The sequence below is a fragment of the Erinaceus europaeus genome, chromosome 8 (assembly GCF_950295315.1).
Source record: "Erinaceus europaeus chromosome 8, mEriEur2.1, whole genome shotgun sequence".
NCBI classification, from domain to species: domain Eukaryota; kingdom Metazoa; phylum Chordata; class Mammalia; order Eulipotyphla; family Erinaceidae; genus Erinaceus; species Erinaceus europaeus.
The window spans coordinates 67,295,559-67,439,737 of NC_080169.1; the positions used below are offsets into that span (position 1 = coordinate 67,295,559).

A 144,179-nucleotide genomic window follows, 5' to 3' on the forward strand; every position below is an offset into this window, starting at 1 on the left:
AATCTGTCTCTCTCTTTCCCTAGTAGGGTGGGGCTCTGAGGAAGTGGCGCTCCAGTACACACTGATGGGGTCGTCTGTCCAGGGAAGTCTGGTCAGCATCTGGAACCTGGTGGCTGAAAAGAGAATTAACATACAAAGCCAAACAAATTGTTGAGCAATCATGGACCTAAAAACTGTAATAGTGCAGATGAAGTGTTGGGGGTACTCCCTACATGCTCTTGTGTACTTCTGCTTTCAGGTATATATTTTTCCCCTAGTTTATGGGCACGGGTGATGTATCTCAGGGGACCTGGACTATATCTAGGTTTGGGGACTTTACTGGGGATTGGAAAAAAGAAATGATTGATATACTATGAGAGAAGAGAAAATAGTCATAAAAACTGTTCAGTTAAAAACACAAGAAGTATGCAGAAAAATTTTAATTTGATATAGCCCTAATGGTTTATTTTTGTTTTAGTCTTCCTTGCAATTGGATTTGTATCATTGAAGATGCCTATAAAATTTAGATGGAAAAGAGTTCTGCCAATATTTTTCTCTAAGTATTTGATAATTTCTGGTCTAACAACCAAGTCCTTGATCCATTTGGACTTTATTTTTGTATCTGGTGAAATGTAGTGGTTCAGTTTCATTCTTCTGCATGCTTCAACCCAATCTTTCCAACACCATTTGTCGAAGAGACACTCCTTTCTTTATCTAATAGTCAAATTTGTCAAAGATTATATGTCCATGTGTAGGTGTGGGGGCTTATTTCTGAGTTCTCAATTCTATTCCACTGGTCACTGTGTCTATTTTTGTTCTAGTACCAGGCAGTTTTGATTACAGTGGCCTTATAATACAATTTGAGATCTGGTAGTGTGAGGTCTTCTCCAGTTCTACTATTTCTTTTCAGGATTACTTTGGCAATTCTAGGTATTCTTTTTTTTTCCACATTAAAATTTGTAGCTTTTGTTCTATTCTTATTTAAAAAAAAATGATAGGATCTTGATGGGGATTGAATTAAATTTATATATGTTTCTGGGTAGAATATTCATTTTGATGATGTCAATTTTTCCAACCCATGAACACAGTTGTGTGTATCTTATCACTTGTTTATGTCTTTTTTATTTCCATGAATAATGACTCATAATTTTCGATATATAAGTCAATCCATACTCCCTACCTGTCTCTCTCTTTCCCTAGTGGGGCGGGGCTCTGGGGAAGTGGGCCTCCAAGACACATTGGTGGGGTCACCTGCCCAGAGGAGGCTGGTTAGCAGTGTGGTAGCATCTGGAACTTGGTGGCTGAAAAAAGAGTTAATATATTTTGGGGCTACTCTCTTCCCTGATCCAGCTTCCTAGCCATTTTTCCAGCCATGATATGATCTCCCCAGACAATAACTTGGGTCCATCTGCATATGTCAGGCTCAGAAAAAACAAGCAAACTAGTATAGTCATGGCTCTTTATAACTAAACTAGGCACACTAGCTATCTACAAAATGGAGACCCCCAAATCTTCATTTGCAATATTACAACCTTTAGGTTCATGATTAGTCAGCAAATTTTTTGGTTTTATATGTTAATTCTTTTTTTTCAGTAGATTTAAAAAAAAATATTTACTTATTAATGAGAGATAGGAAGAAAGAACCAGAAATTACTCTGATACAATGTGCTGCTTGGGATTGAACTCAGGACCTCATGGCTGAGAGTCCAGTGTTTTATCCACTGCTCCACTTTCTGGCAATAAAATATATGCAATGTATTTTCAAGTCTGAGGCTTCAAGATCTTAACTTCAATTTCCAACACTATCCTAGCAGTGTTTCTATTAAAATAAAATTAAAAAAAAAGAAAAATATTTAAGATATGTCAATAAGCCTCTAGATGGGCTTAGAAAAAAAGAAAGCAGACACTAATTAGTAATATTTAATTATTACATATTTCATAGGCATTAGAAAGAATGGCTTTAAACACAAATTTCATAAATTTAATGGATTTATTAGATTAATTTTTAGATGACTAAAAAGTTCTAAAGATGGCAAGTAAGCATAGGGGAAGTTTCTCTGTCTCATGTCTTATCTAGGATATGTGAATTTTACTAAGGAGATAACACATGGGGAAAAAAGATAACCAAACTGTTTCTTGAATTTTGTGCGAACTCTAATGGTTATTGGGGTAGTGGAGTTTACAGAAATTTGGTGGAGAATGTGGTGACTTGTACTATGTATGGGTGTGAAATATGCTCCCAAAATATTAGAATTCTGTAAAAAAAATTACTGATAAAAAGTAATTTACCGTGCACTAGGATCCAGGTTCAAGCGTGCAGTCCCCTCCTGAATGGGGGGCAGCTTCACAAATTGTAGAGCACTGCTGCAGTGTCTCTTTGTCTCTCTCTCTCTCCCTCTCCCTTCTCTCTCCCCCTCTACTTGTCTGCTTCACTATCAAAAATTTTGAAAAAGAAAAATGAATGGATGTCAGAATAGGTAAAGTCATACAGACACCAATTTCCAGTAATTACCCTCATCTTCTTCTTCTAGCGTTTGCCATTACCCTCATGAAAAAAATAAATAAATAAAACAAGTAAAATGATTACACATATAGTATGTATATGCATCTATGTACATACATTTCCACCAGGGTTATTGCTTAGCCTCATTAACTACACTGGTGACCATTCTTTTCTTTTGTTTGGTTTGGTTTTATTTGATAGGATAGGGAGAAACTGAGAGGAGAGGGCAAGAAGAGAGGGAGATGTAAAAGGGACACCTCTAGCCTGCGTCAATGGTCCTCAGGCTTTCCTCCTGCTTCTTAGGAGCAGATACTTTAACCTGGACCCTTGGGCAGAGTATCCTGATCTCAGCCAGGTATGCCACCACCCAGATCACCTGTTTTATTTATTTATATTCTTTTTTTAAAAAAAATATTTATTTATTTATTCCCTTTTGTTGCCCTTGTTGTTTTATTGTTGTAGTTATTATTGTTGTTGTTGTTGGATAGGACAGAGAGAAATGGAGAGAGGAGGGGAAGACAGAGAGGGGAGAGAAAGATAAACACCTGCAGACCTGCTTCACCGCTTGTGAAGTGACTCCCCTGCAGGTGGGGAGTGAGGGGCTCGAACTGGTATCCTTACTCTATCCTGTCTTTGCGCTTTGCACCACCTGTGCTTAACCCGCTGTGCTACCGCCCGACTCCCTATTTATTTATATTCTTAAAGGTGATACTGTACACTTTGGGACAGAATGGTTGGGACTGCAGGTACGTACACTTAGGTAAATATAGATGTAAAATACAACTGCCAAATGTGAAATATAAATAATTGAAACATAAGAACTTGCATAAAGGAGAGAAATAAAAAAGAAAGAAAGAAAGAAAGAAAGAAAGAAAGAAAGAAAGAAAGAAAGGTAGAGAGAGAAAAGTAGAAAGAAAGAAAAAGAGCCTAAACTGTCTCCAAAATTTTGTGAGAACTATGGTAGGTGTGGGAGGTGGGAAGATATCTTTGAGTCATGGCAGTAGGTACAGTATGGAAGTACACTCCTATAATTTAAAACAATATATTTTTAATGAATAAAGTCTGTTTTCTTGGTTATGAGAATGAAGTGAGGGAAAGTAACTAGGATGCTTTAGCAAATTAAGTTCAAATGCTATTTGGCCCTCAAAATGCAGTATGCTTAATAGATTTGTTAGAGGCAATAAAGGTCTGTTTTACACATAACTTGGCTTGTGGTTCCAAGTGAAGCCAGTTCTCAAAGGAAACATGAGGATGTGCTCCCAGAATCAACAGCTATGGGGGAAGTGAAAATAGCAGAATCCCATAGAGGAGAAGTTGACCTACCCTGCAGTAATATCAAAATCACCATAGACCCCATTGTGAACTTTAAAGCTGAATGATGTCTCATAGTGTTGATTAAGGTTCTGACTAATGGATGAAGGCTTTTCTCTTTTGAGGTGTGTGACAAAGATATTTTCTTTTCTTTTTGTAATAGGTTTATTTATTTACCTTTCTTGGATAGAACAGAGAAAAAATGATAAGGAAAAAGAAAGATAGAGAGGGAGTAAGAGAGACACTTGCAGCCGACTTCTCCCTGAAGGTAGGGACTGGAGTCCTTGAGCATTCAATCAGGTGTGCCATTGTCCACTCCAAGACATTTTCTTTTCTTTCTTTTTCTCTCTCCTCTCTCCCTTCCTTTTTTTGTCTGTCTTTTTTAAAAAATCAAATCTGAGGAAAAGGAAGAGATCAAAGCACTGCCAAAAATGAACCAGGGTCTTCAAGCATGTGAATCTCATGCTCCACAAGTTGAGTCACTTCCACAGAGGCAAAACTATAGGGTAAGGACAATTTCTGGATAGAATGATAGGTCATGTTGGCGAGTACACCCTTCAGTTCTGAAGGCGACTCTGCTTGATTCAAAACAGTACTCATATATAGATATAGATGGGAGACCCTAGAAAATGTGTCCATTAGATCACCTGTAAAATAAAAATTGTATAAATATGTTAAAAACATAATATTTACCTGTTACCTAGGTAAGTGCCATCAGAATGTTTCTTTGGGCCACAGAACCAAGAAGAATGTCCCTTGTTTTAGTATATAACATATCCAAGGTACTTTTATAATGTTAGGAAGCAGACACATTTGTTTAGTCACATATGGTCAATGAATTCAATAGTTTCTATCTTAAGTAAGAAGATATAAGTACAGTGAGATCCGTTTATCTTTCCATTCCTATATATTGTTTACCAAGATAGTTATGACGAATTGATTCTTAGGGTGAGAAGAATTATGATGTTCTTTTGTTGTTTGTTTATTGGTTTTAGATAGAGATACAGAGACGGGGGGACAAGTGGTGACACACCTGGTTAAGCGCACATATTACAGTGTGCAAGGAACCAGGTTCAAGCCCCTGGTCCCCACCTGCAGAGGAAAAGCTTCATAAGTAGTAAAGCAGGGCTACAGGTGTTTCTCTACCTCCCCCTCTCTCCTCCTCCCAATTTATCTCTGATTCTACCCAATAATAATTTTTTAAAAAGAGAGCTAAAGAGACAGAGACAGACAGAACACAACACTGAAGTCTCCTTCAATGTAGTGGGAACAGGCTCCAACTTGGTCACAAGCCTGGCAAAGCAGCATACTATACAAGTGAGCTTCTTCATTGACCCACAATGTTTTGTGTTGGCCATTATGCCAGCCCCCCTGCTCCATCGCTGATACTATGGTCTATTTACATAATAATTGTTTGCTTGAGACCTCCCCTGCCTGCAGGGTATTGGTTAATCTCACTGGTTAGAAACTTCGCAACCACTGCTATTGAAGCTTTCTACCTTCATGCTCTTTTCTCCACCCCCTCTCCTAGCCATTTCCTTTTCCCACTTGCCACTTCCAGTTAAAGATATATATAAAGGCGTTGTCTCTGATCAATAAAGGCATAGCATTGCATTGAGTTACCTCTCCTCCACAAGTTCCTGGTCTCTCTCCCATGTTGTGAGTAAGCAGCAGCCCAGGTTGGCTCCAGTCTAGTTCTCTCCAACCCAGAGAACATGTGCCCGGGAAGAAACACCCTCACGCTAGCCCACCAGTTTTATTTTTGTTTTGTAGGAAGTTTAGAGGAAGTGTGTTATTTGGAAAATAGAAAGCTCTGTCACGTCTCTGAGCTTTTAAGGAAAAAAAAAAGACCAGAATATAAGAAGAGGGACAAGCTCTTAAAAGGGGTTATAAAGTTGAGTCAATAAATGAAGCAAGCAAATAGACCTAAAAAGACACTTTAAAGTACCTAATGAAACAGTTTCTACTTAGACCTAGATACCCCCCTCACCTACTTCCTATTACTTGGGGCCCTAGTCAGGGAGTCCTGGGATTCCTACAAAGACATGATGGGTCTAGACTTCTAATAGATCCCTCTCTCCACTGTCACTGGTCATCTCCATCAGGAATGACATAATAGACCCCTCTGTGTGCCCCTATAGGATCTTGCCCTCAATGTAGATCAATAATGGTAAGGAATGTCCATCCTCCGAAAGTAGGTTGGACAACATACTCTATCTACTACCAGAGGAAGATGGGTCCTGAAATTAGTGCAGCCTAGAATGTTCTTACCCGTAACCACAGAATGCGAGCTCAGACCTACAGGGTTGCAGAGGCTACTGTGCAGAATGTGGGGCCCAGATCAAATCAACAGGGTTTGCAGTTAACAGTATTTAGAAACTTTCCCCATATTTGGGAGCTACTCTCTTCCCTAATCCAGCTTTCTAGTCTAACTATGACACCATCTCCCCAGACAATAACCTGGGTCCACCTGCATATTAGATGTCAGGTTCATGCAAAAACTAGTAAAGTCATGGGCCCCTTGGAATATACCTAAAAAAGACCTACTAGCTATTTCCAAAACAGATACCCCAAATCTTTATCTGCAATATTCCAGCCTTTAGGTTCATGATTAGTCAACAATTTGTTAGGCTTTGTATGTTAACTCCTTTTTTCAGCCACTAGGTTCCAGATGCTACCACGAGGCCATTGGACTTCTTTGGCCAGATCACACCACCATGTGTCTTGGAGCCCTGCCTCCCCAGACCCCTGCTGGACTAGGGAAAGAGAGAGATAGGCTGAGAGTTTGGATGGGCCTACCAATGACCATGTTCAGTGGAGAAGCAATTACAGAAGCTAGACCTTCTGCCTTCTGCACCCCACAATGATCCTAGGTCCATACTCCCAGAGGTATCAAGAATAGGGAAGCTAAACTGAGAAATGTTATGCATGTACAAACTATTGTATTTACCGTTGAATGTAAAACATTAATTCCCCAATAAATAAATAAAAACAAAGAATAGGGAAGCTATCAAGGGAGGGGATTGGATATGGAGATCTGAGGTTGGGCATTGTGAGGAATTGTACCTCTCTTATCTTATAGTCTTATCAATATTTCCATTTTATAAATAAATTTTTATAAAGGGGGTTATAAGATGGTGTAATATTTTCACTCATTTCATATAAGTGTATGAAAGTAATTGATCTCAAATCAAACAAATTTAGGTCAATTATTATTCAGTTCTGTCAGCTACCCATTCTATGTAAATAAAGTTTTCCTAGTGTTTCTAATAGCAAATGTTTGGGTCAGCATTATCTGTTAACATCAAAAAAAGAAGAAGGACAACCTAATTCTTACTTATTTTGCATCTGGATTAAACAATTTAAGTCAACATATAATTTAAATAAAATACCCAGGCTACCAGAACTGTATTTACCTAAAATAAATGTTATGATTTATGTAACACATACCTTTAATGCTAAAATGAACACAACCCTGGCATATTGAACATATATGGAATTCATAATGACATTTCATATAGAAACAACTTCAGAATACAGAGAAATAAAACAGTTTGTTTAGAGGACACTTAAGTATCTGGTCTATTTTAAGATAAAAACAGATGAGTCTTGATTAAGAAAGTGGCGATATGCATGAACAATGGAATATGTCTTGGCTATAAGAGATAATGAAATATTCTCTTTTGCTATAGGTGTCTTATAGATCATAAAAAAGAGGGTGGGTGAAGATAGCATAATGCTTATAGTGCTATTTCCTCAGCCATTCAGTTTTCTTTTCATGTCACCTTATATTACTGCCCTAACTATATTTTATATTCATCAAGAAAATCATTCTCTACCATGATTATAGTTTAAAACTTTAATAGACATGTGAGTAAAATCAAGTAGGTAGAGAAATCATTTGAAGATTTTCTGTGGAAAATTATTCATTGTAGACAGAATTACTATAAGGAAAGGAATACTCTGGTTTCTCTTCAGATCGCATAAATCTTTCGCCTTTCACTATAGTGAAAGGAGACAAAACACAGTGACTGGAATTGATAAATTTCTCCCATTACTACCATCAAACAACAACTAGTATTTATCCATAGATGCTTGGAACATAGAAGCCAAAACAAAGAATGAAAATTCTGGAAGATAGGTTTGCATAGAGATAATAGTGACTCTGACGGCTTTCAGACTTTCACATTTTGGGTAGTAGGAGGAAAATAGGTTAGGATTTATATGATATATATCATAGAAATGGGTTCAAAGCTGCTGTATCTATAGAAGTTCTACAGTGGCTAAATTGAAGTATGAATTTTATTGTAATATTCAAAATTTGGGGGTCCATTTCCCCAGAAATATAAAAAAAATCTTTTCTCAAAAATGTATCCACTGTACACCTCTTCCACTTGGCATCATCTTGGTATGGGGGAGCTAAGAATAAAAGGAGTCCCTAGAAACTTAGGAAAACCTTCTACCATTATATAGGTAGATTAGTCTAAGTCAGGAACTGTGAAGATGATAGAGGCTGAGAAGCTGTTATTCACATCTCAGTCCTTTGCCCTTTCTAATTAAAGAAAACAATCACTGATCCTTATTTTTATGACCTATATATATGAAAGTGTTAGCTGTAGGCCAAAGTGGGTCACATGGATCCCCCTAGGCCTAAAGCTAACACTTTGTGAAACAAAAAATTCCTTCAGAGCATATGCTCTACACATCTAAATGTGTATCTTTTGTTTGCTTGTTTTTAACTTTACCACTTGGTTATATTTGACAAGAGAACCAGAAATAAAATACTGACCCTCATATTAGAGATATTTGGAATTGGGTAATAAACAGAATTCTGGATCACATCAAGGTTGCAATGGATCCAGTGGGTCCAAAGACCAAACTGAAAAGGATTTCTTAGTCACCAAGTGTATCATTGGAATGAATATAGATGGCAGTTGGCTGTCGTTAAAGTTCGGGGCTCTAGTAGGCCGGGTTAGCTTTGTGGCAGTAGACAGAGACTCAAGGACACAAGGCTGGGCAGAGAAGCTGTATTTCTTTATTCACGAACAATGATTCAAAAACTAACCCAAACCAATCACCACAGAGATCTGTCCTGCATCCTTCTCCTCCAACGGCAGCGGCAAGAACTCTGGAAGTCCATTGGGGGCAGGGGGCGGGGAGAAGGGGGCACACAATACTAGCAGGGGCCAAACCACAATCTCCCAGAGGCGGGGCGGGGGGGGGGGGGTCGAGACCAAACCAATGTGAAGCATAGCAACAGTTGGCAGAATCTATACATTCATCTATCTATCTATCTATCTATCTATCTATCTATCTATCTATCTATCTAATTTGGCTTATGCTACAGAAGTTAATACACTAATGGATAACATATGAAAGTCTGATACCACCTATCCACCTCCACTGCCAGTTGCTATTGGCCTTAAAGGGGTAAAACTGGTCTAGATTCTGTGCTTCATTTCAATATTAATCTGAAGACCAATGTCAATGTTAGAGCTCCCCCTATATAGGGTTCTTCCAACAGCATTGGAATCCAATTTCTCCTTCCACCAATATTGCTCTATTTACTCTCTTTCCTGAACATTTCCCAATGAATTTCCTGCATATGTTTTTAATATCAAATACATTTTTTAGGGAACTTTACTTAACACAATTACTTCTTCATAGAGATCCTTCTTGAATGCAATGTGTAAAAGTTTAATCTCCCTCTACCCTCTCATACACCTATGTCCATTCTTATTTTATTAGCATTTCTAGTTTTACATTTTAAATATTTAGCACATTTAGTGTTTGTATGAGCCCCCAACTCCTTCTCACACACTAAAGTCTAACTTCCATGAAAAGATGTATCTGACTAATTTGCTTACAGTTAAATCTCCATGCCTGGCACAATTATTATTGTGAATATCCAGTTGTTAGAAAAAAAAAAATCTCTTCTGCATGTTTCAACCCAGTTTTCCCAGCAACATTTATTGAAGAATGAAACTGAACCACCTTATCTCACCAGAAACAAAAATCAACTCCAAATGGATTAAAGACCTGGATGTTAGACCGGAAACAATCAAATACTTAGAGGAAAACATCGTGGAACACTTTCCCACCTAAACCTCAAGACATCTTTGATGAAAAAACCCAACTGCAAGGAAGACTAAAGCAGAAACAAACCAGTGGGACTACATCAAATTGAAAAGCTTCTGCACAGCCAAAGAAACTAGCACACAAACAAAGAGACCCCTCATAGAATGGGTGATCTTCACATGCCATACATCAGACAAGAGACTAGTAACCAAAATATACAAAGAGCTCAGCAAACTTAGCAACAAAAAAGCAAATGACCCCATCCAAAAATGGGCAATGATATGAACAAATCATTCACTACAGAGGAGATCCAAAAGGCCAACAAACATATGAAAAATTGCTCCAACTTGCTGACTGTCAAAGAAATGCAATTTAAGACACATTGAGATATTACCTCACTCCTAGGAGAATGGCATACATCAAAAAGGACAGTAGCAACAAATGCTGGAGAGGCTGTGGGGACAGGCGAACCCTTCTGTACTGTTGGTGGGAATGTAAATTGGTACAGCCTCTGTGGAGAGCAGTCTGGAGAACTCTCACAAAGCTAGACGTGGACCTTCCATATGACCCAGTAATTCCTCTCCTGGGGACATAACCTAAGGACTCCATAACACCCAGCCAAAAAGATATGTGTACACCTATGTTCATAGCAGCACAATTCATAATAGCTAAAACCTGGAAGCAACCCAACAACAGATGAGTGGCTGAGAAAGCTGTGGTATATATACACAATGGAATACTATGCAGATATTAAAAACAACGAACCCACCTTCTCTGACCTATCTTGGATAAGAGCTAGAAGAAATTATATTAAGTGAGCTAAGTCAGAAAGATAAATACGAGTATGGGATGATCCCACTCATAAGCATAAGTTGACAAAGAATAACAGAAAGGGAAACTCAAAACAGAATCTGACTAAATTTGTAGTAGGGCACCAAAGTAAAAACCCTGGGTGGAGGGTGAGGGTGGATGTTCAGCTTCATGGGAGGTGGGGGGAAGGGGATGGGACACAGTCTTTTCATGGTGGGAATGGTGTTTAAAATTAATTAATTAATTAATTAAAAAATAAAAGTCTCTTGTAATTCTAGAGGTAATATTTTACACTTATAATTTCTGAATAATAAACATGTATTTCCAAAAAGAGACTAAAAGTTCTCAAACCACATATCTGTCTTTAATAATTACTCACTAATCATCCATCTTCTCGGGAATCAGATGTTCTATCTACTGTCATTTAATACCTGCAAAGTGAAAAAATAGTCATAGGGCATAATTATTGGAAGAAATCCTGCACTGTCAAAACTAATTTGACTTCAGAATTTGGAAGATAATAATTTATACCATGAATGGTGGTAAATATGAAACATAGAGAATATGCATATTGGGTTCTTTATGAAAGAATGAATACTATGGCTGGAAAAAAACTTAACTAGCAGAGCTTCGAATTTGCATACCTCAAGTTGCCAAATCAGTTGTCAGTATATAGAGTGATACTCCGTCTTCTGTCCCTCCTCATGCTTCTACCACCTTGCTACCATCCAAGAAACTCTCTTTGATATGAAATAAAACCCTAACAATCAATAAAATAAAAATTGGGACCTATTGAGAAGTCATCTGTGGGAGAGCAAGAGATCCCTAGTGAAAATCTCATGTTTTACAGCTAAGTTAAAACCAAGTTGGCTTACCTAATATCCAGTAAAGAGATATATGCCCTTATGTAGCAAAGTCTGTGTCAGATGGAAAAGTAATGTGAATTACATTTGGATAGTTAGGTAATTCTAACTAGATTGAGTATTTAGTGGTAGAAGACAGAAAACATTAATTAAGGATTTCCTTACCTTTTCAGTGTCAACACAAAAATGCTATAATGCAACCTTTTTTTTTTTGCAAGAATTTAACCCTGGGTGATAAGACGGATTAGCACAGACACTGTAGTCAGAAAGCCTAAGTAGAAATAATTTCCATAATCAGAACTAGATTCAGTAACAGAAATATTTTGAAGGGAAATATGCAATTTTAGAAGACAATTTGGGACAGAAAGAGATCCTTTAAAATATAATTATGGGGAGTCAGGTGGTAGCACAGTTTAAGTGCACGTGGAGCAAAGCAAGGACTGGCTTAAGGTTCCCAGTTTGAGCCCCTGGCTCCCCACCAGCAGAGGAGTTGCTTCACAGGTTGTGAAGCAGGTCTGCAGGTGTCTATCTTTCTCTCCCCCTCTCTGTCTTCCCCGCCTCTCTCTATTTCTCTCTGTCCTATCCAATAACAATGACATCAATAATAACTACAACAATAAAACAACAAGGGCAAAAAAGGGAATAAATAAATATTAAAAATAATTTAAAAATTTTTTAAAATATATAATTATTACTCTCATCTGCTGAGTTATAGTAATTTTTCTTTCCAGCTATCATTGCATGTATATTTATATCCTAATCCATAAAAAACTAAGTAAAGGTAGAAATTAACTACAAAAGAAAGAAAAATATTTATTAGTACTAGTACTTAAGGCAAACTGTGCTTAATTCTGACATTGTAAACTTATTGCACCATCTGAATGTAATAGCTTGAAACAGCAAGTTTTGCCCTATTCCCTCAAGATCAAAAGATTGCACTCAGGAATTCTCCAGAGACGTGAATCTCGAGAAAATACCATGCTCACAATTCCCAGAGGTACACATTTGAGTACCATTAGTAAAGGAAGGATGATTTGCCTCAAATTTCATGGGACTATACAAGGATAAAGGTCATTACTATGGCAGCCAGTACTCAAACCACCCAGGGGCATAAAGCCTGAAGTCAACACCTTTTTTAAGACATGGAAGCAAAGTAAAGAATAGTACTGTCTTGAAAATTTCTAGGAGAGGAAGGGAGGGGCTAGAGTATGTTCAGGTCCCAGTATATTATGATGGATAAGGACATAAGTTAGGTGTGAAAATGTTTGCAGACACCTCTCACAGGGAGACAAGAAATTGTACCCATTGTACCCATGTATAAACTATACCTCCTATAATAAAATTATTTTTTTAAAAAAATAATTTTAAATGGTAAGAAATAGCTGAATCTTCAACGCCACTTTAACATACTTGATGTGGCCTTGAGACACATGTCACATTCTCATAGGAAATTCAGACTGATGACTATAGACACTGATAGGAGTGGTGAGGGTCGGGGGAATCTAAAATAATAATTTGTGATCTCTATATGAAAAGCTGATAGGAAATAAATATACTCTCCCTAGGTAAATATTGCATTATAAATATACACATTATTATCCAAACTTATTAAAGTCTAGCATCCTCTTCTAAAGATCCCACAGATACAATGGCCAGAATTAGCAAGAGAAAAATTATTCACCCAATCCAAGCTTGTTGTATTTTAATGACCTTTGGTCATTAAACAATCCAGTGATCATTTTTAGAAACCATACTGTTGCAATATAGTGTCTTTTGCTTTGTTTGTGTATTGTGTGCACAGGTGTGTATATGTGTGTATGTGTGTGTGTGTGTAGCAATCTTCTCTGACCAATGTATAGAATTCTAATAAAATATTAGTGTCTTATATAGGTTATACTTCTTATTTTAAAGTACAAGCAAAATTGCTGAATATATTTTAACCTGAACAAGGGGCATCTAGAAATGGTATAGGTTGGTGTTATTTTATGGTGACTAGACAATCACCATAAAAGAACCCAAGGGAGAAAAAAATAAGACACCAGATAGGGGGCCTGATGATGGCGCACCTGGTTGAGCGCACATGTTACAATACACAAGGACACCAGATCTTTATCAATTTTTTAGCAAAAAATAATGCTGAACATTGTTTGTGACTAGCACTGTGTCAAATACCTTGGAGGAAATCCAAGCTATTAAGATTATATCCCTATTCTAGTGGCATTTGCTATTATATTTCCATCATTTTCATAGTTCCAGAAAGCTATAATTCACAGTGAAGCAACATGAAGCTAATGACTGCATTAACAATCCCTGCTCATTAGTGAACTTATGTCCCAGGCACCCAAGAGAAATAACTGGAGTTTTCTCTTTCTCTCCAGCTTCCCCCACACCTCTAAAGATAAGACTCATTTCAAATTTTATTTTAATCACTAGTGAAAAAAATCACACAATAGTCTATTAGAGTTGAAGGCTTTACTTTCTGAGTTGCACAAAGAATGTGAGAACATAGTTAATTCTATGTAGTGTCGAAAATGTACACTTCTTCCCCTGAAAGAATTGACCAAGGTAAGTCAGTAATTCATGCAGAAAGTCATGGTAAAACACCTGACCGTTGAAAGCCAAAATATGTCCCTTGAAAAAAAAAGTCACAGCATATATTTACTTAGATGCAAAATATAATGAGAATCTCACCAGGGTATAGCTACTAAGGAATATTGAACAATCTAGTATGTTATTGCATAATGAAGAATCTTTTCATGTGTATATATGCATTTAATGTTGAACATAGTGAATTTGATATGGACACAATAGGTAGAATTGTTTATTTGTTTGTTTCTTTTCTATTTTTGTCAGAGTTTGTTCATGGATGCATATATATAAAGTAGGCAGAGTAAATCTTCTTCCATTCAGGGAAAATTCTTTGCATTGTAAAAGCAATACCAAACTATTTGCATGAAACCTTACATACCTACCTTTCCACATTTTTATACTATCATAACATGCCTTTAGAGGGACAGATCCAGAAAGTTTTGACTATGCTAATGTATCTTCAACCTAATATTTTATGTGAAAAAGTAAACAAAATAAGAATATGTATTTAATTTGGCAGCCTATTTCCTTGTATGAATATGCAAAATCCCACCTGTTCAAATTTTCCAAGTAATCCTAAACAAACAGTACTGACAGGTTGATGAACTGACTATATTCTAACATTTTCAGGTTAGGTTTATTCACACATCACAAAATATACATTTAAAGGCTTGTCTGCTATCTCAGTTGCCAATAATGTGTGTAAGAAAAATATTAATTGAATAATAACTGCTTTATACTTTATATTATGGAGAAGTTGATAGCATTCACCGTGGTAACTGAAAAGAATAAGACATATTTAGGTATATGCACTGTTCTGAGAGAGTCAAAAATTACCTACTATTTCAAAGAACATTGCCTTTTATTCCCTTGGTACCAAATCAATAAAAGTTCTTCTAGCACAGCAGCTGCTGTGCACAGTTCAAAGAGTTAATGAACTGTCTCAATTGAGCACGATTTAGTGTTTATACCAAGTGAGTCCTTAATTAATGTTGATGGACTGAATTTTTCACAGGCATTTCATGATCCATTTATAGAGATGGATTTTATGAAACTAAAATCAGTAATTTTAGAGGTCTGGGCACTGCATTCTATGTTTGTGTCAATACATTATGTATAGTTATATAAACTATATTTATTTGCATTTATATATTTTATAATTAACTGTTAGAAGTTATCAGCATAGATAATAAAGTCATACAATTCAATATGCATATTCTGACAGTAATACTGGTGTGTTTATACAAATTTGAAAATTAAATGTTCAAATATATGCTTCAAGATTTTTGATGACTAGTAAGTTTAAATTATAGTAAGAAAGTTTTTCCGTTAGTAAGAAACTATAGTTCAATTAAGTTGAGCTTTGCAAATTGTTATTTCTATATAATTTTATTGGTATTTTAATATTGGTTTACAGAATTATAATATTACAAAGATGTATTTTTACATCTCTATGTGTGTCCCACTCCTCCCCCACATCCCTTCTGTGAATCACCATAGTTTCACAAAATCTAATAATTTGGCTACTTTTTTAAAAAGTTTATTAGCTTTGGTTATGTAATTTTTCTTGTGTATATAGATTCTGACAACATTCTACATTACTGAATGCTACTTCTTAGGGAAAACTGAATGTCACAGCTTTTACAAGGTGTGACAAAAGCAGCCATATGATTTGAAAGTATAATGAATTCCCTCTTTAGCTTCCATCATTTGTGTGGTTTGATCCCTTGATCAGGTGGCAGATCAGAAAGCATATGTTTAGTCAAAGCACTTTCAGAGCCTGTAGGGATGAATTATTGGCTACTTTAACAGAACATTGCTCTTGCTCCCGATGTCCAAGCCAGAACTGCATTCTATATTTGAAAAATTTGAGAAGTTGTATTGATAAATATCTAATACTCGAAGATGGGAAGTGGGATTAGTTCAGAGAGTAAGGAGTCAGCCAAAAGATCAAAAGAACTTGAGAAAAAACTGCAGGAAGATGCTGAGCGAGATGCAAGAACAGTGAAGTTGTTGTTACTCGGTAATACTTTTTCCTTTGGTTTTGAATTCTGATATTGTCTTTAACTGTGATGCACTTACATTTCTCAAACTTTAGCTTTTTAAAACCATATTAAGTGTTGATTATAAAAATTTATTTAGGGATGTGAACTAACTTTATGTGTACACAATAAATATTAATATTTTCTTAATATCATATTATGATTTTGCTATGTAGAGAGACAAATACTTATTAGATGACTCAATTCACTATATCAAAAGTACAACTTGTTATATTATAGTTAAAAAATCTCATATACATTTTTGTTTACTCACATAGTAATCATTTCCTGAATGTCAGTAGTTTACTACTGAAATCAATCCTCTAATTATAAGTTAAAATAATAGGTCATTTTGTTTGAGTAGCAATATCTTCAGTAGTTTGATATAAAAGTTAATATCCAATTTAATATCTTGTAGTAGTAAAATAAATTAACCTCAATTTATTAATAATAAATATGAAATGTACTTTAAATTAAACTAATAATGTAATTTGAATTGCTTATTAGTACCTCAGCCCTTCTAACACTGTTTTGCTTAACTTTTGATGCATATCTGCAAATTTCTTTTGTCTCCATATGACTTAATGTACTATGTTAGGTATAAAAATTGTTTCAAAATCTACATTGCATTAGCAATCTCATTTGCCATTTATTCCCAAACTTTGGAGGTTTGTTGTTTGCTTTTTTTTATGAACTCCTGTGTTAAGTTATTTTGCATTTTATCAACTGATAATTCAATCTTTATTTTCTTTTTTTATTCATCACTCCAGACTTACTGCTGAGAAGTCAACCTTCTTTAGTTTTAGCATTATCTCTGGTGGAACTAAAACAGTGTACAAAACATGCTGAAAAATAGATGCTGTTTTTATTATATATGTAAGAAAAAATCTAAATATGAGAAGTTAATTTATTTTCTAAGATTGTAAATCAGTTTAATAGACATAAAACTTTTTTAGACTTTCTATTTCTTTTTTTATATATTTATTTATTTTCCCTTTTGTTGCCCTTGTTGTTTTATTGTCGTAGTTATTATTGTTGTTGTTATTGATGTCATCGTTGTTGGATAGGACAGAGAGAAATGGAGAGAGGAGGGGAAGACAGAGAGGAGGAGAGAAAGATAGACACCTGCAGACCTGCTTCACCGTCTGTGAAGCGACTCCCCTGCAGGTGGGGAGCCAGGGGTTCGAACAGGGATCCTTAAGCCAGTCCTTGTGCTTTGCACCAGGTGCGCTTAACCCGCTGTGCTACCGCCAGACTCCCAAAACTTTTATTTTTATATGTATAGTATTAAAATAATATCTACATTCTACATACTAAGTTCTGTGAAAAAAATGATGTCTGTCTGCTTTTTCTCTCACTGGATTCCCATGTATTGGAGAAAAATAATGTATACACAATTATAGAAGAGTGACAGATGAAATTAAAAAGTTTCATAGATGTTCGCTGTAGTGAAAGTATAGTCATAGAACCTCACCAATATGTCCTAGAACCTCCCCTCTACTCCCCAGAACCCTACCTTTCCAGAGAGAGGTAGAAACAGGCTAAAGGTATGGATCAACCTATCAATGCACATGTTCAGCAGAGAAGCAATTACAAATATCAGGTCTTCTACCTTCTGCTCTCCATAAAGATCTTTGGTCCATACTCCCAGAGGGATAAAGAATAGGGAAGTTTCCAAGGGAGGGGATGGGATATGAAACTCTGGTGGTGGTAATTGTATGGAATTGTACCACTCTTATCCCACAATTTTGTCAATCATTATTAAATCACTAATACAAAACAAACAAAAAAGGAAGTGTAGTCATACATTTTCTGTGAAAGGAAATAGAAATAGCTAAAGGCCATATATGTCATCCTGAAATATTTTTGCCTCATATAAGTTAATAAGAGGGCTGACAAGATGGCTAACCCAGGATGGTTTCTGCCTTGTCATACACTGCAATCCAGATTTGAACCCCTAGAACACCACACAATGATGAAGCTTTGGTGCTATGGTCTCCCTCCCTTTTCTTCTCCTCCTTCTCCTCCTCCTCCTCCTCCTCCTCCTCCTCCTCCTCCTCCTCCTCCTCCTCCTCCTCCTCCTCCTCCTCCTCCTTCTTCTCCTTTCCCTTCCCCTCCATCCCCTTCCCCTCTTTCTCCTTCCCCTTCCCCTTCCCCTCCTTCTCCTTCCCCTTCCCCTTCTTCTTTCCTCTTCTTTTTCTTCTTCTTCTCCTTCTCCTTCCCCTTCCCCTTCCCCTTCCCCTTCCCCTTCCCCTTCCCCTTCCCCTTTCCCTTCCTCCTCCTCCCCTTCTTCTTGTCCTTCTTCTTCTTCTCCTTCTTCTTCTTCTTCTTCTTCTTCTTCTTCTTCTTCTTCTTCTTCTTCTTCTTCTTCTTCTTCTTCTTCTTCATCTTCTTCTTCTTCTTCTTCTTTTCTCTCTCTCTCCCTGTATGTATGTATGTATGTATGTATGTATGTCTTTGTCTATCTGAAAAAAGTTGGTCTGAAGTGGTGAAAACCCAGATGGCAATAAATAAATAAATAAATAAATAAATAAATACATGTAAAGGCTGGAAAATAACTTACATGGATAATACACTTGCTGTTATGTGCATGACTGAAACACAAATCTGGCTGCCACTGTACTGGAGAAAGTTTCAGTGTTGTCATATCTCTCTACCCACCTTCCTCTTTCTATCTGAAAAAATCAGTTTGGAATGATGAGATCCCAAGCCCTAACAGTGATATATATATATATATATAGGTTAAACTTATATATATATAACAGTGAGATATATATATATATAACAGTGATATATATATATAACAGTGATATATCTATATCTATATCTATATCTATATCTATGTTAAACTTAAGAAAGTTAGTTAAAGGAGCCAGTGGAATACACCCATTACCATGCCTGAAGACCCAGGTTCAAGACTCCAGTTTCCACCTGCAAAGGAAAATTTTCCTGAATAGTAGAATAGTACTACAAGTCTCTCCTCTTCTTCCTCTCTCTCTCTGTATAGCTCAGTCTCCCAATCTCTATAAAAAAGAACATAAGTGAAAATTATACTATTTGATTTTTTTAAAAATAAATGACTATCATCACTGACGACACAAACACATAAATATTTTATGAGGTTGATCAAATAGCTAGGTATATCAGCTAGTAAATTGTCACTACTATAAAAATACTTGATGATACTGTAAATCAACAAAGAAATTACAGTTTTATAATTAAGATTTGAGATACATTAGGATATAAAAATAAACAGAAACTGGTGTTTGCATTTAAGTGAAAAATGTTAATGGTAAAATTGGTATAGTGTTTATTTTATTGATCGGTAAGTAAAAATAGTAGCAAATATAGATTAGGGAAGAAATTAAAAAGTAACAATTTGGGACACTAAAGTTTGTGACACGTATATTAGTTACATATGGGACTGGGAATGATGGATTAAAGGAGAACTATGAATTTCATACATTCAATCCTCTATTATCCTGTTTTCAACACTCGAAGTACATAGGTTAACTATGTAATTAATTTTTGTAGCATCAGTTTATCTGTAAAGGTATATGCACGTATTCCAACATTTAATTAACATTTAAGCCAATTTACATCTACTTATTTACCACCTATACATCATTTGTTTCCCATGCGGGAAAATAAAATGTATAATGTTTATCTTAGTTTTTCCCTTTTTAGTCTAAAAGTTATGGTAAGGGAAGCAAAATTAAAGTAGTTCAGAACAAACTATCCTAAATATCTTATATTTCAATACTCTAGCAGTAGTGGCAAACAGATATTTCATAGAAATATGCTTATGAAAGGGAGCTGGGAGAGGGGCCAGATGATGATGGTGCACCTGGTTGAGTGCACGTTACAATGTGCTCTTGCAGTTCAAGCCACCTGTCCCCACCTACGAAGGGAAAGCTTTTTAAGTGGTGAAGCAGTGCTGCAGGTGTCTATCTTTCTCTCCTATCTGTCTCACCCCATACCCCTTTGATTTCTTACTGTCTAACTGATAAATAAAGATTAAAATATACTTTTTAAAAAAATAGCAACATGGCCAAAGAAAATCAGCAAGCCTTTGTTAGATCTTGGATTCAACAAATACAACAGACTTGTGGACATATTTTGTCACAGTCAGATAAACATGAATATTAATGATATACTATATGAAATTTAAAATAATGTAAATTTCTTAAGTATGGAAAAAATACTATTTTTTTATAGTTCACCCAATAGTACATGACTTACCATGAATGAAGCCATGAGATCTAGCCTTGGTATGAATAAGAAATGGTTGCCAGGGAGCAGTGGATTTATTAAGAAGCACTGAGGATCAGAGATACCCTAGTGGGAAAAAAAATAGAAGAAAACACAAGGAAACTGAAAAGAGAGGAGAGGAGAGGAGAGGAGAGGAGAGGAGAGGAGGAGAAAAAAAATTGAGAAAATGAAGCCACTCAGAGGTGGTATCACAAATGAGTGAAGCCCTGGGTTCATTCTTTGATTCCACATTAAAAATATTTATCTAATTGTATACTGTTTTTATATTAAGTAAGTAAATCTTTGATAATTTACAAATCATTGAAATCAATCAAATATTGACATTATCAGTGTATACTTAAAAAGAAAGCAGTGATAGCCATACAATGGCAATCAGAAACTATAGTTTGTCTTCAGGTAGCCTGCTGTTTAAAATGAGACTTGTAATATCTATTGGATTCATTTCTCTCATGTCTACAATGAAGAGGCGTGCACAGCTGACTGATTGTTAAGTCTTAGGAGTTCTGTACAGCTTTAATTTGTAAAAAAAAATATTTTTTAGCTTTGTATAATATATCCTTTAAATTTACTGTTTTTATCAATTACATCTTTATGTATTTTCATTGGGAGGTTAATGGTTTATAATATAGTCCTTAACACATAGGCATAATCTCTCATCTCCCCTTGATTGGTGACACAATAGGATCTCAATGACTCTTCATCCTGCCTTCCCCCTCCCTCCCCAGAGTCGTTTTCTTTGGTGCAATGCACCACACCCAGTTCACGTTTGTTTTCCCTTATTGTTGTTTATTTTTAATTTCTACTTATAAGGAGATACTTTGGCATTGATCTTTCTCTTTCTGGCTTGTCTCACTCAACATAATGCCTCTAAGTTCCAACTTCGATATTGCAAAAGGGATCACCTCAACATATTTAGTAATGCATATTATTCCATTGTGTATATGTACCACAATCTCCTTAGTCATGCATCTGTTGTTGAACATCTGGGTTGCTTCCAAGTTTGGGTTATTTCAAGCTGTGCTTCTATGAATATTGGTGTGCATAGGTCTTTTCAGATAGTTGTTTTGATTTTCCCTGGGTAAATTCCTAGGAGTGGGGTTGCTGGGTCATAAGGTAGGTCCATTTATAAAGTTCTGGTGAATTTCAAAATAGTTTTGCACAGGCATTGGACCAAATTACATCCCCACCAGCAATGTTTGGTAGTCACTTTCCTCCTAGAGTCTCTGCAATAGTTAGTGTTTCTTTTTTCTTTTTTTTCTAGTTCCTTACAATGCTCAGTTAGATTATTTATTTGAGCTTTTTCTAGTTTCCTCGTTTGTGCCTGTATAGCTATGTTCCCCTCTTAGTACTGCTTTAGCAATGTTACAAATGTCCTGGTAGCTCGTGTCTTCATTTTCATTTATTTCCAGGAGCATTTCAATTTCCTCTTTGACCCAGTAGTTGTTAAGCAGACTGTTGTTAAGTTCCCATGTTTTGGAAATGTCTCTAGTATTCTGTTTATTGTTTAATGTTAGTTTAACTCTGCAGTGGTCAGGGAGAATGCTTGGAATGATTTAACAAAAAATATTTATCTTTATGTGGCAGAGAGAGTGAGACCACAGTCAAAGCACAGAGCACCTCTCAAGTTTAGCAGATGCAGTAGCAAGGATCAGACCTACTATTTCAGGCCTGTAAACCCATGCTCTATCATTGAGCTATCCCTACATCTGTACAACTATGATTTTAAGGTCATGCACAAGATATTTTATGCATTACTAAAAGACAAAGTTCTTTATCCTTGTTTTGCATAATATATATATTATATATATGACATATATATATATATATGACATCAAAGCATAGGTTCAGCATGTGGAGTATCAGAGGCAGAAGCTGGGATCTTAAGCAGATAAATATTGTGCCCTCTCCCCACTAAGGCACATCTATGGCCATTCATTTTGTCCATTTTAACAAGCTGTACCAAAACTGCCACCTCTCCAGATTAAAAGGAGGTCTAGAAACTTTACATCAGGCTCAACCTGACGCTGTTGACTGGCTATGGAAGAAGGGCAAACGCTAGAAGAAGAAGAAGCAATTAAGACTTGAAATCAGGTTGAAGTTCAGTAGTTATAAAGTTGTTTTGGCTAGGGCTGGGCGATAACGCAGTGGGTTAAACACACATGGAGAAGAGCAAGGACTGGCTCAAGGATCCCAGTTTGAGCCCCTGTCTCCCCACCTGAAAGGGGGTCACTTCACAAGTGGTAAAACAGGTCTGCAAGTGTCTATCTTTCTCTCACCCTCTCTGTCTTCCCCTCTTCTCTCGACTTCTCTCTGTCCTATCCAACAATAATAACGGCGACAAAATGAAAAAAATGGCCTCCAGGAGCAATGGATTTGTAGTGCAAGCACTGAGCACCAACAATAACCCTGGAAGCAAAAAAAAAAATGTTTTGGCTATTTACAAATTAAAATTTGGAGTAAAATTTCAAAGTCTTTCTTTTTTAAAAACAAAACCTAGTTCTAACACTGGTGATGGCAGAGACTGAACATAGCATCTATCTCATACAAATTTTTGAGCTACTATTGCTATGTTATTTCCCTGACTGCTAACTCTCACTAAGAATACAATAAACTATGAGTACTAAAGCATTGGATAAGGATAAATTTTTATTTGAAATATCATTTAAAGAAGCAAGTGTGGGGGCTGGGTAGTGGCACACCTGGTTAAGCACACATGTTAGTTCATGTTAGTTCAAGCCCCTGGTCCCCATCTGCAGTGAGAAAGCTTTGCACATGGTGAAGCAGTGTTGCAGGTGTCTCCCTGTCCCTGTCTCTGTTCCCCCCTTCCCTCTCGATTTCTGGCTGTCTCTACGCAGTAAATAAAAATTAAAAAAAAAAAAAAAGAAAAAGAAGTGAGTGTGTATCTTGTTAAAATTCCCTTATTATGCTGACTCAATTAATTTTATTGATGACCATGATTTGGAATTAAGTGACTATTTCAGGGTGGCCTTGGCCTATGTGAGCATATTTTGATACCTATATTTGGTCCTATAACATGACCTAATCTTACAAGAATGGAGTGGTTGTTATGAACTAAATCCTAGAAACATTGTAAGAATTGCTCTCAATAGTTTATTTCTAAAATAGCTGTGAAACAAAGTTTCAAAAAGAAAATGAGAATTTGAAGACATATATTTTTCTTTTTGAATTTTCCTGTTAGTCTTATGGTTAATTACATTGGACCCGGCATCTGTAGAACAAGAAAGTATTCAAATACTTTTTCTTGTAACCTTTAAAGGGATAATAGTAATGTTTGTAAAAACAACTACATGTTTGGTGTTTTTTTTTTTAAGTGAGTCATTATTCTACCTGTCTGATGCACACAATAAATGATTAGGTAAGTTAAACAAGATTTTTTTATTAAAGTTTCTAACTTATCCATTAGTATCCTCAATAAGAAAAGAGTCTAAGGTAGGATCAGGAAAAACATCTTGAAAATTTGCTATTTCTCAGTGCCATAAGTATGGTTATTAGTTGGGCATATTTATAAGATGTAAAAGCTCATTTGAATGAGCTATAACTCTCTGACATTGTCTAACAATCACTTCCCCCCACCAAATCATAGTCAATAATATGAATAACATTTAATTGAGATTATGCAAATTTGTGTGTATCCAATAATTTTTCTTTGCTATTGTATTTATTTATTTTGGATAGAGATAGAAAGGAAGGAGGGCAAAACAGCGAGAGAGACCAGTAGCTCTGCTTCATCCTCATGAAAATTCCCTGTTACAGGTAGGGACCAGGAGCTTAGACCCGGTTCTTAAGCATAGTAAGGTGTCTGCTCAACTGGATATACCACCACCTGACCCCCCAATCATGTTTATTAATTAATACTGTATTTGTCCATACAATATGTGCTGGTACTGTTCTGGAAAATTCATTACACTTTTTTTTTTTTACTATTCTTAAAATAGATAATTTATTTTAAAATGAATGATCTAAATTACATTCAGTTTGTTGTAGAAACTATAAATGAACAGTGTTAAAGAAATTAAGTGTTAGAAGGGAGGCTGGGCAGTGGTACACAGAGTTAAGTACACATAGTACTACACACAAAGACCCACTCAAGGATCCGGGTTTGAGCAGCCAGATCCCACCACCGGGGTTGGGGGTGGGCGAGGGATTCTTCACAAGCAACAGAATAGGTCTGCGGGTGTCTCTCTCTCTCTCTTCCTCTTTAACTCCCTCTGTCCTCTCAGTTTCTCTGTTCTATCCAATAATAAAACAATAAATTTTTTAAAAATGAAAATAATGGCCACCAGGAGACATGGATTCTCTGTGCTGGCACAGAGCTCCAGCAATAACCCTGGAGGCAAAACTAAAAGAAAACTTAATTGTTAGAAATGAAATATCCTTTTCATCAGTTTCATATTTCCTAGATGTATATAAGTCTCTGTGTGTGTGTGTGTGTGTGTGTGTGTTCTTAAGAGAAAAAAACAGAGCACTGCTTGCCTCACCACTTGTGTTGTTGTACTTGTTTTTTCCTTGTTTTCATGGAAGGTAGATCAGAAAAGATAAATCTTGAAAATTTGCTAAGTCTCAGTGTATGCTAAGTCTCAGTGTATGCTAAGTCTCAGCCAATTTGTATGTATCCAATATCTCTATCCAAAATAAATAAATACAATAGCAAAGAAAAATTATTGGATACATACAAATTTATATAATCTCAACTAAATGTTATTTGTATTATTGACTAGTAAAAATGCATAATTTGGGGGAGAAAGTGATTGTTAGACAATGTCAGTGAGTTAAAGATCATTCAAACGAGCTTTTACATTTTATAAATATGTCCAGCTAATAACCATACTTATGGCACTGAGGAATAGCAAATATTCAAATTATGGTCATCAATAAAATTAACTGAGTCAGTATAATAAAGGAATTTTAACAAGATACACACTTACGTCTTTGTTTTATCTTTTTTTACTTATTGGATAGAGACAGCCAGAAATCGAGAGAGAAGGGAGAAAGAGAGAGTCAGAGACAGAGTATATACAGAGACAGAATCTTTCCCGCAATATTTCCATTATAATTGAACAAATTATAACATTAAACACATCTGCACAACAAATTAGCTCTAGTTAGGTCCATTAGCTTTCTTCTCATATTCCTACAACTCTAATTTTCCATCTAGAAAAAAACTGAAAAAAATTTTCAAAAAAAGCAATGTCTCCAAACCTGTCATCTGTGTAAGATAATACTGCAATTCTAATGTATATTTATGCCATTGTATATTTTACAACAAACTTCCAAAATAATTTCATAATCTTATTGAATAATGTTTTCTTCCATGTAAGTAATGAATAACCTTGAACCAAATAAAATGATTACCTAAACCAGCAAAGCAAGATATTAAGTAAAGCTGATTGATTTGCTCTTGCTATTTTTCACAAGCAAGTGATGATTGGTTTTGCAAAATGTTCAAGTGTTCTCTGAAAACAGGTGAGTTGATATTTTAATGTGATATTATACTTTATTTTCCAATGTTCTTGCATAGAAGTCTCAAGTAAATAATATCATTATATCCAACTTGTCAACTTGTTTTCGAATATATGTAACAGAAATCTATAGAGATTACCAAGTAGCTATGGCTCATTTTGTATTCATCAAGTTCTTTGTCAAATTGTACACAGTAATGTAGAATATACTAGCATAAAACCATAAAAAGAAGTTTCCTAGAGATTTACTCAAGAAGTATAATCTACATATCATCAGAAAGCAGCTCTGTATTATTCATTATAGATTGGTGCCAGCACTATGAATCCACTGCTTCTAGCAGTCATATTTTCTATTTTACTCAACAGAATAGAGAGAAATTGAGAGAAGAGGGAAAGATAGGAAGAGACAAAGATAGACACCTGCAAACCTGCTTCACCTCTTAGGTAGACCGCTCCAGGTGGGGAGTAGGGGCTTAAATAGGATCCTTGCTGAAGGTCCTTCTGCTTTGTACTAAGTGCACCATTGCCCAGCTCCCTCTTCCTTCTTAGTTGTTTCTAATAACTGCAGAAATTAGATAGATATCTATATGTGAAAAAAAGTATGAGATTAAAGGATTCATTCTTCTCTTTGATGTTCTAGTATAACTTAGACACTATTCTGGGTGCTTCAGTACATCAGTGAACACAATTCCTCCTCAAGTGGGATTTAATTTACCTTACCATGATGTATAAGATATGGATTTATGGGGCTAGGCGGTGGCGCACCTGGCTAAATGCACGTTACAATGGCATAGGATCCAGGTTTAACCCCCCAGTCCCCACCTGCAGAGGGAAAGCTTGACAACTGGTAAAGCAGAGCTGCAGGTGTCTCGCTTTTCCTCTGCACTTCCCCTTTCCTCTGGATTTCTCTCTGTTTCTATCAAATAAATAAAATAATAAAAATTTAAAGATGGATTTATAACAATTAAAAATGCCGTTTTCCTTAATTCTTTAGAGGTTCTCAGTGATTTTTGTTAAAAATATTATGAACAAATTTATATCATTAGACATTATCAATTATTGCTAACTCCCTTCCTATTTTTCTTCTGTCTGTAAAGCCAGAACATCAAACCTCAAATTCCATACATTAAGGTCACATTATATTGTAATAATCTAGTAAGATTAGTAACTCATAAAACATACATTTTCAAAATTATGTTGAAATGCATTCACAATTTTTCTGTATCAGTATGCACTTTTTATGAAAGATATACTCTACTTTGTAATCAGTCCTATATACAGATAGGTATATATATATAACACAACTATAGAGGTGAATGTTTTTCTGTTTTATTGAAAAGTAAATGAACTACTACTTCTCAAGAGTTTGCTGAGAGATTATTCTCCTTATTTATATAGGAGAGGAACGTGTTAATAATTTAATTAAGAAAATGATAATCACAGATTTTAATATCTGCATTGGTGTATTAATTAATAATATTCCATATTTTTATTGCAGGAGCAGGGGAGTCTGGAAAAAGTACTATTGTTAAGCAAATGAAGTACGTGCACATTGTCTCAAATGTTTAATATTTGATGTGGTGGTAATTGTTAAATGAGTACTTTTGTAAAATCTAATTGAGTGTTAAAACCACAGATGTGGCAGATTGTCACAATTCCTGTGCAAATATTCCTCCTATTCCATAGAACAAGCATGAAAGATGAATAATATCAAACATTTGTTTAAAAAAATATCTCTCATAACTGGGAAAACAGCTCAGCAGAACACACAAGCCCAGACATCACATAAGAGGTGTGATGCTCTGGTTCTTTCATCTGATAAATAAGTTAGTATATTTCTAAATAATAAAATAAGGGGGGGTGGGCAGTGGGACACCATAGTACTTAGAACATAGTACTAAGCACAAGGACCTGCACAAGGATCCTGATTGGAGCCCTGGCTCCCTACCTGCAGGAGAGGAAGCTTCACAAGTGGTGAAGCAGGTCTGCAGGTGTCTTTCTCTTTCCTTCTCTATCTTCCCCACATCTCTCAATTTCTCTCTGTCCTAACAAAAATAATAATAATAGTAAATTAAATAAAATTTACTGATAAAAAGATGAGTACCAAGAAAAATTATGCTTTAAATATGCTTATCTGGTAACAACATGGAACTTTAAAGTTTTGTGCATAAACCACAACATTTTACATGGTCAGGAATGATCAACACTTGTCATGAGAGAATATTTGAAACCTAATTTGTATTTTGCCTACCTAGAAATGAAATACATACTTAAGATTATATATTTATCATGGATTGCTTAATCTATTACTATCATAGAATTTGGTTTTATTTTCTCTACTTGTTTTTATTTTTATACTTTATTGAGTAGATGTGTATTTCCTAATTGAAAAAAAAATGAACAAAAAAGACAATAATTCAATAATGCAATATTCTAACTGAATAAAATAGTGAATGCTAAGTGGAAATGAATAGGATAGTTTTCAAATGAGGGGGGGCCACCAACCTGAAATCTCAGGCATTTCCTGTCCATTACCACTAAGGTATCTGTCTGGTCTAAAGTAATAGATAGATCTAGATATAGCGATGACAACTTCACACCCTCTCACCAAATTACATTACATTTACACATTATTTCTCCAAATACCATTTATCCTGTGTCACTTCCTTAGTTCAAAACCTCAGCATTGCTCTGTGGATTAACACAGTGTCTTGCCAAATATTTGATATCTTTTCTCCACTTCCTTCCACTGCATTATTCATATGGCTACTAACTTATATCGCTTAAAAAGCAACTGTTTCCTGAATTTGTAACTTTCAACTAACTAAAGCAATGAAACTCCTCACTTCAATACATATGACACTTTAGAATTCTGCTACTGTATTTATCTTTATCTTCATATCTCAGAAGTTTTAATTTGGTACTTTCCTCCAGAAAAACTGAAATTACATAGTATACTAGTTCTAAAATTAGATTGGGCTCTAAAATTAGATTGTGCTCGTAACCCAACTGTCCTAGACACTAACAGAATAAGGAGGGGTAACTTATTTACCTGTACCTGCGTTTTCACTTGTAAAGTGTACATACAATAACATATATATAATACATACATACAATACAATAACATACATATAATACAATACATACAATAACTTGTAAATGTACATACAATAACAACCTATGGTAATAAATGATAAGACATAATTATTAAAGCACTGCTTGCTACATAAAATAATATTGATAATTGGAAACATCAATCTGGCCATAGTGATTCCTTATCCACTAAGCCACCTCCCAGATCAGACCACAGACAGAGTGACTCCTAGGCCTAGAATATTCTTTCTTTTGACTGTCTAAAACAGATATCTTGAAAAGTCATCTGATCATCCTTGCTCTCAGTCCATTCTCATTGACTCCTTATACTTACTTTTAGTAGAACTAGCAACATTTTTCTTTTGTAATTCATCATACTACCCGCAGTTGGACATTATTACAGTGTACAAAAAAAAAAAAAAGAGAGAGATTACATACTATACCCTCCTACAATTCAATACAGCCTAACAAAACTTTCTTGATAAGAACAAAGAAGCTGGTGAAGCAAAGTGGATAGTGTGCTGCTTTGCCATGTGAACAGCCCGGGTTTGAACCCAGCCCCACTGCACTGAAGGAAGCTTCAGTTCTGCTGTGCTGTGGTCTCTCTCTCTCTCTCTCTCTATCTCTATCTCTCTCAATCTCTTTCTCTCTCTCTCTCCTCCCTCCTTCTCTCCTTCCTTCCTTCCCTCCTTTCTTCCCTCTACCTCCCTTTTTCTACCTGAAAACAAATAAACAAACACAAAATTAAAGAAGGTGTTTTTTTTTTTTTTTTTTTTAGTTTTACTAATACTTGGCTTCTAGCCACACATGATTACTGAGAATTTGAAATGGACATGTATGGTACAGAAACTGAATATTCTTTTTTATCTTAAAGCACCTTTCAATTACTTTATTGTATAGTGAATCTTTAGCCTGGGTTTTTAGAGAAAACTTGTATAATTATTTTTCTTTAGAATATAATGAAGTTTATTACAGAAACTGCCTAGTTTAAATTTATTAATTTTAATATGTTGCATCCTTAAGAAATTTATTTGGGGGCAGCAAGATTATTCGTGTAGGAAGTGCCTGCTTTGCCATGCACTGGACCCAAGTTCAAGACCTGACTCCTATTATAATTAGGAAAACCAGTGCTGTGGTATCTTTCCCTTCTCTTTCTAGCTTTCTTTCCATCTGAAAGAGCTTTTCCAGAGCTGTGAAGCCCTGGTGATTAAAAGAAATAAATAAATATGCTGCTCCTAAATGAAAACATATATTGCCTAAATTTCCACTACAAGTGAACTTTTAAAGCAATCTTCAACATTTTATTTTGTGATAAGACTTTCTTTATCCTATGATGAAAAATAGGGATCAAGACTTGTTCCAGGATGTAGGTGTAAAAAAAATCAGCACATATGGATTGTAGTTGCCATTTTGATTTGACAGATAATTTTCTAAATTTAATTTCTGACAGAATAGTGGGATTTCTTTAGTGAATGTATTCTTAATCGATTTTAAAAGATATTTTCCTTTTTTAATGTTTTGCCAGAGAAAGAGAGATAAGTCTGCTTCTACAACACTTATGCTGTTTTACTTGCTTATGTTTTTCTTATTTGTATGTGGTACTGGTACTGGGAATTGTATGGGTTATGTATGTTCAGCCAGTTACTTTCCTAAGGTTTTCACTGGATTTTTCTACACTTTTTGCTATTTTATTACTAATGTAAGCATATTTATCTAAAATGACAAGACAACTATAACCTCATTAAAGTGGAAATACAGTGATCATTGTTAATAATTATTAAAAGCAATAGATACAGACGCTTCTTTTATTCCTTTCAAATTCCTTGCAGAATTTTTATACGAGGAGCTTTTAATGTTTTGGGGTACATTTATGATCTTTTTAAACACAATGCCAATGCATCTATGTATCTAGAACAATAAAAACTCTTAGTATTTTTACATTAAAATGATACTTAATGAACAAAAACAATGAAAAAAACACGATGGTAAGAAACAAAAAGTATATTATTCAGTAAGAATGTAATAAAGTAATTAGCATGCACAAATAATTTAGCTTTTACCAGGTAAATCTATTTTAGGATACTAATCAAAAAACTATTAGTAAGTGTTGGCTTGAATTCAGATTAAATACATGGGAAAAAGTTCAGCCAAATAAAATGTCTGCACATTTCAGCTTTGAGAACTCAATAGCACGTACACAGATGGAAAAGTCATAAGGGATTTAACTTTGGGCAATTATCTACATTTTAAAAAAGAGATATCTTTGTTAGTGCTATAAATAGAGAGGAGGCACTCCTATTTTCCACTGTGTCTTAAGTGATAGGAAAAGGCAAGAATGTTCTATTAAATTACTTCACTTCCTCTAGATATCACCTTGTAAACACTACACAAAATTTGAGAACTCTATGTATGTCTTTGCCCTAGGAATCTAGAGAATTTCCTCTTTTAAAAAAATGAGACTTCTATGTAAAGTGTTCAAAACTTGCCCACTTTACCATTTTACATTGTAGCTGGAGCAACATGAAGTCTTTTCCATACTAAATACGAGAGCTAGAAAAAGATAATGTTTCAAATGACAAGAGTGACAAGAATATACAGTTATAAAATTACTCACATTTAATGTATCAACACACTTTTTTTTTACTTTTGAAGCTAGTATATACTGTAATTACATAGAAACAAATTATTATCAATATATTTTGATGTTACAGTCAATTGTTCAACTAAATTTTTTTAATGTTTATTTTACAGAATCATCCACAAGAACGGTTACAGTGAACAAGAGTGCATGGAGTTCAAAGCAGTAATTTACAGTAATACATTGCAATCTATCCTAGCTATTGTGAAAGCAATGGCTACCCTTGGGATCGATTATGTAAATCCCAGGAGTTCAGTAAGTATACAGTAATGACAAGAGCAAATCCTATAATGGGGTTTAGGCCATACAGCAATAGAACTAAATCAAGCCTCTAATATCAATGTATGCCAAATTTTAAGCATTTAAAATATGAAATTGAGAAACATTAATTCTGTATAGTTTAATATTTCTATTTCCTTCAAATAAAATATTTTGCTATGTGCTATGATATTAATTAGTTAAACTGCTTTTTTAGAAGTCCAACTTGATTATCCAATAATATGCTATAGTTAAAAATTAAAAGCAAGTAGCATGAAAAGTGGCTTATCATGTGATGTTAATGTTAAAGAAAATGCTAAATCCTATTGATACCTCTTTCTAGCAAAGAATATGGGGATGGTAAATCTATAGAATAGACAGCTTTTAATTTGTAACATGGTAAAGCTCTTCTTCCATTTTTAGCTTTGCCAGTACCTTAGTTCCAATAAGTCTTTTGCTTCTCTGAACTATAATTTCCTTCTATGTGTAAAAGTAAAAAAAAAAACTGAGTCCCAATATTTTTTATCTAATAACTTAGCTATCTATCATTTTTTTTTTAATTTAAGAGTAGGTCAAAGAATTTCAAGTTGTTCCTAAGAGAAATCTTGATAGATCTTTCTTATTTAAAAATATGAAAAATAAGAAGCAAAGATTAGCAATTTCACCTACATGAAATAACTAGACTTCAGACAAAATTTGTTTCTCTTAACTTCTTTTATAGTGCATTTATTTATGCACACTTTAAAAAAATAATTTTAGTAATTCAAAATAATTCTCCTATGTTTTAAACAGTACTAATTCTTGAAATAGGTGGCCCTTCTGCATTTTTCTGAAAATGATTGAATGCCTGAGAAGATAGAATCAGTATATCATTTTGGCACATGAATTCTAGAGATTGAATTTGGGGCCTCATGATTGCAAGTCCAACAACTCATATTTTGATTTTTTAAAATATTTTATTTTAATGAAAGAGAGATACAGAGAGACACCCCAGCAGCACTCATGTCTGGTTTTATAGTGGTATATGTAATTGAGCTTGGACCTTGGGCATATGTCTATTACACGAATCACTTGGCATTCTCTGCAGATAAGTATTTGAATTTAAATTATGTAAACTATAGTGCTTTCAATCTAAATAATCTAGTATCTAAAATTAATTCATAATCTATGTGTGTCCTAAGATGTTGACTCAACAAATTTGCTACTAAATACTTGACAGGAAGTGTGAATTTCAGAGTTCTGGTGTCCTATGATTTTATATTTAACTGTTATTTATACAAAGATGTGTTTATTTTACATATAACTGATTGTACATTATCAAACAGAGTTTCATTCAAGAAGGTGTCATGATTTAAATGTCATAATTACATGAGACATATTGGTGATTGCTTCCGTAGGTTTAAACAAGTTACTTAACTTGTCCAAGTTTCAGGTTCTTCAAAAACACAATATTAAAACTTTCATCATAAAATATAACTAAATTTGCAGAAACATAAAGAATTGACTTAAATGCACAGCATTGCAGAATGTAAGCTCCCAGTAAACATTTGACTCTTTTTCCCTTTTCAATAATCATTTTGAACAAAAACTCATGAAACTTTATGCATAAAAATGAACAGATCCATCATTATTTGAAAGAAAAATAAATTACTTCTATTTATTTGGCTAGATACTGGCAACATACTGAGGAATCAGCAAATAAGAACTCAGTAAATAAAATGGAAATAAATTTTCCCTTAAGATAGTAAAGAATGAAATTAAATAAGAATTCACAAAGCATTAGCCACCCGAAAAGAACAGCAGAGCTGGATCTAGAGCTAATGTTCCTCATTTTTTAAAAAGAATTATTATGAAAGCGGGTACTATATCAATATTTAGCATAAGGAAGAACTAATTATTTTTTGGAAATTTTGAGCTGTTGAGGTCTGTGACCTATTAGATGTGTTATAAATTAAAAATACCTATTTGAATTTCAAAAGACATATTTTGGCTAGGGATCTAACCCTAAGTGCCACTGCATACCTATAAACCATAACATAAAATTTATACTGATGAAATAAATGGATTGAGTGGAATAGTTTGAGTGCTTAATTTGAGAAGAGCATTAAGGAGAACAGAGCTTTAGGTAATAGTATTGGAGAAAAATACTATTTCTTGTAATTTTAGAGGAATAGGAAACCATAGTGTGGGAATAATAAGAAGAAATAATAAGAATAATAAGAAGAAAGCCTATAATATGTGGAATCATAGAAGTTAACAAAAGTGCTTCAGAAGCAAATTATTCAAACTGAGAGACTTTGGGAGCTTAAAAAGGAAGAAAAATTTTAAAAAACTATTAAAATTCATAATATAAAGGTCACTAGGGATATACTGAGATTAAAAAAACCAGGATGTGGAAGCCAATGAATTATACTGAGAAATGAGAAGAAACATGGGAACATCTTTGTTTAAGTATTTAAAAAAATTAATTAGGGAAACTAATGGCTTATAGTCAATAGTAAATAGTTGTTGGTACATTTGTATGATTTCTCAGTTTTCTATAAAACACTGTAACTTTCAACCTATGTAATCTTCTGACATCATGAACCAGGTCAGACCTCCCCCCATCACCCCCCACCCCCACACAAGTCCTTTACTTTGGTCCAATACACCAAACCCAGTCTATATTCTACTTTGTGTTTCCCCTTCTGTTCTTATTTCTCAGCTTCTGTCTGTGAGTGAAATCATCCCATATTTGTCTTTTTCTGGCTTATTGCACTTAACAAGATTCCTTCAAATGCCATCCAAGATGGGGTACAGAATGTAATTTCATCATTTTTCATAGATGAGTAGTATTTCATTATGTATATCAACCACAACTTTCTCAGCCATTCATCTGTTGTTAGACACCTGGGTTATTTCCAGGTTTTGGCTGTTACAAATTGTGCTTCTATGAACATAGGTATACACAGAGCTTTTTGGATAGGTGTGTTTGGTTCCTTAGGATATAGCCCCAGGAAAGGCATTGAACACTACTTTCAGGAACATTAGTTGATGAGGAAAAGAGTGGTTGGATCTATTGTTGAAAGTGTATATAGTTTAAAAGGGCCTTTTCTTACTAGTTTAGTCTTATTGATAAGTCTTATTTGATAAGGCTAATTTTATGAAAACAGAATTTGTAAAGAGAGTATAGCTGAAGAAACTATCAGAAGTTACAATAAATTTAATTTAATACACATTTATTTATTTCCTCTCAATAGGATATTCTATTTGTTTGTTTTGCCTCCAGGGTTATCGCTGGGGCTAGGTGCTGACACTATGCATCCATTGCTCCTGGTGGTCATTTTTTCCCATGTTATTGGATAGGACAGAAAGATATTGAGAGAGGAGAGGGAGAGATATATAGAGACATCTGTAGATCAGCTTCATCGCTTGTGAAGCAATCTCTGTGCAGGTGACATAAAATATTCTATTTAAGAGCATCTTAAGCATCTATTTGAGTAAGATAAGAGTGATGAAGTGATGAAAGGACATATTTAATATGGAATTCATGTATTATGAATATCTTTGGCATAACTTTCTACAAATTGAAACCTAAAACTGGCAAAAAGTGAATTTGGGGGCTGGGCTGTGGTTCACCTGGTTGTACACACACATTATAGTGTGCAAGGGACCCAGGTTCAAGTTCCTAATCCCCACTTGAAGGGGGGAAGCTTCACAAGTGGTGAAGCACTGCTGCAGGTTTCTATCTATCTGACTCTCTCCCTTATCCTTTCCTCTAGATTTCTCTCTGTCTCTATCTGATAAATAAAAACTACTTTTTATAAAGTGAATTCTAAAATGTAAACCAAACAATACTGATTCTCAATATATTTTATAAGTTCCATGATAAAGTTCAGGATAGAAACATAGTATAAGAATCTCTTAGAAATTTTCAAGTATTACCAATATTCAAAGGCTTTGGAAATTCTCTATCTATAAAATCTTATAATACCATAATATAGAACCCGGTGTCTTGGCAGAGCACACACCAAGGTAAAATTTTCTAGACCAAAAGTTAGAAATAGTTAAAAATTTTCTAGACCAAAAGTTAAAAATAAAGCGCTCATACTCTTGGATAGAGTAATAAGCATGTATATGTATGTGTATGTGTATGTGTATGTATAGTAATTAGTGCTAAAAAAGGAAAAAATAAAAGGAAGAAAGATGGGAAATTGGGAAGTGAAATTGAGGTGGTAGGATTTGGGAAGAGACCTAGTGAAGTAGGAGGTGAGCTGCAAGAAATGAATGGAAAGGAAAGAATATCCACTCAAGTGCTCAACTAGTAATAGTGAAGGAGAATTTGTTAGGTTTTGAGGAAAAAGAAATGGAAGGCAGAAATAGGTACAGGTGAGAAGATTGATGAAAAGGAAATAAGTTTGGAAAGAGGACATGAGTCAAAACATATAGAACATTCTTAGCCACACTAGAAATTTGGGCTTTGAGTATAGTAAGACGTTTCTGGGACTTTTAAAAAATAAAAAAATAAAAAAACATTTTGGGAGTCGGGCTGTAGCACAGCGGGTTAAGCGCAGGTGGCGCTAAGCTCAAGGACTGGCGTCAGGATCCCGGTTCAAGCCTTTCACAGGCGGTGAAGCAGGTCTGCAGGTGTCTGTCTTTCTCTCCCCCTCTCTGTCTTCCCCTCCTCTCTCCATTTCTCTCTGTCCTATCCAACAACAACGACATCAGTAATAACTACAACAATAAAACAAGGGCAACAAAAGGGAATAAATAAATAAAATTAAATTAAAAAAAAAGAAGTGTTTAAAAAAATTTCAAAAAAAAACATTTTGAAATTAAAAACTTAAAATATCTGTGTTCAATCTTCAGTCAATTTGACTAGTACGTAAAAGAGAATTTTCATAATATTTGTTAGGTTTACTTTTGTTGTCACATGCTTTTAAAGTTCAAGTTTGACTGCTAGTACTTTTCCATAAGAAAATTAATTATGGCAGCCGGGGAGGCAGCTAAGCAGTAGAACAAAAAAGTTGCACGCATAAGAATCCATATTAATATCCTAGAATACATATGTCACAGTGTCTCTTTGGTCTCTCTAAATTTCTCATATATAAAATAGAAAAATCTAAGTAAAAACACAAATTATGATTCTATACGTTGTTATGTTAGTCCTTTAATAACTACATGGGATCTTTAAGAATTGAAATGTAATTATATCCCACAGAATATCATTTATGATTTTGAAAGTTCTATAGATTGTCAGAGATTCTCAACTTGAGACTGACAATTGAGTAGCCTGAAATATTATTTAAAAATATCTTTGCTGGGAGTCAGGTGGTAGTGCAGCCGATTAAGTGCACCTGGTGCAAAGCGCAAGGACTGGCATAAGGAAACCAGTTGGAGGCCCAGGCTCCCCACCTGCAGGGGAGTCGCTCCACAGGCGGTAAAGCAAGTCTGTAGGTGTCTTTCTCTCACCTTCTCTGTTTTCCCCTCCTCTCTCCATTTTTCTCTGTCCTATCTAACAACAACATCAATAACAACAATAATAACTACAAAAACAATAAAAAGACAAGGGCAACAAAAGGGAAACTAACTAAATAAAATTAAATATATATATATATATCTTTGCTGAACCTGACACCCAGAGACTCTAACGTATTTTGTTTGAGTTAGGTTCCTGATACCAGTATGTATATATGTGTGTATATATATATAATATATATATTCAAATGCCTACATATTTGTATTATACAGTCTGATTTGAAAGTCACCATTATTGAGTAGACTTATACAGTTAATAAGCTAAAAAAGCAAAATTTCTAGAAAAACAAAGCCAAACTGGCAGGAAGAGTTATCCTTGGCAATAATACTAGGATCAAAGAGTTTCAAAAAGGATTATATGACATTTAAATATGCAAAATGAGACTATAATATTTATGCAAATAAAGAATAGTTAAATTCAGAATGGAACATTTTAAGTAGAAATATAACAATATGTGAGTTTAGTTTTCAAAAGTATATGGATGGGCATGTAGTTGTTTCCCTTTAGAGGGACAAAACTGTGTGAAAAGCTGTTTCATTGCATCATTTGTCTTAAATTAAACCTTAATAGTGAAGAAAGCACAGGGTGATGCCAGCAAAGCTGAATAGAAAATATTTTTCTAGCTTTGCAATTCTCTCTCACATCTAACTGATCAGAAGAAGGATTTCAAAATTTAACCTGCACTGAAACAAGAAAATTAGGTTAGAACTTTGCTTTATTTTTTTAACCTTTGATTTTGACCACTTAAAATTTTTGACCTATGGGGACAGTGGCACAGCTGCTAGGATGCACATGTTGTAATTCACAAAGAATTGGGTTCATATTCCTGGCTCCAATCTATGGGAGAGACTTTACAAGTTCTAAAATAGTACTGCAGATGTCTCTATCCTTAACTTTCAATTTCTTTCTGTTTATCCAATAAGTAAATAAATGATAAAAATGTTAGCCTAATGATCACCTAGTCATTTTTTGTTGTTGTTGTTGTTAAAAATCTACTTATAAAGAAAACTGAAGTAAAATTTTAGTTTTAACAACATTTCTTTTAAACAATGAAATATCCTTAGTTTTTTTTTACACAAAAAGTAAAGTGTTTTCAGGCTATCCGACGACCTAGTGTGGGCTATATTGTTATGTGGGAAAACTGGGAAATGTTAGGCATGTACAAACTATTGTATTTACTTTCGAAAGCAAAACATTAATCCTCCAATAAAAAATAAATTAAAAAAAAGCAAAGTTCTGGGAGTCCGTCACAGCGGGTTAGGCGCAAAGCTTAAGGACCTGAGAAAGGACCCTGGTTGGAGCCGCGGCTCCCCACCTGCAGGGAAGTTGCTTCACAGGTGGTGAAGCAGGCCTGCAGGTGTCTTTCTCTCCCCCTCTGTTTTCCTTCTTCTCTCCATTTCTCTCTGTCCTATCTAACAACGATGACATCAATAACAACAACTATAATCATTACAACAATAAAACAACAAGGGCAACAAAAGGGAATAAACATTTTTAAAAAGCAGTGTTAATGAAATTGTAAAAATAAAACTTGTCTATCATTTAAAATAATAAATTTAATTGCATAGAAACAAAGGTTATTTTTCCCTTCCTCCTCCTTCTGTTCCTCCTTTCTCTATTCCTCCTCCTATTCTTTCTCCTCTTCCTACTTTTCTCTTCTCCTCCTTCTCCTCTTTGTAGGGGAATGAAGCCACTGCCTTATGTATGGAGTACAAGACTGAGTGGCCTCTGAGGTCAATTTCTCTCTCTCTCTCTCTTTTTTTTTTAACTTAGAGCAGCGGTAGGGAACATTTCACTGCCAAGGAACATTTAGATATTTGGATATTTATTTATTTGCCTCCAGAGTTATCACTGGGACATGAACCCTGCACTATGAATCCCCTGCTCCTGGAGGCCATATCCCACACCTTTTTAAAAATAGAATAGGACCTAGAGAAATCAAGAGAGGGGGGGATGATGGAGTGGGGCAGAGAAAGACACCTGCAGATCTGCTTCACTGCTTGTGAAGAGATTCCCCAGCAGGTGGGGAGCCAGGGGCTGGAACGGAGATCTTTGGGCAGGTCGTTGTGTTTAGTACTATGTGCCACCACCTGGCCCAATATTTGAATATTTATAACCATCATTTTCAGGCCATACCAAAATTATCAACTTAAAAATTAATACTATTGCTGTGAAAAAAGTTCTAGTTGCCTTGGAAAGGTCAGACCAAAACTAGTTTGTGGACCATACACAACTCATACTCTGGACACACCCCAATTCTCACTTAGAGACAAGAAAGACACATCAGCATCACTCCTCTAACTATAGAGTTCCATTCATGGTATTCTCAAGGAGGGCTGGGTCTCAAGCTCAAGACTCCATGTGTTCTGGGGGGTGGGGGTGCGTGTGTGTTATGTATTCTGGCTCCAAAGGAAGAGGTTCTTAGTAGGTGTACTTGATAATGTTTGGAACTTGTCCAAAATGCTTCCCAAAGTGTTCTATTAAAAATATAATTCTAAATGATTACAAATTTTTATCTTTTTCACTAAAACATCTTTATAGGAAGATCAACGACAACTTTTCACACTAGCAAATAGCCTAGATGATGGTAGCATGACACCAGAACTGGCTGAGGTAATAAAACGACTATGGGGTGATCCAGGAATTCAGGCCTGCTTTGAACGGGCATCAGAATATCAACTGAATGACTCGGCTGCTTAGTAAGTGAATGCATTTGGACAGGAATGATTTGAAATGAAGAATATGAATCTGGGGATGCATCATATTTATAATCATAAATGAGAAAATTAAATGGCTATATATATATTTATTTATTTATTTAAGGATTTGTTTGTTTATTGTCATCTTTGGGACTTTATTGCACCAAGCCAACTTTTTCAGGTACAGAGACAGAGAGAGAGGAAAAGATACTATAGCACACATATTTTACATTGGAACTGTCATGTTAATATTCACAATAAGACATTTTTTATGTTCTTCAGGTTAAATACACCTATATAATGTATTATATTGAGCATTGATCACTTTGTTCATTCTATTTTCTTGCTTATCAGCCTGTTAGTCTTCCCTTCCTGTTTCCTGTTTCCTCCTTTCTTTTTTTTTTAAGTGGAAATGATATATTTGTCACTTTCTCCAACTTGATTTCCTTCTAGTAAATGACAAGCTATATCCTGATTGAGTAATTGAAATGAATTGTTAGCAACATGACACTCCTAACACCCAGCCTTCCAGCAAACAGGAAGAAAATGAGCACAACATTGCTAGAGTAAACATATTAATTAATCATGATTTAATAACTGAGATTATCAGTGCACTATTTAAATTTTGTGACCTTGAAGATTTACCACAGGGCCAGGGAAAGAGTTCACTTGGGAATGTAGCTGCTCTGAATCAGATTAGAGAATCTGGTCCCTTTGGCACTGTGGGAAGCTTTGGAGCTCTTATCTCTGCCTCTCTTTGTCCCTATTTTTTCTGTCTGAAAACTTTGGTCCAGAGCAGTGAAGCCCTAGCAACAACAAAATAATTAACTAATTAAACAAATAATTTAAGGAAAAATAAAGCATGGTAAGAAAAAGAATTGGAATTTTTTAAAGTGATTTAGAATGTGTGTATTTAGGTTCATTGGTTTGGCTGGAGAACTCAAATCCTATATTTGCTTATTAAATTCCACTAAACATTGAAATGCAAATTTTTAAGCCTGTTAATACTTCTTTACATGAAAACATTTACACATGCAAATAATTGTATATTAAAATGTGTCTTCACCAAAACATTCATTTAGCTACCATTCAGATAAGCTTAATCTTCACATTAGCAGATACATATATTTTCATTACTGTGTGAATCAGCTAAGAGTGATTAGTAATTATTTTTTCCAAGAAAAGTTAAAACACAACAGTCAGTGGCACACCCAGTAGCGTACACACTTTACATGTTTGAGGATCTGGGTTCAAGTCCTGGTTCTCACCTGCAGGTCATGGGAGAACTTTACAATAGTGGAGCAATGTTATAGATCTCCCTTTCTTTTTGTCCTTTCCACCCTCCCCCTCTCTCTCTTTGTATCTATGATAAAAAAAGAAAAGAAAAGAAAGGAAAGGAAATTAAAAGAAAAAAGTAATAATGGCTGCTGCGAAAGGTGGAGTTGTCATGACGGCACTAACACTGAGAAATACCCCCGATGGCATTAATAAGTTTAATGGAGCATAAACTAAAGGTTTATTTGTACTTTCTTCTGGTAATTTCAGAAGCTTAACTGAAAATACATGATATATATGTTGTTTTTATTAGCTATCTGAATGATTTAGAGAGACTAACAACCTCTGGATATGTACCAAATGAACAAGATGTTCTACATTCTCGAGTGAAAACAACTGGAATCATTGAAACTCAATTCTCCTTTAAAGATTTGCACTTCAGGTAAGGTCAGATGTCATTTATATCAACAGAAATATGCATGGGGTTCAACATATCTTTGTGGAAAAAGAAAAAGCTCGAATCCATGTTCAGGTGCTAGGAATCCATGGACATGCTCAGTAAGGCTATATTATACACTTGGCACAAACCTCCTTTATCTTTCCCATGTATCTCTGTACTCCAACTTTCATTCTGAGTCTCAGCTCTCCCTCCAAGAAAAAAGCCTCTGTCTTTAGCATATGGAAGCCATATCTTATTTTCCTCAGACTTGAAGTGATATCCTAGACTTTTTTTTAAAAAAAATACTATATTTAAATAAGTTACGCAACAGGTGCTATAGGTCCTATTTCATTTGCCTTCCAGTTCTCAGATTTGCTTGAAATATTTTTATCAACTTGTTTCCTTAGTTTAAACCATGCAAATCACTGAGAAGAGTTATTTGAATGAGATAGTATTTACTAGAGAAACAAGATCTATTTTATAAGCATGGTTTGTTTACTAAAATGAGTTTATTACTTCCATTATTGTAGTATTTTCAACACCTCCTTAGAAATTCTATTGCAAAAGCATTTCTTTACTATCTCAAGAAATGGAATCCCATGAAAAGTATTAGAAAATTGTCCTTTATGCTTAAGTGCTTTTCCTCATAAATTGATGAGACAAAGTGTTAGCATTAAGGTAAGATTCTAGATACACCATTTAGTATTAAAAAAAATCAATAAACTATTATTTTATGTATGCAACAATGTAAATATTTTATAGTATAAAAATGGAATTAAAAGGACATTAATCATTTTATCCACATGTTAAAAATTATTTTGGTAAGATAAAAGCTTTAGAATAAGTTAAATATTAAAATTGGTGACAAAAAACATCTTACTAGAATCACAATTACATAGTCAAGATATTTTCAAGTTAATATGGAAGAAAGTTCTTCAAAATTTATAGCTGATTTTTTTGTACACAAATAGCTAACTAAAGAAACTGCATATATTAGGATCAACATCTCATCTTAACAAGTTTAAGCCAAGTTTATCTTCAGTTCTATCATCACTGCTGTACAGTTTCTCTGTGAAAATGACTTTCTCAAGAAGCGCGAACTTTGATCTAGTTTTTGGTCTTTTCCTTTGGGAGACCAAGTTCAGCTTGTTTTTCCCCCATATCTTTCTAACTGAAGATCTCATGCCTTACATTGCATACAGCCAGTGAGCTATAGGGTAATTGTGGGAAAACAACCAACTAGATCAAAAACATTTTTTCTGCACTGTTACTCAATTATAATTCCCTTCAGAGAGAAGAAGGAAGGGAAACAAAATGATAGAACACTGGGGAGATATCACTGAGTTGGCAACCTGTTTTGTACTTCACAAGTTTATGATTCTGAAAACAGGAAAGATGATTATTTCCAAGGATAATAATCTAAGGAAATCATGTTCATTTCCTGAAACACCTATTTCACTCATAATATAATATAAATACTCACAATAATATAAATAAGTAATATAAATACTCAAAGTTTTAAACTTTAATCTGATAGAATATGGCATTTGCACTATTGTTTTAATTTTACTGATGGGGTTAATGATTTGTAGTTTAGTCTTTTATTTTTATTTATATTATTATCTCTATTCATTTATTGGACAGAGACAGCCAGAAATTGAGAGGAAGGTGTAGATAGAGAGGGAGAAAGACAGACACCTCAGCCCTGCTTCACCATTCATGAAGGTTTCTCCCTGCAGGAAATTATTATTATTATCTGTAATGTATGTAATTTATAATATATAATGTATATAACTTATACATGTGTTGGTTTGGTTCTGGGTTCTCTATCCTGTTCCATTGGTCCATATATAAACTTTTGTTCTAATACCACACTGTTTTAACTATTATCGCTTTATAATATAAACTGAAGTCATGATTTGGTATGTCCCCATTTTTCTTTTTCCTCTGGAAGGTTTTTGCTACTTGTGATTTCTTATAGTTCCATACAAAGTTTTAGTTAAGTTCCATACGCATTTTTAGATAAATTGTTCAATTTCCTTGAAATATGTCATCGGAATTTAAATAGGGACTATATGGAATCTATGTCAAGGTTGGCAGTTGGTATGACTCTAAGAATGTGTTTATTTCTTCTAACATACTGATTTTTTTTCCATATAGATGTTCATAATAGTCTTGCATGATCCTTTGTTACTCTGCCTCATCTGTTGTAATATTTCTTCTTTCATTTCTGAAAGTGTTCTCTCTTTTTTGTTAATGAGTGTAGCTAGTGATTTATCTATTTTATTTATCCTCTTAAAGAATCAGATCTAGATTTCATTAATTCCCTCCCCTTTACTGTTTTGTTGTTCTTTCTTATTCCTGTCGTGTTTTTATTCTACTGCTGTTCACCTACTTTCAATGTGTAATTCTTTGGTACTTCTTTTCCCGTGGGACTCCTTTCAGTATTTTTTGGAATATGGGGTTGATAGTGGAAAATTCCTTTAGTTTCTGAATATTTTAAAAAGCCAAAACTTTCAGAGTTTATCCATGATATTCTTTAAGTTTTTTATTCTCTTTATTTATTATTGGATATAAAAAGCCAGAAATTGTGAAGGGAAAGGGATGAAAGAGAGATAAATTCAATGACAGGAATGAAGAAATATTATCAATAAATTCCAATAGTTAAGTAATAATTTTTTAAGCATTGAATAGGATTATGCAAAACTACACAAGCTAATGTAGCATAAAATTTTGTAGTATTTCAAACTAAAAAGTATAAAGATAATTCACCTCCAAACTTCATTTCACTAAGTGCCTAGGTACTGAAATATTTTGCAATAGCATTGATTAGTATTCACAAAGCATAAATCTTCCTATGGCTATTTAAAGTTAAGACTTAATTTACATATTCAAATCAGAGAACTCTAGAATTTTAAATGGCAACATCAAAATGAAAAATCCTCTCTGCCAATGTACTGTATCATCTTCATGTATCACTTAATTTAATGGAAATTACCTCAGAGTTGTTATCAGACCAGAACTTTAACTGTCAAGCTCATAAAATATCTTTACAGATGTTAAAGTACTATCTAAATAGAAAATTCAATGCAAATGTAATCCCTTTTATTGTAATAAGACTTTCTCTGGAACACAGATCATAGAACTTGAAATAGATTCACTAGGATTTCTCAAACAGTTAGAAAGAAGTCACAGTCTGCCAAATTGGTCCATAACTAAACAAATAGTAAAACAGAATTGAAAAGTTTAACTACATAGGAGTCATGGGAAGATATATATATATATATATATATATATATATATATATATATATATATATGGCTATTAAAAGATAGAATTATACATTTTCTGATACTGGAATGTTTTGAAACATGTTTAAGGAGATCTGACATATGAAATGAGTCATGCTTTTTATCTCCATTTTTTGAGTCATGCATGGTGTTTATTTCAATGTGTGCATCATCTTAGCTAGAGAGTATGTCTCATTGTTCAGGCTATATCTCAACTTATCTTTACAGTTCTCTATATCAGATTTCATTTAGCAATAATCCAGATAAAGTATATATTTGTTTCAGGTTTATATTATCAAAATAGTAAGTCATGTAACATAATGTCTGGGTTGTTCCAGTGATAGGATTTATTTCAATGACTTCATGATTTGCATTATTTAATAGTCAGACAGTTATTTAATGAACATTTTAAGTTCCAAATACATAAATTTAGCAAAAAATATAGAATATTAAAAGTTATTTTTCATATGGCTATAAGATTTTGAGTCTGTTTGAATTCATCACTCAGGACTCTTATATGCACAATTTTACTGTTCTAAGTTAACATTTTCAGATAGAGACATAGAAAGAAAAAGAGAGCAAAAGATGACATAGCATTGAAGATTCTCCAAGTGCTATTATATCCCTATGCAGTATTCCAGGAGCTTAAACTAGGGTTGCATGTAAGGCAAGAAAGGCACCCTGCCAAGTGAGCTATTTAAGACTTTTAATCAAAGACAAAGGATTTACTGACATAATAACTTCCATGTATGTCCTTTATGTCTGCAGATATATACCTTAATCTTTTTCAGATCTGGGCTTAAAGTAATGACTTGGTAGGTCATTTCTCTATAGCTATGTAGAGATGATATAGGTCTAAATTAATCGTTTTATAGTAGCCATATTAAGAAGACATTACAATTCTGGTTGCAGTATAAGACTAGGAAGTGTGAAGTCTTGAGTCTGATTCCCAGCATGTCTCAAAGTGATGCTCGGGTACTCTTTCTAGTAAATAAACCTTTAAAATGAACAGACATACAAGACAATGTAAACCAAATAAAAATAAGACAGTATACTAATTGCAATATAGATGAATATATAAGGTAAATTCAATTAAATAAGATAATTCAAAATGAATTTCTCCTCATCTTAAATCTTATATGTCTATGGCAAAACATATAAGAGGGACTAAGATATATTTCAATATAGTGCATGCTTGACTAATACACATGCAATAACATTATTGATTTTTCAGCTATTCTAAATTATGTAATGATTTGGCAAACATAATAAAGAACAGATTATTACATAATAATATACCCTGATATGAAGTATGAATAAACTTGCACAGTCAAAAAAGCATAGAACTCAACAGCCCTCCCAACTATTTGAACTATAAAATTAGATTGCTTAGTTAACTATTTAAACCATAAAACTGTAGTGACTTTCCCTCTATTAATGCCATGAACAATTTAACAAGTAATTGTAGAGCTGTTACTTGAAAACTTACCTTGTCTGTTTTCAACTATATTATACATTTCAGCATTTACAATAATTTATAATATAAAAATACCAATGTATATAGTGTAATTAATTAACAAGCATGTACTACTAAATAAATAAAGAGTTTATCCAAGATGAGGACTGTAAATTCTATTCAATATCATGAACTAAATGGCTAGGTTAATACCTGGGTAAATGCATTCACATTGAGACACATTAACTGTCCATGTAGATTTGACCAATCCACATTTTTAGTTAGTAAATTTTTCTCTGACTACTAATAATGATGGAATATATATATGTAGTAAGTAAATGTTCCACATTCTGATTCATTAAATTATTTCTAAAGGTTGCAAAATTATATACTCTTTTAAAATAAGAAACAAATTGGAAGTCAGGAGGTAGCGCAGTGGGTCAAGCACAGGTGGGTCAAAGTGCAAAGACTGGAATAAGAAGCCCAGTTTGAGCCCCAGGCTCCCCATTTGCAGGGGAGTCACTTCACAAGTAGTGAAGCAAGTCTGCAGATGTCTATCATTCTCTCCCCCTCTCTGTCTTCCCCTCCTCTCTCCATTTCTCTCTTTCCTATCCAACAACAACAATGACATCAATAACTACAACAATAAAACAACAAGGGCAACAAAAGGGAATAAATAAATAAATATTTTTTAAAATAAGACCCAGATTAAAATTTGAAAAACTAAAACTGAAAATATATTTATGAAAAATAAATTACTACATAAAGAAAAAAATTGAACTTTTCTTAAAGCTAACATAGTATCTAGGAGAATCAATAAAAGAATAAAAGTCCAGCCATTGCTCTAACATGCTAATAAACATTTCAGTCCAATAATAGCAGATGGCATTAGAAAAATGTTCCCCTGGACCTGTTTCTAACATCAATATGCTCAGAGAAAAATATTGTTTATCAAGTGAGTCATAAAATGAGACTATTAGTATGCAATCTAAGATAGACTTTCAGAAGCCTTTTTATCAATATGTGTAAAAACGTAAGACTGAATAATCTTTGCACTCCCTAGACAGAAAACTGATCTTATCAAAGTCTGTTTATTGAAGGCTACATGACATGATATAAGGACACTGGACTAAAGGCCATGATACATAGACTATACTTTTGCTAACAGTATATATTTATCTGTAAAGGTAAACAGCTAGCTCTTATACACAAGCATTGATAATAATAGTCATTTAAGGGTGTAAAGGGTTGCACGCATAATAAAAATGTATAAGCAGATTGATAAAACAAAACCAGAAAATTTTATTAATATTACATATATATATATATATATATATATATATATATATATATATACTCCCTGAATACATGGGACAAACTCAGAAATTGTGAGCAATTTACAATATGGTCTTAGAGAAGACTGTTAAATAATTTAACTAATTACAGAAGTCAACTAAGAAGGTAACCAAAATAGGCACAGTATTGCTAGGGAAGTAGTTCTTTGAAATGATCACAAGACTTGCATGCATCAGGACCTGGGTTCCATCTCCAGTATTGCACATATCAAAGCAGAACAATAGTCTCACTCTCTCTCTATTTTTATCTCTCTCATATGACATAAATATTTGTTTACTTATTTATCTATTTTTTTCTGGCATAAACCTCATTTAAAGTTAGAGTTACTTTACTTCTTTTCCTGTAGGACTCTTTTCAGTAATTCCTGCAAGGCAAGGTTGTTGGTGGTGAATTTGTTCAGTTTCTGTTTTGGCAAGCTTTTAAATTTTTCCTTCATTTGAGGAATAGATTGGCAGGATAGAGTACTTTGGGCAACTAATTCTTATCTCTTAATATCATAAAAATATCATTCTATCCCCTTCTTACTTTTCAAATTTGTATTGAGAAATCTGGTTTAAGTCTAATGGTTATGGCTTTGAATATCAAGTTATTTCTTCCCCTTGCAGCCTGCAATATTTCTTCCATGTACTTACGATTGGAAAGTACTACTATTATGTGTCCTAATACAGGATGCTTGTGGTTCATGATTGTTGAGCTTTGTTCAGCTTCCTTAACCTATAGTTTGAACATTGTCCAAGTGTGTGAAAACTTCTGCAATAATTTTTTGGAATATGCTTTCTGGTATTTTTTCCTCTTTGTTCTCAGAGGACAAAGGAGTTACCGCAGTAACTTCCACATACTTTTCTCCTGATGGAGTCCTCTGTTTCACGGAGAACTGCTTCATTTTTCGTAAACCTTTCCTTGTTAGCAGCTTTACACTCAGTGTGGTGGTTTTAGTCTTCTAGTCCTGCTAGTCTCTCTTCAAGCTAATTTACTCTATCTATATACTAGGCCTTGTACATAATCTCTAATATCTATTTATTTTTATTGTCATCAGGATTATCTCTGAAGTTCAGTGTCTGCAGGAAGAGTCCACTGCTCCTGATGTCCATGTTTCATTGGACAGGATAGAGAAAAATTGAGAGGTTTTGGGGGGTGGGTAGGGAGAGAGAGAGTAATAAAACACCTACAGCACTACTTTACCATTCATGAAACTTCTGCCCTGTATGTGGGAAGCTGGGGCTTGAACATGGGTTATGTGTTCAACTAAGTGCACCATCGCCCATTCTCCCCCTTCATATATAATTTTTTATAAGGAAAAAGACATCATAAATTAAAAGCTTCCATATTTAAGTTTTGTCTTCTCTGTATATTAAACCTTCACTTTAGGAAGATGTAATGTATAAATATCTTTCAAAAGTAACCTCCATTCTATCTTCAATTCTCTTCCCACAGAATTAGTTTTATTATAATGTCATTATATGGCATTGGCAAAATTTTCCTCTGGACTAGCCTGTAAAGATGCTGAATCATAGGAGACAACCAGGATATAGCGAGAAAGTTATTTGGATTTGCTTTCACTTTGATTTTAACCTCATGGATTGTTTTAGATCTCCTATTTTTTTTTTGGAAAGTCCTTTGAAATCATTATTGTAGAAAGGAAATATTTAGGAAATACATGAAGTCTCCCCTTATTCCTTTTATTGAGAAGTTAATCCCCACAGATTCCATAAATTGATAATATTCATTTCTTTCTTTTTTATTTAAAACTTTATTTATTTATTTTCCCTTTTGTTGCCCTTTTTATTGTTGTTGTAGTCATTATTGTTGTTGCTATTGATGCCATCCCTGTTGGATAGGACAGAGAGAAATGGAAAGAGGAAGGGAAGACGGGGGGGGGGGAGAGAAAGATAGACACCTGCAGACCTGCTTCACTGCATGTGAAGAGACCCCACCTGCTGATGGGGAGCCCAGGGCTCGAGCCAGGATCCTTAAACCGGTCCTTGCACTTTGCGCCACCTGCGCTTAACCGCTGCGCTATGGCCCTAATCCCAATATTCATTTCTTAATAAATGCTGTGTCTTGCTTTTATTCCTAAAGACCTATAGACAGCTCTTGAAAAAAAAATGCACAAGGAAAATAATACCATCATCTCCAAAGTAAAATATGTGTACACTATGCAGGGAACCACAGCACTCATACAAAGTTCAGTTAAGGAGAGGATATTATCAAATTTGTATAAAAAAGTATAATTAAATAAAATATAAATGTAATTAAAGGCAGAAACAATCAATAAATCTGGAGAGCAATAGAATAGTTGAGCATAAAAGGAAATATTCAAAAATAAATTCTAGCAGAATTAATTCAAATTCTGTTTAAGGTGAGAAAAACCTAATCAAATTATCCTGGAATTTGTTTCCAATAGCACTGTCAATATAATTGTCAAAGTTATGCAAAAAGACTTCCATTCCTCAGGCTCTAAATTTCCAGGTCCAATCACCAGCACCACCATAAGCCAGAACTGAACATTGCTCTGGTGAAAGAAATAAATAAATAAAAATAGAAAAAAAGATTGGATCATACAACAAATATAGAGATTCTTACATGTTATATACTAGTGGTTCAGAATTTAAGTGGTGGTTTTATCTTGAAAAGTCCACCAGGAATTGAATTGAAATCTAGTGGTGGATATATACTTCATCCTCAACTCACCAAACTTTTCAAATTAATGCACCTTGACCAATTTACAAATTAATCACACTATCACTTTTCTTTCTAATAAATGAACACACACACACACACACACACACACACACACACACACAATGTTGAAATGAAAGGTACAGCACCTGAATCTAGATCCAGAAAGTCTCTATTATACCTGTTTAAAGGAATGAAATTTATACTTGAGTAAATAAGAAATTTCAGTTTCTTACCAGTGACCTGTATGACAGCATGTGTAGCTCTTACCTAGAGGAAAAAAACCTTGATTCCATAGCAAAGATAATTCCAATCTACTTCATGAGGTTATGAATGTTAATTGTAGACAATTACGTATTCTGGTGATTATGTCATAACACAGCTTAATAACTTTCACAACTCAGAACTACACACAGAATTTATCTTGGAGTCTTGTATATATAAGATTCAACAAATCCCTTTTTTTGTTTGTTTTACTTAGTTTGTCTTATTTTCACTTTATTGGGAGAGCTAATGGTTTCCATGGACATGTAGGTCCTTTGCCACCATCACACACCAGTCAGTATTCAGAGCATCTCTATCTCATTCTTTTCTCTCCTTTGCAAAAGTCTTTTTGCTGTGGTGCAATACACACTTAGTCTAAGTTTTCCCTTACTGTCCTTGCTTTCTAGGTTCCACCTGTGAGTGACACCATTTAGTATTTGTTCTCTTTTGGTTTATCTCACTCAACATGATACTTACAAATTCTAAGATATGGTAAAGTAGATGTCTTCATCATTTTTAGCAACTGCATAGTATTTCACTGTGTGTATATACCACAACTTTCCTAGCCACTGATCTTTCATTGGGTATCTGAGTTGTTTTAAAGTATGGACAATTATAAATTGTGCTACTGTGAACATAGATATGGCTAGATTACTTCAGATTAGTGTCTTTGTTTCCCTTGGATATATCCCCAGGAGAAAAACTGACAGGTTGTAGGCAAGGTTCATTTCTAACATTCTGATAAGTCCCCAGATTATTTTCCATAAGGACTGGACAGCAAGGAAAACAAAACCACAAATAAACTAATGGGACTATATCAAACTGAGCACCTTCCACAGAGCAAAAGGAATTACCACCAAAACAGAGAGACTCTCCAAGTGGAGGAAATTTGCATGCTATGCATCAGACAAAGGGCTAATAACCAAAATACATAAAGAACTCACAAAACTCAACCCACTGGAAAAAAAGGGGGGAGGGGCATGGGTAGAATGTACTCCATAGGGAAGATGCAAAGGGTCAATAGACATGAAAAAATATTCAAACACTCAACAGATAGATGAACTGGTAAGACAAATAAATTGCTTAGAGGCTCATCTGAAAATTACCAATAACAATCAAACCTATAAATTGATGGTGAGGCTTAATTGTATCATTGTTATTTTTATCTTTTCAAGTTTGAAAATAGTTACTTATTTACTTTATGAAAGAGAAACCAGAACCACTCTCTGACTATTAAATGAGTTATTTTTGGAGAATGTTTACATACCCGGCACAAAGTAAAGTCTTTAAAAGGTGTTTTACTAAGACATTGCAATAGGTTATATGGTAATAGATAAAGGTAATGAAAGACATAGTATGAACTTTTTCTATTTGTTAGATATTTTATAAATTATTCCAGTATCAGAATAAATTAAAAAAAGGAAGCATCGAGTCTGGATAGCTCACACAGTAGAGTACACATTTTGTACAAGGATCTGGTGATGAGCTCACAGGACCATATGGGAACATCAGGCATGGCACCTAATGGTGTAAATGATAGAACAGTACTGTAAGGACCATAATCAGGAATAACTTAAATTCCATGGAATAACTTAAATCTTCCACTATGATTCTTAGGTATTAGGATATTAATTATAGAGGGGTAGAGCAGTGACCACCCAGTTAAACACACATAGCATTAAGCACAAGAACCTGTGAAAGGATCCCAGTTCGAACCCCCCAGCTCCCTACATGCAGGGGGGATGCATTTCACAAGCTGTGAAGCAGGTATGCAGGTCTTTATCTTTCTCTCTCCTTCTTTTTTAAATTTTTTATTTAAAAAAGGAGACATTAACAAAACCATAGGATAGGAGGGGTACAATTCCACACAATTCCCACCACCCAATCGCCATATCCCATCCCCTCCCCAATAGCTTTTCTATTCTCTATCCCTCTGGGAGTATGGACTAATTCCATCCCAGGTGGTTCACTTTCTCTCTCCTTTTCTATCGTCCCCTCCCCTCTCAAGTTCTCACTGTCCTATGCAATAAATCTAAAAAATATCTACCAGGAGCAGTGGATTTGTAGTGTCAGGACCAAGTTCCAACAATAACCCTGGAGGCAAAAAAAAAAAAAGAATATCCATTATGCATTATGATAACATACTTCTTTTTCCTCTATAAAACAATGTTATTTGAAGACAGTAGTCATATCTCCATCTGTGTGTCAGTAAGCCTAATATAGTGTCTGTTATAGACTATACTTAGAATAATTGTTTGATCAAATGAATTAATTCAGGAAGAGTTAAGGACTAAGTATCATAATATTAGAAACACCATAAGTTTCTAATCATGTATATTTTCTTAAGGGATACTATTCAGCTATTAAAAATTATGAAGTTACCTTCATCACCTCACCTTGGATGGAGCTTAAATCATGTTAAGTGAGATAAGCCAAAAAGAGAAGAATGAATATGGGATGATCTCACTCATAGACATAACTTAAGAAATAAAAACATAAAGGGAAATACAAAGTAAAATTTGTGTTGGTTTGATATATTGGATCAAAGTAAAGGACTCAGGAAAGAGGACAAGGAGAGGGCTGGGGGAAGGGGGACTCTCTGGCCTTGGTACACTTGGGGGTAAGACTGTTTTGCAGACACCTATAATATCAAGATAAGAAATTTCACACACGTGTCAAATGCTATACTATAAACCATTAGACCAATAAAAAGAGAATGTGTCTAATCTGCCAAGATATTCTGATTTTAATAAATTTATTTTTGACTTCTAAACTGTTTTAAATTTCCCCATTGCTCAATGTCAGTTCATTGACTGGTTTGGAGAAAGGTAAATGAAGAAATATCTTTTTCTGTAGTCTTGAACTATAACTTTCTCAGATAAATTTTTCTTATAATCAAAGAAAATCAAGGGGCTAGGTGGTGGTACACATGGTTAAGTGCACATATTGCCTTACACAAGGACTCAGGTTCAAGCCCCTGATCCCCACCTGCAGAGGGGGAAGCTTCACCAGTGGTGAAGCAGGTCTGCAGGTGTCTCTGTCTCCCTCCCTTCTATTTTTCCTTCCTTCTCAAATTTCTTTCTGTTTTATCAAATAAAATAAAAATTAAAAAAGAAAAGAAAAGAAAGTCAAAACAATATCTCTTAAAGTTTAGAAAGCATTTGTTTATGATTTTAAAGATTAATTTTAATGATTTGGGAATATTTGTAAGATTCATTCTCTCTCTTTTTTTTTAAGAATGTTTGATGTGGGCGGACAGAGATCAGAAAGAAAGAAATGGATTCACTGTTTTGAAGGCGTTACATGCATTATATTTTGTGCTGCACTCAGTGCCTATGACATGGTCCTAGTGGAAGATGAAGAAGTGGTAAGTCTAGTAACAGCAAGATAAGACTCTTGTAAAAAAGAAGCATCTTTCCAGTGTTCTTTCCACATTTCCAAGTTGATAAAAGCCTTCAGAAGACAAATATCATTTCTATAACCCTGTTTATAATGCCCAGAATTATTTTGCACATAATAATCCTACACATTCTTATCTTTTATATTTAACAGAATAGAATGCACGAAAGCCTTCACCTGTTCAACAGTATCTGCAATCATAAGTACTTTGCAACCACTTCCATTGTCTTATTTCTCAATAAAAAAGATCTCTTTCAAGAAAAAGTAGCCAAAGTGCATCTTAGTATCTGCTTTCCAGAGTACACTGGTAAGTTTACTTTACTTTAGTTTTATAGAAATCCTGATATTTTCTCATATGGATCATAACATGTAATATCAGTATTTATAAAGCTGAGATGTGTGATAATTTTTTAATACTATGTATGATCTCAAATGAGGAAAATCATATAAATAAATAGGGAAAAATATCTTCACTATGAAAAGATGAAAGGATATTGTAAACTGCATTCTTTTCAACACATTTGGTTGAACACACACATTACAGTATTCAAGGACCCAGCTTCAGGTCTTCAATTTCTTCTTGCAACATTGAGAAGCTTCACTATTAGTGAAGCAGTGCTGCACCTCTCTCTCTCTCTCTCTCTCTCTCTTTCTCTCTGTCTCCCTCTCCCCCCTCCCTTCCTCCATATCTAGCTTTTCCTTCTCAATTTCTTTCTGTCAAAATAAAAAATAATGAAATGGAGTTGGCATTGCCATATATTTCCAAAATGAACCTAGTAGTACTGTATTAAATCTCAAGTGCTCTGCACAAAGTGCAAGGACTGGCATAAAGATCCTTGTTCGAGCCCCTGGCTCCCCACCAGAGCAGTCTCTTCACAGAAGATGAAGCAGGTCTGCATCTTTCTCTCCCCCTCTCTGTTTTTCCCTTCTCCATTTCTCTCTGTCCTATCCAACAACGACAACATCAATTAACAACAATAATAATAAGTACAAAAATAAAACAAGGGCAACAAAAGGGAATAAATATTTTAAAAATACATATTTAAAAAATAAATCTCAAATGCTCTTCAGTGTCTGACTTACGTTTCCAAAGAGATAGCATTACAACCTTAATAATATATTATCTTTTTCTGATTGCAGTAGGTCCCAGACTTTTCATTCTGGTCATGCTGTTTTTCCTTCAAAGATAACTTTTTAAAAAAAGTAATTACATATTTTGTTATTAATGAATTTTTCAGGCTAAGGAAATGGGGAGATGACATAGCAGCTATGGGAAAACATTTCCATGCCTAAGGTTTTGAGGTCCCAGGTTTAATCCCCAGCATGACCATATCAAGAACTCTTTTTGTTTATACAATATGAAATAAATATATATGATATGAACACACTACTATATATATACATATATATATAAATTTACGCAGCTTTTGACATATATAGACCATTTTATTTAGTCATTTTAAAAAAATAAATATGGTAGTATTTCTAGTCTGCTGTCAGAATTTTGATGCAGTTACATTTTAGCCACCTGAAGTTCCCAATGCAATATATGTTGGTCTCCATCACAAAAGGTAAGTTACATAAGCCCCTGGTAATTGACAGCTGTCATTTGGATCTGCAATAATAAATACATCAAATAGCAGTCCTCACAGTAAAATTCTAAAACTTAGCAAAGCTACTTAAACTTTTATCTTCTTTAAATGAAATTAATTTTACTTCTTTAAATTGCTTTTAATAAGGTCCAAATACATTTGAAGATGCAGGAAATTACATCAAGAATCAGTTTCTAGATCTGAATTTGAAAAAAGAAGACAAGGAAATATATTCTCACATGACCTGTGCTACAGATACCCAAAATGTCAAGTTTGTGTTTGATGCAGTTACAGATATAATAATCAAAGAGAATTTGAAAGACTGTGGACTTTTTTAATCAACTATTTTCTTTCACTCTCCTGTATGCTTTTCAAGATAAAAAAAAATGGTGGTGTTTGATATATTTAGAGTACATATTAGCTTTCTAGAAATATAGCAATTGTGATAAAGTAAAATGTTTTCATATAAAATATTAAGTACCACCACTTATATATGGTTAAATTTGTAATCTTCTGGGAAATTGAAGGTGTAAGGTGGTGTTTTTTATTTCTTTAAGCATGAAAAATATAGGTTTTGGTAACTTTAGCAGTCTATGTCAGTGACTGAATTAGATAGAAGTAAACTTTTGCACTGTGACACATTTTAGATCACAAAAAATGAAAAAGGTCATGTATTTTCCATTAGTTGCATTTTGAATGGTATATTTTTGCTGATAAGTACTTATATTGTAATGACTATTCAGAGATGATAAATGGACAATTCATTGTTACAAATGAAATGTCCATTATACATGTATTTGTTGTTTCTTATGAAATCAAATAGAATGTCCACTATAAATGTATTTGTTGGAGGGAAATTATATATGCAAAAGAAATGCATGCATTTTTATCTACTGAATTTTCACCGTAAGGGAGAAAGAATAGTGAATTAGTCCATGCAGTTGAGGTATTCAATAATAAATTTAACACCAATCTGGTAGTAAGTAGGACTGTGTTTGATAAATTATACAGTATTAGGCTGAACACTAGTCTTTTTTTCCCCCCTGTGGATAGGACAGAGAAAAATTGAAAAGAAGAGGGGAGGGAGAGCTAAAGAAAGATACCTTCAGACCTGCTTCACCGCCTCTGAGGTGTACCCTGTGAGGTGGGGATTCGGGGCTTGAACCAGAATCCTTGCTCAGGACCTTACGCTTTGTACTATGTGTGCTTAACCTAGTGTGCTGCCACCTGGCTCCCAGAACACTAGTCTTCAATGTATTATTCATTCTTAATATTTTATATCAAAGAGAGATGTGACATTATTGTAATTGATGGTTTGGAAATATAAATTCAAGATAACAAGAGAAAAATATAGTCTGATGTTTTAGAGAATCTGCATGTTTTGACTTTGTGAATAATTAGTAGATTTTTAAAAATTATTGTCTTTATTTATTTATTGGATAGAGACAGCCAGAAACTGAGAGGAAGGGGAAGACAGAGAAGGAGAGAGACAGAGAGACACCTGCAGCAGTACTGCTTCACCACTTGTGTCACTTTCACTCTGCAGGTGGGTACTGGGGGCTTGAACCTGGGACCTTGAACATTGCAACATGTGAGCTCAACTAGGCAAACCATCACCAGGCCCCTTAGTAGATTTGTCAGAAAAGAAACAATGAATTTATTTATAATTCATGCCATAGCACCTATAACATATATTCATGCATGTTCCTAACCTGTTTTTTGTCTTATATTTGTAGAGTCAGATAGAAAGTCAGCTCACAACAACTCTGACTAGAGAACTGATTAGATTTTTCAAACTAGATATTGTGAAGGTAACATAAATTAAGCACTGTGTCAATCTGTAGATCATAGGATTTTTATCTCTGTATCTCTTTAACTCTCAGTGTAAGTACTTCATCAAGCTCTTCTATAATATTTTTATTCTAAAAATACATAAAAATTATAATTACTTAGTAAGCAAACTTAACTAGAGTTCCTCTGTCTTTCAGTTTCAAACACAAAGGACTTCGAGCCCCCGGCTCCCCACCTGCAGGGGAATCATTTCACAAGCGGTGAAGCAGGTCTGCAGGTGTCTGTTTTTCTCTCTCCCTCTCTATCTTCCCCTCCTCTCTCCATTTCTCTCTGTCCTATCCAACAATGATGACATCAATAACAACAATAAAACAACAAGTACAAAAAAAAGGAATAAATAAATAAATATTATTTAAAAATATAAAAAAACACAAAGGACCTATCAATACGAACAATTAAACTAAAAGTAAGCTATATTAAGAAATGTTAGTTTGAATTTTTCTTAAAGGCCATAAAGGAACCTGATATACTAAAGACAAAAAAAAAAAAAACACAGAAAATTGCTTATTTCAAACATTCAATAAATTTTTTCTAGCTGATATCAGTATATAAATATGACAATAACCCGTATTTCCCCAAGAACAATTTGAATAACTAACACTTTAAGTTTACAAATGTTTTCACCTAATGCTTTGTCTTTCTTTTGTCTTTTTCTCTTTCAAACATGTTTTCTCCATCAATGTGAGGTTTTTAGAAAGGAAAAAATTTTATTTGAAATATTATCATTGTTAAGATTTGATTAGTGTTTCTCTTTTCTATATTATGGATGGAAAGCACAGGGTCAGAAATAGTGTTATTTCTCTCTTAAAACCAACTAATTTTGATATGTACAAAGAATTGAGACATCAATATTCATGTAATAATATTATTATTCTTGAGGATATTTAAACATATGTTAAATGGTCAAGCATAAATTTCACAGTCCATCGCATTACCCACTCGGTCACATTGTCACATCAGCTGAGCCTAAATTTAGGGGTAGGATTGGATTATACATTTTTAAGCTGTCAGATTGTTTTCAATTAGTTTTAATTAAACCAATGAATTTTAGTTAAAGAGTAATTTTATTTACTTAATAATTTCATTCCTTAAAAATCCAGTCTATTTCTGACTTTAATTTTTTAATTGAAAAAATGGGAGTAGAGGCATGACATTAAAGAAAGCAACAAATTAAGGCATATAGGAAGATGTATATATATATATATATTTTGTTTTTTTTAATATTTATTTATTTTCACTTGTGTTGCCCTTGTTGTTTTTCATTGTTGTTGTAGTTATTATTGTTGTTGTTGATGTCATCGTTGTTAGATAGGACAGAGAGACATGGAGAAAGGAGGGGAAGACAGAGAGGGGGAGTGAAACACACCAACAGACCCACTTCACCAACCGTGAAGCAACTCCCCTGCAGTTGGGGAACCAGGGGCTCGAACTGGGATCCTGATGCCTGTCCTTTCGCTTCATGCCATCTGCGCTTAACCTGCTGTGCTACCACCCGACTCCCAAGAAGATATATTTTAGCCTGAAAAATTTCCATTAAACCAGTAACGCTAAAATTGGCAATAATTAAAACATTTGTTTCAGTGGAAATTTCAGCCTTTTGATTAAAGAGTTGCGTTTATAATAGTTTCTCAAAGAATCATTCTTAGTCTTTGCCATATAATATTCAAATGTGATTGTATTGATATTTCTAAATTTGATTTGCTTTGTATATTTTTTTCAACTCCTTAAAAAGGTTGTTTTGTTTTTCTATACTATATTATCTCCAAGATTTGGTATAGTTTTTTATCTAATGAAGTCACTAACAATCAAGTCTTCAAAGCTTTCCCAGAAGTGAGTAGTTAACAGTTAATTCTTTCATCTTAGGACAAGTGAGATACTAGAGAGATTAATAAAGAAGAATATTAACTGAATAAAAACATTGTGTCAAAAAAATAAGTGCTATCTATGAAAAATGTACTATAGACAATGTATTTAATATTCTTTAGAATTTACCATGTGCATTCATAGATAGTCAAAATTACATCAAATAATAAAATGTATAAATTATTAATATAAATCACAAATACAGACATTACTTTCTATAGGGCATGGACTGTTCCTACCACCAATTTTCTTACTTGATACTTTATCTCACTAATTACAAAATGTATTTCAAAATTCCTACATGGCATCACTAAAGCTTGACTTCATTAGACATGGTATGTATGAGGAAAAACAAATATTGTGACAGTATTTGCATTTTTATTGTTAAACACTTCAGATATAGCTACTAAAAACGAATATTTTCAAAAACTATAAGAAAAATTGTAAATGCTGTAACTAAGACTAATTCTATAGGAATGATAAACCTCCAATAGTGACAGTGAAATATTCACAGGGTAGTATAATATATTAGAGCTTTCTTTCCAGTGAAGTTTTTTTCTGACATTTTCTTACAACCTAGCCTATAGCCACATGGGGGCACACTTACATCATGTGTTTCTACCTAAATATAGTAAACAATAAATTGTAATTACTGATAGCTTTTAATGAAACTAATTAGTTAATCTAACAGCATATACCAATCTTTGGATAATCATACGACACATTATTCTAACCATATTTATACATGACCAAACTATTGAAAGAACTCCAAATTGTATTAGACTTTTAGTTGGTTTTGTCCTTTGCTATTTCTACACCGATGCTTGCATCTAAGTAATAATTAATTTTGTGGATTGTAACTCTCCCCATTAATCTCTACTCTATCTAAAAATCTTGGTTAGCTAACAGTGACAGAAGAAAAAATAATTTGATGCCTAACAAATAAGTTTTGTGAATAGTGATTGACTGCTTAATAACGTTTATCTTTTTAATAAACAAAAGTATAATTATACTCTGTTACAATATTAATCATCCCATTATTCTATTAATTACAACAGTTTTGTCATCACCCACTTCCCTAAATCAAAAAGAAAATGAATAATAATTCATGACATTTTGCTATGTCTAGCACAGTTACTGCCAACACATTTTTCATTAATAATAGCACACTTTTTATTTTAAGTCACATTTGTCATACCATTAAAATGAATACATTCACAAAAAATGAAAATAAAACATTCTAATTTATTTTTCTCAAGAGTGGTAATATCTCACTAATTACTATAGATTTTAGATTAAAAAAATAATGCAGAAGGCACACAAGGAAAGTGATGATATGTTAAAGAATGTTAAAAGAAGCAGATATTGAAATGTATTTATCTGATAAATACATGATAAAGCTTACATCATGATAAAACATACTGTGAAGGATATATAAGGTAGTCAGGGAACACACAGAAGTAAAATGTTATACTCAGGGCCAGGTGGTGGCACAGCTGTGTTAAGCACACATAAGTGCAAGGACCCACTCAAGAAATAGGGTTCGAGTCACTGGTTGCCCATCTGCGGGGGAGTGATTCTCAAGAGGCAGAGCAGGTTTGCAGGTATCTTTCCTTCTCTCTCTTTAACTCCAGTCTCAATTTCTCTCTGTCCTATGCAATAAAATTGAAAAAGTGGCTGCCTGAAGCAGTGGATTTGAAATGTAGGCACCAAGGCCACATCAAAAACCCTGGAGGCAAATAAATTAATTAAATTAAGAACATTTAATAATCAAAAGTTGTGTTGCTACATAAACAAATGTTTGGAAATATGCTCTAGGAGAAAGTATAAGGGTGAGTGGGTTTAGACTAAAGAGTGACAGAACATTTGGGAAGAAAGATAAAATTAAATCATAAAAATCATTTACAATTATGACATTTGGACTTCATTCTGTGATATTTGGAACCCATGGAAACATTTGCATTTTATCATTTACTTGTAAAGTCAGTGCCTCATGCATGCATGTTTTATCTTTTTTATTGTTATCTCTGACACAAATTTAAGTTTCACTATTTACAATAGCCCTGTATGTGATTGTGTGCAAGTGTATAAATTTGAAAAATCATAAAACTTTGAGAATCTGTTGCCTTCCTTAAATGTATAATATTTCATACTTAACAAATGTCAATAATTTTTACTTCTAACTCTAAATCATAAAGTCAGCTTTTTGAAAGCAGTTATCTCATGCCTCAAGAAGTCTTGAAACACTTTTATTAAATGTAATTTAAATATATATACATATGTATGTATGTATTTATTTATTAACCTTGTCAGATAATGTAAAGACTACAAAGGCCGGATAAGGGCATGAGACTGGCATATGCTAATGATGACTCTTTTGGTCACTACCAAAGCCACCACATCACCTGGGATGTGGAATCCTGAGACATGATGGGCCTAGACCTCTAACAGATCACTTTTTCCACAGTTGCCGGTCATCTCCATCAAGAATCACATGGTGGCTTCCCCACCTACTTCCTAATATACTTCCCTCACTTACTCCAAAGCTAACCTTATCAAAGTAAAGACTGCAAAAGCTGAGTAAGGACAAGAGACTGGCATACTTCAACGATGACTCTTTAGTCACTATAAGGCTACCCCAGCTGTGACCCTAGTGGAGGAGTCCTAAGATTCCCAAACAGACATGAGGGTCCTAGATCTTGAATAGATAACTTTCTTTATTGTTACTGGTCATCTCTTTCAGGAACAACACAATAGACCCCTTTGGTGGGCCCCCATAGGACCTTGCCCTCAACCTGGATCAACAATGGTAGAGAATGTTTCATCCTCTGAAGGGAGTCTGGACAACATACTCTATCTTTCAACTTAGGAAGATGGGTCCTGAAATTTGAGCATCTTAAAACGTTCCTATTTATGACCACAGAATGTGAGCTCAGATCTATAAGGATGCAGAGGTCACACAGGCTCCTAAGCTGAATATGGGCTCCTGATCAGATCAAATCAATGAGGTTTATAGTTAACAATATTTATACACCTTTCCCATATTTGGGAGCTAATCTCTTCCCTGATCCAGATTTCTGTTCCTTCTTTCAGCTATGACATCATCTCCCCAGACAATAACTTAGATACACCTGCATATCAGATGTCAGGCTCAGGAAAAAAAAATTAGTATAATCATGGGCTCTTTGAAATATAACTAAAATAGGACTACTATCTACAAAACATAGGACCCCACCCCCAACTCTTCATAAGAACTTTTCCAGCCTTTAGGTTCATGACTAGTCAACAATCTTTTTGGCTTTATATGTTAACTCTTTTTCAGCCACCAGGTTCCAGATGCTAACATGATGCCAACTGGACTACCCTGGACAGGTGACCCCACCAATATGTCCTGGAGACCCGCTTCCCCAGAACCCCACCCCACTAGGAAAAGAGAGAGCTAGGCTGGGAGTATGGATTGACCTGTCAATGCCCATGTTCAGTGGGGAAGCATTTACAGAAGCCAGACCTTCCACTTTCTGCCTCCCATAATGACCGGGTCCATACTCCCAGAGGGATAAAGAATAGGAAAGCTATCAAAGGAGGGGATGGGGTATGGTGGTAGGAATTGTGTGGAGTGGTATTCCTCTTATCCTATGTTTTTTGTTAGTGTTTACTTTTTATAAATAAAAATTTTTTAAAAATCACATAGTGGACCCTCCTGTGGGCCTCTACAGACGTTGCCCTCAATGTGGATCAACAACATTGGGAACTACCACACTCCTAAGGGAGGATGGGTCAACATACCATGCCAACTGCAGAAGACAAGTCCTGCAATGAGTTCAGCCTGCAGTGTTCCTAGCTACGACCACAGAAAGCAAACTCAGACCTACAGGGATGCAAAGGTTGCACAGGCTCCTGTGCTCAATATGGGCCCCAGTTCAAATTGATGGGGTTTAAAGTTAAGGATATTTATATACTTTCCTATATTTGGGAGCTATTCTCTTCCCTGATCCAGCTTTCTAATCCTATTTCCATTTCCAACTTGGACACCATCTCTCCAGACAATACCTTTTGGCCCACCTGCGTGTTAGTTGTAGGACTCAGGTAAAGTCATTGGCCCCTTGGCACATACTTAAAATAGACCTACTAGCTCTTTCCAAAATGGAGACCCCAAATCTTATCTGCTATATTTTGTCTTTAGATTCCTGATTATTAAACAATTTTTTCTACTTTATATCTTAATGCTTTTCAGCCACCAAGTTACAGTCGCTACTGATGCCAACCCGGCTTCCCTGGGCAGACAACCTTACCAATGTGTCCTGGTGCTCCACCTTTCCAGAGCCCCGCCCCACTAGGGAAAGATAAAAACAGGATGGGAGTATGGATTGATCTATCATACCCATGTCCAGTGAAGAAGCAACTAGAGAAGCCAGAATTTCTACCTTCTGCACCCCATAATGATCCAGGGTCCATGCTCCCAGAAGGATAAAGAATAGGAAAGCTTCCAATGGAGGGGATGGGATGCAGAACTCTGGCTGTGCCAATTGTGTGGAATTGTACCCCTCTTATCCTATGGTCTTGTCAATCGTTATTAAATATACATGTTTTAACTAATTTAAATTTTCTGTTATTTAGTCCTCTGATTTGCAAACTTAAGTTCAACAAGTTTGTGGTTATAATTCATGATACTTCTTTAATATAAAAATGAATATAAATCATTTTATGAATGATGAAATGAATTTTTACAATCCATACATTCTATGTTCTCTTGGGTAGATTTAAATTCAGAAAATATTCCTTACATCAGTTTCAATCTTTAAAGAGGTATGAAAAGACTAATTATCCCACATGCAAAATCACCAGACCAAATTACAACTAGCTCACAATCCACTAAACTCATACTGTGATAATTATAAATGTACACAATTTGATATTGTGATATCTACCTGCTGAAAGTAATATGTTCCCTTTGAAAAATTTTTCTTTTTTCTTTAAAGCTAAATGAAAGTCTATTTGCAAATCCATCTCAGCAGTTGTCTGTTTATATCAATTTTGTGGGCTCAGACAACAATATGCCCAGCCAAGACCACAGCATTTTACAAGGGCTCCAAACCCATGTGGTTGGAATATCAAACATTCACATACTGATTGTGATATTAATCCCCTACCATCAGCTGACTAAGGAGGTTAGAGCTATTTTGGAAATGTGCTACAGTTTTAAATTACTTTATCAAATAACTCATGAAGTGCCACATTTGATTACTAGTCCAGCGAGACGAAGCAAGAGGTAAGAATTTTGGAACTCTGCTTAGTTACCTACAATTAAAAAAAAAAAAAAAAAAAAAAAGAAAAGAAAGAAAGAATGTCTGTGGTATCTAGAACCCAAAGGGTATTACTCACTTTTAGTCATGCTATATGGTACTTCATGATAAATATAGTGTCTTAAAGCTAACAAAGAAGTTGTTCTTTTAAAAATCCTCATATCATACCATAGTGAAACATTCAACTACTAAGATGATTCTGATTTCTGAGAAAGAATACATTCAACATATCTTATCCTTCCCTAATTGCATCTCATCTGCTCTATTCTTACCTTTAGGTTCCTGGCTATTAAACTTTTTTTTTTTTTTTTTTGCTTTATATCTTAATACTTTTCAGCCACCAAGTTGCAGATGCTACCATAACACCAGCCTGACTTCCCTGGGCAGATGACCTTACCAATGTGTCCTGGAACCCCACCTCTCCAAGTGCTGCCCCTCTAGGGAAAGATAGAAACAGGCTGGGAGTATGGATTGATTTACTAATGCTCATGTCTAGAGAAGAAGCAATTACAGAAGCAAGACCTTCCACCTTCTGCACCCCATAATGATTCTGTGTCCATGTTTTCAGAAGGATAAAGAATAGGAAAGCTTCCACTGGAGGGGATGGAATACAGAATTCTGGCTGTGGGAATTGTGTGGAATTGTACCCCTCTTATCCAACAGACTTGATCACAATTAAATAAATGTTAAAATGATACTTTAAAAGTTACCCTGGGATAATTTAAGTTCAATATTTAGTTTCTGTTATCAATATACTTTCAAAATAGTGGAATAGAGTTTCTCACATTGGATTAGTTCAGGAAAAACAAGGGTTACAGGATTAGCTTTATCATTAAAGTTTTGGCAAATAAGTCTAAATAAGAATTAGATATTCTGGGAGTTGGGCAGTAGTGCAGCAGGTTAAATGCACAGGGCGCACGAAGTGCAAGGACCCTCATAAGGATCCCAGTTTGAGTCCCCGGCTCCCCACCTGCAGGGGGGTCGCTGCACAAGCAATGAAGCAGGTTTGAAGGTGTCTATCTTTCTATCCCCCTTCTGGCTTCCCCTCCTCTCTCGATTTCTCTCTATCCTATGCAACAATGAATGACATCATCAACAACAATAATTGTCGTGGTCTCTGGTGGGGTGATCTCCAGGGGAAAGGTAATGGACCGGTTCTTTCTTGCTCGAGCAAGAGGACGACATGAAGTAAAAGACACTGGGGAGACCTGCAGCGTGCTCAGATCTCAGATCTCAAGTCTCAGGTCTCAGGTCTATTAGCAGGTGGACATGAGTTAAATAGAAAACCAAACAAAGGGAATTATTGAAATATGTCAGAAATTACACGTTTCTTAAAGATCAGCTTGCCCTTATGGTAGGGGAATGGTATGACAGGAATTGATGAGATGCAAGTCAGTTATTCTCCATGACGCAAGCAACTTAATTATCCAAAGGTATTTGAGAGAAGCATAGGGGTTAAACCAGTAGGATGAGACAGAGAGAAGATGGATATCAAAAGGCCATATAGTTTGCAATTTCTCTTGTCTGGGGTCTGAGGTGTATGATGGAGTGTGTAATAAGGTGTGTTCTTCTGTGATCAGAAGGTAAGGTGACTTTGAGTAAGTAAATCTTAAAGTAGGCGGCCATGTGGCCTGCAGTTAATGGGGAGAAGTATTGGGGTTTCTGTGGGCCTGAGAGTCAAGAAGGAAAGAACTAAGTCTGAGTTTCTTCCCCTTTGCTCCCCTCGGTTGAGAGAGACTAACCAAGAGGGTATCTTCTCAGACCTCCATCCAGGGATGGGAGAGTTCTCCCTAAGTTCTATCAAGCTTACACATAGTCCCAACAAATAATAACCACAACAAGGCTACAACAAAGGGGGGGGGGGGGAGGTCTCCAAAAGCAGTGGATTCATAGTACAGGTATCAAGCCCCAGAAATAACCCTGGAGACAAAAACAAAAAATAACAACAACAACAACAAAAACAAAAAAAAGAAATAGACTTTCTTTAATGCTGTGAATATTTGAGAAAATAATATAATATACATTTCCTTTTCAGAAGCCTATTTCTGCAGCTTGTATTGTGGGAAGCAATAAATAAGAAGTTAATAGTAACATTATTCCTTTGTGACAGATTTTTGGGGAATAAGAATTTTCTACTTGATTTTCAGATATGTTCAGCACAAAGTGATATGAACACAAACTGTGTTTCTGTGAAGAGCACTATTTGTATTCCTTTAGACCTCATACATGAAAAACAGGCTTCAGTCCAGTAAACAGCAATTTTGATAACTGACAAAATCCAGATCTCAAGAGAAGAATAATGCTTTGTGCCTGATGAAGTCACCTTATGGATAATGGGTTTGTGACAAGAACATGCATAGCTTTTTCTGAATGTAAGATAATATTTTTTTGAAGAAATTTTATTTTATAAAAATAAAATTCTAAGTAGGAAAAAAATTCTGGGTATTTTTTTCAGAAAATTGACTTTCATCTTAACTGTCCACAGTGAATTTAGCAGCCATCTTTTAGTTGTGAAGCTGTGATGCTGAAAACCAAACCCTTTGTACCATAGTAGAAATCTGAATTGTTCCTAAATTGGAACCATTAGAACAGCATTAATCTGATTTATCATCACTTTAAAATGCCAAATCACAGACAAGATCCCCTCTTTCATTCCTAGCAAACATTTTCTCCTTTGTATAGAATCAACAGGAGGTCATTCATCTGAGTACAACTCTTCTTTGACACTCTAATTTTTCACTAAAACGCTCTTGTAATAATCTTAACACGGCATTTACAGCCTAGCTGTTTTCCAGATGATTTAGCTAACAAAGTAGAACCTAGAAAAATGTTAACACTTAGATTGGATTTCCCAAAAGAATACACAGTAAAATATATAAGACATAATTGTACCATTGTGGATTAGAATAAATTCCACATTACTAGATATGACCACACCATCAGCAACCAACTTTAACTAATATACCTGACCTTTATCCATCAGTAACAATTTTCTTATCACACTGGAGAACAAACATGTTTCTACCCTTAGCAATAAAAAATAAAATAAAATAAAATTCAAATTAACTTTAAGGCATACTTAGGATTCAGGGAAAGGAAGACAATGTCTATTCTAAACCAACTGGATTTTAATTTGGAACTATATCAATAAGAACACATGGGGGGGAAGAAAGGTAGAAATAATAGAAGTATATTTTCTTTGTGACATTTTGTGTGGCTTTTTAATAAATATGCTTATCATAAATATGTTAACTAGTTAGATTAATGTCTCTCAAAACTTGCCTTCGTCACATCAAAGACAATTGTTTTAAAGTGCAAATTTATAAGCTCAGCAAGCAAGTAAAAAAAATCTAAAGAATATGCCATAAAATGTCTAATTAAATAGTCACTAAATAAACCTAGACACCCTAGAGTGTTCCTAACTGTGACCATGGACTGAGAACTCAAGACTGACAGGGACTCAGAGGTCATACAGGTTCCTGTGCTAAATATGAACAGATATGGGCCTTAGATCAGATAGATGGGGTTTATAGTTAATAGTATTTATATATTTTCCTCATATTTGGGAGTTACTCTCTGCCCTGATCCAGTTAGTATTATTCTCAACTCTGACACCATCTTTCAAGACAATATGGTTAGCCCACCTGCATGCTAGCTTTTATTGAAAATTAAAAATTATTGAAATCATAGGTCCCTTGGAATATACCTAAAATAGACTTCCTAGTTTCTTTCCACATGAAGACCCTTAGTTCCATCTGCTCTATTCTTATCTTTAGGTTCTTGATCATTAAACAATTTGTCCTACTTTATATCTTACTGCTTATCTGCCTCTAAGTTGCAGACACTACCATGGTGCCATCCTGATTTCCCAAGGCCAACGGCCTCACTACTGTGTTGTGGAACCTCCCCTCCCCAGACATCTATCTCCCTAGAGAAAGACAGAAATAGGCTGGGGGTATGGCTCAATTTAGCAATGCCCTTGACCAGTAGAGAAAATTTTACAGAAACCAGACCTTCCACCTTCTGCAGCCCATAAAGAATTTTGGTCCATACTCTCAGAGGAATATAGAATAGGGAAACTTCGGGGTCGGGTGGTATTGCAGCGGGTTAAGCACACATGGAGCAAAGAGCAAGGACCAGCATAGGGATCCGGGTTCAAGCCACCAGGTGCCCCACCTGCGGGGGGAGGGGTTCCTCTCTCGATTTCTCTCTGTCCTATCTAACAACAACATCAATGGCAAAAATAACAGTAAGGACAATAACAATGGCAACAAAAAGGGAAAAAAAAATGGCCTGCAGGAGTAGTGGATTCTTAGTGCAGGCACTGAGCCCCAGTAATACCCCTGGAAGAAAAAGAAAAAGAAAAAAAAAAGAATAAGAAGCTTCCAGTGGAAAGAATGGGACATGGAGATCTGGTAGGAACTGTATGGAAGTGTACCCATTATCTTACAATCTTGTTAATCACTATTAAGTCACTAATAATATTGTTAAGTGCAAATTCCAAGCTTAAGTGGTTGAGTATAGGACTACCATGTCTGTGACTCCCTATTCTATGATGTTGTTGCATGTGCCAGAGAATTGCTCTGACATTTTGCTCTCTCTCATATAAAAATTTCTCTTTGACTCTCTCTTTCTCTCTCTCTCCCCACGTATATGCATATATAACTTTTTATTTCTAACTTTTAAATAAAATTAAAATATAAACTCCTACTCTGTCTCCTACTCTCTTTTTAAAAAAGAATACTCAAGAATTTTTATTCTCATTCATAAGCGGTAAGTTAAATTAATTTTTCAATTTATTACATTTAAAAATAAAATATTTATTAAATTCTAATTTAATCTCTATGTAAAATAAAAGTGGAAAATTTTGACATCTACTTTCAAATATACTATTCAAGTAAAAGAGGTTAAGTAATATCAAAGGGAATTATGTAAAAAAATACTCTTTTCAATCTTAAATACATTAAATAATCAGTATATCAATACAAAATAGTCACTGAATTTGGTAATAATGCTATTTTCCATTTTGGTAAAGCTATGTGGTTGAGTGTTAGATGGTCACTGGTATAAAATAAAATGAAATAATTTAAATAAGATGATAATGGTGTTACAAGTACTGAAAACTATCTTTTAAAGATAGACTATGGGAGCCAGGCAATGGCACACTGGATTAAGCACACATAGTAAGAAGCATGAGGAACAGCACAAAGATTAGGTTCCAGGTTTCAGCCCCAAACTTCCCCTTTTACCCAGCCCCCATGCTTCACCTGCAGAGGAGTTGCCTCACAAGTTGTGAAGCAGGTCTGCAGGTTTTCTCTCTCCCTCTCTATCTTGCCCTCCCCTCTCAATTTCTCTCGGACACACACATATATATATATATATATAGAGAGAGAGAGAGAGAGAATGTCCACAGGAGCAGAGCCCCATCTATAACTCTGGAGGCAAGAAAAAAGAAAGATAGAAAGAAAGAAAGAGAAAGAAGGAAAGAAAGAAGGAAAGAAGGAAGGAAGGAAGGAAGGAAGGAAGGAAGGAAGGAAGGAAGGAAGGAAGGAAGGAAGGAGAAAGAAATCTGACTATAAAGAGGAGAAATAATTGGGTGCTTCTGATTTCAAATGCCAAACCACATTACCTAATAAAACATAACATAATAACATTCATTAACAGAAGTTGAGACCTAAGAACAAAAAGGGAAAACACAAAGTAGAACTTGGACTGATTTGCTCTGGGCTTGGTGTATTGCACCAAAGTAAAGGATTTGTGATGGGGGTGGGGGGATGTTGGGATATGAATATAATTAGAATATGGCTAACTTCAGCCTGATGACCATACAACAGACTAATCTCCCAATAGAAATATTTTTAAAAGATATCGTCTTTACTTTCACATTCATCCTTTTAACTTCCTCTAAATTCTTTTATGTTAAATATACCATGAGTCTCTGTCACCAAAACGGATAATCTTACTAGCTCAGCTGGATAGCATGTTGACTTTGCCATTTAGTTAAGCATCTTCAGCAAATAGCTTACCTTCTCATAAACATATTTCGTTCAATTAAAGGCTCAGAGTAATCTTTATTTCATGAATTCCTGTACCAGTTGAATGAGAAGCTTATTTTCTGATCACTAGATTTTAATGATTATCTGTTGAATTTAAATGTGACTCATCTATGTGCATAATATTTTTATCCTGTTTCTGCTGAGTAACTACCTGTATAAATGAATAAGAATAAAAGGATTGGTGAGGAAATTAACATTTCAATAGCACAATTCAAATTGTGTTGAATCACAAAGACAGATTCAGTTAAATTTAATAATCATCATCAAATTAGTATATAGTACTCCCTAGTATGCTATCTCAACCCTGGTAGTAAAAAAAAACAAAAACAAAAAAAAAAAAACAAGTTGAGGCTACATTTGTTCAAATAATGTATGACAATATTTCTATTTGTATATAAAAAATGAAATCAAGAATATATATGGAAAATAACAAAGGAGATAATGGAGGGTAGAAAATAATTTAATTTATTTTAATAAATGGATAGAGAGAGAGAGATTGAGAGGGGAGAGGCAATAGGGAGGGAGGAAGAGACACTTGTAGCATTTCTTTGCCAACTTGAAGCTTCTCCCCTGTAGGTGGGGGTCTGGGGACTTGACCCAGAACCTTGCACATTATAAAATATGTGAGCTTCACATTACATACTACCACCCAGTCCCCAGAAAATAATATTTTAAAGATCTATATATTTTATTTTTAAAATATTTTATATACAGGGAGAAAAATACAGAGAGGAGAATGGGAGAGAAGAAAGAGAGAGGCAAGACTACTGCTCACCTCTAGATTGTGATAGTGACAAAGACTGAACCTAGGACCTCAGAGCCTCAGATGTGAAAATGTTTTCCATAGTCATAATGCTGTCTTTCCTGGCCAATTAAGCTGTTCTCATGAGAGAAATAATATCTTTGCTCACCTACAACATATGACAGTGCTGGAAACTGAACCTTAGAGCTCTGAACTTTTAGGTATATAAATATGGTGCACTGTCTCTGTGATATCTCCCTAGCCAGCCTTATTAAATAATTATTAATATTCAGAATTTATTTTGCAAATAAAATGTCTTTGATATCTCAGATTAAAGTAGAAGCAAGTAATCATGCAGTGAACAGGAGAAAAAAGTTATTCTTAGACTTATTTTTTTACATAAAATTGGAAAATTCCTAAAATGGAAGCAACAATACATGAAGAAAAAGTTTGAGACAACAGTTGAAAAAGAGTGACTGCTAATATACTGTTACCAAAACAGAACACAAATAAGGAAAGGATAAAACAATGCAGAAACATTTATGATATTGTGCTTATAATGAATGAATCTTGGGGGCTGAGTGATATATCAGCAGGTTAAGCGCACATGGCGCAAAGCACGTAAAGCGCAAGGACCAGTGTAAAGATCCCAGTTGAAGCCCCTGGCTCCCCACCTGCAGGGGGGTTGCTTCACAGGCAGTGAAGCAGGTCTGAAGGTGTCTGTCTTTCTCTCCTCCTCTCTGTCTTCCCCTCCTCTCTCAATTTCTCTCTGTCCTATCCAACAACAACAGCTATAACAACAATAACAACCACAACAGGGCAACAAAATGGGAACAATAGCCTCCAGTAGCATTGGATTTGTAGTGCTGGCACCTAGCCCCAGCAATAACCGTGGAGGCAACATTCAGTGATTTATAAACAATAGAATTTTTATTTCTCAAATTACCAGAGGCTAGGAAGTTCAAGGTCAGTTGGTGGGAGGTGACTCAGTGTTCAGTAAAAGCATGTTTTTTGAGTCATATAGTTGTCTCCTTGCAATATCTTTACATGTCAGAAGGGATATGGGGCATCAATCTTGTTCCTGATGTAGTCACTTACAAAATATTTCATTCTCCTAGTATCATCATAGTGGGGGTTCAGATTTCAACACATGAAGTTTGAGGGGACACAAATATTCTAGCTTTTCTATAATCATTAGCCTGGTTATTTTTAGTATTACTTTATTTAGACATGTATTTACACTCTCAAAGTTGAAAAATATATCTATATTATTAGCCATATGTGTCAGAATATACTCAATTTTACCTTTTAGACAAAAGATTGTTAAAGTTTCTTTGTTAATGTTGAGACTGACACTCATATCAATGGTTTTATATCAGACCCACCTCAATTCTTGATGACCCTCTCTTACTTCAGCTATTATTACAACAGTTTTATTCTTGTAAAGCTTGGTACTACCTCCTCTGTGCCAAACAGTACACCACTGATTTATGATTGGGAAATCACTGAATACTAATGAAGGACACATTAAATAGTCAAACAAGTGTAACCAGGAAATGGAGTAATTAATACCTATTATAACAAGAGATAACAAGTTCATAGAAAACACATTCCCCATTTATATTCTCTCAATGAACAGTTCTTCCCAGCAGTTTAGAGGAATCTCAGAATTTCCAAGTGAGATGCACCAGATAAACTAATAGTCAGTGCAGCAGTATGTCCTTGAACTGAGTCCCTTCTTGACCATCCTCATTTCTCCTATTTCTTATTCCTGCCTGCAGGATCACTTCTCTAGTGAACTGCCTGTGTAGGATATCCTTTTTCTAGTGCTCTGTTCTCAGGGATACTCAGGTGAACATGAAATATATGGAAAACATAAATTTTAATTTGATTATACATATTTAAATGCATAATAATGTTTTTGTATTCTAAGTTAAAATCTTGTGATAGTAGATGTTTGAACAGGGTAGTTGTAATGTGATTTTAAAAGTGTTCAATATTAAAATGGCTTTCATGCCTGAGTCTCTGAGGTCTCTGGTTCAATCCCAACACTACTAAAATCCTGAGCTGTGCTCTTTCTCTCTTTCTCACTGTATTCTCATTCTCCCTTTCTACCTGAACCTCTCATTTAAATGAAGAAAATATTTTAAATACAATGCTGTATCTTTTCCTATTACTTATAGTTTGTATAGTTGTTTATTATTTTAGTAATTTTTTACAATAGTAATATGTCTTTCAGTTTGTGACAGGTTCATGCTTATCAAAATCTTTTTAAAACATCTGCTTTTTATATATTTGGATTAAGATTTTGGTCCTGTTATTTTCTAGAAACTCTTTCTTACCATATGTTGGCTTGATTGATCCAAGTATCCAAAATGATTGTTTACAATTAATATTTTGAATTCTTATTTTGTAAGGGAGAGAAATAAGAACAATTACAAAACATCTGGAGAAAGCAAAAATGTATAAAATAGACATAGGATGCATGTAAATGGAGATGTTCAGTATTCAAACTGGGACCCTGTTGTGAGTCATGTATACATATGTGAGACCCATTGAATATGCATTAAAATCAGCTAAATAAATAAACATGAGGGGAGTCGGGCTGTAGTACAGCAGGCTAAGCGCAGGTGGCGCAAAGCACAAAGACCGGCATAAGGATCCCGGTTCGAACCCCGGCTCTCCACCTGCAGGGGAGTCGCTTCACAGGCGGTGAAGCAGGTCTGCAGGTGTCTATCTTTCTCTCCTCCTCTCTGTCTTCCCCTCCCTCTCTCCATTTCTCTCTGTCCTATCCAACAACAACAATAATAACTACAACAATAAAACAACAAGGGCAACAAAAGGGAAAAAATAAATAAAATAAATATAAAATAAATAAATAAACAAACATGATGTGCTTATTGAAAAAAAAACAAGGTAAAAATAAAACAGGAAAAAAGTAAGTGCAAATTAAAACTTTTTAAAATGTCTTTACTGGGGAATTAATGTTTTATATTCCATAGTAAATACAATAGTTTGTACATGCATAACATTTCCCAGTTTTCCATATAATAATACAACTAGGTCCTCTGTCATCCTTTTTGGACCCATATTCCCCCCCCCCCCCCACACACACACCCCAGAGTCTTTTACTTTGGTGCCAATTCCAGTTCAGGTTCTACTTGTGTTTTCTCTTCTGATCTTGTTTTTCAAATTCTGCCTGAGAGTAAGATCATCCCATATTCATCCTTCTGTTTCTGATTTATTTCACTTAACATGAATTTTTCAAGGTCCAGCCAAGATAAACTGAAAATGGTGAAGTCACCATTTTTAATAGCTGAGTGTTATTCCATTGTAGTTGTAGTTGTAGTATTCCATACCACAACTTGCTCAGCCACTCATTTGTTGTTGGACACCTGGTTTGCTTCCAGGTTTTGGCTATTACAAATTGTGCTACTAAGAACATATGTGTACACAGATCTTTTTGGATGGCTGTGTTGGGTTCCTTAGGATATATCCCCAGGAGAGGAATTGTAGGATCATAGGGTAGATCCTTTTCTAGCCTTCTGAGAGTTCTCCAGACTGCTCTTCACAGTAGTTGGACCATAAATTAAAGCTTTTACTTTCAAAAATATCCAATAAAAAAAAAAACTTGAGAGGAATGAGAAATTTTTCTTAATATAATGTGAGCCACAGTCATTGTTGCCAGACTGTCACTGTTCCAGACTTAGTTTTTTTTACATATAGAGAGATATATAGAAACAGACTGAGAGGGGACGATACCACAGCACCAAGGCTTCTTTCAATTTAGTGGATGCTGGGTTTAAACTCAAATCACGTGGCATGATAAAACAGGTACACTTTCAAAGGAGTATGTTATCAGTCCAAGATCACAGTATTCATAAGACAAACAAAGAAAGAGGGAAAACAGGGTGTACCAAATTCATCATGGTCTATTGCAGCAGTGAAGGACTCTAAGGAGAGTTTAAGAGGGCTTTGAGGACCATGTACCATGGCAGAGGAAGATATCAGTCAATGGTGGATGTGAAGAACAGACATCTTTCATATGGCAGTGAGAAATTTCACTCATGTGAAAACTGTCCTGTAAATCATTATTTCCCTAGTCCCCACCCCCCACTAAACAAAAGACAATTGAAAGCTTCTAGGTATGTATAAGATATTAAACTTCACAATGACTATTTTTTATAAAGAAGAGAAGTAATGATCATTTGCTTCTGTATAAATCACAAAAAGATTGTGACTGAATATCTAGTGAGAGGTTATCAAATTTAAAAAGATTATGGAGGACTGGTGATATAGTTTACTCTGATAGTGAATTTTTTTACCATATGAGTGATCCAGGTTTGAGCCTATTTCCTACCACATTGAAAGAAACTTTCTGTCTCTAACAAAAAATAAAGAAGGAAACAAAGAAAGAGAGAGAATAGGAAAGAAAGAAGAAAAATACTATTTCTAAAGAGCTTTATTTAAATGTTGGCAATTTATAAAATAAATTGAGGTAGGAACTGTCCCATTCTCTAAAAGGAGGCTGGGTCATCTTACTCTGCCACTTAAGGAATACTGGTTCTATAGTGAATGAGGCCTAATATGTTCCCACCATGGACTGTGAGCTCAGTCTGACAGAAACTCTAAGGTTGTATAGGCTCCTGTGCTAAACATGACAAAATATGGATACTGGTTAGATCAATGTGGTAAACAGTTAATTGTATTTATCTATTTTCTCCAAGTTTGTGAGCAACTCTCTGCCCTAACCCTGCTTCCTAGTTCTATTCTCAGCTCTGACACTATCTTTCCAGACAATATTTCTATTTTACCCTCCTCTTAGCTATCAAGCTCTAGAAAAGATTACTAAGACATAGGTTCCTAGAAACATATCTAAACAGAATTCCTAGCTTCCTTCCACCCTAAGGTCCCTACTTTCATCTCTATTTCTATTTTATGGTACCTGTGTATTAAACACTTTTACCTGCTTTCCATCGTACTGCCTTTCAACCAGCATATTCTAGCTACTACTATGACTCCATTTTGACTTCCCTGTACAGATGACCTCACCAATACTTCCTAGAATCTCACCTCTCCAGAGCTTTACCCCATGAAGCAAAGATAGAAACAGACTGGGGGTATAGGTCAACCTACCAATGTCCATGTCCAATAGACAAACAAGTTACAGAAACCAGAACTACCACGACCTACAACCCAAAAAAGAATTTTGAGTCATACTCCCAGAAGGGTAAGTGATAGTGGAAGATGACCAGAGAGCTCTACATCCTTGTTCCACTAGGACACAAAGCATTTATCACCAGGAATCTTGGTTTTTATACCAAGCAATGAAACTGAAGTCAATCTGGAAAGCACCAAAGGCCTGGGTAGATAGCAGAATGGTTATGCAAAGAGAGTTTCATGCCTGAGGTTCCAAAGAAGTCCCAAACACTGGGTAGTTCCCAGAAGATGGGGGACTGAGAAGCTTCTAGTGGCTTGAACTCTGACCACATCTCTTGGAAACGGTAGGATTTTCTGTCTTTAGTAGGCCAGTCAAAAAGGGGTTCTAGTGGTGACACCAAGGAGGGGACTATAACTTAATTTGGGTTAAAAAAATAGAGTAGAAAGAAAGGGAAACATTTTTTTTCTTTTAAATTATTATTCCCAAAGCGCACCTCCTCCCCCTACCCCCCCCATAACCAGTCCCTGGGGACCAGCTCCTAGCAGGCTCCCCTGCTGAGCTTCTTACTTTACCAAGATTCCTGTCCCACCAGGGAGTATCATTCATTCTAAGTCTATTCCCTTCTGAAACCTCTGGCCTTTTTTCTTTCTAAGTAGCCAACCAGCTGCCTTTGCACAACAGCTCCCCTGCCCCCCATAGCTAATTAAATAATAAATAAATAAATAAATAAATAAAAACTCTTTCCTTTCACCACTTTTTATTACTGTTCTTTTTCTTTTCTCTCTCTCTCTTATTTTCTTTTTTTTTTCTCATTCTTGTCATCCTTTCTTCCTTAATCCTACAGCTTTCTGAATTCTCTGATACACGTTTCAGAATTATTTAGGGGGAGAAATCTGACTCAGAGTGGACTCTCTCTGAGAGTATCTTTGCTCAACTTCCCTTTCTCCTTTAGCTACCCCTAGAATATACAGTGGCTAGTAGATTTGCATAACTGTCTATTCCTGCTATCCTTGTCTAGTCCTGAGGTTTTTTTTGTTTGCTTGGTTTTTTTTTCTTTCTTTCTTAACAATCAGCTGCCTCTCAGGAGGCTTGAGGCAATCTGGGACAGGGTGTTTTACCCTGCTCTATTTTATTATTAATATTATATAAAGGCATATATATTCCACCCCCTTTAGGTTGATCAGAATAAACTCTTAAGGTATCTTTCATTGCTAGGGTAGTGGGCATCTTATCTATTATGAGAGGAACTTGTCTCATTACTCATATTTCCTCTACAGACTCTCCCCTTCTTCCTCCTCCTAGCTAATTAAAAATAAATTAATAAATTAAATAAAATAAAAATAAAGTAATCAATTAAAAATAACTTTCCTTTTACTGCTCTTTAATTACAACTCTTTTCCTTATCTTTTCTCTCTCTTGTTTTCTTTTTTTATTTTTTAATATTTTTTTCTTCTCATACACTTCTTCCTTCCTTCTTCTTTGCCTTTCTGAATTTGTGAATTATTTTGGGGGAGAAATCTGACTCAGAGTGGAATTGCTACATGTGTATCTCTGCTCTACTTCCCTTTATCATCTTGTTACCCCTAGAATATACAGTTGATAGTAGATTTGCATGACTGTCTATTCTTGCTATCCCTTCTTTCTTTTCTCTTTCTTCTTCACATGGACTTGGTTGCTATTTTTTTCATGGACAGGAGACATTGTTTGGCTAACTGGTAGTGATTAAACTGATTCAATACTTGCTTCAGATGCTATTGTAATTCCTGAGGTTGGTGAGTGCAATTGTCATAAAGGTATTTAGTACAGTGTTGCTTGTACTCAAGACACAACAACTGAGGAACAACAGGGCATATAAAAAAAAAAAGAAACACATAAATCAAAAAAATGGGTAGATCAAAAACAAATAAAACTGCTACTCCAATGAATGAAGACAAGAGCCCAGAAGAAACTATAAATCAGCCAGAAGTAACCATAGATAAGAAAAGTATGCAAGCAATAATAAACTTATTAATCACAGAAATGAAAACAACACTGGAGGAAAGGAATGGCAGTATTAGGGAAACAACAGTTGAGACCCCCCAAGGAAAATACTGATTATCTTGAGGCAATTAGAGAACTGAAAGGTGAAATAGCTGTAATGAAGAAAGAAGCTGAGGCAAGGGAAAGCAGACTAACAGAAGCAGAAAACAGAATTAGTCACACAGAGGATGAGTTAGATAAAACTAAGAAAGCAGTGAAAGAGCTTAAAAGGAGATTGAGAGACACTGAAAACAACAACAGAGACATATGGGATAATCTCAAAAGAAGTAACATTCGTATAATTAGCCTGCCAGAGAAAGAAAGAGAGGAAGGGGAAGCAAACATTCTAGAGGAAATAATAGAAGAAAACGTCCCAGACCTGAATAACAGAAAGGACATCAAGATTCAAGATGCCCAGAGAGTTCCAAACAGAATCAACCCAGACCTGAAGACACCAAGACACATCATAGTCACAATGAGAAGGAGTAAGTTTAAAGAAAGGATCCTGAAGACTGCAAGAGAGAAACAAAAAGTCACATACAGGGGAAAACCCATAAGATTATCTGCAGACTTCTCCACTCAAACTCTAAAAGCCAGAAGAGAATGGCAAGGTATCTATCTTGCCCTGAATGAAAAAGGGTTTCAACCAAGGATAATATATCCTGCTAGGCTTTCATTGAAACTAGATAGAGGGATCAAAACCTTCTTAGACAAACAGTTAAAGGAAGTAACCATCACCAAACCGGCCCTGAAAGAGGTTCTAAAAGACCTCTTATGAATAAGAACATCATTATAATACTTACAATATATCAGAGCAAAAAAAAATTTATTTTGAACAATGGCACTACAATACATTAAATCCATAATATCAATAAATGTCAATGGCTTAAACTCACCCATCAAAAGGCAAGAGTGGGGGGATGGATCAGAAAACATAACCCAACCATATGCTGCTTGCAAGAATCCCATCTGTCACAACAAGATAAACACAGACTTAAAGTGAAAGGATAGAAAACTATCATACAGGCTAACGGACCACAAAAAAGGGCAGGAACAGCCATTCTCATCTCAGACACGATAGATTTTAAATTAAATAGAGTAATAAAAGATAGGCAAGGACATTACATAATGATTAGAGGATCAATAAGCCAAGAATACTTAACAATTATTAACATCTATGCACCCAATGAGGGACCATCTAAATATGTCAAGCACTTACTGAAAGAATTTCAAAAATACATCAATAGTAATACAATAATAGTGGGAGACTTCAATACCCCACTCTCACACTTAGATATATCAACAATGCAGAGAAACAACAAAGATACAAGAGAATTGAATGAAGAGATTGACAGACTAGACCTCTTGGACATTTTCAGAGTTTTTCACCCCAAAAAACTGGAATACACCTTCTTTTCAAATCCACATAACACATACTCAAGGATAGATCACATGTTAGGCCACAAAGACAGCATCAATAAATTCAAGAACATCGAATCATCCCAAGTATCTTCTCAGAACACAGTGGAGTAAAACTAACATTTAACAACAAAGAGAAAATTATTAAAAGTCACAGATTTGGAGACTTAACAACATACTCTTTAAGAACTTTTGGGTCAGAGATTCACTCAAGCAGGAAATTCAAATGTTCCTGGAAACAAATGAAAATGAAGACACAACACATCAAAATATTTGGGACACAGCTAAAGTAGTACTGAGAGGGAGCTTATAGCCATACAATCACATATTAAACACCAAGAAAAAGCTCAAATGAACGACCTTACTGCACACCTCAAGGACATACAGGAAGAGGAACAAAGGAACCCTAAAGCAACCAATAGGACAGAAATCACTAAAGTTAGAGCATAAATAAACAACATCAAAAGTAAAAGAACCATACAAAAGAACAATGAAGCCAAATGTTGGTTCTTTGAAAGATTAAACAAAATTGACAAACCCCTAGCCGGACTCACCAAAAAAAAAAAAACAGCGAAGACTCATATTAATAGAATTGTAAATGATGGAGGAGATACCACAACTTAACACCACAGAAATCCAGAGAATCGTGCGAAACTTCTATGAAGAACTATATGCCACCAAGCTAGAGAATCTGGAAGAAACAGAACAATTCCTAGAAACATATGCCCTTCCAGAACTGAAGCAAGAACTACAAAATCTAAATGCACCAATCACAGACAAAGAAATTGAAACCATTATTAAGAATATCCCCAACAACAAAAGTCCTGGAGCAGACGGCTTCACAAACGAATTCTACAAAACTTTCAGGAAACAGTAACCATACTTCTTAAACTTTTCCATAAGATTGAAGAAACAGGAATACTCCCTTCCACCTTCTATGAAGCCAACATCACCCTGATACCAAAAGATGATAGGGACAGAACAAAAAAGGAAAACTACAGACCAATATCTCTGATGAACATAGATGCCAAAATATTAAACAAGAGTGTGGCCAACAGGATACAGGAGCATATCAAAAAGATTGTTCATCATGACCAAGTGGGATTCATCCCAGGAATGCAAGGCTGGTTCAACATCCATATGTCAATGAATGTCATTCACCACATCAATAAAAGCAAAGCCAAAAACCACATGATTATCTCAATAGATGCAGAGAAAGCCTTTGACAAAATCCAACACCCATTCATGCTCAAAACTCTACAAAAAATGGGAAAAATGGGAAATTCCTCAAGATAGTGGAGTCTATATATAGCAAACCTACAGCCAACATCATACTCAATGGAAAGAAGCTGAAAGTATTCCTCCTCAGATCGGGGAAAAGACAGGGCTGTCCACTGTCACCATTACTCTTCAACATAGTATTGGAAGTTCTAACCATAGAAATCAGGCAAGAGAAAGAAATCAAAGGAATACAGATTGGAAGGGAAGAAGTCAAGCTCTCACTATTTGCAGATGATATGATACTATACATAGAAAAACCTAAAGAATCCAGCAGAAAACTACTGGAAGTTATTAGGCTATATAGCAAGGTATCAGGCTACAAAATCAATGTACAAAAATCAGTGGCATTTCTTTATGCAAACACTAAATCTGAAGAAGAAGACATCCAGAAATCACTCCCATTTACTGTTTCAGCAAAATCAATAAAATACCTAGGAATAAAGTTGACCAAAGAAGTGAAAGACTTGTATGCTGAAAACTATGAGTTGCTACTCAAGGAAATAGAAACTGATACCAAGAAATGGAAAGATATCCAATGCTCATGGATTGGAAGAATAAGTATGATCAAAATGAATATACTCCCCAGAGCCACATACAAATTTAATGAAATACCCATCAAAGTTCCACCAAGCTTCTTTAAGAGAATAGAACATATACTACAATCATTTATCTGGAACATGAAAACACCTAGAATTGCCAAAACCATTTTAAGGAAAAGAAACAGAAATGGATGCATCACACTCCCAGACCTTAAACTATATTATAAAGCCATCATCATCAAAACAGCATGGTACTGGAACAAAAATAGACACACAGACCAGTGGAACAGAATTGAAAGCCCAGAAATAAATCCCCACACCTATGGACATCTAATCTTTGATAAGGTGGCCCAAAGGATTAAATGGAAAAAGGAGGCTCTCTTTAATACATGATACTGGGAAAACTGGGTTGTAACATGCAGAAGAATGAAATTGAACCACTTTATCTCACCAGAAACAAAAATCAACTCCAATGGATCAAAGACCTAGATGTCAGACCAGAAACAATCAAATACTTAGAGGAAAATATTGGTAAAACAGTTTCCCACCTACACCTCAAGGACATCTTTTATGATTGCAAGGAAGACTAAAGCAGAAACAAACCAATGAGATTGCATCAAACTGAAAAGCTTCTGCACATCCAAAGAAACTATTAAACAAACAAAGAGACCCCTCACAGAATGGGAGATCTTCACATTCCATACATCAGACAAGAAACTAATCACCAAAATATATAAAGAGCTCAGCAAACTTAGCGGCAAAAAAGCAAATGACCCCATCTAAAAATGGGCAGAGGATATGAACAAAACATTCACTACATAGGAGATCCAAAAGGCTAACAAACATATGAAAAACTGCTCTAGGTCACTGATTGTCAGAGAAATGCAAATTAAGACAACACTAAGATACCACCTCACTCCTGTAAGAATGGCATACATCAAAAAGGACAGCAGCAACAAATGCTGGAGAGGATGTGGTGACAGAGGAACCCTTTTACATTGCTGGTGGGAATGTAAATTGGTACAGCCTCTGTGGAGAGCAGTCTGGAAAACTCTCAGAAGGCTAGATATGGACCTTCCATATGATCCAGTATTTCCTCTCCTGGGGTTATACCCCAAGGACTCCATAACACCCAAGCAAAAAGAGGTGTGTACTCCTATGTTCATAGCAGCACAATTCATAATAGCTAAAACCTGGAAGCAACCCAGGTGCCCAACAACAGATGAGTGGCTGAGAAAGCTGTGGTATATATACACAATGGAATACTATGCAGGTATCAAGAACAATGAACCCACCTTCCCTGACCCATCTTGGATGGAGCTAGAAATAATTATGTTAAGTGAGCTAAGTCAGAAAGATAAAGATGAGTATTGGATGATCCCACTTATCAACAGAAGTTGAGAAAGAAGATCTGAAAGGGAAACTAAAAGCAGGACCTGACTAAACTGTAAGTAGGGCACCTAAGTCAAAACCCTGTGGTGAGGGGTAGACATGCAGCTCCCTGGGCCAGTGGGGGGTGGGAGTGGGTGAGAGGGATGGGTCACAATCTTTTGGTGGTGGGAATGGTGTTTATGTACACTCCTAGTAAAATGTAGTCATATAAATCAGTAGTTAATTAATGTGAGAGGGGGAAAATTAATTGTATGTCTTGAAGTTTTTTAAAACACAGACTGAGTCTTTTTAATATATAGGCTGTGTATTTGTTATGCGGACTCTCGCAAATGCCTAGACTAAGTAGATCAGAAGCAACCAATAGCACAGCTATATACAAGATACTGGGTACTGTACAGCAAACCCTAACAAAAGGACTTTTCAAAGTTAACCCAATTACCAAATAATGTGAAGATAACATTAACTATCCATTGTCTTTTGGAAACCTAAGACAGCAGGAACCTCACATCTCCACTATAGAGCCTCTACTTCCCTCAGTCCTGGAACCCTTGGATAGGGCCCATGTTCCCGTATGCCTCTCCCAATCCATATCAAATAATATCGCATCAGCTGATCACAACCTAATCAACACAATGATTGCCACCTCAACATGCTTCACTTCAGACTGTGTCCAGAGACTACACATGTGGAATGACTACCCTTCAGCTTCATTACTCAGGTGAGACCTTTCCTTTCATACTACTCTCTAATTCCATCCCAGGTGGTTCACTTTCTAACAAAGTCCCAAAACCTAGATATAGACCAGGTTCTGTGAGAGAGACCATATGTTCACACGTATCCATAAACTAGTGCAAAATATATACCTGAAAGCAAAAGTACACTAGAGTTTGCAGTGAGTATCCCCCTAACACTTCCTCTCCACTATTCCAAGCTTTGGGTCCATGATTACTCAACAATTTGTTTGGCTTTGTATGTTAACTCTCTTTTCAGTCACCAGGTTCCAGATGTCATCAGGATGCCAGCCAGGCTTCCCTGGATTGAAGACTCCACCAATGTGTCCCGGAGCTCAGCTTCCCCAGAGACACACCCTACTAGGGAAACAGAGAGGCAGACTGGGAGTATGGACCGACTAGTCAACACCCATGTTCAGCGGGGAAGCAATTACAGAAGCCACACCTTCCACTTTCTACAACCCACAATGACCCTGGGTCCATGCTCCCAGAGGGTTAGAGAGTGGGGAAGCTATCAGGGGAGGGGGTAGGATATGGAGATTGGATGGTGGGAATTGTGTGGAGTTGTACCCCTCCTATCCTATGGTTTTCTTAATTTATCCTTTCTTAAATAAATAAATTAAAAAAAAAAAGAAGTCCCAAACCCCCTAACACTTCATCTGCACTATTTCAGCCTTTAGGTCCCTGGTTGTTCAACAATTTGTTTGGCTTTGTATGTTAACTCTTTTCAGCCACCAGGTTCTGGATACCAGCAAAATGCCAACCAGACTTCCCTGGACAGACGACCCCACAATGTGTCCTGGAGCTCTGCTTCCCCAGAGATCCACCCTAATAGAAAAAGAGAGAGGCAGACTGGGAGTATGGGTCAACCAGTCAACGCCCATGTACAGTGGGGAAGCAATTACAGAAGCCAGACCTTCCACCTTCTGCAAGCCACAAAGACCCTGGGTCCAGGCTCCCAGAGGGATAGAGAATGGGAAAGCTATCAGGGGAGGGGATGGGATATGGAGATCAGGTGGTGGGTACCCTGCTTATCCTATGGTTTTGTTAATGTCTCCTTTCTTAAATAAAAAAATAAAAGTAAAAATAAAAATTAAAAAAAAAAAGAAGTCCCAAACTCAACCCCCTGCACCACCATAAACCTGAACTGAGCAAGGATTTGACTGAAAGAAAGAAGACAACAGAAAGAAAGAAAGAGGGATCAACTAGGAATACCAAAGGAGACCACCCAGGACCGAAACAAGACAGGACTAGAATGACCATAGGAACCCACTAAATCACCGATGAGTACAAACACATGTGGCTGGTGACAGAGAGGAGCATAGGGAGAGGTTAAGTGACTGCTAACAGTCCAGCAGTTTATCGGTTGAGACATCACCTCCAGTCTGCTCCACCAACAAGGGGACAGCTGAAGGGAGGAGAGGACTCCCCAGAGACTCACTAATTGCAACTCTGAGTCTCCATTACTACTGCCCTCAGAATCTGGAGCAGCGACAGGAAGGGACAGAGATTTAAGCAGGAAAATCAGGAGAAGACCTATACCTCGGTAGCATAGCTATGGGGCTGTGAAAGTCTCTTTGCATAACCACTGGATTATCTCTGCCACACCCTGCTTTATCTCTTGGTCAGGAACAGTGATTAAGCTAAGAAGCCTATTGATAGTTTAAAAGCCCTCAGGCTCCCATAGGCTTCAGGGAAGAAAAAAAAAGAGGCCTTTAAACCACTGAGCTCCAACTCAGGTATTAAAATACTATTAAAACAACTGTTAACTCCTACCACTGTGAACCCTTTAATTAACTTACTTAGACACAAGTCAAACCAGGCAACAGTGATTAGTAATTTGAAAAGTACTGAGAGAGGGAACTCATAACATAATATATAAAATAGTTAAAACAACAAGAGGAAATATTGGAGAAATGAACCAGGACAAGAGTCCAGCTAAAAGTCCCCCAGAAGGTGAAGCACAAAATAACTAGTTCAACATCCAAACACTAGCAGAGGAAACAATCACAGCAGTGAGTATACACTTTGAAAAAATTGTAATCAGAAATACAGGAACAACAAATGAGACTATGGAAGAAAATACTAATTATCTCATGGTTATTAGAGAGCTGAAAGCTGAAATCGCTGAGCTAAGAACGCAGCTAGCTGAACAAGCTAAAGCAGTATCAGAACAGGGGAACAAAATAGATGAACTCCAGAAAACAGTAGAGGGAAGAGAGAACAGAATCAATGAGGCTGAAGACAGAATTGGCAAGATCGAGGACGAATTAGAGACAACTAAAAAATAAGTAAGAGATCTCAAAAAGAGATTAAGAGATGCTGAAAACAACAACAGAGTCCTATGGGATGACTTCAAAAGAAACAATATATGCATTATTGGCATACCAGTGGAAGAAAGAGAAGGAGAGTAAAAAGCATTCTCCAGGCCATAATAGCTGAAAACTTCTCTAGTCCAGACAACATCAAAGACATAAAGATTGAAGAAGCCCAGAGGGTCCCAAACAGAATTAACCCAGACCTAAAGACACCAAGACATATCATACTTAGAATGGAAAGGAATAAGGATAAAGAAAGGGTCCTGAAAGCTGCAAGAGAAATACAGAGTCACCTACAAAGGAAAACCCATAAGATTATCAGCATACTTCTCCATACAAACACTATAGGCCAGAAGAGAATGGCAAGATATTTATCGAGTGCTCAATGCGAAAGGCTTTCAACCAAGAATACTATATCTTGCTAGACTGTCATTAAGACTAGATGGAGGCATCAAAACCTTCTCAGACAAGCAACAGTTGAAGGAATCAACTATCACCAAGCCTGCCCTGAAAGAAGTTCTGAAAGGTCTCCTATAAATAATCAGACCACCATAAATAGGACATATATCAGAACACTTTAAAACTCTACAAGAATGGCATTAAAATATCTTCAATCTTTGATATCAATAAGTGTCAATGGCCTGAATTCACCTATTAAAAGACACAGAGTAGGAAGATGGATCAGAAAATACAACCCAACAATATGCTGTCTACAGGAAACCCACCTAACTCAACAAGACAAACACAGACTTAAAGTGAAAGGATGGAAAACTATCATACAACCCAATGGCCCACAAAAAAGGGCAGGAACAGCTATTCTCATATATGACACGACAGACTTTAAAATAGATAAGATTAAAAAAGATAGGAATGGACACTATTTAATGCTCAGAGGATCAGTCAATCAAGTGGACTTAACAATTATTAACATCTATGCACCCAATGAGAAGCCATCTAAATACATCAAACTTCTACTGAAAGAGCTACAGCAATATATTAACAGCAACACAATCATAGTAGGGGACCTCAACATCCCACTCTCTCAACTTGACAGATCATCCAGGCAGAACATCAATAAAGACATAAGGGAGCTAAATGAAGAGATAGATAAACTAGAACTATTGGACATTTTCAGAGTCATTCATCCCAAGAAACTGGAATACACATTTTACTCAAATCCACATGGGTCATTCTCAAGGACAGACCATATGTTAGGCCACAAAGACAGCATCAGCAAATTCAAGAGCATTGAAATCATCCCAAGCATCTTCTCAGACCACAGTGGAATTAAACTAACACTTAACAATCAACAAAAGATTAGTAACAGTCCCAAAATGTGGAAGCTCAACAGTACACTTCGTAACAACCTCTGGGTCAAAGAGGAAATAAAGGAAGAAATCAAAATGTTTTGAGAATTCAATGAAAATAAAGACACAAGCTATCAAAATATTTGGGACACAGCTAAGGCAGTACTGAGAGGGAGGTTCATAGCTATACAAGTACACATTAGGAAACAAGAAAAAGCACAAATAAACAGCCTGATTGCACATCTTAAAGACCTAGAAGAGAACAACAAAGGAACCCTAAAGCAACCAGAAGGACAGAAATCACTAAAGTTAGGGCAGAAATAAATAACATTGAGAATAGGAAAACCATACAAAAGATCAACGAAAGTAAATGTTGGTTCTTTGAAAGAGTGACCAAAATTGACAAACCTTTAGCCAGACTCACAAAACAAAAAAAGAAGACCCAAATAAATCGGATACTAAATTAAAAAGGAGTTATCACAACAGACACTGCAGAAATTCAACATACCATGCGAGGATTCTATGAACAACTATATGCCACCAAGCTAAAGAACCGGGAAGAAATGGACGATTTCCTAGATACCTACCAACTTCCAAGACTAAGTAAAGAGGAAGTAGATAACATGAACAGGCCCATCACAGCTAATGAAATTGAAACAGTTATCAAAAATCTCCCCAAAAATAAAAGTCCTGGATCATATGGCTTTACAAATGAATTCTACAAAACCTCCAAAGAAGAACTAATACCTCTATTTTTAAAAGTCTTCCAGAAGATTGAAGACACAGGAATACTCCCTGCCAGCTTCTATGAAGCCAACATCACTCTGATACCAAAAGCAGACAGGGACACAACCAAAAAAGAAAACTACAGACCAATATCTCTGACGAACATAGATGCTAAAATATTGAACAAAATTCTAGCCAACCAGATACAGCAGTATATCAAAAAGATTGTTCATCATGACCAAGTGGGGTTTATCCCAGGCATGCAAGGTTGGTTTAATATACATAAATCAGTCAGTGTGATCCACCATATCAACAAAAGCAAGACCAAAAAACCACATGGTCATATCAATAGATGCAGAGAAACCTTTTGACAAAATACAGTATCCCTTTATGATCAAAACACTACAAAAAGTGGGAATAGATGAAAAATTCCTGAAGAGATTGGAGTCTATATATAGCAAACCTACAGCCAATATCATACTCAATGGTGAAGAACTGGAAGCATTTCCACTCAGATCAGGTACTAGACAGGGCTGCCCACTATCACCATTACTATTCAACATAGTGTTGGTAGCTCTTGCCATAGCAATCTCCTTATTTGCAGATGACATGATAATATACATGGAAAAACCTAAGGAATCCAGAAAGAAGCATTTGGAAATCATCAGGCAATACAGTAAGGTGTCAGGCTATAAAATTAACATTCAAAAGTCAGTGGCATTCCTCTGTGCAAACACTAAGTTAGAAGAAATTGAAATCCAGAAATCAATTCCTTTTACTATAGCAACAGAAACAATAAAATATCTAGGAGTAAATCTAAACAAAGAAGTAAAAGACTTGTATACTGAAAATTATGAGTCATTACTCAAAGAAATTGGAAAAGACACAAAGAAGTGGAAAGATATTCCATGTTCATGGGTTGGAAGAATTAACATCATCAAAATGAATATACTACCCAGAGCCATCTACAAATTTAATGCTATCCCTAACAAGATCCCAAGCACATTTTTAGGAGAATAGAAAAAAATGCTACAAATGTTTATCTGGAATCAGAAAAAAACCTAGAAGTGGAAAAACAATCTTGAGAAAAAAGAACAGAACCAGAGGCATCACACTCCCATATTTCAAATTGTATTATAGGGCCATTGTTATCAAAACTGCTTGGTACTGGAACATGAATAGACAGACTGACCAGTGGAATAGAACTGAGAGCCCAAAAGTGAGACCCCACACCTATGGACATCTAATCTTTGACAAAGGTGCCCAGAATATTAAATGGGGAAACCAGAGTTTCTTCAACAAATGGTGTTGGAAACAATGGGTTGAAACATACAGAAGAATGACACTGAACCACTGTATTTCACCAAATACAAAAGTAAATTCCAAGTGGATCAAGGACTTGGATGTTAGACCACAAACTATCAGATACTTAGGGGAAAATATTGGAAGAACTCTTTTCCGCATACATTTTTAAAGACATCTTCAATGAAAAGAATCCAATTACAAAGAAGACTAAGGCAAGTATAAACCTATGGGACTACATCAAATTAAAAAGCTTCTTCACAGCAAAAGAAACCACTACCCAGACCAAGAGACCCCTCGCAGAATGGGAGAAGATCTTTACATGCCATACATCAGACAAGAGTTTAATAACCAACATATATAAAGAGCTTGCCAAACTCAACAACATGACAACAAATAACCCCATCCAAAAATGGGGGGAGGACATGGACAGATTATTCACCACAAAAGAGATCCAAAAGGCTGAGAAACACATGAAAAAATGCTCCAAGTCTCTGATTGTCAGAGAAATGCAAATAAAGACAACAATGAGCTACCACTTCACTCTTGTTAGAATGTCATACATCAGAAAAGGTAACAGCAGCAAATGCTGGAGGGGTTTGGGGTCAAAGGAACCCTCCTACACTGCTGGTGGGAATGTCAATTGGTCCAACCTCTGTGGAGAACAGTCTGGAGAACTCTCATAAGGCTAGAAACGGACCTACCCTATGACCCTGCTATTCCTCTCCTGGGGATATATCCTAAGGAACCCAACACATCCATCCAAAAAGATCTGTGTACACATATGTTCTTGGCAGCACAATTTGTCATATCCAAAACCTGGAAGCAACCCAGGTGTCCAACAACAGATGAGTGGCTGAGCAAGTTGTGGTATATATACACAATGGAATACTACTCAGCTGTAAAAAATGGTGACTTCACCATTTTCAGCAGATCTTGGGTGGACCTTGAAAAATTCATGTTAAGTGAAATAAGTTAGAAACAGAAGGATGAATATGGGATGATCTCACTCTCAGGTAGAAGTTGAAAAACAATTTCAGAAAAGAAAACACAAGTAGAACCTGAAATGGAATTGGCATATCGCACCAAAGTAAAAGACTCTGGGGTGGGTGGGTGGGGAGAATACAGCTCCATGAAGGATGATAGAGGATGTAGTGGAGGTTGTATTGTTATATGGGAAACTGGGGAATGTTATGCATGTACAAACTATTATATTTACTGTTGAATTTAAAACATTAATTCCCCAATAAAGAAATAAAATAAAACAGCTAAAAAAGAAAGAAAGTAAGAAAGGGAGGAAAAAGAAAGAAAAGCAGAGGAAAATATAACTAATGGAAACCAGGGACTGTTTATCTTATCTGATAGAGAAGAGGAAAAAAGGAGACACCCAGCTGTAGTGTATTACAGGGAATTTGGACTGATTATGTATCTAATTAGATAAGAGTTGTCACAGGACATTCTGAAATCCCCCCCCAATCCTGTGAATAATCTTTGTGAAAAATTAATCCATAGCAAATTTGGCTTTTATTTGACTTAGCTTTTTACTTAAGGCTAGAGTTGGAGTTTACAGAATTAATTAACCACACAGGATTACTTATTAAGTTTATGGTAGTAAACATTTCAGATGTTAAACTTTCAATGAACATTATACTCAGAGAGTTAAAATACATATTTTGTGACAGTGCTTTTCAGTAATTAAAATAAAAGCTAAATTAAATATCAACATAATATCTCAAAAAGACATTATTGTTAAATCAATGTTCTTTAACTTCATGTGGTAATTTCCCAAACTAGATTTGGGTTTTCATGCAGAAATTGTGTGTGGTCCAGCTACTTAATACATAATATTAAGTAAACTGCTTTAAAGTTACTTTTCCATCTTTAAATTTTTTTTTACTAGGGAAATTAGGAGCCCCCATTTAGGGTGTGTTTCAATTTTGCTAAACTAAAAATATGAGGAGAACTAAAAGCAAAAACAATATGATTGATATGCAAAATATTTTAAATATTTTTAAATTATAGAGTTGGGAACAGACCTAGTAACTAGTGTTGAGAATTGTCATTTAATAAGATTGGAGAGATAACATAATGGTTATGCAAATTATTTCATGCCTGAGGCTCTGAGTTCATTAGTTCAGTCCTCAGCACCACCTTGGATTATGGCTGAACAATTCTCTGGTTTCCCTTCTGCATCTCCCACTAAAGGTAAATAATAAACACTCTTGGATGGGGGTTAGATAGCATAATGGTTATGCAAATGGACTCTCATGCCTGAGGCTCTGTCAAGTCCCACATTCAATCCCCCATACCACCATAAACCAGAACTGAACAGTGCTCTGGTAAAAAAAAAAATAATAGAGGGTTCTATTGTTATATAAAAAACTGGGTAATGTTATGCATATATAAACTATTGTACTTACTATCTAATGTAAAACATTAATTCCTCAATAAAGAAATTTAAAAAATAAAAATAATTATAATAATACAAAAATAAATAATAATAATAATAAATATTATTTCATAATGACTTGAGATTGTTTAAAAGTCAGTTTGGCTAAATTCTTATGTTATAAAATTACTGGACATAGATTTGTGTTTGCATTTCTTTGGGCAAAATTAATTAGTGTAAAGAAAAATGGTAGTTATTTTAAAATTGTATAAAATTAATTGATATGCAGACTCTCTCAAAAGCCTAGACCAAGTAGATCAGAAGCAACCAATAGCACAGATATATACAAGATACTGGGTACTGTACAGCAAACCCTAACAAAGGGACTTTTCAAAGTTAACCCAATTACCAAATAATGTGATGATAACATTAACTATCGAGTGTCTTTTTGAACCCTAAGACAGCAGGAACCTCACATCTCCACTATAGAGCCTCTACTTCCCCCAGTCCTGGAACCATTGGATAGGGTCCACTTCCTCATATGCCTCTCCCAATCCATATCAAATAATATTGCAGCTGCCGATCACAACCTAACCAACACAAAGATTGCCACCTCAACATGCTTCACTTCAGACTGTGTCCAGAGACTACACGTGTGGAATGACAACACTTCAGCTTCATTACTCAGGTGAGACCTTTCCTTTCATAGTATACTCTAATTCCATCTCAGGTGGTTCACTTTTCTAACAAAACCTAGCTATACACCAGTTTCTATGAGAGAGAGCATATGTTCACACATATCCATAAACTACTGCAAAATATATACCTGAAAGCAGAAGTACACTAGAGTTTGCAGTGAGTATCCCCCTAACACTTCCTCTCCACTATTCCAAGCTTTGGGTCCATGATTGCTCAACAATTTGTTTGGCTTCGTATGTTAACTCTCTTTTCAGTCACCAGGTTCCAGATGTCATCAAGATTCCCTGGACTGAAGACCCCACCAATGTGTCCTGGAGCTCAGCTTCCCCAGAGACCCACACTACTAGGGAAAGAGAGAGGCAGACTGGGAGTATGGACCGACCAGTCAACGCCCATGTTCAGCGGGGAAGCAATTACAGAAGCCAGACCTTCTACCTTCTGCAATCCACAGTGACCCTGGGTCCATGCTCCCAGAGGGATAGAGAATGGGAAAGCTATCAGGGGACGGGGTGGGATATGGAGAATGGGTGGTGGGAATTGTGTGGAACTGTACCCGTCCTACCCTATGGTTTTGTTAATTAATACTTTCTTAAATAAAAAATAAAATAAAATTGTATAAAATTAAAAGGTTATTTTTTAATATTTTATTTATTGATTTATTAATGAGAAATCTAGGAGGAGAGAGAGAAAGAACCAGACATTATCTGGTACATGTGCTACTAGGGATTGAACTCAGGACCTCATGCTTAAGAGTCCAATGCTTTATCCACTAAGCCACCTCCCAGACCATGTTATTTTTAACATCTAAATAACTATATAAGATTTACTCTAAACCTTTTTGTGAATTTTCAACAGTTGCCAGATCAGTTTTTAGATGAACATGTAATAGAAGATCTGCCCTTACTTGATCATAATGACTCCATGGTGTTAAAAAGAAGGTATAGAATGTGTTTTCTAGTTAAGAAAGAAAAAAGAATTTAAGTGTATGAGACAAACAGAATACAACATAAATAAAGAGTACAAATGGGTCAACAGAATAAATAGAACTTGTATTAGCAAATTTGTAGTGAGTTAAGAAAATTCTAGCAATACATTAAGTACAAATTATTTAGTCTAAATATTTCAAAATATCAAATGGCATACTGATTAGGTTCTAATATTGAGCTTAAAATGTTTAATCATTTCCCCAATAAAAAATTAAAAAATATTTAATCATGTTAAAATTATAATACTTGAGAAATTATAATCATTTTATCCTGTCAGTGTCTTAAATACTGATCTAAAACTACTATATCAACACACCTATTTGTTAATATGGAAATTCCAGAACTGTATAAAGCATATTAGAATAAAAATATGTTTAAGTCTTTTCACCACAGGGTTTTTACATTGGTACCCTGCTCTCAATTTAATCAGATCCTGCTTTTAGTTTCCCTTTATGTTCTTCTTTCTCTATTTCTGTTGATGAGTGGGATCATCCCATACTCATCTTTATCTTTCTGACTTAGCTGACTTAACATAATTCCTTCTAGCTCTGTCCAAGATGGGTCAGAGAAGGTGGGCTCATTGTTCTTAATAGCTGCATAGTATTCCATTGTGTATATGTACCACAGCTTTCTCAGTCACTCATCTGCTGTTGGGCACCTGGGTTCCTTCCAGGTTTTAGCTATTATGAATTGTGCTGCTATGAACATAGATGTATACACATCTTTTTGGTTGGACATTATGGAATCCTTGGGGTATATCCCCAGGAGAGGAATTACTGGGTCATATGGAAGGTCTATGTCTAGCCTTCTGAGAGTTTTCCAGACTGCTCTCCAGAGAGGCTGGACCACTTTACATTCCCACCAGCAGTGTAGAAGGGTCCCTCTGTCCCCACAGCCTCTCCAACATTTGTTTCTGCTGTCCTTTTTGATGTATGCCATTCTCACAGGAGTGAGGTGGTATCTCAATGTTGTTTTTATTTGCATCTCTCTGACAATCAGCGACCTGTAACAGTTTTTCATATGTTTGGTAGCCTTTTGGATCTCCTCTGAAGTGAATGTCTTGTTCATATCCTCTGCCCATTTTTGGATAGGGTCATTTGCTTTTTTGGTGCTAAGTTTGCTGAGTTCTCTGTATATTTTGGTGATTAGTCTCTTGTCTGATGTTTGGCATGTGAAGATCTTCTCCCATTCTGTGAGGGGTCTCTTTGTTTGTGTGATAGTTTGTTGGTGGGGGGGCAAGGGTGGGTGGTGGAGATGGGACACAGTCTTTTGGTGGTGGGAGTGGTGTTTATGTACAATCCTATTAATGTGTAAACATATAAACCACTATTTAATATAAGAGGTGAAAAACTGATGATATGTCTTGAACTTCTTAAAACACAGACTGAGTCTTTTTAATACATAGGCTGTCTTTGATATGTTGTCTCTCCCAAAAGCCTAGACCAGGGAGAACAGAAGCAACCGGTAGCACAGTTATATACAAGATGCTGGGTATTATACCCCAAACCCTAACAAAGGGACTTTCCAAAGTTAACCCTATCACCGAATAATGTGACGATAACAATAACTATCCATTGTCTTCTTGAACCCTAAGACAACAGGAACTTCACATTTCCACTATAGAGCCTATATTTCCCCCAGTCCTGGAACCTTAGGGTGGGGCCCACTTTTCTTCATGCTGCTCTCAATTCAAATCAAATATTGCATCCGTGGATCGCAACCTAATCAACACAATGAGTGCCACGCTTCACTTCAGACTGTGACCAGAGACTTCAGGTGTGGAATGACAACCCTTCAGCTTCATCACTCCAGTGAAACCTTTCCTTTCATAGTATTCTCTAATTCCATTCCAGATGTTCCACTCCCCAATAAAGTCCCCAAACATAGACATAGTCCACGTCCCCTGAGATAGAGCATAGGTTCAACCGTGCCCATAAACTAGGGGAAAAATATATACCTGAAAGTAGAAGTACACAAGAGCATGCAGGGAATACCCCCCTCCCCCAACACTTCATCTGCACTATTCCAGTCTTTAGGTCCATGATTGTTCAACAATTTGTTTGGCTTTGTATGTTAACTCTCTTTTCAGTCACCAGGTTCCGGATGCCAGCAAGATGCTGACCAGACTTCCCTGGACAGATGACCCCATCAATGTGTACTGGAGCTCTGCTTCCTCAGAGCCCCACCCTACTAGGGAAAGAGAGAGGCAGACTGGGAGTATGGATCAACCAGTCAACACCCATGTTCAGCGGAGAAGCAATTACAGAAGCCAGACCTTCCACCCTCTGCAACCCACAATGACCCTGGATCCATACTCCCAGAGAGATAGAGAATGGGAAGGTTATCAGGGGAGAGGATGGGATACGGAGATCGGGTTATGGGAATTGTGCGGAATTATACCCCTCTTATTCTATGGTTTTGTTAATGTCTCCTTTCTTAAATAAAAAAAAATGTTTAAGTTAATTCTAGCCATTGGGTTATCAAATGCAAGTAAGCTCCTAACTTGTTTCAAGTTCTTATTTATCCTGGCCCTGTAATCACTGGGTCTTTTATTTCTTTTTGGTACAAGTGAATGACTGCTAACTGTGCTGCTGTGCCAAGCCATGCTGCTAAGACTATTGCTGTTGACGGTCTCCTGAGGACCCAATCTTCCACTTTTCACCAGGTGAGACCTTCCTTAACATAAGATACCCCTATACCCAGTCCAATTTTGGCTTGTGTGCTTTATAGCTATGCTCTTATATTTTGTTCATGGATGGGTACTACCCTTCCTTTTATAAATTATGGACAGTTGAGTGCTTAGTGGTCCTCTATAACTATCTACCCATACTTCTTTCATCCTAATTTCTAGATATTCAACTAGCTATGTCACAAGTAATAAATAAAGTTTACTACTCCAGTTTTAATAGCTGGCAAGATCTTAACATGGTCACCACCTGCTAAGTTTTAATATATACCTTGAGAATTGGTCAAAAGTATTCTGACAAATATACACCAGGAATAGGATAGCTGTTGTCCCTAAAATACCCTTTATTGTAACTATCAAACAAGCTAATACTAAAAATCTTGAAGTTAATATGGACTCCTGAAAAATTAGATAGGTTTCTTTATTGATGTATGGCTGAATGCTGTAAATACACCAGCTTAGTCTTAAGTCCCACAGAATATGTTGATTATTTGGTTATTTGGGAGAATGTTTGAGCTTATTGGATAGAGAATGGACTACACAAACTGAAAAGTAACACTGATAAAGACTGCCCACTCTCTGAAGGAAGTCTGGGACACTCTACACTTCCACTTGAGCAAGGCTGGTCCCACATCATGAGGACATGACTCCAGCTGTGACAATAAAGTGTGAGCTTAAACTGACAGAGACCCAAAGGTCATACTGGTTCCTTGCTAAATATTAATAGATATTGATCCCAGGTCAGATTGATGTGGTACAGTTAAACATACACACACATACACACACACACACACACGTATATGGATACATACATATATATTTTTTATTTATATGGAAAAATGGACTATAGGGAAGTAAAAGTCTCAATTAAAAGAATTTCATTTAATTCTTAAAGAAATCATACTTTGATTTAACTTGTGAGCCTTCAGAGTGAAAGGCTGTGTATTTTCCAAATAAAACATCCCCAGTTCTTGAGATTTTGATGGTCCTTTACGTGGACCTTGGTAACATGGTAAATCTATAATTTTCAAGGTCTAAGCTGTCTTTCCTTATACACCTATGTTTTTTTTTGGGGGGGGGGAAATAAAGACAAAGTTTACCACAATTTTCTTGTTAGCAGCTAGAGTGAATCTATCTAAAAAGATCTAAGAGGTATTTAGTTTGACTAAAGATATTATTACTCTGTTTGAAATTCCCCCAGAGAAATTTCACACTACACTCACTACTAAATCCTTGTTCATTTAGGATACTTCAGTTATCTACAGTGCTTCCTCCTAATCCACTCTTATACTTTTAGAGAACATCTTACAAAGTGTACTAACAAAAGAATGAAATATGAAACTTTAGAAAAGCAACCTATTTTGTTGTTGGCTCTTATAAGCCATTCTGATTTCTTGGTATACTTAACATAAGAAAACATTCTCTGTTATAATTCAAAATTAAGTTGCAGTGTATTTTTGAAAATTAATGAGAACTAAGATATGCCTAGTTTAATTTGATATGATTTGGGTTCCTATCATCACTAACTATGTGACACAGCTAGAATATATAATCTATTTAGACCTTATTTTGTCAATGGTGAAATAATAAGTATGATAATATATGATATACACAAGTATATTGATATACAAGTATATCAGGTTGCTTAGTGAATCTTAGCTTGTTTTCTACAGGTAATTATTAAAGTTCTATAACTATAATTAATGGATTTAATAGTATTTTTTATTTGGCCAGAGACTTTCACACTGGGTCATTTTTTCATTCAGATAGAGATGGAGAGAAGCATACAGATAGACATAGGAAGAGATGGAGACAGAGAGAGAGAGAAGAGGGAGAGGGGGAGGGGGGGGAGCGGGAGAGGAGGGGGTAGGCGGAGGAGGTAGAGGGAGAGGGGGGAGAGGGGGAGGGAGAGGGAGAGGGAGAGGGAGAGGGAGACGGAGAGGGAGAGAGAATGCACTGGAGAATACCATGATGCCATATTAACCCCCATGAGTTGGTCAGATCAAACCTAAACTTCCTTCATGACATACCCTGAAAGTTATCTCTTCAGCTCAATGTAATTTTAGAATTTGTGTTTATTAAGAAAAAGAACCAATGTTACACATGTACAAATTAGTGTATTTTACTGTTGACTGTAAACCATTAATACCCCAATAAATAAATTAAAAAGAAAGAAAGAAACAGGCTGGAGGTATGGATTGACCTGTCAATTCCCATGTCCCACAGAGAAAACAAAGGAAAGAAGAGGAAAGAAAAGAAAAAGAACCAAGACGCCCTTGAAATATTTATCTTTAATAAAAAAACTCAACCATTACATAGTTTGAATTCTTCTCACAATTCTAAAATGTTTATTCTTTTCTTCAGTAAATAAACATGTTTTCCTATGTACAATAAATAATTATGTCAGATTCATTAATTTAAAAAAAGACAAGTTAATGAAATAAGAATAATTTGACTCCATTAAAACAGCAATATTTGTTACTCTGAACTATTCCAACAGACTTTTTTTTCTTTTTTTCCTACCAGAGCACTGCTCAACTCTGGTTTATGGTGATGCAGGGGATTGAACCTAGGACATTGGAGCCTCAGGCATGAAAGTCTCTTTGCATAACTATTATGCTATCTCCCCCACCCCCTAGCTTAACACAAAAATAAGTTTCATTTTGTATTTTTTTCTTACCTATGTCCAGTAGTTAATATATCTTATTTAAACTGAGTTTTGGATGCTGAAATATTTTAATTAATTTTATTTATTGGATAGAGACAGAGTGTTTGAAAGAGAAGGGGGAGGTAGGGAGAGATAGGCAACCGCAGCATTGTTTCACCACTTGTGAAGCTTTTCCCATGTAGGTGGGGACCAGGGACATGAAATAGGGCACTTGCACAAATGCACAACCACCTGGCCCCGATGCTGACATATTTTAACACATCAATTCTCAAGCATTGATGTTGCAACATTAATCATATAACTATTTTTTTAAAGTATGGCTTCATTGGTCATTAAACTAAAATGTATTTATGTTTGAAAGCATTATGGAATCAGTTCCATTTCTTTTTTTTATTAATTAATTATCTTTATTTATTTATTTTTGGGTTTTTATTTATTCCTTTTTGTTGCTCTTGTTGTTTTATTGTTATAGTTATTGATGTCATTGTTGTTGGATAGGACAGAGAGAAATGGAGAGAGGAGGGGAAGACAGAGAGGGGGAGAGAAAGACAGACACCTGCAGACCTGCATCACCGCCTGTAAAGCAACTCCCCTGCAGGTGGGGAGCCGGGGGCTTGAACCAGGATCCTTACGCTGGTCCTTGCGCTTGGCGCCACCTGCGCTTAACCCACTGTACTACCACCTGACTCCCGGAATCAGTTCCATTTCTAAGAAGCTCCCTAAGAACTCTTAACCAAAATTGACCGCATAGTTCTTTCAACTAATGAATGCTATCTATAGTAAATAACATGTCTACAATCCATGTAACTCACAAAATTCTTTTTGAATAAGGGACCCTATGATCATAAGTTTAGTCTTTTCATTCCTTTTATGTAGTGGACACTTCCAAAGTCTTTATCTTGAATTATTTGCACGTACAGTGAATGGTTACATAAATTAGTGTGTACTGCTCCCTACTGGAGAAAAGCATAGACATGTTTCAAGAGGGTTGCATTGTCTCAGAAAATCTTCAAACTGGACACAGACGGAATCTGCTCAAAGAGGATATCCAGATGGTCAACAGACAAAATGTTAAAATGCTCAGTCAGTGATTATTAGCAGAATACAGGTAAAGTTAACAGTGAGATACCACTTCATACCTGTAAGAATGTCTTGCATCAGGAAGGACAAGGAATTGGAAATGTTGATGAGGGTTCAAGGAAAAAAGAATCCTTTAACACTCCTGATAGAATGTAAATTGGTAAAAGCCCTGTGGAAAACAATCTGGAAACTCAGAACACTAGGCATGAAGGTATAACCCAGAATTCACTCTTTTTTAAACAATCTATCCAAGGGAAACAAAAACCATGTATCCAAAGAGCTGTATGTACAACTACATAGATAACAGTGCTATTTACAATAGCCCAACTATGGGAGTAATGTAGATGCCCAACAACAAATGCATGATTAAGATACGTGTGGTACTTATACACAGATATTCAAAATGATGAAAGTGTTTCCTTTGCTTCATATTCTATGGAACTTGAAAGAATCATGTTAATTGATATCATTCAGAAAGAGGAAGAGTACCAGATGAGCTCACTCACTGGTGGAACCTAAGGGAAAAAGAGGAAAAGTCAAAATAGAAGGTGAAAATTGGAATAGATGTGGTCTGTTGCAGCTGAGTGGGGAGAGGGTGTGGTGTGGGAAGAGAGCTTAATTAATGTTAAGTGCCTAATGCAGTTGTTTCTAAGAGCCTAAATTGATGGTGGGATCAATATGCAGATGCCAGTAATGGAAGTATAAGAGTTTGTACCCATGAAACAATAACTGTCTTGTAAATCACTATCTCTCTCATAAAGAAATTGAAAAAGATGAAGCCTGGAGGTGGCTCATGTAGTTTTGTACCCAGAAATTACCATGCAAAGGATTCAGCTTCAAACCCCCAGGCCCAGTTAGCCTGGCAACAAGCTTCAAGAGTGGTGAAACAGTGTTGCAGTTGTCTCTATTTTTCTCTCCCTTTCTATTTCTTCTCCCCCTTTCAATTGTTCTGTCCTATCAAATTAAAGGAAAGTAAAAAAAAAAAAAAAGAAAAAAGAAAAAGAAAAGGTTGCTGCTAGGAATAGTGGATTAGTTGTTCAGTAATAACCATGATGACAGATGAAATCAAGTCAAATCAAATATGTATTCAAATCCCTCTCTGCTCTGTTAATGATAGACATTTAGAAATTAGCTGTGAGGGATGCAGTTCAGTGGGTAGAGTACATACCAGTGCAAGTGTGAGATGCAGACTTCTTTCATGTTCACTCTAGACTTATATAACCGAACACAAATCTGGCCCACAAACATAAATCACAATCCAAACATTAGTAATTAATATTTATTTCTAATTAAAAAGTTTAAGATCAGCACAATTTTGAAGACTGTGGTTAATGCAGTTATCCAGCCATTGGCTTATATCATCATTGTTCTTTGGTTTTAATATTCTTAAACATTAAACCTCTACTTTATCAACTATAAATTATAATTATCAATGCTTCCCTATAAAGTTGATGGAAGAAATACTTTACATGCATAATGCACTTCCAGATATGTCTCTGGAATAATTATGTCTCTGGAATAATAATATGTCATAATATGTCATAATATGTCTCTGGAATATATTTTGTTCTTAAAGAGCATCAAAGACATAATAAGCCAATGAGATACTAAGCACTTCTGCAACTAAAATGAAAATTCTCCAGAATTAGCTTTCCTCCCCAACATAACATCTATCTATCATAATATCTCCTCTTTTCAAGGGCTTTTCCTGATACCTTTTTTTTTTTTAATGTATTTAATGGGAGCCGGGCGGTAGTGCAGCGGGTTAAGCACAGGTGCTGCAAAGTGCAAGGACCAGCGCAAGGACCAGCGTAAGGATCCTGGTTCCAGCCCCGGCTCCCCACCTGCCGGGGACTAGCTTCACAGGCGGTGAAGCAGGTCTGCAGGTGTCTCTCTTCCTCTCCCTCTCTCTGTCTTCCCCTCCTCTCTCCATTTCTCTCTGTTCTACCCAACAACAACGACATCAATCATAACTACAACAATAAAGCAACAAAGACAACAAAAGGGAATAAATAAATATAAAAAATTATTAAAAATGTATTTAATGAGATACTCAAGCACTACTATGGCCATAAGTGGTCTGAGATAAAACTCACCTCCTCAGATTTGCAAAGCATGCTTTCTCACTTACTAAGCTAACCCCCGCCCCTCTCCAGAACCACCAAACACACACACAAGTAACTATATGTCATTTTTGTTTTTATCTTATACTTATCTGTTCATTTTCTTAGTTGATGATTTCCTTTTCCTTATGTCCATTTCTTTAACATTTTTTCTCTGAATACATTTTCTCCTATTTTATTGTTTTTTAATTTTTTAATATTTATTTATTTTCCTTTTTGTTGCCCTTGTGTAGTTATTATTGTTGTTATTGATGTTGTCATTGTTAGATATTACGGAAGGAGAAATGGAGAGAGGAGGGGAAGACAGAGAGGGGGAGAGAAAGCTAAGACACCTGCAGACCTGCTTCACCACCTGTGAAGACTTCCCTGCAGGTGGGGAGCCGAGGACTCGAACCCGGATCCTTTCGCAGGTCCTTGTGCTTCGCGCCACGTGCGCTTAACCCGCTGCGCTACCACCCAACTCCCTTTTCCTATTTTAAATTGTAGCCCTCTTACAGTAGTCCCTTTCAAAACCAAAATTGTTAAGCATTATTGAGATTCCTAAATATTACTCTAATTTAGTCACCTGTCTCTTACTTTTAAGCCCTTATTATGTAGTACTCCTTTTCCAGTTTACTGAAACTCTACTCCAGAAGGTCAACAATATTTGATTTCCATCCCACATTTTGTATCCGTGATTCTATTCTTGCTTTTCATGAACTGTTTGTAGCACCAACATGAATTTCTTCCTCAGTTTTAAAACGCAACTCTGTTTTCTTTCCTTCAATTTCAATGTGTCCATCAGCTGCTTAAATGCAGTCACACTATTGAATCAAAATTTTGCCTATTGGGAGTCAGGCTGTAGCGCAGCGGGTTAAGCGCAGGTGGCGCAAAGCACAAGGACCGGCGTAAGGATCCCGGTTCGAACCCTGGCTCCCCACCTGCAGGGGCGTCGCTTCACAGGCGGTGAGGCAGGTCTGCAGGTGTCTTTCTCTCCTCCTCTCTGTCTTCCCCTCCTCTCTCCATTTCTCTCTGTCCTATCCAACAACGACAACAACAATAATAACTACAACAATAAAACAACAAGGGCAACTAAAGGGAATAAATAAATAAGATAAATATTAAAAAAAGTTATAAAAAATTGCCTATTTATTGTCTGTACTGTTATTTATCGTAAGTTTATTTGTATATTATCACTCATAATTCTTGGTCTCAAATCCACGTTTACCAGAAACATCATATCACACATATATGTAACCCAGCACCTCTATTCCTATTTATAATCTCAAAAGAAAAAATACACCCACACAAAATTTTACATAAATTTTATACTATAATTATTCATAAAAGTCAAAACATGGAAACAAAGTATCTATTAACTAATGGATGAAATATGGTATACCCATGCAATGCTGTATTATTTTACAATAATAAATAAAAGTATTACTACATGTAAAAACATAAATGAACTTTGAAAACACTATGATAAATGAAAAAAATCAATCATAAAAGGACCCATTTACTATAATCTCACATATAGATAGTATTTATACTAGGCAAATCTATGAGGATAGAAGATAGATTTAGGGGGGGCGGGCGATCGCGCAAGGAGTTAAGTGTAAGTATCCTGGTTTGAGCTCCTGGCTCCCCATCTGAAGGGGGGTCACTTCACAAGCGTGAAGCAGGTCTGCAGGTATGTTTTTCTCTCCCCCTCTCTATCTTCCCCTTCCCTCTCAATTTCTCTCTGTCCTATCCAATAACAAAAATAGGAAAAATAGCCTCCAGGAGGAGTGGATTTGTAGTACAGGTGCTGAGAGTCCTAGCCATAACCGTGAAAGCAAAAAGAAAAAAAAAAAAAAAAAGAAGGTAAATTAAAATTTTTGGTCAAGTTAAGGATGGGTGGTGGCACAGCTGGCTGAGCACACACCAATGTAAGAGGACCCATGTTTAAGCATGGCCCCCACCTCCAGGGGGGAAGCTTGATGAGCATTAAAGCAGGGCTGCAGTTGTCTTTCTTTCTTCCTCTTTTCCTCTCTATGCTCCAGCCCCACCTGCTCTCAGTTTCTCTCTGTTCTATCAAACAAAGTAGAAAGAAAACGGAAAGGAAAGAAATAGCTACAGGGTGCTCGCTTCGGAAGCACATATACTAAAATTGAAAAGATACAGAGAAGATTAGCATAGCTCCTGCAAGGATGACACACAAATTCGGGAAGCGTTCCATATTTAAAAGAGAAAGAGAGAGAGAGAGAGAGAGAGAGAGAGAGAAAGAAAGAAAGAGGGAGGGAGGAAGGAAGGAAGGAGGAAGGAAGGGAGGAAGAAAGAGAAAGAAAGAAAGAAAAAAAGAGGGAGGGAGGAAGGAAGGAAGGAAGGAAGGAAGGAAGGAAGGAGGAAGGAAGGGAGGAAGAAAGAGAAAGAAAGAGGGAGGGAGGAAGGAAGGAGGAAGGAAGGGAGGAGAAGAAAGAAAGAAAGAAAGAAAGAAAGAAAGAAAGAAAGAAAGAGCTAATGGGACTGATAAATTTGTATTCGTATTGTCAAGCCCCAGCAAAAACTCTAATGGCAATAAAAAATATCATTTTTAAAAATGTTTTATTAATGTTTCACAGTTGCTAGTAAATACAATAGTTTGAAAGAAAGAGAGAAAGAAAAGAAAAAAGATGAAATAGATCAAATAAATCTTCAAAAAAATTACCATTACATATACACTTGCTGCAAAAAGGCACAAAAATCTGAAGGCAAATTCTCGGCTTTGTACTTCAAAAAAGAGGTTGTTTGACTTTTTAATCAATGCCATTTAAAGTGCCTGCTTTTGGGATTTGGTAGGTAGATGAAACCTTGACCTCTCAAACATGAGGTCCCAGATTCAACCCCCAGCATCCAATATGCTAAGTTAATGCTCTGGTTCTCAATCTCCCTTTCTCTCATTAAAAAGTTTTATAAATAAATAAAAAAAATAGTTTGTACATGCATAATGTTTCTCAGTTTTCCACATGACAATACAACTCCCACTAGGTCCTCTGTCATCCTTTTCCTTTTCCTTTTCTACCCCAACCCACCCCATAGTCTTTTACTTTGGTGCAATATACCAACTCCAGTCCAGCTTCTGCTTAGTATTTTCTCTTCTGATCTTGATTTTTTTTTTTTATCTTTACTTATTTATTGGATAGAGACAGCCAGAAATCAAGAAGGAAGGGGGACATAGAAAGGGAGAGAGACAGACACGTGCAGTCCTGCTTCACCACTCGCCAAGCTTTCTTCCTGCAGGTGAGGACCGGGGGCTTAAACCCCGGGTCCTTGCGAAGTGTAACATGTATGTTTAACCAGGTGAGCCAACACCCAGCCCCTGATTTTGATTATTTTTAATGAAAATTGGTCTAAGAGGATGGGAGTGTTGATTGCTAGTGGATACAAAAGTTCTCTAAGGAAATGATAATGCTGTAAAATTAGATGGTGCTATGGTTACCCAAATATGTAAACATACTAAGTATTGAATTAAATATATATTTTAATAAATACTATTATTTTGTATTATAATTTATAATAATGTAATACTTATAAAAAGTATATATATATATATATATATATATATATATATATACTTTTTATTTTTTAACCAGAGTTCTGCTCCAGTCTGATTTATAGTAATCCCATGGATTTAACCTGGGGAATCTCAAAGTCGCTAGCCTGTTGTGTGAACTAATGTGCCATTTCCTCAATTACTTGAATTACACAGTTTAGGAGAATTAGTTGTATGGTTTGTAAAACATACCAGAAAGTTATTGAATAACTGTACAAATAAATCACTCGTGAACATCCAACACCCAATTAACATTTTTGAAGATTTTTTTCCCTTTAAAACAGTTTTTTAACTTTTAGGAATTGACACTCTTTTAAAAATGTTTTATTCACTTATTTTAATGAGAAAGTTACAGAGATAGAGAGATAGAAGAGCACTGCTCAGCTCTGGCTTATGGTGGCACTTGGGATTGAACCTTTGTTGCCTCTGGAAAATCTCTTACATAGCCATTATGCTATTTCTCCAGCCTGCAAAGTAATATTTCTAAAACTCAAAATGAATTTTTTTCATGTTCCTATATTTTATATAAACATTTCTTATATACTTAATAGGGCAGTCAAAAATCTTCTTTACTTTGAAGGCTCAAATTTGTGATTCTTCTCTTTTGTTTCATATAAATATGCCTTATATATTTAATTTGAAAGTCACTGAATCAGGGGAGAAGTCTAACTTTGATTATTTTTTCCTAAAAAAGGATGGACTAGGGAGTCGGGCTGTAGCGCAGGTGGCGCAAAGCACAAGGACCGGCATAAGGATCCCCGTTCGAGCCCCGGCTCCCCACCTGCAGGGGAGTCGCTTCACAGGCGGTGAAGCAGGTCTGCAGGTGTCTATCTTTCTCTCCTCTTCTCTGTCTTCCCCTCCTCTCTCCATTTCTCTCTGTCCTATCCAATAACAACAACAACAATAATAACTACAACAATAAAAAAAAACAGCAAGGGCAACAAAAGGGAATAAATAAAATAAAATAAATATTTAAAAAAAGGATGGACTAAAAAACTGATTGCTATCAGATAATTTTATAGTTAGCGTGGAATCTATATAATTTTTAAATCTGCCATAGCAGTTCAAAATTCTTAAACTTTGAATGTTCTATATTTCAAGTACTCTGTTCTAATTTAAGAATGGAAAATACAGTTTTAGATATCTGTAACTATGTACATATGACAGAGTACTCATATGTCTTCTACAAAGTGATATATTTGTTTATTGAGGAAAAGATAGTACCAAGGACAAACTTATTTTTAGCTGTAAATGTCAGTTGTTATAAGGACACTAAGTTTGGGGGCTCTTTTATTCATTAATGCCAAGACCTTTATTTCAGCCAGCTTTAAGTATTATAATAAACCAGATGAGAGTGGTAAGAAAATTGGGATCATTTTTCCCTAAGGATCAAACATATATTTAAAACTGTTGAACATCAAAAATTTATTTTTTAATATCTCACTCAAGACAGTGCTAAGATTACTTCATTATGAATCAAGATATGGAGGATAGGTTTGAAATTTTATTTTTTTATATTGCCACCAGGATTATTGCTGGGTCTTGGTACCTGCACAAGGTATCCACCACTCCTGGTAGACATATTTTCCTTTTTTTTTTTTTAGTTTTCATTTTATTATTTGATAAGACAGAAATTCAGAGAGAGAGAGAGACTTGCGGCACTGCTTTACCACTTATGAAGGGTCACCTCTGCAGGTGAAGACCAGGGTTTGAACTGGTATCTTTGAACATGGTAACATGCACTTAACTGGGTGCAACACTACCCTACCCCGTGAAAATAATTTAATGATATTTTCCATAGAAAAATCCAGAGTAGGGGTCCAGGTGGCAGCACAGTGGGTTAAGTGCACATGGTACAAAGTGCACGGAACGGCCTAAGGGTCTGGGTTCAAGGCCCTGGCTTCCCATTTACGGGGGGGGGGGGGGGGTTGCCTCAGAAGCGGTGAAGCAGGTCTGCAGGTGTCTTTCTCTCCCCCTCTCTGTCTTACCCTCCTCTCTCGATTTCCCTTTGTCCTATCCAACAACAACAGCAACAACAACAATAATAACAACAATGGTAAACAAGAAGAGCAACAAAAGGGGAAAAAATAGCCTCCAGGAGAGTGGATTCATAGTGCAGGCACCCAGCCAAAGAAATAACCCTGGAGGGAAAACAAAGAAATCCAGAGTATTGTTTTCTGTTAATAGAACCTATTGAAGCTTTTAAATCTTGATTATATTTCCCAAGTTATCTAATTAAAAGTAACATGATAAAAATAATAGTATTTACTTTGACCCTCCAAGTTGTTTCTAATTTTTTCTATTTACTTTTATAATATTTTATTTTACTGGATAATGATAAAGATAAATTGAGAGGGAGAGGCGAGGTAGAGAGGGAGAGAGATACCTGCAGAACTGTTTAACCATACTCCTTCCTACCATTAGGGACTCTAGGCTTGAACCCAGGGTCTTTGTGGTAACATGTGTATTCAACCAGTTACACCATTACCTGCCCTTCTTGGCTTACATCTTTAATAAGGGATTTTTTTTTCTTTTCTCATATCAGAAGGATACTATATACAAATTAGAAATGTGAAATATTAGAGGAAATAGTAATACACCCTAAAATTTAAATTCCAGTTCTAAACACTAGACACTTGATGTCTACTCTTTTAATTTTTTTCCCTCTTAATATGCATATACACTATTTTCCCCACTTTATTAGGAAGAAAGAATAAGAATATAAGAATAAGAATGGCTTGTAGTACAATTGTTGACAGGTACAACCTCTCATCTCCTTATAATAGGTGTTTGCAAGATGCACTCTCCTCAACCTAATTTTTAATAAAATGGGTTTATATTAATTGCCTTGATGAACCTGGGCTGCCATAACAAATAGATCTACCAAGTTTGCATAGTAGAAATTTATGTATAAATACCTATAAGATGAGAAGACTAACATGAAGGTCCAACAAGTTGATTTTGTTTAGAAGCCTCTTAGCTTGTAAATAGCTACGATATGTCAGCTTTGGGTAGGCACAAAATAGGGATTAACACAAGAGAATATGTTACCTGGTATCTCTCCTTATAAGGGCACTAATTCTACCATGAGGTCCACACCCTAAAGACCTCTTTTAACCCCAATTTTTACCCAAAGACTGTATCTCCATATAATGTGAATTTGGGAGGAATATAAGCACTCAGTCATTAATTATAAACTTCTAAAAACTGTTATAATAAATGATATTTGCAGATGATCTCTGTTAGTGTAAACATTATATAGTCATATATTATTCTACCACATGGATCCAGAAAAACAGTGAATTTATTGAACTACTGCCAAAACAAATTATCTTACATGTGTGATTGTAGGCCTGAAGACTGTTGCTATAGAAATAAATAACTATATTGGAAAATAGGAACATTTTGCTTAAGAAATAAATAGTTCTAAAAAGTTCCACATCTACAACTGAGAAGATATGCAGCAATGATACACCAGACTTGCATGCATGAGGCCCCAGAATCTCAGCTCAACCCCCTGTAACACTACGTCAGAGCAGAGAAGGTTTTTGTCTTTAGGAAAAAATAAGTCCATTTTAAAAATAGATTTCACATCTATTATCATATTTGGCTCTTCCAACATGCATGTAAAATGATTTAACCCTAGATTAGTGTCAGGGAATCAAGGCAAAGGATTAAAAAAAAACTCTTGCATAATTTCATATCTGAATGAGAAGCAGAATTTTTTGGTATATGCAAATAAACAAGAAGGAACTACATTAATACAGAGTGAAAAGAGAATATTGTTTAAACCTCAAAATAAATAAGTTTCCTAGCTTTTTCCCACACAAAAGCCCTTACTTCCATCTGCTCTATTCTTACCTTAAGGTTCCTGATTATTAAACTATTTGTCCTACTTTGTATCTTACTGCTTTTCAAGTAATAGTTGCTACCATGACACCATCCTGACTTCCCTGGTCAGAGGACCTCAACACTGTGTCCTCTCAACCTCACCTCTCCAGAACCCTATCCCGCTGGAGAAAGATAAAAATGGGCTGGGGGTATGCATCAACCTGCCAACGTCCATGTTCAGTGGTGAAGCAATTATTGAAGCCATACCTTTCACCTTTTGCACCCCATAAACATCTTTGGTCCATACTCCCAGAGGGATTAAGAGTATGGAACTTTCCAATGGAGGGGATAGAATACGGAACTCTGACGGTGGGAATTATGTGGAATTGTGCCCTACTTATCCTATAATCTTGTTAATCATCATTAAATCACTAATAAAAAAAACTAACTTGTTCTTGGGCTTTTCTTCACATTACATGTGTACCAGTTTGTCTAGTTTCCTCTCTAGAGCATATGTTCCCCAGATAAACATCAAACTCTGATATGACACTTCATAACTTTGTGTCCATTTTCTTGGACTTGACACTGTAGATTGTAAAATAAGAAATTTGGAGAAATTTATGTATCAGCAGAAAACACATGAACCATGAACCATCACAGTTCTAATAGGTATTAAGTATTCTCGAAATTTAATGTAGAGTATTCAGACTTATGAAAATGGCTAGGAATAAATCTGTATAAAATATCTGCACATCATAGCTTTTATTCAGTCAATGGAAGACACAGAAGAATGTCTCTTTTTGATTATAATGCCTATTCTTTGGTTTTCATTGCTGCTGCTTGTTTTATTTACAAAGGTCACTTCATCTCTGTTTATAGTTGTGCTTAGTATAGAACATACCCAACCCCCCTTGAAAAAAAGGGAAAAAAAGCTCACTGCTCTAATGAGCAGAGATTCAATTATTATGGCCTGAAAAGAAACTGGAGCATGGTAAGGATTAAGCTCATATTTTTGTTGCAAATTAACAACAAAAATTTATCAAGGAAAGAGCCAAATAAGTTTTATATCTAAAGCATTACATTTATAGGAACCGAGTGGGTAAAATCATAGGAAATACATGGTAAGGAACTAAACAAACAATTAACCAGTACTTTCAAGATAAAATATAACTCTGAAGTACATACTAATATATTAATATATATATATATTCTATGCATTAAAGTTCAATGACTATACCCTTTCTCCTCTTAAACTTTCTTATGATTTTAATTAATTAATTAATTGCCACCAGTATTGTTTCTGGGACTCCGTGCCAGCTCTATAAATCCACTACTCCCAGAGGTCAATTTTTTCTTTTTCTTCTTTTTTTTTTTTTTTTAACCAGAGCGCTGCTCAGTTCTGGCTGATGGTGATGCAAGGGATTGAACCTGGGACTTTGGAGCCTCAGGCATGAGAGTCTCTTTGCATAACATTTATGCTATCTACCTTTGCCCATTTTCTTTCTTTTTCTTTTTCTTTTTTTTTTTTTTTTCTATGTTGTTGGATAAGACAGAGAAAAATTGAGGGGGTGGGGGGAATACAGAGGGAGAAAAAAAGACACTTGAAGACCTGCTTCAAAGCTTGTGAAGTGTCCCCCGCTGCAAGTGGACTCAAATCACTGCTGAAAGGAAGCAGGGGCTGAAACCCAGGTTCTCCTAGGGTCTTTGCATATAGTACTTCCTATGCACCACCACCATCCCGCCTGACCTACTTTTCTTACAGTTCTTGATGATTTCTTCCCTTTTCTTCATTTTGTCATAGTGACTAAATTATCATTAATCACATTTTTATTAAGATGAGGACATTAGTTTTTAAATGCAAGCTTTCTTAAAAAGGTTTTGAAGTGTGGGGTTTACCAACTGTTTCTATTTCTGGTGTCTGCACAATCTTATTGTTTTCCTTTTGGTCCAGATGACAACAGATTCAGGAAGAAAATACAAACCTGACTAGAGATAGACAAGTTTAGTACAGAGTGGTGCTAGCTTTCTGTCTTTCTCTCTCTCTCTTTCCTTTCTTTACTTTTTTACTTTTCTTTTATTTTTTCTGTTTTCTTCCCATTCCTGGGGTTTCACTGCTGTAGGCAGGCTTTTTCAGATACAGAGTGACAGGAAGACATCACAGCACCACCACCACCACCACCATCACCACCACCACCACCACCACCACCACCATCACCACCACCACCATCCCCACGTGGTGGAGAGCAGACCTAACACAAATTGTTTTAAAGGGAGCAGAAAAGGAGTGACTTCTGGATGCGTCAGACTTTATTAGACAATCAAAGAGTTGAACCAAAGAGCTAGAAAGAAGAGGTTCCTTTAAGCTGAAGTAAACCTGTAAAAAAACCAGATTCTAAAAGGGAAAGTCAAATTCTGTTCTCACTGGTGTCTCTTTTGGGAATGAGTGAGTCCTTGAAGGAAAAAGAAAGGTATAAAGCAAGCATCTTAATCTACCATCTTTTTTATTTCTTTGGAACAGTATTCAGGTTTCCCAATTGCCAGTTTATAGATTTACACATATCATCTTTCAGACTTCCCCTTGTTCTGTGTCCTTCACTAGAGCCCACAGCTTCTTCCTTCATGACTCACCTACTGTTCTCCTTGCTGTCTCTCTGCCTGTAACTATCTTCTGTAAAAACTAGTGTAGGCACCAATAGCTCACAGAGGCTCATTATCCTCCCCTCTCAGGGCTATTTGTCACATCATTCTCCACTACTGAACTCCAAACTAAAAAAGGAAAGCTAAATATGGAATTCAAAATGTGTACTGCAGATCTATTTATTCTATTTTTTTTTCTAGAAAAGGATGTCGCACCAGTATCAAGCCTAAACCTAAACAGACTTTAAAAGACTATGTCTTAATAAAATTGCTCATCTGACTGATTCAGTTCATTATTTTGATTGAGAATATTCTTGGGCTCCAAAACAAAACAAAACAAAAATATTCCCAAAGTAAGAAAGTTTATCTTGACATAGATAATTATACTGATAAATTTCAGTTTATATTAAAAGGAAAGTAGTTTTCTCCCACTTAGAGAAAATTGCTAATAAAGTACCTTTTTATATGTAGTCCACAATGTTAATATCTCACATGTAAGTAGGTGATATGTTCAGGTGGATGTGAATTAGTTTTTGTTGTGGAATTATTAATTTCTGCTACATATTTTTTGATTATCATAGAAATCTCATGCCACTGTCTTTGTTAGTTCCTATCAGAACACTGTTGAGGCCTGATATTTCATAGAAATTAAATTAGTGTTTTGATAATATGTTTTATGTTTTATTGATGAAATTTAAATGATTTTATATTACCTTTTAAATATATTACTTAATGATCTAATGACTATTAATAGTTTTAAATTATTTTTTATAAAAAATTTTATTATTGAAAATTTTATGTGCAATAATGAACAAACAGTAGCTAATAGAATAGTCCTATTTGTTCAAAACAGACATTGGATTATTATTCAATGTTGCCAAAAACAATCAAATGCAAATTTGTTTAGTGTTTAGTATCTCTATAGATTGATGTCCTTAGCTTTGTTAAAAAATCTACGTGGAATGTATTCCTCTTTCCTCTAAGACAAGCAGATATTGAGTCCTTTAGTTTCCACATAAGTGGTCCAGAACTAAAAGCACAATTAATGAAGCCTCCTTGCTCCCAAAACTGATAGGTCTATCAGATATCTACTAAGGGGGGGAGGTGGGCACTGAGTGGTGGTACACCCAGGTGAGTGCACTGTAATAACAGTGTGCAAGTATTCAGGTTCAAATCCTCAGTCCCCACCTACATGGAAGAAAGTGAGCAGACTTTCACAATACATTATATTCAAAAATAAACTTCTCCCAAGAATACTTTGTAAGATCCTTTATAGTTAGCATCTACCATTGCAAACTACACACAATTCTGAACTAAACAAGCCAACCTCTTGTGTAGGGATGTTATCAAAATAAAGCCTATCTCAGGTCAAATTAGTAAAGCTTCAAGACAATAAGTTTTAAGTTTTCTTGTGAAACACTTCAAATGTAATGTAACTGTGTATCCTAGAACACAATAAGAACTCAAAAATAGGGACTATTTTTACCGAGGTATAGGATTTGTAACTGCTGTTATAAATGCAAGACTTTGTAAATATACATATAATAAGCATTAAATATAGCAGTGACACCACAATGATAATTTCATTCCTATGATTATATGAATAAGGTGCTGATTTTTACTTGGGAATATTATCTAATTTAGTAAAATTCATAATTCATAATTAATCAATTTGTTTTAAAATCTCTGATGTAGCTTGTTCAATATGCCAGTAGATCTTTTAGCAAACAATACTAATTATAAAAAGTTGTTTTTGTCTGGGCTTTGATTTGGTTATAAAAATGAAATTTTATTTCTTCACTGCTCTGGAGACTTAAAAGTTCCCAGTTAAGTCTAATAGGACTCAGCTTCTGATGAGATCATTTTTTCCTGGCTTTCAGTCACTCTTAAGATCCTTTTAACCCTAACTACCTTCTAATGATAACTTCAGATAAAGCTACATTAGGAGTTAAGACATCAACATATACATGGTGTGAGTACACAATTCAGATTGTAGCAGCCACAATTCAATGAGAAAGAATTACCATCATATGTTAAAAGCAACATGCTTTCAAAGAACTCAAGTGAACAGAAATATAGAAGTAAAACATATTGCGTATTTTCTTCTTTAATAAGAATATTTATATTAGCATGAGAAAACAGTCACAAAGTTTGTTTTTCAAACTACTTAAAATATTTAGAAAGTGTCTTTATTCTTTACTAACAAAATAAAACCAATTGGTCCAGCCCCTGTGGAGAGCTGTCTGGATAACTCTCACAAGGCTAAACATGGACTTTCCATATGACTCAGTAATTCCTCTCCTGGGGTTATACCCCAAGGACTCCATAACACCCAACCAAAAAGAGGTGTGTACTCCTATGTTCATAGCAGCACAATTCATAATAGCTAAAACCTGGAAGCAACCCAGGTGCCCAACAACAGATGAGTGGCTGAGAAAGCTGTGGTATGTATACACAATGGAATACTATGCAGCTACTAAGAACAATGAACTCAACTTCTCTGACCCATCTTGGACAGAGCTAGAAGGAATTATGTTAAGTGAGCTAAGTCAGAAAGATAGAGATGAGTATGGGATGATCCCACTCAGCAACAGAAGTTGAGAAAGATCAGAAAGGGAAACTAAAGGCAGGATCTGACTAAAATGAAAGTAGGGCATCAAAGTAAAAACCCTGTGGTGAGCGGGAGGGTGGACATGTGGCTTCCTGGGCCAGCGGGGGGGTGGGGGTGGGGGCGGGTAGGTGGGATGGGACACAATCTTTCGGTGATGGGAATGGTGTTTATGTACACACCTATTAAATTGTAGTAATATAAATCACTATTTAATTAATATGAGAGGGGGAAAATTGTATGTCTAACAAAGGGACTTTTCAAAGATAACCCAATTACCAAATAATGTGATGATAACAGTAACTATCCATTGTCTTCTCGAACCCTAAGACAGCAGGAACCTCACATCTCCACTATAGAGCCTAAACTTCCCCCAGTCCTGGGGCCCTAGGGTGAGGCCCACTTTCCCGTATGCTTCTCCCAATAAATCAAATAATATTGCATCCGCTGATTGCAACCTAATCAATGCAACGAGTGCCACACCAGCATGCTTCATTTCAGACTGTGTCCAGAGACTTCAAGTGTGGAATGACAACCCTTCAGCTTCATCACTCGAGTGAGACCTTTCCCTTCATAGTATTTTCTAATTCCATCCCAGGTGGTTCACTTCCTAACAAAGTCCCAAAACCTAGATATAGACCAGGTTCCAGGAGATAGAGCATATGTTCACACATATCCATAAACTAGGGCAAATATATACCTGAAAGCAGTAGTACACTAGAGTTTGCAGTGAGTACGCCCCTAACACTACATCTCCACTATTCCAACCTTTGGGCCCATGATTCTTCAACAATTTGTTTGGCTTTGTATGGTAATTCTCTTTTCAGCCCCCAGGTTCCAGATGCCATCAGGATGCCAGCTAGGCTTCCCTGGACTGAAGACCCCACCAATGCATCCTGGAGCTCAGCTTCCCCAGAGATTCACCCTACTAGGGAAAGAGAGAGGCAGATTGGGAGTATGAATCAATCAGTCAATGCCATGTTCAGCGGGGAAGCAATTACAGAAGCCAGACCTCCCACCTTCTGCAACCCACAATGACCCTGGGTCCATGCTCCCAGAGGGATAGAGAATGGGAAAGCTATTGGGGAGGGGATGGGATATGGAGATTAGGTGGCGGAATTGTGTGCAGTTGTAATTCCCCCTATCCTATGATTTTGTTAATGTCTCCTTTCTTAAATAAATAAACAAATTAAAAAAAAACAATTGTTTTAGAACATTATCCCAATATAGGCAACCAGGAAGATAAGTTAAACATATTTCCATCATGGAAGGATGATGTTAATCCTTTATAAGATTATCTTATCTGCTTTTCATTTACGTCCTTCATGCTTAAATGAAATGTACTAATTAAAATTAGGTTTTTACTTTCACTTTGTAGCTGAGACTGCAAAAGGCATACCAAATACCAAGGTACCTTTGCTGATTAATACTAGTCACCACAAGTAACTATCATGTGAAAATTCTCACATACCAAAAATATAACTCAAGGAGTGAGGTAATAGCTCATGCAATAGAGTGCACACTTTTCAGTGTACTAGGACCTGGATTTGAGACCCTACCCACCATTTGGGTGCAACATCCTCTGCTTTCCCAGAGCCCTTCCTCACTAGGGAAAGAGAGAGACAGGCTGGGAGTATGGATCAACCTGTCAATGCCCATGTTCAGCGGGGAAGCAATTACAGAAGCCAGTCCTTCAACTTTCTGCATCCCACAACGACCTTTGGTCCATACTCCCAGAGGGTTAAAGACTAGGAAAGCTATCAGGGAAGGGGATGGGATAAAGAGATCTGGTGGTGGGAACTGTGCGAAGTTGTACCCCTCTTACCCTATGGTTTTGTCAATGTTTCCTTTTAATAAATAAAAAATTAATTAAAAAGATAGACCAACCAAGAATGATTGAGTTACAAAGCAAGAAGCTTTGTCACACTGGTGACAAAATAATATATTTTTAAAGAAAAATTAAAAGGGGGCCAGATGGTGGCGCACCTGGTTGAGCACACATGTTACAGTGTGCAAGGACCCAGGTTAGAGCCCCTGGTCCCCACCTGCAGGGAAAAAGCTTTGCACGTGGTAAAGCACAGCTGCAGGTGTATCTCTTTCTCTCTCCCTCTCTATCTCCCCCTACCCTCTTAATTTCTGACTGTCTCTATCCAATAAATAAAGATAATAAAAAAAATTTTTAAGTCAAAAAATAGGAAAAGAAAAAATGAAATAAACAAAAAAAAAAGAGAAGAGAGGAAAGGAGAGGAGAGTCAGAGTGAGAAGAGGATGCGGAAGAGAAAGAGGATGAAAAAAAAGAAGAAAAGCAGAACCACCTTACCATAGGTGAGTAAACAAGTATATCAAGGAAAATAAATCCCAAATAAAAGTCTGGACTCATATAACTGAGTTTAACAAAGGACTGAAAAACAGTTGTAGGGTAAAGAAAGCAATCAAGTAAACTTGGATGGAAGAATATTGGTGATTTGAAGGGGGTAGTGGTCAGCTGACATATTTTGAGGAATTGAGAAATTGTACTTCTACAACATTCATAGACTTGAGAATCAAGTTTATATCAACATATAATAAAAACAAGTTTTTCCCAAGCAACTCCATTAGGAAATGGGTGAGGACATAGACAAAAAAATTCATCAAGGAAAATATCCAGAAGGCCAGCAGACACATGAGAAAGTGTTCAAAGTCACTGATTATCAGAGAAATGCAAATAAAGGCAATAATAATAAGATACCACTTTACACCTATGAGAATACCATACATTAGAAAGAATAGTAGCAACATATGTTAGAGAGGATGTGGGGGGAGGGGACACTTCTGCACTACTGGTGGGAGTATAAACTGGTTAACCTTTGTAGAAAACAGTCTGGGAATTTCTTAGAACACTAGAAAAAGACCTATCCTATGACCTACCTATTTATCTCCTGGAATTTACCCAAAGTAAACAAAACTATTGGTTAGAATATATTCATAGCAGCATAGTTTATAATTGCCAAAAATTGGAAGCAACCCAGATGTCCAAGTATAGATAAGTGGGGCTAAAAATATTGTGGCATATATACTGGATAGAATACTACTCAGCTGTTAAAAATAATGAAGCAATTTCCTTTTCATAATCTTGGATAGAACATGAAAACATGTTAAGTGAGTTAAACCAAAAAGAGGACAACTACCTAATGGTGTCCTTTATAAGTGGACTTAATAAATAAGAACAGGAAGAGAGAACAGAAAGTGACAGATGGACTTGGCATAGTGTATTGTATCAAAGCAAAGGACAATGGGGAAGAAAGGGGAAGGAGGGACAGAATAGAACCTTAGAGTCCTAATGCATAATTAAATTATACTCATGTATCAATGACTGCATTGTAAACATTACACATTATTAAAAAAAAACATTTTGTAGAGACAGAGAATGAAAGAAAGAGATATACCATGGTAATGAAGAGTCCTTCAATTCTGTGGGGGCCAGGTAAGAACTTGGATTGTGAACACTACAAAACAACATATTATCTTAAAAGATATTTTTCTTTTTCTTTTAATTTTTGGTTATATAGAGAGAGGATTTGAGAAGTAAGGGGGGCATAGAGAGCAAAAGAGATAAAGACACACCTGTAGCACTACTTCACCACTTGTGAGGCTTCACTGCTACAGTTGGGGGCCAGGGGCTTGAGCCCAGGTCACTGAGCACTGTAACATGTGTACTTTGCTGAGTGTGCCGCTGCCGAGTCCCAGCAACACACTATTTAAATGAGTTATTTTGCCAGTCAAAAAAACCCAAAACTATTATTATTAAGTTTTTAAAATACCAGTACATTTCATTATTTGTATCTATGTAAGATAAAGTTTTGTATTAACAAATCATAAAAATATTTAATAATTCATAATTTAAATATAATTACTTAATTTATTATACTTAACATGCATTACCATATATGAGGACTCAGGTTCAAGCTTTAACTCCTTACCTGCAGGTTTCTCTCTCCCTCTGTACTTCTGTCTTTATCAGAAAATAAAAAAGAATAGTGTATTCAGTTTTTAAAATCTTTAAAATTCAACTTGGGTCCTACAAAGCAATCTAGCAATTCCTCTCCTAGGAACCTATGCACAAACACAAAAACACACGTCAGGTGAGATCTACTCACACCTGTGTGCATAGCAGCATTATCTGTAATAGCCAAAATATGGAAACAACACAAATGTTACCAACAGTTAGTTGGTGAAATTGTACTATATGTGCTCTATGGACTACTGTGAAGCTGTAAGCAGTGATGAAATCTGCTCTTTTGTTACATCTTGAATAGAATTTGAAGAAATTATGTTAAGCCAGTATACAAATAAATACCGTATAACTTTATAGTTGGGACTTAAATTTTTTTTTAAAAAAAGTAAAACATATGGTGAAACTTAAACTAAGTGGTCTATTTGAGCAGATCCAAAGACTCAAGATGGTAGAAATAGGAGAAGACTGAAAGGAGATTAAATACTTAGTGTACTATGGTTGAGGGTTGTCAGTAGGGCGGTTGGTTTGTTGTGCTGATACCTACCACAAGGAGATAGGAAACTGTGCACATATGATAATAAATACCTTGTCATCTATTGTTTGTTCCTAACTAAATGTAAAAAACCTCAACACATTTAGAAAAAAAGAGATTACCTATTTTATAATTGGATAACAATAAAAACTGACCTACAGTATATATTTATTGAGTTATAGGTAATTTTTGTGATTTAAAATAGTAATTGCCAAGGGTTCATATATTTAATATTGCAGGACATTTGTATATTTAAAACAAATGAAAAGAACCCACAAATTTTTGTAAATTAATTGAGTATTCCTGCATTAGTCACATGACACAGCTTAAACATATAATGGATGTTTAGGATTATCTGAATAAGCAGCTCATTTGGGACTGAGACAAACACTTCCTAATCCTAGTCTCCTGGGCCATCATTCAAATATATTATGATTCAAATAGCTAATGTAACAAGAAGAGTTGGAACCATAATTGACTTATATTCTCTTGGGAAATCAGCTCTGAGAGTAAATCCAAATAAATTCCCCAAGTGTATTGTAGACAGAAAGTAATTTAATTAATTTAGAAGTCAATCTCAAAAGAGTTATGAGTACAAGAATTGCTCAATTCTTTAATAGCTCTTAGATCCAAACCTCTCTAGGCAAAAAAATTTTCACAGTTCCAAAATATTGATACAGAGATAATTTAAAACATAAAATTAATGTTGTATGGCATATCATATGCCATACATCATTTATTTTGTTTCAAATCACTTGTGTTCATAGCAGTATCATCTGTAATAACTAAATGTGAAAACATTCCAAAGGTCAACAACAGATAAGTGTTTAAAATTACACTATATGCACACTATGAACTACTATACAACTATAAAAAATGATGCAATCTTCTATTTTATTACATCTTGGATAGAACTCAGAAGAATCATATTATGCCCCCACATCTATGATCATCTAATTTTTGACAAGGGGACTAAAAAATTAAATGGAGAAAGGAGAGTCTATTCAACAAATAGTGTTGGAAATATAGTGTTGAAACATGCAGAGGAATGAAGCTAACCACTGCATTTCGTCCCGCAGAAAAGTAAACTCAAATGGATTAAGAAACTCAATGTTAGATCATAAACTATCAAATACTTAGTGAAAAATATTGACAGCACTCGTTTCCATCTAAACTTTATGGGCATCTTCATTGATACAAATCCAATAGCAAGGAAGACAAAATAAAAAATAAACCGTTGGTATTGTATCAATTTGAAAAGTTTTTACAAAGCAAAAGAAACCTCTATCAAAACAAAGAGATTCATTACAGAATGGGAGGAACTGCTTACATGCCATTTATCAGAAAAAAAGGCTAATAACCAAAATACATAAAGAGCTCACCAAACTTGGGGAACACAAAAACAAATAGCACCATCCAAAAGTGGGGAGAAGAATTAAACAGAATATAAACCCAAAAATATATACAAAAGGCCAACAGACATATGAAAAAAATGCTCAAAGTCATTGATTGTCAGAGAATGCATTTGTCAGAGAGCACTTTACTCCTGGGAGAATGTCATGTATCAGAAATGATAGTAACAACGAATACTGGAGAGGCTCTGAGGGAAAATGAACCTTCATGCTCTACTGGTGGGAATGTAACCTGGTCCAACTCCTGTGTAGATTAGTCTGGAGAACTCGTACAAGGCTTAATGACCTTGGCAATCCTTCTCCTGGAATATATCCTCAGGAACCAAACACACATCCTAAGATGCTAAGATGTGTTCATAGCAGCACAATTTGTAATAGCCAAAACCTGGAAGCAACTTAGATGTCCAACAACAGATGAGTGGTTGAGAAAGTGGCAGTATATATACAAAATATAATATTACTCAGCTATTAAAAATAATGAATTTACCTTTTTTTTCTTCAACTTCAACAGAGCTTGAGGGAATCATGTTAAATGTGTTAAGCCAGAAATAGAAGGGTGAATTTGGGGTGATTCCACTCATTGAGGTAAAAAAAAAAACAGAAAGGGAAACGTAAAGCTGAAGTTTGACTGGGCTTGGTGTATTGTATGAAAGTATAAGACTCTGGGTGGGGATGGGTGTTTTCAGGTCTACCTTAGTGGGGAGGTGATGGGGACAAAGACATTTGGTTGTGGAAGCCATATGAAATTACACTCCTATTATTTCATAATCTTAAAATCTACCTTATTGGATTAAGATTTAATAATTAATTAATATTCAGTATGTCAGAGGAGAGATATTGAATATTTCAAGTTATTTAGCTGTCTAAATTTTACCTGAGTTTATATTCCTTTAGTCTAAGCATTTAATGCTTCTAATTTGTAAACTGGTTGACCTCCGACATTTGTTAAAATTGTTAAAACATTTCTAAAAATAATTCTTTTGTTTAATTTTTTATGATCTTTTATTTATTTATTGGATAGAGAGTCAGAAATTGAGAGGGAATAAGGGGGTTGAGAGGAAGAGAGACACATGCAGCACTGCTTTACCAATCACAAAGCTTTCCCTCTGCAGGTGGGGATTAGGGGCTCGAACCTGAGTCCCTGAGCATTGTAACATGTGTACTGAACCAGATGCACCACCACCCAGCCCCCAAAATAATAATTTAAAAAAATTTTTTTAAATATTTATTTATTTATTTTCCTTTTTGTTGCCCTTGTGTTTTATTGTTGTGGTTATTATTGTTGTTATTGATGTCGTCTTTCTTAGGACAGAGAGAAATGGAGAGAGGAGGGAAAGACAGGGCGAGGGGAGAAAGATAGACACCTGCAGACCTGCTTCACCTCCTGTGATGCAACTCCCCTGCAGGTGCAGAGCTGGGGGCTCAAACCAGGATCCTTATGCAGCCAGTTCTTGTGCTTTGCACCACGTGTGCTTAACCCACTGCACTACTGCCTAACTCCCCCCCACCTTTTTTTTAAGTATCAAGTTATCTGCAACTTTAGATCAGAATTACTTGTTCCTGTCAATATCTAAAATACTGTTAGTAGTTGCCATCATTAAATGACATAAAGCATGATGAGGTTATGTATAGTATGGTAAATTCTATACATGGGATTTTCAAAGGAAAACAAAGCTCCCAATTAACTTGGTTATAATAATAACCATTTATTATCTTTTTAAACTGTAAGAACATAAGGAACCTACCCCATTCTCTCCTCCACTTGCCATCTGAGATATCATAATATACTTTCTGAAAAATGTAAGATAATAAGTAAATTTTTTCACTCAAAACTATATAATTTCAACCTTTTAAACTTGATATATTTAACATTGATAAATATAATTGAATTACACATAAAGCAACGGCTAAAATTTGGAACTAATAATTCTTGTTGGAATCAGGCCACACTCAAGGCTATTATTTATTTATTAAAAACTTCAAAGATGATTTTGCCTCACCACTTTACTTCAGCATTCTAAATAAAAAAAAATTTAAAAAAAAGTGTCTATGGTGGAAAGACAAAATACATAAAATACCAATCCATATCTTAAACTGAGGATTTTTGTATTCTTATAAGTGTGATTCCAATACTTTTCCCAAAGCAGTTATGCATAATTTTGAAAACTACCCCCCCAAAAAATCTTTATTTCCTCATCCTAATTACCATTGCCTAATAGCTGATTTTAGAAAGAATCTTTTCAAAACATTCCTTTCTTCTTTCACATGTTCCTTTACATCTAGATACTTTCTTTTACACCTTCAAATTTTAATGGGAGAAATGTGCATTTTATTCCAAAATAGTTATAGTTATGTTTCTTATAATTTGAATTTAGTCCTCCCTTGTCTCCCTAGGATTTTCTCTTTCTATTATGTTTTCCTTCTTTTGTTTTTATTTTTTATTTTTTATTTAAGAAAGGATTAATGAACAAAACCATAGGGTAGGAGGGGTACAAATCCACACAATTCCCACCACCCAATCTCCATATCCCACCCCCTCCCCTGATAGCTTTCCCATTCTCTATCCCTCTGGGAGCATGGACCCAGGGTCATTGAGGGTTGCAGAAGGTAGAAGGTCTGGCTTCTGTAATTGCTTCCCCGATGAACATGGGCGTTGACTGGTCGGTTCATACTCCTAGTCTGCCTCTCTCTTTCCCTAGTAGGGTGGGGCTCTGGGGAAGCTGAGCTCCAGGACACATTGGTGGGGTCTTCAATCCAGGGAAGCCTGGCCAGCATCCAGATGCCATCTGGAACCTGGTGACTGAAAAGAGAGTTAACATACAAAGCCAAACAAATTATTGAGCAATCATGGACCCAAAGCTTGGAATAGTGGAGAGGAAGTGTTAGGGAGGTACTCACTGCAAACTCTAGTGTACTTCTGCTTTCAGGTAAATATTTGCAGTAGTTTATAGATATGTGTGAAGATATGCTCTCTCTCACAGAAACTGGTGTATATCTAGGTTTTGTGACTTTGTTAGAAAGTGAACCACCTGAGATGAAATTTGAGTATACTATAAAAGGAAAGGTCTCAACCAACTAATGAAGCTGAAGGGTTGTCATTCCACATGTGAAGTCTCTGGACACAGTCTGAAGTGAAGCATGTTGAGGTGGCAATCGTTGCATTGGTTAGGTTGTGATCGGCGGATGCAATATTATTTGATATGGATTGGGTGAGGCATATGGGAAAGTGGGCCCTATGCAAGGGTTCCAGGACTGGGGGAAGTAGGGGATCTATAGTGTAGAGATGTGAGGTTCCTGCTGTCTTAGGGTTCCAAAAGACAATCGATAGTTAATGTTATCATCACATTATTTGTTAATTGGTTTAACTTTGAAAAGTCCTTTTGTTAGGGTTTGCTGTATAGTACCCAGTATCTTGTATATAGCTGTGCTATTGGATGCTTCTGATCTACTTGGTCTAGGCTTTTGAGAGAGTCCGCATATCAAATACACAGCCTATATATTAAAAAGATTCAGTTTGTGTTTTGAAAAACTTTGAGACATACAATTGATTTTCCCCCTCTCATATTAATTAACTACTGATTTATATGTCTACATTTTTCTAGGAGTGTACATAAACACCATTCCCACCACCAAAAGACTGTGACCCATCCCTCCCACCGACTCCCACCCACCACTGGCCCAGGAAGCTGCATGTCTACCCCTCACCACAGGGTTTTTACTTTGGTGCCCTACTTACAATTTGGTCAGGTCCTGCTTTTAGTTTCCCTTTCAGATCTTCTTACTCAACTTCTGTTGATGAGTGGGATCATCCCATACTCATCTTTATCTTTCTGACTTAGCTCACTTAACATAATACCTTCTAGCTCCATCCAAGATGGGTCAGAGAAGGTGGGTTCATTGTTCTTGAAAGCTGCATAGTATTCCATTGTGTATATATACCACAGTTTTCTCAGTCACTCATCTGGTGTTGGGCACCTGGGTTGCTCTCAGGTTTTAGCTATTATGAATTGTGCTGCTATGAACATAGAAGTACACACCTCTTTTTGGTTGGGTGTTATGGAGTCCTTGGGGTATAATCCGAGGAGAGGACTTACTGGATCATATGGAAGGTCCATGTCTAGCCTTCTGAGAGTTTTCCAGACTGCTCTCCACAGAGGCTGTACCAATTTACATTCCCACCAGCAATGTAAAAGTGCTCCTCTGTCCCACAACCTCTCCAGCATTTGTTGCTGCTGTCCTTTTTGATGTATGCCATTCTTACAGGAGTGAGGTGGTATCTTAGTGTTGTCTTAATTTGCATTTCTCTGACAATCAGTGACCTAGAGCAGTTTTTCATATGTTTGTTAGCCTTTTGGATCTCCTATGTAGTGAATGTTTTGTTCATATCCTCTGCCCATTTTTGGATGGGGTCATTTGCTTTTTTGGTTCTAAGTTTGCCGAGCTCTTTATATATTTTGGTGATTAGTTTCTTGTCTGATGTATGGCATGTGAAGATCTCCCATTCTGTGAGGGGTCTCTTTGTTTGTTTAATAGTTTCTTTGGATGTCCAGAAGCTTTTCAATTTGATGTAGTCCCATTGGTTTGTTTGTGCTTTAGTCTTCCTTGCAATTGGGTTTGATTCATCAAAGATGTCCTTGAGGTGTATGTGGGAAAGTGTTTTACCAATGTTTTCCTCTAAGTATTTGATTGTTTCTCGTCTGACATCTAGGTCTTTGATCCATTGGAGTTGATTTTTGTTTCTGGTGAGATAAAGTGGTTCAATTTCATTCTTCTGCATGTTACAACCCAGTTTTCCCAGAACCATTTATTGAAGAGAGCCTCCTTCTTCCATTTAATCCTTTGGGCCCCCTTATCAAAGATTAGATGTCCATAGGTGTGGGTATTTATTTCTGGGCTTTCAATTCTGTTCCACTGGTCTGTGTGCCTGTTTTTGTTCCAGCACCATGCTGTTTTGATGATGATGGCTTTATAATATAATTTAAGGTCTGGGAGTGTGATGCCTCCATTTCTGTTTCTTTTTCTCAAGATGGTTTTGGCAATCATCCTATATGTCTCTGTTGTTGTTTTCAGTGTCTCTCAATCTCTTTTTAAGCTCTTTCACCTCTTTCTTAGTTTTATCTAACTCATCCTCTGTGTGACTAATTCTGTTTTCTGCTTCTGTTAGTCTGCTTTCCCTTGCCTCAGCTTCTTTCTTCATTACAGCTATTTCACCTTTCAGTTCTCTAATTGCCTCAAGATAATCAGTATTTTCCTTGGGGGTCTCAACTGTTGTTTCCCTAATACTGCCATTCCTTTCCTCCAGTGTTGTTTTCATTTCTGTGATTAATAAGTTTATTATTACTTGCATACTTTTCTTATCTATGGTTACTTCTGGGTGATTTGTAGTTTCTTCTGGGCTCTTGTCTTCATTCATTGGAGTAGCAGTTTTTTTTTGTTTTTGATCTACCTATTTTTTTGATTTATGTGTTTCTTTTTTTATATACATATATGCTCTGTTGTTCCTCAGTTGTTGTGTCTTGAGTACAAGCAACACTGTACTAAATACCTTTATGACAATTGCACTCACCAACCTCAGGAATTACAGTAGCAACTGAAGCAAGTATTGAAGCTGTTTAATCGTTACCAGTTAGCCAAACAATTTCTCCAGTCTGTGAAAAAATAGCAACCAAATCCCAGTGAATAAAAAAGAGAAAAGAAAGAATGGATAGCAAGAATAGACAGTTATGCAAATCTACTATCCACTGTATATTCTAGGGGTAACAAGAGGGGAAACGGAACTAGAGCACAGATACACACATAGAGAGTCCACTCTGAGTCAGATTTCTTCCCCAAAATAATTCACAAATTCAGAAAGGCAAAGAAGAAGGAAGGAAGAAGTGTATGACAAGATAAAAAAAAAAATAAAGAAGGGACAAGAGAGAGAAAAGGGAAAAGATAAGAAAAAGATCTGTAATTAAAGAGCAGGAAAGGTTTTTTTTATTTCTTTATTTTTAATTTAATTTAATTTAATTTAATTTTTTTGATTAGCTAGGAGGGGGAGGGAGGGGAGAGTTTATAGAGGAGGTAGGATTAAGGAGACAAGTTCCTCCCACAATAAGTAGGATGCTCACTACCCTAGCACTGAAATATATGCTAAGAGTTAATTCTGATCAACCTAAAGGGGGGGAAGATATATGCCTTTATATAATATTAATAGTAAAATAGAGCAGGGTAAAAATAAAATAAAATAAAATAATAACCCTGTCCCAGATTACCTCAAACCTTGTGATCAGAGGCAGCTGATTGTTAAGAATGAGAAAAAAAACAAAAAAACCTCAGGACTAGACAAGGATAGCTGAAATAGACAGTTATGCAAATCTACTATCCACTGTATATTCTAGGGGTGGCTAAATGAGGAAGGGAAGTTGAGCAGAGACACTCGCAATGAGAGTCCACACTGAGTCAGAATTCTTCCCCAAAATAATTTCCAAATGTGTATCAGTGAATTCAAAAAAGCACACTGTTTGATGGTGTGGGGGCTGGGGGGTGTGGCTTTGGAAGCTGTAGGATTAAGGAAGAAAGGATGACAAGAATGAGAAAAAAGAGAGAGAGAGAGAGAGAAAAGAAAAACAACAGTCATAAAAGAGCGGTGAAAGGAAAGGTTTTTTTAAAAATTTATTTATTTTTAATTATTTAATTAGCTAGGTGGGGTGAGGTGGGGGGGTTGGCTACTTAGAAAGAAAAAAGGCCAGAGGTTTCAGAAGGGTATAGACTTAGAATGAATGATACTCCCTGGTGGGACAGGAATTTTGTAAAGAAAGAGGCTCCTAGCAGGGGAGCCTGGTAGGAGCTGGTCCCCAGGGACTGGTTATGGGGGGGGGGGGGGAGAGGGGGAGGTGTGCTTAAAAATTAAAAGGGAAAAAAATTTTTCCCCTTTTTTCCTACTCTAATTCTTAACCCAAATTAAGTTATAGTCACCTCCTTGGTGTCACCGCTAGGACCCCTTATTGACTGGCCTACTAAAGGCAGAAAATCCTACTGTTTCCAGGAGATGTGGTCAGAGCTCAAGCCACTAGCAGCTTCTCAGTCCGTCATCTTGTGGGAACCCCCCCCCCATTTTCCTTCTTTTGTAATTGCTTATGATTAGGCCTTTTACTACTACCAATATTTCCTCCCTTTGTTTTCACCCACCTTAGATTCTCATGTCAAACAAAATTAAACTTCAAAGACCAGGGATTTTCTAAGTTCTAATGTAATGTTTAATGCACAGTCATCTATCATTATTTATCTATCAATAGAAGCATCCTAACTGTCTAAACAATCCTAACCTACATTTAATTCTGACTGGTCATCTTTGACATTGTATCTATAGGCTAGTTTGTTCTTGAAATACTTTTTGTCCCCCCACCGACTACAACTGAACATTTTCCCTACTGCTAATGATGCTCATAGGAATTCTGATTTAAGTTATCCTTCACATACCACTTTATTTTATTTATTTATTTACTTATTTATTTTTGGTTTCTCTTTGTGCTTTATTTTTGAATAATCCCATCAAACTCTGCTCTAGTAACATCAATGAGTTATTAATGTTTACTCTTTTTTTTTTTTAACCTCTAACTTTATTTTCTACTTGGGTAAGATCTGTTGAAATAAATTATCTTCTATTCAGGAGTTACTTTCTTATAAGATTTAATTTCCTTAAAATAATCAATCCTACATTACGTTCTGTTATATGAAATATATGACTGCACTTAGCAGGCAAATTGAAAGCATTGCTATAAGTAGTCGTTGGTGATAAAACAAAATAAATAAAGCACACTATTATTTAATAGTTTTAAGGGCTCAGTTGATTAAAATACTATTTATGGAACATTACTCAAGGGCTATATCATAATTCTATAGGTACTCAAATATATATTTTTGAATTAAATCATACCAATTAGAATTCTGGTAGATCCTGAATTACATATTATTGTTTCTATAAATTACTTGTAAAAGTCAGTTTCAGTTTGATAAGTTGGCCTGTATTAATTTTCTACATAACATATAACAAATTTACATATATATTTTAATGAGATATACGCCAACCAGAATTTCTAGTTAATAGGCTTAAAATTACATCTAACCAAAAATTTCTGACTGTTATATAGTCTATCATATAAACGTGTTAAAATCACAACAGAACAGCTTTAATTCCTTAAACACAGTAGTAAAGATAAGTGACACTCAAACATACTCCATTTAAAAAAAATTGTGGTCTGGGTGGTGGCACATCTGATTGAGTGCACATGTTGCATGTTATAATGTTCAAGCCCCCCAGTCACCTCCTGTAGGAGGAAAGCTTTCAAGTGGAGAAGCAGTGCTTCAGGTGCCTGTGTCTCTTCCTCTCTACCTCCACTTTCTTTCTCGATTTTTGACAGTCTCTGTCCAAGAAATAAATATAGATAGTAATGCAAAAAAAAAAAAAAAAAAGCTTAAAAAAAACCATGAGTAGCTGCAATCAGACCTTGGCTCTCCCCAATACAACTATTAAACACAACAAGAGAACGAATTGGATACTTAACCTATAGCTGAAAAAAAAATCCACAACCTCAGGTGGGTGCAGGCACACAGTTGAGGAAATGGGAGTGGGTTGGAATACAGGGTCGGTCGGGTTAAGTGCACATGGCGCAAAGCACAGGGACCAGCATAAGGAAGACTCCGTTGGTTGAAAAGAGAGTTCTGGGCTAACTATGCTCGGCATTGACCCGCAGCATTTTGAACAGTAACATAGTTAGCAGACACCCCGTAAGGAAAGAAATTTGATCTTAAAACCTCTCAATCTTTGACTCCGAGTTCTGTTCGCTTTTGTTTTTTCTCAGACTGAGTTTTAGACAAAGATGAAACTCAGCCCACAAGGTAGCACAAAACACCCCGTCCCCCACTAACTACTGCAGATTCAAATAATTGGAAAGCAAAGACCACAACAGCACCACCTGCTGGCCAACATAACCAACACCATACATGTGAAAGCAAAGAGGCAGGAAGTTAAATAGCATGTCACATCAAACAGAAAAAAGTAAATCAGAGGAAATCCAAGAAATTCCAGAAACAAAGAGTCTATCAGAAACAGAATATAGAAATCTTCTGAGAACTTTACAAGAATATAAGCAAGAGTTGAAAGAGCCTTTTTCTTTCGAACTTGATAAGAAGCTACAAAGTGTGAAAGAACTCAAAGCAGAGTTCACAAAGCAGTTAAACAGCAATGGAGGAAAAATTTCAAACAGAACTGCAAGGACTGAAATACATCTTTAGTGCAGTTCACTCTCAGGTAGAAAGCTTAGGTAATAGACTTACACATGCAGAAGGAGGAATTTCTAATCTAGAAGACACAATTAGCCCACTCTTTCAATTCAAAGATGAGGGAGAGGAAAGGTTTAGAAAGAATAAAGCTACTCAGTCAAATTGCAGACTCCATAAAAAGGTCGAATATACGAGTTATAGGGATATCTGAGGAAGTAGACTGGGTCAAAGGTCCAGAGGTAATTTTCAGAGAAAATTTAGATGAAAATTTCCCTCACATAGGCAATAGTCAGAATATACCTATTTTGGAGGCAGATCGATCACCTAGGTTCACACATCCAAAATGGCCAACACCAAGGCACATTACTGTAAAATTATTAAAACTCAACGACAAGGAGAAAATTTTGCAGGCTGCTAGGGAAAGGAAAGAAGTTACATATAAAGGGAAAAATATCATACTTTCATCAGGCTTTTCTTTACAAGCACTAGAGGCAAGGAGAAAGTGGAATGGCACATTCAAGGCACAAAAGGGCAAGGAATTTCATCCATGAATTTTGTATCCTGCAAAATTATTCTTCAAGTATGAGGGAGAAATAAAGGAATTCCCAAATACTCAAAACCTAAAGGAATATGCCACAATCAGCCCCACCTTACAAGAAACACTGAATGGAGTCTTACAGGAAAGGAGGAAACATAGGAACACACGTTCTCAGTGAGGTGAACAGCAGTAGACTAGAAACAAAAACACAATAACATAGGAAAGAACAACAAGCAAATAGGGGAGGGAATTCAAAGACAAAGAAGCCTTATCAAATGTTTGCTAATCAGGATCAACTTAAAAAAGACTTTTCTAGATACACAATGCTAGTTATTACACACAGGGTAACCAAAAAACAAAACAGGGAGCAGAGATGTGCAGAGAACACAAGAAAAATTAGTGAGGAATTCACTACAGAAACTTATCCACACAATAGGTTAGATAGAAACAAATGGGCAAAGACTCAGCAATTTAAAATAAACTTAAAACAAAAATGAGAATGAACATAAGTAAACCATATATATATCAATAATCACCTTAAATGTGAATGGTCTATATTCACCTGTCAAAAGACTCAAAGTAGCTAATTGGATTAAAGAACAGGATCAATCCATTATATGTCTTCAGGAAACACACATCCAAAGAAAAGACAAACAGAAATTGAATATAAGAAGCTGGAGGAAGATGTTCCAAGTTAATAACTCACAAAAAATGGAATGGACAGCTATCCTATTCGCTGATAAAATAGACTTTCAAGCAAAGAAAGTAATCAAAGATAAAGAAGGATATTACATAATTGTTAAAGGTTCAATCCAACAGGAAGACATAACCATCATTAATACATATGCCCCCAACTTAGGAGCAGCCAAATATATAAAACACTAACTGAATTCAAAGGAGACATTGATAGCAACACAATAATAGTAGGAGATTTCAATACACCACTCAGCAAGAGACAGAACATCTGGACAAAAAAAATCAATAGAGAAATAGAAAAATTAAATGAAACCATAAGTGAAATAGAACTAACATATATATCCCAAAAGTAATGAATACACATTCTTATCAAGTACACACGCAACATTTACAAGGATTGATCATATGCTGGGCCACAAAAAAAGTCTAAACAGTTATGTAAATATTAAAATTATAAAATGCATCCTTTCAGACCATGAGGACATGAAACTAGGAATCAAAAAAGGAAATTTCCCCAAAGCCTGGAGATTAAACAATATGCTAATGAACAATAAATGGGTCATTAAAGAGATCAAAAAAGAAATTAAGTGTTATCTTGATACCAATGTAAATCATAAACCAGTTACCAGACTCTATGGGAGAAGCAAAAGCAGTGCTGAGAGGGAAGTTCATAGCAGCACAGGCCCACATTAATAAACAGGAGAAATAATTAGTAAACCACATAACAGCCCACCTCAATCAACTTGTAGTGGAGCAACAAGTAGAACCAATAGTCATCAGGAGATAAGAAATAGTTAAAATCAGAGCAGAAATCAATAAAATAGAAAACAAGAAGACCATTAGGAAGGTTAATGAAACCAAGAGTTGGCTCTTTGAAAGGATAAATAAAATAGATAAGCCACTAGCTACACTCACCAAGAGAAAAAGAGAGAATGTTATGGTAAAATCACTCAAAAATGAAAGAGAAGATATTACAACAGATGAGGTAGAGATTCAAAAGATTATGCAAGAATATTATGGACACCTGTATGAAACCAAATTTGACAACTTAGAAGAAATGGACACATTGCTAGAGTCATACCCACTACCAACCTTGACACGAGGAAGTAGATAAACTTCACAGGCCAATCACTAGTAAAAAAATTTAAACAGTAATCAAAAGCCTACCCAAGAAGAAAAGCCCAGGTCTTAATGGCTATAATAATGAATTTTACAAAACATTCAAAGAAGAACTAGTACTCATTCTCCTCAAACTCTTCCAGAAAATACAAGAAGAGGGAACACTCCCAAATACGCTACCGCCCGACTCCTGGGAATTAATTTTTTATGGTACTCTAAAAATGTATTGGAAAATAAAGCTCTGCAAACATCTAAATCAATTACAGCTTTAGGCCAGATAGGTCAAGGCCTTTTGACCTTGTAAGTATTTAAATCCAAAGAGGTTTGCATACAACTAGAAGTGTTCAGATTATAGTGAAGTTAAGTATAGTAACACAAATACTTAGCCCTTCAACTAACCTGGCTATAGTAATTAATCATTGCTGTTTTAACTTTCTTTAAGACTATAAGAAACCCCTTGTATCCTCTTTAAGACCTGCATTCCTCCTAGTCCTGGTACCTCTAGGATATGCCCATACTTCTTGAAATTCCTTTTTTATGATTCCTTACCACCATAACAACCCTGTGAACTTTAACCAAATCACTACTGGTGCGCATTATGCTGCTATTGAAATCCTACTGTGCACTGTAACCTGAGATACCAGCCTGAGAAGTCAACCTCACAACTCTTCAAATCTGGTGCTCCACTCTGACACCATTCTCTCAGACAATATTCTCATCCAACCTCAGGTTAGTTACCAAACTCAAGCAAAACTATTATAGTTGTATGCCCCTGGGAACATACCTAAAATGGTTTTCCTAGCTTTCTTCTACCCTAAAATCCCTAATCTCATCTTCTCTAATCCTACTTTCTGGTTCCTGTTCATTAACCATCTTGTCTCAATTTAGGTCATGCCACCTTCTATATACCAGGCTGCAGATGCTACCATGACTCCATCCCAACTTCTCTGGGCAGATGATCTCACCAGTGTTTCCTGGACCCTTGCATCTCCAGTGCTCTGGTCCACTAGGGAAAGATAGAAACAGGCTGGGGGTATGGATTGACCTGTCAACACCCATGCTTAGTGGAGAAGCAGCTACAGAAGCCAGAACTCCTACCTTATGCTCCCCATAAACTACTTTGACCTATACTCCCAGCAAGGGAGAACTGATAGGATGAGGATAAGGGGAACTCTGCATTCCAGCTCCATTACCACCCAGAGAGAGAGAAGGAAAAGGAGAGGGACATATGGAGGTAGCTTTGATGTCATGAATGGTTTAGAGGGAGAGGGTTGAATCAGGAAAAGAAGGGGCAACTTTGTATAAATGTGGACAGATAGTTGTAGAGAAAATGGTCCACCCAAGTCTACAACTTTAGGAGAACTGTGGTGGATTGCAGTGGGGAGAGTGAAGATTCAGAACTCTGGTGGTGGGAATGGTGTGGATTCAAACCCTTGTCGACTTGTAATTCTGTAATTTAAAAGTATTTTTTTTTTTGCTGTTTTTTTTTTTTTTTATTGTTGTAGTTATTATTGTTGTTGTCGTTGTTGGATAGGACAGAGAGAAATGGAGAGAGGAGGGGAAGACAGAGAGGAGGAGAGAAAGATAGACACCTGCAGACCTGCTTCACCGCCTGTGAAGCGACTCCGCTGCAGGTGGGGAGCCGGGGCTCGAACCGGGATCCTTATGCCAGTCCTTGTGCTTTGCGCCACCTGCGTTTAACCCGCTGCGCTACAGCCCGACTCCCAATTTAAAAGTATTTTTAAAAAGATTTAAAAAAAAACTCAAAGCAGAACATCTCTCATTAGGATTTTAATTTAACTATTCATATGCATCTATTTGTAATGTTATTGTTAGAAGACTGAAAAAAATATCAATAAATACTTTCTTTTTTTTTTTTGCCATTGTCAGGACTTCACAGTTCTGGGCTGATTTTCTTTCTTTCTTCCTTTCTTTCTTTCTCTCTTTCTTTCTTTCTCTCTCTCTCTCTTTCTTCCTTTCTTTCTTTCTTTCTTTCTTTCTTTCTTTCTTTCTTTCTTTCTTTCTTCTTTCTTTTTCCCCTAGACAGAGAGACCAGAGAAACAAAGATAGAGAGGGAAAAGAATCACAGCACTGAAGCTTTACCCAGTGCGACAGTGCCAGATTTGAACCTGGGTCATGAATATGCCAAAACAGGCACCTTGCTAGATAAACTAGGAGATTATTTCCATTTCTTTCCTTCTTTTCTCTCTTTGTTTTCTTTCCTTTTCCTTTCATTTTTTCCCCTTTCTTCCTTTTTTCCCCCCTTCCTTCCTTCTTCCTTTCCTTTCTTTCTTCCTTTCCTTCACCTTTCTTTCAAGATTTATTTACTAATGATAAAGAAAACCAGATCTTCTCTCTGGTATATACAATGACAGGGATGGAAATTTGAAGCTCACACACTCAAACATGCTCTGCTTCTTTGGCACCTTCTGGGACATTCTCAATAAATATTTTCAAATAAATGTGAAAATGTTAGAATAATTTATGACAATAATAGAGTACAAAGAATATTGATGTAGAAGTTGTTAAATATAAATTGAATCTAGACTTCACATTACTACTCATTAATAGAGAAGTTTTGCATAAAGCTTAACATTTTAATGTATTTATATGTAAAAAAATTTTTAAATTGAGTTGGATTGTGTTTAAGATGTAATTAGCACCCCATTATTGGATTAGTTTCATTAATACTTAGTTTAATCAATGCTTGGTGATTATAATATACTTAACAAATATCAAATATTCATATACAATTGCCTCTTTGAATATTAAATCCCAAATTTATTGAAAAAATGGTACTACTCTTGAAAGATAATGCCAAGGGAATATATATGTTTTTGGAAAATGTGTGTTGAAAGTAAAAACCATATGATTTACTGAGCCATTTGAGAAAACATATTCATTACATTTTTAATCTAACAAAATAAGTGAATAATATAACAGATACCTCATCTATTTTTGGTATTTGAACTGATTTAATATACAGGTATATTCCAAAAACAACTGATTTGGGTAAGAAATATACTGATAATTCCCAGGAATTCCACAGAATAAATTTAGTGTCAACTTCTTGACATGTTTTATTTATTAAAAAAAAAAAAAACTATACTTGTTTTTTTTTGCTTCAAGGGCTAGTGTCCCATTTTTGTTGGATATCTATTTTTATTAAATAGGACAGAGAGAAATTGAGAGGGGAGGGAAACATAGAAAGGGGGAGAGAATGACACCTACAGACCTGCTTCACCACCTGTGATGTGACCCCCCCTGCAGGTGGGGAGCCGGGGGCTCAAACTGGGATTCTTGTGTGCTTAACCCGGTGCCACCCCCCCCACACAACTTATAGTTTTATGGTAATAATAAATAATTTAAAAACCCTGGTAAGTCCAGGTAATATATTAAAGAAAAAGAAAAAAGCAAGGCTGGCAAAATTGCTCACTCAGATAGTGTGCCTGCTTTGCCATGCTTGCAGCCTAGATTCAAGCCAAGTCAGCTCCCACCACACTGGAGAAAGCATTGTGCTGTGATCTCTCTCTCTCTGTCTCTCTCTCTCTGTCTCTCTCTCCCTCTCTCTCTCAAACCAACCTGAAGCAATGAAGTCCTGGCAACAACAATAAAATTAAAATCAATCATAACTGCATTTCAAGAAATGATAACTCTTAACATTTAAGTTACTTGCCTGGAAGTGAATGTAAATTAGATGAGTAAGGTAGGTAAAAATATGAGTATTTATCTGTACTCAAGTTATCTGCTGAATCCCAGGTCTATAAAACCATTATTGGGCAGGGGTAGATAGCATAATGGTTATGCAAACAGACTGTCAAGCCTGAGGCTCCAAATTCCCAGGTTCAGTCCCTTGCACCACCATAAACCAGAGTTGATCAGTGCTCTGGTAAAAAAAAAAAAAAAGAAAAGAAACATTATTCAGACTCCTTCCTTTATAAAAAATAAAATATGAAATTGTTTTAAATTCATGATTGCTACAGTTATTATACTTCATGTCAACTTTGTGGATTTTCCATGGTATTAAAATCAGTCTTTTAGCAATAAATTTTTTTTCCAGGTAGGCATATATATTTTTCTATAAAGTTGTTGCCTACACATTCAGCTACAGAGCATATTAAAAAATGTTCTGATGCAGTTGACATTCACTGGAGACAACTTGATAAGGATAAGATATGGTCTGGTGCTCTTTAGTTATTCATAAATATTTAGTTACTCACAGTTATTCTTTGCTGTTTGCGTTTTGAAAACACACAAAGGAAGTACATTTTAAATACATTGAGTTTTATTGTACTTTCCTTGAACCTGAAGCAAAATTATGGTACCATTGTGTCTTATTTTTTACTTTATCTCATTGCATTTTTTAAAAGATTTTATTAATTTATTTTTATTAAGGGACTTAATGCTTTACAGTATATACATATACACACAATTTCATTATATGATAAGTTCCCAAGTTTCCATGCTTCCTCCCCAGAATCCTCTGCTTTGGTGCAACACACCATGTCTAGTCCATGTTTCCCTTTGTACTCTCCCTTCTAGTCCCTACTTTATTAAGTCCCTCTAATAAGTGAAATTATTTGCTATTCATCTTTCTCTTTTTGGCTAATCTCACTCAACATGATGCCTTCGAGTTCCATCTAAAGAGGATTCCAAGGATACAACCTCATCAGTTAAAATATACATTAAGTTATAGAGTCATCAAATTAAGAAAATGATTTTCTATAAATCACAAATATTTATTCTATATAATAGTTACAAGTTTACATCTTAAATTTTAATATATTATTAACATATTATTAACAATCTCCATTCAATGTCTGCAGTTAATGAATTTAAGTATACTGCATACTATATTTGTTTATGGAAATTCAGAATTGATTTAATAATTATAATTTTATTAAGTGGTTAGGTTAGTTTGGGTATTTTACTGTTATAAATAATTCTACAATGTGGTCTGGAAGGTGGTGCAGTGGATAGGGCATTAGAGTCTCAAGCATGAGGTTCTAATTCAATCCCCTTCAGAACATGTACCAGAGTGATGTCTGGTTCTTTGTTTCTCTCCTATCTTTCTCATTAATAAATGAATAAAATCATAAAACAAATTCTACCAGTAAAAATCTAGGCTTACACATGCTACTTTATGTATTAAAATTTATAATTATTTGGTATAATCTTATGACTTTAATCAACATATTCTCCAAACTTTAGATAAAATTCGTTAAATCTCATCTAAAAATTTTGAAAACATTAAATATTCATGTGTTTCATGTAAAATATCACTTTAAAGCAATATAATTTGCAGCATGAATGTGAGATTCATAAATTTGCATTTTTGCCATTAACATTGAAGCAAGTCATGTATATGCATATGGCAGTTATAGTTCACTTATGCTTTGAACTATAAACTTAGATTAAGTAGGTAAAAAGTAAAAAATCATTAAGTATATTTTGCTCTCTTAGGCATTATTATTATGATCTTAAAAAATTGTTATTTAGGGGCCGGGTTACATGTACAAAGGCCCAGGTTTGAGCCCCTGGTCCCCACCTGTGGGGGGAAGCTTTATGTGAACAGTGCTGTCTCTCTACCTCTATAACTCCAGCTTTCCTCTCAATTTCTGACTCTCTATCCAATAAATAAATAAAAATAATTTTAAAAATTGAAACAATCTATTATTTAAATGTATAAGAACTGGAGGACTACAAGTGACTCACCTGATATAGATCCCATTATCACCATGTACAAAGACCCAAAATTTAAACCAGGGACACCACATAAGAGTACTTATGGAGTGTATGTGTTGGGCGAGGGATCATGAATGGCAAAATGGTATCTCTTCTGTCTCTTTTCATGTCTATCTCTCTGTCTCTTTCTAGAGGAAATAAAAAATATATGTTATGTTATTCTTATAATGCTTCATAGTAAAATAGTCCCATATTCTACTGAAATGTATGAATTCCTTATGGGCAAGATTCATGTGAAATAGCTGCATACATCATCCAACCATTTAACACCTTATCGTTTGTGTATACTTAACACTTAACACAAGCGCTGGCTTAGTGTAAAAAACAAATAGATGAACAGATATCCTAAGGATATTTAACTAAAATCATATTTGAAATTTCCTGTGTTCTTTAGATCTCAGATTCTGGAAAGATTTTATTACATAAAAATATTATTTAAGATGTAATTGTTTCCTTCTTATCTTTTCTAGTTTGTAGATCTCATTCTCAAAAATAGAAAAAGAAAAGAATAAAGAGTGATGATTGGCAATCTTGCAAGAATGGTATTTTTAAAATCATCCTTGGCAGAGAGAAAATTGTGATCACAACCTGTCACTATCCCAAACATCATTTTTATGGTTGTGAACAAAATATGTTTGGTGGAAATAATTTTAGAAGAAAAAAATCACCCTGATTTCTTAAAAGGGAATGGAAAATTCCCTGTACTATCACCAACATATCAAGGTTACCCACAGAAATATTTTAGATGCAATATATGTAACAGGGATATTTTTATTTGTAAGATGTCAACATTGTATAGATTCAAAAATACTTTTATAAAACAAATTCAAACTCAAGGATAGCTAGAAAATGGTAACTAAAAACAAACATGAGTTATTTATGTTCCCAGTGAGTATTTATTTCAATTAAAAGTTAATGAAATTATGTACTTATAAACAGTATTATTCAGTCTAATTTTAGAAAAATTAAGGAAGTGCAGTTGTCACATTCATTGATTTGTCTCCGACCAGTAATTGTTCTTACTTATTCTGTCAAATTCTTGTTTATTTATTTATTTATTTGATTGTTTATTTATTTACTATTTGTATTTACTATTATTATTTTACAAAAGTTCTGTCCAGCTCTGAATTTTGAGGATACTAGTGTGTGACTCTGATGCGACAAGCATGAAGGCCTTTCTGAATAACCGCTATGCTGTCTCCCTTGTCATATTGTAAAATATTTCTATTTTAATAGATATTTTTAAAAAGAATTCTTTTATTTAGTTAGTGAGAGTTAAAAAACCAAAGCATTTTAAGCGCACATGGCACGAAGCACAAGGACCGGCATAAGGATCCTGGTTCGAGCTCCCAGATCTCCAACTGCAGGGGAGTTGCTTCACAGGAGGTGAAGCAAGTCTGCAGGTGTGTATCTTTCTCTCCCCCTCTCTGTCTTCCCCTCCTCTCTCTATTTCTCTCTGTCCTAACAATGATGACAACAATAATAACAACAACAATAAAAACGACAAGGGCAACAAAAGGGGAAAAAAAAAAAGCATTGCTCTGGCATATGTGATGCCAGGGATTAAACCTGGGGTTTCAAACATGTCACATTCGGCATTCATTTGTAAAGTCACCTACCATGATGTTTGGCAGGGATTTTAGTTTTTATTGGAAGGTTTATGGAGTACAGTACAGTTGTTTATACATGGGTAAAATTTATCATCTCAACATTATAGGTGTCTGCAAAACACACTTACTCCCAGCATAGGTTCCTTTCTACTATCATGTACCGAAACACAAATCCCACCCTCTCCGCGATCCCTTCAACCTCCATCTTTCTCCAGAGTCCTTTGCTTTGGTGCTATACAAGAAACCCAGTTCAAGTTTTACTTTGTATTTACCCTTTCTGTTCTTGTTTCTTAAATACTGCCGATCATAGGATCATCCTGCATTCATCCTTCTTTTGAGTGACTAAGATATATATATATGTCACAATGGAGTACTACTTGGTTATTAAGAATGATGAAGTCATTTTCTTCACCTTGGATACAGCTTGAAGAAATCATGTTAAATGAGATAAGCCAGAAAAAGAATGAATTTTGGATGGCAGGGAATTTTTGACGAGGGGTGGTATCTTGAATAACTAGGGCAAATAAAGATTTAATTGTGAAATTTCGACTTGATTTTGGCATTAGTAAATGATGGTGATGATTTTCAGAGAGTATCATTCTCCTTAAATCACATTCTGTGGCTCCCTATATAGTTAGGAGACATCACAAATCAATCCTTTGTAGAAAACTGTTTTCTCATAAGGTAGTATTCTCTTTTATATGATTTCCTTCTCTTTTTATTAACTGACTAAAATGATTTTTGAGAAAAAAATCTTAAGTTAGAGAAATGTTTGCATGTAGTAATAATGTTTACCAGGCCAGCAAGCTAGCTCAACTGTGAGGGTACCTGCTATATCATATATGTAACCAGGTTCCATTTTGGCCCTCATCACACTGGAGGAAACTTAGATGCTGTCTTTCCTTCTTTCCTTCTCTGTCTATGCTTCTCTGTCTGTGAATAGCTCAGCTGGATGTGGTGAAGCCCTGCAATAACAACAGCAATAATAGCAGCAATATCATTTGTTATTCTAAACAATCTGTAAAGTCTCTGATAGGCAATTTCTATATTGATCATTAAAAAAGTCTATCTGGTGGAGGTTGTCCTTATGTGTTGTCATTATATCCATTTTTGTTGTTGTTGCCAGACCTTCACAACTCAAGGCTGACTTTTTAATATATAAACAAAAAGACACAAAAAGATGGAAAAATACTATAGCACCAAAGCTTCCTTCAAAGAGGTGGTAACTAGGTTCTATCCTGGGTAGTGAATATGGTAAAGCAGGTACAATATTTCAATAAGATGCTTTAGCTGTCTTATTATTCCTATTTTATATTTATTTATTTATTTACTTATTTATTTATTTATTTATAAAAAGGAATCACTAACAAAGCCATAGGATACGAGGGGTACAACTCCACACAGTTCTCACCATCAGAACTCTATATCCCATCCCCTCCCTTGATAGCTTTCCTATTCTTTAACCCTCTGGGAGTATGGACCTAAGATCATTGTGAGATGCAGAAGGTGGAAGGTCTGGCTTCTGTAATTGCTTCCCTGCTGAACATGGGCATTGACAGGTCGATCTATACTCCCAGCCTGCCTCTCTCTTTCCCTAGTAGGGTGGGGTTCTAGGGAAGCAGAGCTCCAGGACACATTGGTGGGGTTCTCTGTCCAGGGAAGTCTGCTTGGCATCATGTTAGCATCTGGAACCTGGTGGCTGAAAAGAGAGTTAATATATAAAGTCAAACAAGTTGTTGACTAATCATGAACCTAAAGGCCAGATTAGTGCAGATGAAGAGTTGGGGGGGGGGGGCATTCATTTAGTAGATAGCTAGTAGGCATATTTTAGTTATATTCCAAAGGGCCTGTGGCTATGCTAGTTTTTTTTTTTCCCTGACCCTGAAATCTGATATGCAGGAGGATCCCAGTTATTATCTGGGGAGATGATATCATGGCTGGAAAAAGGACCAGAAAGCTGGATCAGGGAAGAGAATAGTTTCCAAATATGGGAAAGGTGTATAAATATTGTTGGCTGTAAACCCCACCAATTTGATGTGATCTGGGGCCCATATTCAACTTAGGAGCCTATGCGACTTCTGCATCCCTGTAGATTTAAGCTCACATTCTGTGGTCATGAGTAGGAACATTCCAAGCTGCCCTAATATCAGGACCCATCTTCCTCAGATGTAGCATAGAGTATGTTGTCCAGCCTCCCTTCAGAGGATGGAACATTCTCTACTGTTGTTGATCCAAGTTGAGCACAAGGTCCTATGGGGGCCCACAAAGGGGTCTTTTTTGTTGTTCCTGATAGAGATGACTGGTAACAATGGAGAGAGGGATTTATTTGAGGTCTAGGCCCAACATGTCCTTTTGGGAATCTCAGGACTCCCTGAATAGGGCCGCAGCTGATGGGGTGGCGTATGGTGACTAAAGAGTCATCACTAAAGTATACCAGTCTCTTGCACTTAATCAACTTTTGTAGTCCTTACTTTGATAAGGATAGCTTGGTAGTGAGTGAGGGAAGTCATATTTTAAGATTGAGTATACAGTGAAAAATATAAATAAGTGAAATCAATTAACAGAAAGAAACGGACATTGAACCCACATGCACCTAAAATCTAATTCATTTGTCTAAATTATATAAGAACAAACCCAAAAGCTTCGCTCTCTCCAAAGTCTTTTGCTTTGTACAGTACATCAAATACAGTCCAAGTTCTGTTGTGTATTTCCCCTTTCTGCTCTTATTTCTAAACTTCTGCCCATGAGTGAGATGATACCATGTTCATTATTCTCTTTCTCACTGTTCTCACTTAATATAATTACTTCACGCTTTATCCAAGATGAGGTGAATAAAGTTACATCATAAATATTAATAACTCAGTAGCATTCCACTGTATATATCACAGATTTTTAGTCACTCATCAGTTGTTGGACATCTAGGTTTTTTTTCCAAAGGACTATTACAAATTGAGAATACACAATTTTCTGAATCCAACACAACCTATACCAAAACATATTGTAAAGCTTCAAAAACTCAAGCTCAAAGAATTTGAGTAATTTCCTACTAGGGAAACCAAGAAGATGATTTATAAAGGTAAGGATATTACCCTTTAATCAATTTTTCATCACAAACTCTAGAGATAAGGAGAGAGTGGAACAATAAATTCAAAGCTCTAAAGGTTGCCAGTCATAAGTACTCTGTTCTTCCAAATTATCCTCCAAATATTAGAAGGAAACAAAGATGTTCTCAAACTTCTAAATCCAAGAGAAACTAGCAAGCCAGTTCATTCTTGAAAGAATTGTTGAAGAAGAGTCCCACAAAAAAAAAAGATACTGGAATAGTACCTAATATTATACATCAAAATTAATTCAAAAACAATCAAAGATCTGAATATTAGATCTGAAACTATTAAAAAAAAACACTTCAGGACCTTAGAATCAAAGATGAATTTGGAAACTCAACTTCATGTGGAAATTATAGTAAAATATGATTAAATAAATGAGACTACAATAAATTTAAAGGCTTCCATACATTGAAGGAAAATTTCATAAAGATAAAAAGTCAATCTAGCAATTAGGAAAAGATATGTACAGATCTCACATCTGGCAACAAAGTGATATCAACCATCTCTAAAGAATTCATATAACTCAACAACATAAAAAACAAGTAGTCCAATTAAAAGATGACAAAAGTTTTGATTACATAGTATTTTAAAGATGATACACAAATGGCTCACATAAAAAAAATGCTCCCCTTTACTTATTATTAGAGAAATGAAGTTTAAAACCACAATGAGATACCACCTCACACATGTTAGTATGGCCTACATCAACAAACCAGGAAATGTGGTGGGGGGGAGGTCAGGAGGTGGTGTACTTGGTTAAGCACACATGCTACCATGAGCTAGGACCTGGGTTCAGACTTCCATACCCCATCTGCAGGGAGATGCTTCACAAGCAGTGCCTATCTCTCTCCTTCTTTATTTCCCCCTCTCAATTTCTCTTTGTCCTATAATAAATAAATGAAAAAGAAACAAGAAATGATAATTATTGGTGAGGGTGTAAAAAAAAAGAATCTCTGTTATGATGTTGGTGGGAATGCAAACTGGGGCATCCTTTATGGAAAACAGTATA

General features: G+C 35.6%; 1 protein-coding gene and 1 non-coding gene across 2 annotated transcripts; both read left to right on the plus strand.

Moving 5' to 3' along the window:
- Positions 1–15,908: 15,908 nt before the first annotated feature.
- On the plus strand, positions 15,909–56,251 carry GNAT3 (G protein subunit alpha transducin 3). The gene is made up of 8 exons (XM_007527902.2): positions 15,909–16,156; positions 27,426–27,468; positions 31,772–31,913; positions 39,976–40,133; positions 41,722–41,850; positions 54,130–54,259; positions 54,445–54,598; positions 56,031–56,251. The coding sequence occupies exons 1-8, from the start codon at positions 16,039–16,041 to the stop codon at positions 56,219–56,221; spliced, it is 1,065 nt and encodes a 354-aa protein (XP_007527964.1). The 5' UTR covers positions 15,909–16,038; the 3' UTR covers positions 56,222–56,251.
- A 48,374-nt stretch (positions 56,252–104,625) lies between these two features.
- On the plus strand, positions 104,626–104,730 carry LOC132540016 (U6 spliceosomal RNA). Its single transcript, XR_009551301.1, has one exon. It is a non-coding gene; the product is annotated as a U6 spliceosomal RNA (small nuclear RNA).
- The last annotated feature ends 39,449 nt before the right edge of the window (positions 104,731–144,179 follow it).

Excerpts from the sequence above, each read along its gene's own strand:
- GNAT3 (XM_007527902.2), top strand. The coding sequence starts at position 16,039 with ATGGGAAGTGGGATTAGTTCAGAGAGTAAGGAGTCAGCCAAAAGATCA. Across the intron at positions 16,157-27,425 it reads AGTGAAGTTGTTGTTACTCG|GAGCAGGGGAGTCTGGAAAA; the intron begins GTAATACTTTTT and ends TTTTTATTGCAG. Across the intron at positions 27,469-31,771 it reads ACTATTGTTAAGCAAATGAA|AATCATCCACAAGAACGGTT; the intron begins GTACGTGCACAT and ends TTTATTTTACAG.